This window comes from Hibiscus syriacus, unplaced genomic scaffold (genome assembly GCF_006381635.1).
Source record: "Hibiscus syriacus cultivar Baekdansim isolate YM2019G1 unplaced genomic scaffold, ASM638163v2 tig00111769_pilon, whole genome shotgun sequence".
In the NCBI taxonomy this organism is placed as follows: domain Eukaryota; kingdom Viridiplantae; phylum Streptophyta; class Magnoliopsida; order Malvales; family Malvaceae; genus Hibiscus; species Hibiscus syriacus.
In genome coordinates this window covers 1,108,334-1,252,512 of record NW_024063172.1, presented here as the reverse complement: position 1 = coordinate 1,252,512, position 144,179 = coordinate 1,108,334, and the positions used below count along the sequence as shown (strand labels likewise).

The 144,179-nt window shown below is 32.4% G+C and overlaps 14 protein-coding genes and 3 pseudogenes across 20 annotated transcripts in view; 6 read left to right on the top strand and 11 right to left on the bottom strand.

The window, feature by feature from the left end:
• Window positions 1-14,982: 14,982 nt before the first annotated feature.
• Window positions 14,983-27,638, bottom strand: LOC120169574 (annotated as a pseudogene).
• Window positions 17,006-19,392, bottom strand: LOC120169809 (cyclin-A1-1-like). Its single transcript, XM_039177914.1, has 9 exons — window positions 19,345-19,392; window positions 18,442-18,681; window positions 18,228-18,320; window positions 18,010-18,149; window positions 17,846-17,924; window positions 17,657-17,767; window positions 17,395-17,544; window positions 17,175-17,309; window positions 17,006-17,071 (listed from the first exon to the last, which is right to left on the bottom strand). Exons 1-9 carry the CDS (start codon window positions 19,390-19,392, stop codon window positions 17,006-17,008), a joined length of 1,062 nt encoding a protein of 353 aa, XP_039033845.1.
• A 527-nt stretch (window positions 27,639-28,165) lies between the features above and the next one.
• Window positions 28,166-38,789, top strand: LOC120169598 (E3 ubiquitin-protein ligase RKP-like). 3 transcript variants are annotated; one of them, XM_039177711.1, is made up of 11 exons: window positions 28,166-28,375; window positions 28,590-30,248; window positions 30,424-31,245; window positions 31,869-32,029; window positions 32,872-33,010; window positions 34,421-34,504; window positions 35,429-35,710; window positions 35,813-35,944; window positions 37,028-37,227; window positions 37,827-38,031; window positions 38,179-38,789. In XM_039177711.1, the coding sequence occupies exons 2-11, from the start codon at window positions 28,758-28,760 to the stop codon at window positions 38,482-38,484; spliced, it is 3,822 nt and encodes a 1,273-aa protein (XP_039033642.1). In that variant the 5' UTR covers window positions 28,166-28,375; window positions 28,590-28,757; the 3' UTR covers window positions 38,485-38,789. The 3 variants fall into 3 exon arrangements, with proteins under 3 accessions (XP_039033642.1, XP_039033641.1, XP_039033643.1); XM_039177710.1 differs by having other exon boundaries at window positions 28,582-30,248; XM_039177712.1 differs by lacking the exons at window positions 37,827-38,031; window positions 38,179-38,789 and having other exon boundaries at window positions 28,168-30,248; window positions 37,090-37,226.
• LOC120169599 (transcription factor TGA4-like) lies at window positions 34,653-47,431 on the bottom strand. Of its 3 annotated transcripts, XM_039177713.1 has the most exons (10): window positions 45,674-45,979; window positions 45,301-45,506; window positions 45,132-45,206; window positions 44,632-44,691; window positions 44,462-44,539; window positions 44,315-44,378; window positions 43,796-44,067; window positions 43,318-43,545; window positions 43,064-43,226; window positions 34,653-34,665 (listed from the first exon to the last, which is right to left on the bottom strand). In XM_039177713.1, exons 2-9 carry the CDS (start codon window positions 45,448-45,450, stop codon window positions 43,074-43,076), a joined length of 1,080 nt encoding a protein of 359 aa, XP_039033644.1. In that variant the 5' UTR covers window positions 45,451-45,506; window positions 45,674-45,979; the 3' UTR covers window positions 34,653-34,665; window positions 43,064-43,073. The 3 variants fall into 3 exon arrangements, with proteins under 3 accessions (XP_039033644.1, XP_039033645.1, XP_039033646.1); XM_039177714.1 differs by lacking the exons at window positions 34,653-34,665; window positions 45,674-45,979 and adding an exon at window positions 47,245-47,431 and having other exon boundaries at window positions 42,880-43,226; XM_039177715.1 differs by lacking the exon at window positions 34,653-34,665 and having other exon boundaries at window positions 42,880-43,226; window positions 45,873-45,969.
• On the top strand, window positions 39,738-41,743 carry LOC120169808 (annotated as a pseudogene).
• A 9,364-nt stretch (window positions 47,432-56,795) lies between the features above and the next one.
• On the top strand, window positions 56,796-60,527 carry LOC120169638 (uncharacterized protein DDB_G0290685-like). 2 transcript variants are annotated; one of them, XM_039177745.1, is made up of 3 exons: window positions 56,796-57,120; window positions 57,527-57,720; window positions 59,913-60,527. In XM_039177745.1, the coding sequence occupies exons 2-3, from the start codon at window positions 57,622-57,624 to the stop codon at window positions 60,312-60,314; spliced, it is 501 nt and encodes a 166-aa protein (XP_039033676.1). In that variant the 5' UTR covers window positions 56,796-57,120; window positions 57,527-57,621; the 3' UTR covers window positions 60,315-60,527. The 2 variants fall into 2 exon arrangements, with proteins under 2 accessions (XP_039033676.1, XP_039033675.1); XM_039177744.1 differs by having other exon boundaries at window positions 56,797-57,120; window positions 57,564-57,720.
• Window positions 60,528-63,774: 3,247 nt separating this feature from the next.
• On the bottom strand, window positions 63,775-66,853 carry LOC120169637 (sulfate transporter 2.1-like). The gene is made up of 11 exons (XM_039177742.1): window positions 66,470-66,853; window positions 66,176-66,383; window positions 65,905-66,079; window positions 65,742-65,807; window positions 65,415-65,645; window positions 65,212-65,338; window positions 64,835-65,121; window positions 64,346-64,539; window positions 64,180-64,268; window positions 64,009-64,085; window positions 63,775-63,904 (listed from the first exon to the last, which is right to left on the bottom strand). The coding sequence occupies exons 1-11, from the start codon at window positions 66,834-66,836 to the stop codon at window positions 63,782-63,784; spliced, it is 1,944 nt and encodes a 647-aa protein (XP_039033673.1). The 5' UTR covers window positions 66,837-66,853; the 3' UTR covers window positions 63,775-63,781.
• Window positions 66,854-69,336: 2,483 nt separating this feature from the next.
• Window positions 69,337-72,869, bottom strand: LOC120169807 (annotated as a pseudogene).
• A 1,994-nt stretch (window positions 72,870-74,863) lies between these two features.
• Window positions 74,864-77,759, bottom strand: LOC120169653 (inactive TPR repeat-containing thioredoxin TTL3-like). The gene is made up of 5 exons (XM_039177759.1): window positions 76,647-77,759; window positions 76,371-76,566; window positions 76,113-76,285; window positions 75,243-75,576; window positions 74,864-75,159 (listed from the first exon to the last, which is right to left on the bottom strand). The coding sequence occupies exons 1-5, from the start codon at window positions 77,507-77,509 to the stop codon at window positions 75,028-75,030; spliced, it is 1,698 nt and encodes a 565-aa protein (XP_039033690.1). The 5' UTR covers window positions 77,510-77,759; the 3' UTR covers window positions 74,864-75,027.
• A 6,399-nt stretch (window positions 77,760-84,158) lies between these two features.
• LOC120169439 lies at window positions 84,159-85,765 on the top strand. The gene has a single exon (XM_039177583.1). The coding sequence runs from the start codon at window positions 84,479-84,481 to the stop codon at window positions 85,697-85,699; it is 1,221 nt and encodes a 406-aa protein (XP_039033514.1). The 5' UTR covers window positions 84,159-84,478; the 3' UTR covers window positions 85,700-85,765.
• A 15,845-nt stretch (window positions 85,766-101,610) lies between these two features.
• LOC120169973 lies at window positions 101,611-105,347 on the top strand. Its single transcript, XM_039178044.1, has 4 exons — window positions 101,611-101,759; window positions 102,581-103,632; window positions 103,862-104,735; window positions 105,154-105,347. Exons 2-4 carry the CDS (start codon window positions 102,664-102,666, stop codon window positions 105,159-105,161), a joined length of 1,851 nt encoding a protein of 616 aa, XP_039033975.1. The 5' UTR covers window positions 101,611-101,759; window positions 102,581-102,663; the 3' UTR covers window positions 105,162-105,347.
• A 4,659-nt stretch (window positions 105,348-110,006) lies between these two features.
• LOC120169544 lies at window positions 110,007-112,909 on the bottom strand. Its single transcript, XM_039177664.1, has 6 exons — window positions 112,803-112,909; window positions 112,641-112,711; window positions 112,102-112,389; window positions 111,848-111,890; window positions 111,043-111,151; window positions 110,007-110,393 (listed from the first exon to the last, which is right to left on the bottom strand). The coding sequence occupies exons 1-6, from the start codon at window positions 112,891-112,893 to the stop codon at window positions 110,333-110,335; spliced, it is 663 nt and encodes a 220-aa protein (XP_039033595.1). The 5' UTR covers window positions 112,894-112,909; the 3' UTR covers window positions 110,007-110,332.
• A 4,236-nt stretch (window positions 112,910-117,145) lies between these two features.
• Window positions 117,146-121,286, bottom strand: LOC120169512 (ubiquitin carboxyl-terminal hydrolase 3-like). 2 transcript variants are annotated; one of them, XM_039177639.1, is made up of 7 exons: window positions 121,000-121,286; window positions 120,093-120,209; window positions 119,117-119,215; window positions 118,753-118,941; window positions 118,204-118,385; window positions 117,263-117,701; window positions 117,146-117,189 (listed from the first exon to the last, which is right to left on the bottom strand). In XM_039177639.1, exons 1-6 carry the CDS (start codon window positions 121,114-121,116, stop codon window positions 117,296-117,298), a joined length of 1,110 nt encoding a protein of 369 aa, XP_039033570.1. In that variant the 5' UTR covers window positions 121,117-121,286; the 3' UTR covers window positions 117,146-117,189; window positions 117,263-117,295. The 2 variants fall into 2 exon arrangements, with proteins under 2 accessions (XP_039033570.1, XP_039033571.1); XM_039177640.1 differs by having other exon boundaries at window positions 117,146-117,184.
• A 4,868-nt stretch (window positions 121,287-126,154) lies between these two features.
• Window positions 126,155-127,621, bottom strand: LOC120169560 (uncharacterized protein PFB0765w-like). The gene has a single exon (XM_039177678.1). It carries the CDS (start codon window positions 127,606-127,608, stop codon window positions 126,403-126,405), a length of 1,206 nt encoding a protein of 401 aa, XP_039033609.1. The 5' UTR covers window positions 127,609-127,621; the 3' UTR covers window positions 126,155-126,402.
• Window positions 127,622-134,289: 6,668 nt separating this feature from the next.
• On the top strand, window positions 134,290-134,919 carry LOC120169686. Its single transcript, XM_039177804.1, has 2 exons — window positions 134,290-134,601; window positions 134,680-134,919. Exons 1-2 carry the CDS (start codon window positions 134,363-134,365, stop codon window positions 134,855-134,857), a joined length of 417 nt encoding a protein of 138 aa, XP_039033735.1. The 5' UTR covers window positions 134,290-134,362; the 3' UTR covers window positions 134,858-134,919.
• A 589-nt stretch (window positions 134,920-135,508) lies between these two features.
• LOC120169687 (uncharacterized protein At5g64816-like) lies at window positions 135,509-137,104 on the bottom strand. Its single transcript, XM_039177805.1, has 2 exons — window positions 137,057-137,104; window positions 135,509-136,045 (listed from the first exon to the last, which is right to left on the bottom strand). Exon 2 carries the CDS (start codon window positions 135,996-135,998, stop codon window positions 135,630-135,632), a length of 369 nt encoding a protein of 122 aa, XP_039033736.1. The 5' UTR covers window positions 135,999-136,045; window positions 137,057-137,104; the 3' UTR covers window positions 135,509-135,629.
• Window positions 137,105-142,854: 5,750 nt separating this feature from the next.
• Window positions 142,855-144,179, bottom strand: part of LOC120169685 (probable WRKY transcription factor 51) — a 3,522-nt gene continuing 2,197 nt past the window's right edge. Inside the window, exon 3 of the mRNA XM_039177803.1 lies at window positions 142,855-143,084. Within this exon, the coding sequence (XP_039033734.1) occupies window positions 142,889-143,084 (196 nt within the window). The 3' untranslated portion in view covers window positions 142,855-142,888. The remainder of the gene's footprint in view (window positions 143,085-144,179) is intronic.

Here is a 144,179-nt window from a genome sequence, read left to right as displayed (position 1 = left end):
AAAAATACGATATAAGGAAATAAATAAATAAAAAAGAAAGAAATAGAAAACAATGTAAGAAATATAAAAATCACATTATCAACACCACTAATCTTGTAATAATTGATCAAAATTTTAAAAAATAATATTTATGAAATTTTACTATAAAAAATTAAGGACTAAAGTAAAAACGATTTCATTCGTAACATAAATAAGATATACATACTCATTGTTATAGGAATGTATTATTATTATTATTATTTGGATAAGTAGAATTTTATTATCCAAGAAGAAGGAAGTACATCAACAAAAGTTATATATGGGAGTATATACTATTTACAACAAAAATGTTAGTCTATACCCCAGTAATTACAAAGGTTAATATTAACTCTATCAGTTCTATTAAGATTCTTGTCACTATGTTTGATTCGGACAAAGTCTTTAATAACCCTTATAACTTGATCAATCGTTATCGACTCTCCTCTGAAAATTCTTATGTTCCTTTCTTCCCAAACTGAATAGATAAAAGCACTCCATGCTAATTTCAAAATGATGATAAGAAGGAATTTACCCTTCCATTCCAGAATAGCCCAAGTAATCCTAGATTCCCAAGTGCTGTGATTGTTACTCAAAGAAGTAAGACGCAAGATAATGTTCCACAGTGAAATAGCATAAGTACAGTGCACAAACAGATGGTTCATGTTTTCTGGAAATTCATTACATAAAACACATAACTCATCAGAAGCAATCCCCATTTTAGTAAGCCTATCCCGAGTTAAAAGTCTGTCAAATATGACCATCCAAGAGATAATACTGAGTTTAGGTATGTGGAGTGGGAACCAAACTATTTTGTGCCAATGAACCTTAGTTTTGTGAACTCTCAATTCCTCCCATAAATCTCTTGTCCTCGTTAAATCAGAATTAATAAGGGGCAAAGCTTCACTCCTTAGTCTGATAAGTTTCTTAAAACACCAGTTATAAGATGGACATTCATTGATTTCAGCGAAGCTTTTACTTTTAATGAAAGAAAGGTGAAATAATTATTTGAGTTATGAATAAAATGTATAAATATTAAAATTAATATATTTATTTAAAGTCCTAAATTGTAAATAAATGTTTTTTTCTCCAAGCTCCTACAACTTTATTTTCAATTTATGGTTTTATTTTGGAAACTTGGTCCCATTTTTGTTTGATGGGCTCCTTTTAAGTAGATATTACCAGGGAGGGGGCATGTGACGTGGGTCCCAAATGTTTACGTCAAAAGCGAGTCGTTTTCATCAACGGTCACAATCAACTTAAAAGTTTGGATCAAAGCTGGAAGACATTAGGAAAATTGGAATAAAGTGTTTAATCAATTTTTTAAAGTTTTTGTAGTCGTTCGATCTGAGACACCTCATTTACTGCACCTTTTATTTAAATTTAAATAATATCGATTGCATAATATTTTATTGGTTTTTTAAATTATGAAAAGGACGGTTGGATTAGACTAAAATAAAAAACATTTACTTATTTTTTTAAAAGTAAGGGGGTCTCATTTAAAAATGGTAAATTATACATTTAATATTTAAATTATCAGTTTCTTCGTTTTAATATCTAATTTTTTATTTTTTTAAATCATACTTAAAGTTTAGTTTTTATTTTATTTTAGTATCACGCATAAAAACTTTAGCTTTATTGTATTTAAGCACCTCGTTTAAAATTTAACAATAAGTTTTGAAAATAATTAAAAGTTTAGGTACTAAAACAGACTAAAATTGTTAGTTTAGATACTAAATGTATAAATAATCCTAAACAAATATTTATGCTATAGAAAATAAATCAAAGTTGTAATTTTAAAGTATAAATTTAGCCACTGATCCATATTTGTATGAGAAAGAATATAGATGGCTCAAACGAGGACGGCGAATAAATGGTTTTCCTTAAAAAATTAAATTATTATATATTTTAGGTATTATTTACGTTTTTTATTAAAAATATATTTTTATTCTTTTAAGATTTTATAACTTTATTATTCCTATAATTTTTTATAAATTTATTTTCCAACATAAAATTTTACATTCACCCTTGAGAAAAGAACATTAGCATGACTTATAAATTTTCTCAAATGTTCAAATGTCGTCATTGTTCCTCTGTTCATACTCTTTCTTCGTGTTAGTTCATGTTGTAGAAACGTTACAAACGTACCACACATGTTCATTTTTTAGATAAAATTCGTTTAATTATTTTTTAAATTTTTTTTATTAAGATAAGTTGATTACAAATTAGTATCTATTATAAATACTCTCAATCATTTGATAATGAACACTCAATCACTCTACTGTAGTCGCTGGTGTTAAAATCTGTGACTTCTAGAAACAATACCGATTCCTTTAACCCCTAAACTTAATAAATTTTTTTATCTATTTTCGTCCTTACTTTAATTTTCTTCATTTTTGATCTTTGACAACACCACGTTGACTACTTAAAATGCATGAAAGTCGAGTTTTAATACGCAGGCCTTCTGTAATTATACCACGTAAGTAAAAATATGTCCAAACAGTCGCACCCTTTTTGGAGTTTGGGTGCCACGTATGAAAAAGTTCATCCAGTCATCCGTGTGTTTCCTAAAAATATTATTTTGAAAAATCAGTTTTCGAACGTGCCACTTTTATAAATAATTAAGAAAATCGGTATATATACGTAATAAAGCCTTTTTTTTTTAATTTGTGACGGTTTCATAATATCATTTTTATTTAATTTTAAAATTATGTATTATTTTAAAATAACATTAATTGAACTTAATAATCCCAAAAGAAAGTAACTTTTTTGTTCAAAGAAGAGAAAAGAAAGTAATTTGATTATGATATTTTTATTAAGAAAAGTTTAGGTCTACCCAGTACAGAGTTAAGGCTATCTAAAATTTAATTGAGATTTATATAAGAATTTACAAATTGTTCATTAAGAGTGACGGTGATAGGATTCAAATTTGATCTTATAAGTTTAAATTCCTGAATCCTAAACGCTTGTGTTAACAATCTTCGGATAATTTAATTATTAAAAAACTGAAAATGTCGAATCTTTTGGTGGCTCTTTCCCTAATCCAAGTGCTTCACGTTGGGTTAGTTTGATATTGATTTCTTGAATTCCTATCAACTCCATTTTGCTTTATCTTTATTTAATTACAAGGGTTTATTTTATTTTTTATTCAATTATCGATTAATTTATATCATATATTTCAAATATTTGTTATTAAAGTGATTCTTTCAATTAAAAAAATTCTAATTATTATTTAAGAATTGAAAAATTGATGATTTAGACATTAAACATGTAGTTTGTCCTTTCTTTCAAAACTTTAAACTATAGAGAGAAAGAGAGAATAAATGTTTTTATAATATTGATTAAGAGTATATTTTATGTATCAATATTTATATTTTATATATACCATGTTTCCACGTATTTATATTTGTATTTCATGAAATTGGCTAGCTAAATTCCTAGACTTGTAGCTAAAATATTGCATCTAATAGTAAGCTATCGATTTCCTTAAAATCAAAATATTTGCACATTTATTATTATTATTATTATTATTATTATTATTATTATATCTCCAAGAATTTATGACTCAAAATAAGACAATTTAAGAAAGAAAGAACTTGAACTTAGTGAACCTCGCGGTAAAAGAATTATTGTTATTATTGAGAATCTAAATTTGAACACCATATATGTCATAAGTATAAACGTTTAATGTAGTCCATAGTTTTTTAAAAAAAATCCCGCGTGGCCTATACAGCCAACGAAGCCCATTCGAGCACATAAAACTCAATTTGTTCATTTTGTTTTCACTATTACACTTGAAACGATAAATTATTATGAAAGCTTGTATATTTATGCACAAAACACTTGAAACTGGGTTATGTCTTCATTTTAGGAACAAACTTGGATGATTAGGAACAAGATAGTACAAGCGTGTTGTATGTACATGTAATAATTTAGTAAGGTCCAACTGGAATTATGTTGGCTTTTGTGCCGGTTGTTACATTTACCATTTCCAACATGTCACAAAACATCACCTGTTTCTTTTATCATAAAATCCCATTGCTTCATGCAATTAATTACTATTTATTGTTTTGGATAATGCCAACTTGATGCTGCCCTAAACCAACCATGTGAGCCACTTCTAGAATGTCGGTTGATCAGCTCATGCCCATCATTCCTTGTTGAATCATACCTTAAATTAAACATGCTTAAGGGTATGCACATTTTAAATTATTTATGAAATAAAGTGAAAATTAATATTTTTGATGAATTCATCGAATGATTTTAATTGTAAAAGAGAGTATTTTTTATAGTTTCGAGTTTAAACAACTATATTTATAGGGCGTGTATATTTTACAAATAAATCAACGACGAATCATACAAATAAAATGATATTATCCTTTTCTTTTTAATTAAGTGCTTCAAAAAATTTACATGAACTAAATTACCACAATAGTTAAAGGAATCAACACTGTTCTTATCGGTTATGGGTTCGAACACCAATTATTACAAGTGTGATTTAGTATTTAAATACTACTTTATAATTACGTTTAGCTTAACAAAAAAAAAGTGTTTCCAAAATTTTAACTTTGATTAAATTTAGTATTTTAGGTAATTTTGTAATTAAACTTTTTAAAAGTTTTATTAAATCCTATAAAATTAGTAAATATTTTTATTTAGGTATTTGAAATTGAATCTATCCAGATGGATTGTTGGAGATGTACATTAGTCTTTAAAAGTTGGAAGAAAGGTGGGGCCTGTGAGCTTTTAAGATTCATACACTACATTATACGCACTGTTTTTTCTCTCTCCTTTCTTCGCACAAATCCCTAGAAGCATCTCTTCTTTGACTTTTGTTCCCAACATAAGTGTCCACGTTTTAATTTTATATTTTATTAAGATACTTAAAATAATAAATTTAATAAAACTTGAAATCTTATAGTTTTTTTATTCTGGGAACATTGTTAAATTAGTTATTTATTTTTAAATGTTATATAATGAATCATGGTAACCTTTTAATTCATACTTTAAACACGAACCAAGTGACTTCCGTGATAAATGAATTGTTATTATTTCAAAAAATCTGAGTTCGAGCACCATATACTCTAGAGGTGTGAGCGATCAATGTCGAAAGGATAAAAATTTATTTTTAAACAAATACTGTCTTGTATTTAACTCAGATTAATAAAGAAATCTTAATTTTTTAACAAGTTGTATTAAAATCTTATAAAACAAAATCATTTTAAAGAAATATCAAATTCAAAATTAATAAAAAAAATTACTGTATAAAAATTTAATAAGTTCGACCAAACCCATCTCAACCCTAACTAGTGTGTACATTTTTAGCTGACCTTTTATTGGGGTTTGGCCTATTCGGCTTCAACCGACCCATAAGCCAGCCAGCTAATTTCCCTATTCTCTTTTGCTTTCTCGTTTTCTTATCCGATTTTATTCACCTTATTCCTGCACTTTTGGCAAGATGATCTACAAATACTTTAGGATAAAGTATATTAATGATCTTTTTGGTTATAAGATATTATTTCATCGAGTATTTTGATTATTAAAAGTTATAAATTGATCTCCAACTATAGAGAATTACTTTGTCAAGTCTCTTTGAATTTTAAAAATTAAAAATAACCACTAAACTATTCATTATATTCCAAAATTATCTCTCTTTTTTTGGTTAAAAAATAAACTATCGTTTGCGCTGAATGTTAACATGTTGACTGATATATGATAGTAATTTGAAATTATGAGATCAAATTTTATCTTATATTAGTTAGCAAGTTAACGTATAGCTTAGATTGTCGTCAAATTTTCAACGTAAAATGATGAGCTTGGAACATAATGAAAAATTGAGTGACTATTTTATAATTTTTAATAGTCAATAGACTTAACAAAGTAACTCCCTATAATAAGAGAACCATTTTGTGACTTTTAATAGTCATGAGATATAGAAAAATAATATTAGTCAGAGGACCATTTATGTACTTTACCCAATATTTCATTACATACATAATCTTAAATTGGAACTTTAACAAAATAAACCTCAAAACTTTTTATTTCGCTTTATACAATTCGTTATAATCTTCTTTCACTTTTTTGTCATCCCCTTTTGAATTGATATTTTTTGTTTACTCTTATACCAACCAATCAAATATCTGAAACTAAAAGAATTTATTTTTACTTTTAGTTGTTATGTTTGTAAGGAGGTGTAAGAATATCCCTAGGGATGAGCACCATGCTTGAATTCGATAGGTTTCGACCAGACTCGATCAGATCAAATTTTTTAAAAATAATTTGGGTTCGAGTCAGGTTGATCGGAAACTAGACCTATGCCATCCGTTAATATCCCATCGAGAAATATGAAAATGATTGATATGATCGAACCACGATTGCACATCGCAAGTGTAGGCAATTTTATATTAAAAACCTCAAATAAATAATTATTTAAATAAATATGGCTATGTATGAATTATTTGAAAAAATAACCCCCAAATCGTCTATATAAGACGACTTCACGGCTTGCAAATAGTGTGTTAAATCCTCGCATATTCCAACACGTGAGATATGTTCGACGTGACGGACTTTCCATGTAAGCCAATAAAATAATTGGATAAAATGACATCACGTATTGCGAAGCGAGAGGTAGCATGAGAACCAAAATATCACGAGATTAATGAGATACTTCGCGCCTTGCAACGTGCGAGGATCTTTTAAATTGAAATTAATAACAAATAATTATAATAATAATTAATAATATTAATTATTAAATATAATAAATAATTAAAATATACTAGTAAATAAATATAGTAATTATTATTATAATTATTTGTTATTAATTTCAATTTAAAAGATCCTCTTTGACTTTTGTTCATGAGATATGTTCATATTTATACGCACTGTTTTAATAATTATAATAATAATTAATAATATTAATTATTAAATATAATAAATAATTAAAATATACTAGTAAATAAATATAGTAATTATTATTATAATTATTTTCTATTAATTTCAATTTAATAGAGAATTACTTTGTCAAGTCTCTTGAATTTTAAAAGTAAAAAATAACCACTAAACTATTCATTATATTCCAAAATTATCTCTCTTTTTTTGGTTAAAAAATAAACGATCGTTTGCGCTGAATGTTAACATGTTGACTGATATATGATAGTAGTTTGAAATTATGAGATCAAATTTTATCTTATATTAGTTAGCAAGTTAACGTATAGCTTAGATTGTCGTCAAATTTTCAACGTAAAATGATGAACTTGGAACATAATGAACAATCGAGTGACTATTTTATAATTTTTTATAGTCAAGGAACTTAACAAAGCAACTCCCTATAATAAGAGAACCATTTTGTAACTTTTAATAGTCATGAGATATAGGACGACCAAATCGTCTATATAGGACGACCTCACGGCTTGCAAATAGTGTGTTAAATCCTCGCACATTCTAACACGTGAGATATGTCCGACGTGACGGACTTTCCAGGTAAGCCAATAAAATAATTTGATAAAATGACCTCGTGTATTGCGAAGCGAGAGGTAGCATGAGAACCAAAAATATCGCGAGATTAATGAGATACTTTGCGCCTTGCAACGTGCGAGGATCTTTTAAATTGAAATTAATAACAAATAAATATAATAATAATATTTAATAATATTAATTATTAAATATAATAAATAATTAAAATATACTAGTAAATAAATATAGTAATTAAAATAGATATTTTATAAATAATAATTCTAATATATTTTAAATTTTATAAGATAAAAGTTGGTATCTAACGTTTAGTTTTTATTTCATTTTAGTTTCCCGTCGTTAAAAACTTAATGTATTTAATACCTAAACTATAAGTTTTGATCCGTTTTAGTATCTAAACTTTCATTTTTTTTTCCTAAACTTAACGTTAAATTTTGAACATGATACTAAAATGAAACAAAAACTAATCTTTAAGCATATTTTTGAAAATATTGAAAGTTTAAGTACTAAAAGTGTAATTTATCCTTATAAATATAGGTTGGTTTTTTTGGGTAGCAGAAGAAATAAAAGTTGGGCCAACAAGACAATGCTGAAACCGAGCCCAATACAGGACACAAAAGCACTCCTCGTCTCATTCTAGTTCTGATTTTATTCACAAGACAATCAATATTCTTTTTAATTATAAAAATTATTCAATACATTCATAGTGCAAGGGGGAATTCAAAAGAATCATTGCATTCATGCGGCCAACATTGACGGCACTAAATTAGTTGCTTGCTTTATTCTCTAGTTTCATAGACTAGAAAAGAAAGGTTCAAACTGTTTACAAGCAAATAAGCAAGATTGTACTTCGACTAGCCATATTCTTCTATCGTTATTTTCTTATTTGAATTTGGGTTTAGGATTTAAGAAACTAATGATCAAAATTAAGTGCGTATAATCTTTCTTACGTTATCGGTACGTTCGGTTTAAGTTCTTCAACCGTGAAATACTTTACATGGTTTTGACCCTGCATTGTTGGCTTGTTCTCTAGGACCAGTTGTTGCACCACCAAAGTCGGGTTTTGTTGGTGGACTTTCTGCTTCTTTGAAAACCCGGAGGAGGAAACCAGAGTTGAACCGGAAGTCCTAAGCCCATTATCCCCTTGTGAGAGAAAACAAGCTTCGTTTATCAAGTGTTTACATTTGTGGGCCTTCTTTGTCTTCTTTAGCAATGCTTGAACCAGAAACACTCACTTTTCAAATAACATTCCTGCTGTTGCTTGACCACCTCAATCGCCCTGTAAGGAAGATCAGCAAATATGAAACTCGAGCTTCTTATTACAAATGGGGTTCAAGTCTTTCCTTTTGACTTGAGTTCAATGCCTTTGGTTCTCGAACTCAACCTCCACAAGCGGCGAAGATGACCCTTCACCGTCTTTGGGCATAAATTATGAGTAGCTATCACCTCCACCACCAAATTCTCCTTGCCGATAGCCACTGCATCGTTCATGGCTAAAGCTTCATCCATGCGTAATTTGTTTCCCCTTACAAAAGAGAAGATTAAATGAAAAAGACATGGAAATGACAAGGGATACAAATGCATAAGAGTAGGGTTGTTAAAAAATATCCGATTTGGTTGATCCTTCGACCTGAACTTAAAAATATACTACCCAAACAACTCAATACCCGATAATTTGAATACCCGTGATTTTTCCGGTTAATTGGGCCAAGTCTGAGCCGAAATCTTGTATAACCGAGTACCCGACTCGACCTGGTAATTTTAATATATATATTTAGTTTAAATTATATTTTTATTTTATCTTAAAATTAAATTTAAATCCCTAAATCTTTCGTAAGTTTGCATTTTGTACTTTTAAGTTTTGAATTTTTCAAAAAAGTTTTTATTAGTTTATCGATATGAGATTCGAAAGAAAAAATCATAATAGATTTTAATATTTTCTTTTGGAAATAAACTTTAATATATATATATATATATATATATATATATATATATCCAAATATTTATACTTAAAACTAACTTCAAATCACTAACTTTTCTGTATAGATTTTATATTATGAATTTTTAAATTTTTTTAATATATTTCTTATGTGATTTTAAAAATTATTAAAAAAATTATATGAATCAAATACTTGTGCTCCCAAAATGCGGGTACTCAAATTTTACAGGTGCCCGACTACCGAGTACCCGGACTTAACGGACTGAGTCACAAACCGACAAATATACTACCCAGAAAACTCAATACCCGATACTTTATGTACCTGAAAATACGGTACCTGATTTTTGAATACGCCTATATAAGAGCGTGCAACAGAGCAGAGTTATTATTCCTATCAATGGGAGAGATTAGGAGATGGAAAAGCAAAGTAACTGCAGCGAGTAAGAATAAGAGAGACATACAACGTGACTTTTTTAATTGTCACGTAATACTTCCGTTAAAATGTTAATTTGAATTAACGATAGAGAGACTAAAATCGAACGAATTAATAAAGTAAGGAACCAAACTTATATAATTTTTAAAACAGTAACCAAAGTTGGTCAAACCAAAAATAAAAAGGACTATTCGTGCAGTTTATCCATTTTTTAGCTTGTATGTAATTTATCCTTAATTTTCTGGACTACCTATACTATCTTAACTATACTATTTTAGCCACCAACAAGGCTATAAATAATGCTCTTCATTCTCATTCAAAACATACAAGCACCGACTTAGTGATTTCAATGATTAAAATATTATTTTTATTTATTGAAAATTCTTATTTGAGAATTAGCTACGTTTATTATCATTAATTGAAAATCTTTAAATAAATACTATATTATATTTACCTCATATTTATGAAAAAAAATCTCTTATTTTATCTCTCCACCTCTCTTGAATTTATTAAGAATTTTTGTCGGAAACTATTTTTGATTTTTGAGTTCGTTTTTATAACAGAAGAATTTATTAAATTTTGGACGACACATTATACGATTAAATATTATCAAATCTTATGCTCGTTTTAAATTATTTATTTTTCGATACATTAATTTATTGTTAATAACAATAAATTATTATTATTTTATATTATTTTTTATTATTTTTTTTTGGATAAGTAAAATTTTATTCATCCAAAGAATGCAGACTAGCTGCAACAACCGTAACCCATCAACCCATTACATCAAACCCCAATCTATACACAACTGTCTATTTACTGCATCTAGCCTATTCATGCGGCATCCATACATTTTAATACTTACAGCTTCTTTAATTCTACTTACAATGGTATCGATCGAGCGAGTCTTACCTCTAAATAGCCTGTGGTTACGCTCCTCCCAGATGAAATAAATGAACCCAGACCAGGCCAGCTTAAGGATATGAACCAATAGAGACTTCCCTTTAAGGTTCAACAGCAACCAGCAGACAAGGTCATTCCAGCATAAAGGCCCCAGATTAAGTGCACAAGCATACAAGATGGCATGCCAAACTCCCACAGCATAGGCACAATCAGAAAAAATATGATCACGAGACTCAAAATCAGATCTGCACAAGCCACAACCACTATCAACAGCTATACCAAACCTTGCAAGCTTGTCTTTGGTTGACAATCTGTCTAACATTGCCATCCAAGATATCATTGAAAATTTTGGAATATGGCCAGGAAACCATACAACCCGCTGCCAACTAGCCTTCTCACCTCTACAGCGAATATTATCCCAAATCCACCGAGCATTAACCTGAGACCAGCTACTAATAGAACAGACTGCTAGCTTCACTCCTCAGCTTAAACATTTTAACTAAGATCCAACTAAAGTGAGCCATGTAATCAGCATGCCAGAAATCCATTGATCTAAAACCCCAACAACTTTCCAAAATATTATTATAAGGACATCGCACGAATGCAACCGATGTTATAAATATGTTTTTTTTATAATATCCATGGTGTTCTGTTTCTTCATTGACTGTGTTTATAAATAGCTACCGCATATTAAATTTATTGCAAACAAATATTATTTGCATTATATTCATTAAATCATGGTTTTCAGAGTCGGACCGGTTAGCGAATCAGCCATGCTTCTGGTTCACTGGTTCAACCGGTCGAATCGGTCTGACCGGTCGGAAGAACCAGGCGACGTCATAATTATTTAAAAAATTAAATAAAATATCAAAAGTATTTAATAAAATAATTTTTTATATCACAAGTCATAAGTCATAACATATATAAGTTAAAAACCATAAAATCAAGTGAAACAAAATGATTCAAATTAACTACAACATAATATTTAAGGTAAAACATATTAAATAATAAATATAATTATATAACTATAATTAAAAAATAAATTTGGGGTTAAAAAATAATAACAAAATGATATTGTTTGGTTTAATTTTTTTTTAAAACAATCCCACATGGCTAAGAAACATAGAAGAGCATCCCAAAAGTCTAAAGAGTAAAAATATGAGAACAACACAATCTCACTTTGCTAAGAAACATAGAAGAACATCACAACTAACTTCTATAAATAATAGAGATAATTTGACATTCAAAATCATGGAGCCTTTTGGTGAGCATTGAGTGAACTATTCTTTCACTTCAATCAAGCTCGAATTTTAGGCTTCAATCGAGCTTCTAATTTTTTTTCGAGTTCAAGCCTTTTCGAGTTCAAGTTTCAATATTATATTTCGAGTTTGAGTTGAACTTGATAATTTTTAGCTCGTGAGTTTGAGCCGAGTTGAGTTTACTTTTAAAGTTTTCAAGTTCGAGTCGAACTCAGCAATACTCGAGTTCGACTTGGCTCGTTTAACAAACAACGTCGTTTTGTTTAATTTTTAAAAAACAAAAAAAAAAACAAAATTAGCGGTTTTTTCGGTTTTCAGCCGGTCAGGTTCAAATGGTTCAACGGTTTCGACCGATTCACTAGTAGCGGTTCAACCGGTGTAGATTGAACCAGACTAGGCAACGGTTCCCGGTTGAACTAGCCGGTTCGGTCCGATTTTCAAAACATTGCATTAAATAATGGTTTAATAAATTATTAAAAGGTATAGCGTATTAAATTTTAAATTAAATATTAAACAAACACACCCTCTAAATATGTAATTTAAACGCATGAAAATAAAATAATGTAATGTATAATAGATAATGGATATCTATTAAACAACGATGAGCCAAAGTCAATCCTCATGTATGCATGAAAATGGGAAAAAAATGCAAAATTTATTGAAAATTGGACCCTTAGGAAACCATGTTCACTTCTTCGATCAATCTCATACTCTTTGAATGTCTCAAAACATCCTTATTCTTCACTTTCAAGCCAAGCAACTTTGACCAAAACCCTTTCTCCTTCTTCTTCTTCCCATCCTTGACCTCTTTCTCTCCTTCTTCATCGTAGAAGTTCCTTGTTTCGAAAGCAATCGATCTACTCTTCTTTACTCCATTAACACCGAATTTTATTGCACAACACGACGACGACGGCCCCATGATTCCCATCGGCTCCCCGAAACCGTTTCGTTTATGGGAATCAGGATGTCGTCGAGCCGGTGAGGTAGTCATCGAAGATGAAATCGAATGATATTCTATATTGGGAGAAAAGAATGATAAATTTTGTTTGTATAGACCGATCTCACTCAGACTCGATAATCTTTCTCTCAAGCAAGAAGCGCAAACCCCTTGCTTAACACAGTGATTTGGGTGGATCTTGCATCGGTAGCCTGATTCGGACAACCCCATAAGCACCAATTATTTTGATTTTTGGAGCAAGTTTTCGAATTGTTCATGTTTTTCTTCTTGTTGTCGTGCGTCTTATCATATATAGAGAGAAGTAGGCGATGAACAAATTAATGTTTTTTTTATCACGGTCTCGTCCATCACCGTTGGATCATGTGAAAGATCATGTACAGTACAGCCCCACATGATTGACTAAGAAATGTCGACAACGGTACGTGGGGGTAGCTTTAAGGCCCACTCGTGCAAGGGGTGGGTGGGGACGGAAAGAGTTTTGAAGTTGCAATAATGTGCGTTATAAAACTAAAAGGGTCTTTTTCAATGACTCACCATATGACTGTGTGAACCACCTTAGATTTGTATCAACTAACATGGTGTACATATAATTAACATATTATTACACACAAAATTATTATTTGTGATATATACACACAAAATTAACATGTACGCTATGTGGGGTTTTCTTCTTCTAGAAATAATATCGTTGGAAAAAAAAGGAAGGTGGGATATTTAAAATTCATTTTAAAATAATCTGAATTTGAATTCTAATCTACCCAATTTTAATAATTAAGATATTATGTATTCAGTTTTATACTATTAGACAGAGACAGCAACCTGGTCATTTGAATTCATTTCATGTATAGATTGTTTTGATTTAGATTCGGTTTGAGTTAAATCGAAACTGGTTCAAGTTTAATTTGCGTTGATGAAAATTTAGTTCGGATTGGATATCGGGTCGGATCAAAATTGGACCGATTGGTTTATAGTTCGAGTTAATATCGACCAGTTAGCTTCAACTCGGATTATTCCCACCCATATCACAATGTTTCTCCCCCCTCCCCACAACAATTGCTTACTAAATTATCATGATACGAAAATATTATACAAAGGGTAAACTACATAATAGTCATTAATATAAAAGCAAATTTTCGTTATCCCATTGAAGTTTTAAAAATAATAAATTGATCATTAATATTATTGATTTGTAGCAAAATAATCACTCCACCAGTGTTCTTATTAAACTGATGATGTGATAACGTTAACAAAAATGTTAATATTTAGTTTTATCCTTAAATTATTGCTAAAATATCAAATAAATCATTAAATAATGATTTTATACCTAATATACCCCAAAACTTTTTAATTTTTAATTTTCTTTTCAAATACCAACCACCAACGTTGTAAACTATCTGAAAACGAATCTTAAATACCCTACAGTTGAAGCCTGAAACCTCTAAAGATAACAATTATTTTTTTAATCACTGAGATAGTTTAATTCGTGTGCGTGCGTGCACATATATATATATATATATTAATATATAATCATGTATATGTCGATTGTGTATATATTATTTTATATGTCGTATCATAACAATATAGTTTAGATGATAAGATGAATACTTGTATCATATTCAAGTTGCATCTCAATTAAATATACAAATTAATAAATTGATTTTTTTGTATGTTAATATGTAATGAAACAAAATACCTGTTAAAATCAACTCCCAATCAATCAAATTTCCACCCCAACTGCATCTAAGCATCCCTGTACTTGTCTTCATTATCCAACCCATCGGATGAATAATTTTCATCACCGACTTAAATAACGGTTCACTATCAGATTAACGATCCTTATATAACGATATTATCTGAAACTATTATTACAGGACGCTAATAATTGTAATGATTATAACGATACCTGTTATGTTTGCGATTACGATAATTGTGACGTAATTAAAATCGTAATTAACCGCAATTTAAATCTTTGAATTTCATAATATCCATCGACAACGGCACCTGATTATAACCTCACCATAAATATAGTAAGCTCGCCGGCATTATTTCCGTCGGGGCCCAACATGTAGAGGGTCTCGGAATCCTTCGACCCGACGACTCGATTGAAATACGCTCGGATATTCGCCAGCTCCCCGTCGACGCCTTCGGTTTTGGAGATCCCCGGCAATACCCCAGCCCCCCATGGAAATCGGGCTGAGAAGCTCCATGACGTTCAAATCCTCCTCCGTCGCCTCCCGTCATGAAACGAGACCAGTCTTCTTGCCGTTGCAATACATGGTCCACAAGGGCTCGTCCAAGAGCTTGGTTTTTTCTTTCCCCGCCGTTCGCTTCTCGCACTCGAGGGCGATCCTCACCATGCCGGAGCTGAGTTCCTTCTGCAACGCGTTAGTCTGCATGGCCAACTCGAGGACCAACGAAGGGAGACACTTGGGGCTCTCTTGGATCGAGAGGGTGACCTTGCCTTTACGGTACCCGAAAAGGGTGTCGATCACCAGGGTGCCGGAGTTGGTGACGTGGGTATCCGATTGTAAACCGGTGGGGCAGACGAGGAACGTGCGCGAAGGAGTGAGGATGGGGAAGGAGAGGAAAACCGAACGGAAAGCTCGGAAGACGCGGCATTTTTGTCTCTTGCCGAATTTTAATGCGGATGGCTCGATGAGGGAGAAGGGTTGTTGTGGCGGCGACGGTGGAGATGAAGGAGATTTGGGTGAGGAAGGGGGGTTTAATGGAATTACGACGGATGAGCCGTCCCTGGAATTGGCGTTGCTGGTTCGAGAGTCCGCCATTAATGGACGGTGAGGAAGAACCAGGGACAGGGAAGGCCCATAGGAGGGAGGGGACAGGGATGATAGATGTGCATGTTTTAGGATTAGGTGTTGATTTGAGGCTTAAGATTTTCCCTAAAAACATGGTCCAACTTTAGTCCTTTCCTTTTGCCTCTTTTATTTTGGGTATTGGAAATATATTTATAATACTAAATTATTTAAGGTAAATTATGTATTTAATATCTAAATTATCAATTTTAGTTCATTTTAATATCTAAACTTAGCGAACGAGATGACGGAGCATAGCTCCGGTGGACGAATTTTCACAATTAAATTATAATAAAATTGAATTTTCAAGTTACTATGATTGTTATATACATTTTTATGTTTGTGTTGATAGTGCTTATCCTCACACAAGAAGAAACATGTGATTTTATATTAGAGATACAATTTTTTTTGAAAATTATATTAAAATTTTTAAGAATTATAAGGGGCAAAACTTTCGAGATAATGTTCTGGAAAAAATCAATTCACGAGATAAAACACTCCCAACATTAATTGCTCAAATAAGGTGAAATCCACAGTGTTGGCCGTAGGTCGCCATGCCTTCCGGGAGACCTACTAGGTCGCCATGTCTTCCCGACGAGATACAAGAGATTGCATGTGCCATGCACGTCCCAACACGCTGGGCATCCGAGGCCATCCGACCGAGGCCATCCGACCGAGGCCATCCGAGAGCATCCGAGGCCATCCGACCGAGCTATGCGAGGGAATCCGAGGGCAACCGTGCGAGGGTAGGTCGCCCGGAGTGCATGACGACCTACAAGGTCGCCCGGAAGGTATGGCGACCTACGACCAACACTGTGGATTTTACACTATTTGAGCAATTAATCTTGGGAGTGCATTAGCTCGTGAATTAATTTCTTTCAGAACATTATCTCGAAAGTTTTGCCAATTATAAGGTTTAAGGACGAAATTTTATCATCAATATATATATATATATATATATATTAAGCTTGCATTTCTCAAGTGTTTGGGTCTTAAAAGTTAATTACGTGTGTTAATAAATTAGATAGATTAGAAAAACTATATATATTTTTTATTTAAAGTTCTTTGTTTTTCTTGCCTAAACATAAACTTTATGTTAAACTTTCTCAGTAGCCAAACATCAGATTTTCATGATATAGAACAATGTAGACCATTCCCAAGGTTCAAATTCCAACGTTTTTTTTACATGCAAAACTACAAATCCAGAAGTACTGCTCACACAGCCCAGAAGAACTGCTCTGGTATTGTTGCTGGGCACTCCCTCTTTGACACAGAACAGTACTGATGCACACCACAGGAAATATATCAGGACAACATTAACATTAGCATACGGTCACTCGATTTATCGAAAGCCAACCGTGTCGTAAACACTGCAACTACTCACCTTCGACTGGCTATACTTGGCTGCGATCGCACTCAAAGCGGTACCACCTCCGTCACGATAGAGAAGATGCAATGCCTTAACACATTCCTCTAAATCAGAGGGCTGGTATAGTGTGTATTCCCTCAATTTAGCATCCTGCACAAAAAAGCAGACATAGATCATCCAGCACAAGCTTATACAAAAACTAGGCCAAGTTGATAAACAACCAGATAGAAAGTACCCAAGGTTTGTCTGAAGGAGATAGTATAAATCTGGCCAAGAAACCGGCAGAAGCCGCGACTTGCTGCGGTGCATAACGAAGCATAGCGTAATCCAGAAGTGATAACTGTACAATGTAGCTGGCCAAACATTTGAGCTGCAACAGATGATCCTATTGAAGACAGGCATAGCCATATCCACTATGACAATTAGGGGGTCATTTGGAATTTTGGATTACGGAACGTAAGACTACTGATGAATACATTTGTGCATGAGAGCGATACCCGATCACGCGTTTCGGCAACCCAAACAACATGCCTCAGAAAATTATAAGCTGTTGGGACTGCCATTTCATATTTCAAGTGGTACAGCACGGCGGATTCCATTTGTAGCATCTGCAGCCAGTAAGAAGGAGGGAAAATATGTTCACGGAGGTTGCGGTGAATAAACAAGATCGGAAATGGGATCCTGACCTCATCTTTCAGGTAACTTTTACCGGTAACATGGCACCACACTGGCACTTTGGGAGTGGCTTTAAGTGAGACGTATTTCCTGGCATTAGATCGATTTTGGTTATAATCCACATTTACAAGCACATATGCATACACAGAAGCTAGAAAGAAACATGAAATCTTACCAAGCAATCATCATGCAGGCAAGTCCAAGCAACTGTAACTGTTGGCTGTTAATTGAAATGTTGGACAGATAACGATCAATGTAACTCACGGTTAAACATAGTGTCTCGGGTCGAAGTAGAAGCTTTTTCATTTCGGTTACCTGCAGTTGAAACAAAGATAAACGTGAAACAGTGTGCTGGAAAGGCTAAATTCCTTGTATTATGTAAACATAACTTACCCTCACTAGCAAATTGATGAGACTAGCTCGCATTTCCACATTAATATCGATCTGGACCGTCTTCATGTAGTCCTTAGAAGGCCTTTTCAATATCTGCGAGACACCGGGAATAGGACGGAAACCGATCAAGCAGGAGTCGAAGAGAAAAAACATAGCATAGGTAAAGAGTGACGTTATTCAAAATGAAGCAATGAAGGAAGCAGCCTCTGCATACCGCATAATACCCCAAGTTCTTGTAAATTTCAAGACCAAGGGCAATCATCTCTGGAATGCTGTTTCCGTCAGTCTCGTTCGAATCCGTTTCCGATACATAAACATCCTCTAAATGTCTTATGGAAGTAGGCATCTGGTCATCAAAATCTTGCACAACCTGTGCGCGCTCCAAGGAAGATGGTGTATAGAGCTCTTCGATGTACTCCAAGGCATCGAAAGTGGACGACGAAGGAGGAGTTTCCTTCAAAAACAAGTTTAATCAACCTTCTTAGTTTACATCTAAGAATGAAATCTCGATGATAAAGTCACATAATTCACTATTCAAGAAAGGAACTTGAAAAAAAGAAAGAACTTAGCATTTCTGTTTTGTTTATCCCAAGAACTAAAAAAAGGTAAAGTAAAACGAACCATGGGTTTTGATCGAGTTAGCAAGGCCTTTGACTCGCTTTGGAAACCACTTATCTGGCTGGATATGTCGCCAAGAGTGACTCGCTCGAACCAGATAGTGGAAATGAAATGAGAAGTAGTTGCGTGTGTTTCAGGAAACTCGCTAAAACATAAGAAAATGAAGAAGAAGAAAAGTAAGAATGGAGTATAAATTGAGAAGAATTTTTATAACGCAACCGAGATGAATTCTGTTGCAGTTTTCTTTTTCTTGGTCCGATTCTTGAAAGGAATTAAAAATGTTAAAAGTAAAAATTATCTTGTCCCTTTCATTTCGGGTGCGGAATTAAGTGTTTCACTCTCCCCTTTATTCCCGTGGATCGTCCGTCCACACATTCTCTATGGTTCTTATCATTGTCTTCTCGCAGTCGTTCATCTTTCCTTCGTCATCTGATGATTTTTCGGAATCTTAACGCAATTTCACAGCAACGTCGTCACTCATCTAATGATTCGCACGAACTCCCATCACAATTTCGCTCATTGCCACCATCGCAGAGCCTTCACCCATCTTTCATCCTTTGATTTTCTCTCTCCTGGTTTCGTCGCTCTTACATTCTCCTGATGTGCACTAGCCTCAACTTTTCATTTATCTAAAATACAAGGTCTGAATAACAAGCGATAATGATGATAAAGTTTTGAGAGATGGATTTTGAATTTTATGTTGTACCAAATCGAAGAATTTACAAATATTGAGAACTTTCTTTTAGGATTATTTTAATTAGGATCTATTCGATAGAATGTAAGTTTTAAAAATTAAAATTATTATTATACCATTTCATATCATCACTTCACTTAAATTAATGACTAAACCTAACAGGATAATCAAAATTAAAATGAAATGTAACTTTAATTTAAATTTTAAAAAAAATAATTAAAATAAAAACATGATAATACGTGGGTGACTAAACAAGTAATTTACCTTAAAGATTTATCATTTTCAGGTCGCCATGAGCTAGCCCATTTTCACTAATGGGTCAAGTTCAGTAGATGGAACATTGAATCGAGTTGATTTGAATATTTTTTGAAATTTTTAGGATAAATTATATATTCGATCATCATCTATTTTTATATTTTTGTTTTAGTCATTTAACTATTTTTCTTTTTAAAATCATAACTAACAATATATTTTATTTCTATTTTAGTCACCCGTTTTTAGGTCCGACTTAACAAAAATAGTTATGTTGTATGATATAATAATAGTTTTAAGGGTAAAGTACAATAATGGTCACTGAACTTTTCTAAAGCTTTCATTTAGGTCTCCCAACTTTTAAAATTTACAATACAATCCCCTAACATTTAGTCTGTTTGCAATATGGTCCCCAAACATTTAGTCTATTTGCAATATGGTCCCTGACTGTTTGACGCCGTTACACTACCGTTAGTATGTTTGCAATATGGTCACTAAACTTTTTAGGCACTTTCATTTAGGTCCCCCAACTTTTAAAACTTGCAACACAGTCCTAAATTTCATTCTAAACACCAAATTCCTTTTCGATCTCGAATTTACTTTTTCGCTTCTCTCTTTTTATTTTCAGCGTAACTTTTCAGTCGGGGATACATGGGAAATTCTAATCTAACTTTGAATTATGTGGAGATGTTGACTTAAATAAGGGTTCATTGAGAGAAGACCCGACCAATGGACTATCGAAACCATCAACAATTCAAGGTGTAAAGTTAGATACATGTCATCGCAGGTGAAGCATAGATGTTCAATGAAATGCTTGTGAGAAAAAAATGGGGTTAGAAATGCAGAGTTGACAAATACTACTAAGATGAAGTAAGTATCATTGTTGAAAGTCACCAACAAAGATGGAATTATTTTGTATAAATGTCATATAATAATTTCTTCGTTTAATTCTTATGCATAAAGATTTTCCAACAGATGATCAAATATAATGAAATCCCAAACAGCGCATTCACTTCTCAGTCTCTTTCGCAACTCGAAAGGAATCATGATAGGGTCAAGTAGATGCTCCAAATATAATACGCTGTCATAATGCATTTCGAGTTGCGTGCATGCATAATTATCTTCTAAAGTTATAATTCAATACAATTCAACTGTAAAATTTCCAAAACATGTAAAAAAAATTAATTCGTCCACGATATATCAGTCCCATAATCAACATGAACTTATTAAAAAAAGATGAGCTCACAGGACGCCGAAAACCATAGGTCGGATCAATAAAATTCCCAGTAAACTAGTACCAATAGTCTCTCAGATTGAGCCTGACGATTTCACTATGTCGATACTCACAACCAATTCCCTGATTTAAAGAAAAACCAAACAAGAAGATCAAAAAAATTTAGCCTAGGACTCTGTTTCACTTCTATTCTGATGGACTGAATATCTTTCATAAGGAGTACTAAAAGTTTTGATTAAGAAGAAAGAAAGAAAATTAGATGGTTGTGGTTCAAAACTAACACTGAATATCCAGATCATTGACATGCAATTCCAAAAACATAAAAATTTCAACAAAAAACATACAATGCGAGTTGAAAATGGGAAAGTGCGAAAGAGGAAAAGCTTACTTCTGGATAGCCCGAAAGAGAAAATAAATACCTTCTTGTAAGTGAGGGGAGAGACTAAGAAATAAACACAATCAGTGTTGCGTTCAAGCAATTATTCCTCTATTTTTTATTTGTAAATAAAAAGCTGAAAGACAGAGCACTGCTTGGGTTTACAATTTTACACGGCGGAAAATTGAAGAACAAAAACCAAACGAGAGGTGAATGCTCTGTTTGGGATTTCATTATATTTGATCATCTTTTGATAAATCTTTAAGTACAAAGATTAAACGAAGAAATTATTATATCATTTATACAAAATAATTACAGCTTTGTTGGTGACTTTCAACAATGATACTTAGTTCATCTTAGTAGTATTTGTCAACTCTACATTTTAACCCCATTTTTTTCTCAAAAGCATTTCATCGAACACCTATGCTTCACTTAAGATGACATATATCTAACATTACACCTTGAATCGTTGATGGTCCCGATAGTCCCTTGGTCGGGTCCTCTCAATGAACCCTTATTCAAGTCAACACCTCCACATAATTCAAAGTTAGATTAGAATTTCCCATGCATCATCGACTGAAAAGTTAAGCTGGAAATGAGAAGAGAGAAGTGAAAAAGGAAATTTGACATCGAAAAGGAATTTGGGGTTTAGAATGAAATTTAGGATTGTGTTACAAGTTTTAAAAGTGGGAGACCTAAATGAAAGCTTTAGAAAAGTTCAATGACCATTACTATACTTTACCCTAATTTTAATTCTCAAAACTTAAAATAATTTAATAAATCTTCAACATATTTAATATGTATCAATTTGGTCAAATAATTTTTTTTTCAAGGTTAAAAGTCTAAATTTGATTAAGACATCAATTATTAAAAACAATTCTATCAACTATTGAAAAAAAATCTTAATTTATAAGTGAAATATGATGTTATAAGATTATATTATAATTTCTCATAATGTTATATTACTATATGTTTATAATACTTTACATGTAATTGATACAACGATATATTTAAAAATATTTTTTAGTGTGAATATATATATATTTTATTAATATAAAATTTTCATACTGAATAAAAAAAGTTGACGGGCATTCATTTAGTGTTCGTGTAGTGTTGTTTTATTGTTTGTTTATCGTTCATTTATATATTTGATTTTTAATTTCATTTGCAAGCTAAAGAAAAATTATAAGATTACGCTAGTGCTTAAAATCCATTAAAAAACAACTTTTATTACGTGTTATATTTAATTCTTATCTTTACCAATATTTAAAATATAAAAAAAATAAAAAAAAAGAAGAATTAGGTAAACGAGTTTATTCATGAATATAAATGAACGAGTTGATGAATGAGACCATAAACGAGCTTATAAACGAGTTTGTTCGTAAACGTAAACGAATCGAACATACTTATATTCATGTTCGTTCGTTCATTAAATGACATAAATTTTTTATTCATATTCATTTATAAATGAACATTATACGAACGATTTACAAAAAATTTATCGAACGTTATGATGATTAACACTCCTATATATTAAACATATTCGCTGTGTAAAAAGAGAAAAAAAATAAATGAACACACAACAAAACAAAAAGTCGGCTCACAAACAGTGGATTAGTGGAAGGCAACGGTGTCGAATTTTGTCGCTATGAATGGCATAGAATCAACGCGCCTTGTTTCTACAAGTGCGCATCTTTCGCACTTCAAGGACCAATTTAGTATACTTTTACTAATATCTTTAATTTTAATGTAATTTAAGCTTAACTTTTGCTACATTAATTTTTTTAGTTTTCATGTTAATCCGATAACAATTTGTTAATAATATTTAAAAATTATAAACTCGAATGTATTTAAATGTAATTACTTCAATGCTGATATTATAGGCTGTTAAGCATTATAATTCGGAATAAATTACGCGTTTAATACTTAAACTATTAATTTTAGTTTGTTTTAATATCTAAATTTTTACTCTTTTTTTTTCAAAACTATACATAAAGTTTATTCTTTGTTTCACTTTAGTAACCCGTTCAAAATTTAAAGTTAAATTTTGATTTTCTTTTTTGAAAGATTAGGTACTAAAACAAATCAAAACTGATAGTTTATATATTAAATGCGCAGTTTACCCTATAGTTTGTAGGGTAGAGTATACAAATGGTCCTCCGACTATAGGATGGTGCTTTATTGAGTCATTTGATTATTAAAAGTTACAAAATGGTCCCCCGAGTATAGAGTGATGTTTTGCTGACTCCCCGAACTATTAAAAGTTATAAAATGGTTTTCTGACTATTCATATGTTCTAAACTTGTCATTTTTCGTTAAAAAATTGGCGAAAATCTGAGCTAAACGTTAACTTGTTAAGCACTTTTGTTGCTTTCAAGCATCGGCTCAATAATATTTTATCATATCCTAGTCAACATGTTAACATTCAACTCAGTTTTTTAACAGAAAATAATGCATTTATAACATATGAATAATTAGGTGGTCATTTTGTAACTTTTAATAGTTGAGGGACACAACAAAAATAACGTCATATAATTGAGAGAACATTTTATAACTTTTAATAATCAGAGGACTCAATAAAACATCTTATAATCAAGAGACCATTTGTATAATTTACCTTATATGTACTTTCAAAAATAAAGTTTTAATTTTAGTAATGGAGCTATATAATCATGTGACCCTCTATCACCTTATCTGTTTGTGTTGTGTATGGAAAGATTATCCCAAAAATAGAGTGTGACATCCGATAAAATTAAGTCGAAACTGCCCCCTTTATCCCATTTGTTTTTTGCGGATGATTTGATATTGTTTGCTGAAGCATCCTTTAATCAGCTTGAGGTGATTCAAAAAATTCTTCTTAATTTTTGTAATAGCTCCGGGCAGAAGGTAAGCATTGCAAAGACGGATATTTATTTCTAGAAGAATGTAAATGAGAACATGGCTTCTGGCATAAGCAATCGATTCCAATTCTCACGTGTTGATGACCTTGGGAGGTATCTTGGTGTACCTTTACTTCAGAATCGGGTGACCAATAATCCTTATCGATACATTGTGCAAAAAAGTGAGGGACCATTTGACAGGATGGAAGGCAAAAAAACTTTCTTTAGCAGACGAATTGTCTTAGCAAAATCAGTGCTGGCTGCGATTTCAGTCTTTGCCATAAAAACTTGTCATTTACCGAAAGGGACTGTGGATGACTTGAATCGGATCATGCGTGCATTCATTTGGGGTGGTACCGAGGATAGTCGCTGGGTCCATCTTGTCTGTTGGGAGGAAGTATGCACTTTACAAAGGACGGGTGGACTAGGAATTAAGAATCTCCATCGACAAAATGATGCTTTTATTATGAAGATGGTGTTCCGGCTAGTATCTTATCGACATACGTTGTGGGTGAAGATCTTAAGAGCCAAATATAATATGCGTGAGATGATTCCGAACCAAATCCATTAAATTGGTTGTTCTCGCTTTTGGGGTGGCATAAGTACGGTTTGGGATGAGGTTAAGAATGGGATTGTGAGGACTGTAGGGGATGGGTCCTCGGTTGACTTCTGGAAGGACGCATGGCTATGAGAACTAGGTCCTCTAGCAGCGTTACGGACCACCCCTCAACAAGAGAGTGAGATTTTCACTCCGGTCAATTTGATGGTTGATACGAACTGACAGTGTAAGTGGGGTGAGCTTCACAATTTGCTTACTCCTATCGCCGAACTGCATCTAGCAGCAGCAAAACCACCTTGGGCAGTAGGTTTCCCGGATGTGGCCTGCTGGCGATGGGATAAGCATAGGAGATTTTACGATAAAAAGTGCTTATGATTGTGGTATGAGCTTGGGGTCTCAAGAGGATAATACGATTTGGCGAGTGCTCCATCATTATCGAGGACTTCCTCGGGTTAAATCGATGTTGTGACTGCTCTGTAAGGGGCGATTACTGTCTAATGAGTAGCGAATGTGAAGACATATGACAGATGATTCAAGCTGTAAATTCTGTAGAGCAGCTGTGGAGAATCTTCCGCATATTTTTCGAGATTGTGTGGCGGCGAGAGCAACATGGAATGCGGTGGTGAGACCGGAGTAGTCTGCTGATTTTTATAATATGGCATTTGAAGCTTGGTTAGTGCGAAAAATAAAGAATGGGGATTACCGGCCAAGCTTACATGAGAATTGGGATTTATTACTCGAGATCTTCCTTTGGTGTTTGTGGACACATCGAACTAAATTCATCTTTGAGCCTGATACTGTTTATTTCGAAAGTGTTCTAGTTGCAGGTAAAAGAATGTTGACAGAAACCTTAAGAGCAAATATGTTGAGGGTCTCAAGGGCACCGGGGAATAGCCAGTCTGCAAATAGGAATGTGAAGTGGATGCCACCACTGGGTTGGATACTATAAACTCAACACAGATGGTGCTTACAGGTCGGATAGTGGTCGAACCACCTGTGGGGGACTGATTCGGGATCACTCAGGGGGATGGGTGTCGGGTTTTTCCTAGAATATTGGCTGCTGCTCTGTTTTAGATTCGGAGCTCTGGGACATATTTGAAGGTTTGAACATGGCTTGGGAGCTCGATATAAAGAAGATAGTTGTGGAAGTGGACAACAAGGAGGTTGATGTAGGGGATCCGAGACAGATGATGTTGAGCTGTCAGATTGTACCTTGACACTGAGATACTATGAATTGGCAGATCAGCGCAAAGGCGGGAATTGATTGTGACATGTTTCTCATTGGGATCGTTTTGAATATGTTTCAGTCTTTTGGCCATAACTTTGGCTACAGATGTCAGAATCACGCATAAGACCCCAATCCGGAAAACTATTTTCGACGCACACCCTCTCCACAAACCCTAGAGACTTTTTTCTCTGATTTTTTGAACTAATTTTCTCTTGTAAATCATCTGTTGGAGCGCCTGCAGGATAATCATTATTCTATCCGACGTCAAAGGTGCTTGCGGTGATAAACGGCGATCAGTGTTTATTTGGTGTTTCTTCGTTTGTCCCTCATATTTTCGAGATGCTGCAGAAAGATTGGGAGCTGAGTTTCAGCTTGGTCCCTCGCGAGGCTAATTATGCAGCTGATCATCTTGCTAAATTAGCATGGAGTATCCCTGTTGGTATTAACAGATTTTCGGTTCCTCCTCTTAAGTATCGTAGCTATGTCTGCCACGAGTATGGAAGCTGTGGGCGTGTGCATAGTGTAACTGGGATAGGGTTGCTACTATTTTTTTTTTTGCACCTTTTTATTAAAAAAATAATTATTTTTACTATTCCTAGTTTGCTGCAAATAATTCGGTATTCAAATTCGATTTTGCCTACTCTCGGAATTAATCATATAGGATGATTGATAAGGACAACTAAAAACAAAAATCAGATCAAATAATTTATATTTTTATTTTATTAATCTATTTTATTTTTTTCATAAAATATATTATACAACAAAATGGTTAAAAACTTAAAATAGATAAAAAAAACTACAATATAACATGAAGAATAAATATCATCAATATTAATATAAAATATATAAAATAATGACGACACATTAAAGAATTGATTTTATCATAATCTAACCGTGACTTATTTTTTGTGATCGTAATTACTTATCAAAATAAAATAATTAACTTGATGTTTTAAACTAAAAATAAATCATTAAGATAACAAAATAAACGTCAATTAAAAATGAAACATCAAATCTTACCCAAAAAAAGAGAAAAATAGCATACTACAAAGCTAAAAAGTGTATTATATAAGAGAAGACAAACATGCTACAAGAGAGAAAAACATTTATTATTTTTAATTATTAGAATATGGAATAGATTTACTAAATTAAAATAAAATTAAAATATCTAATAAATAAATAAATAAAATTACAAACACTATGACAAAATATAGATGACGACTGCTTAATCAAAACATGTGTTTTAGTTCATATTTATATTAGTGTAAATTATATAAATGATGTTACGATTATATAGTATTGTTTTATTAAATACATCGACTATTAAAAGTTATAAAATAATCATTTAACTATAAAATGTTATTTTATCAAATCTTTTGACAATTAAAAATTTTAAAATGGTCACTCGATTATTTATTATGTTATAAACTCGTTCTTTTTCATTAAAAAATTGACGATTGTATAAGCTGGACGTTAACATGATGACTGAGATTTGATAGTTGTTTGAGATTCTAGGATCAGATTTTTATCATAACACTGTCAAGGAACTCAAGAAAGTAACACTACATAGTTAGAGGACTATTTTATAATTTTTAATAGTCAAATAATTTAATAAAATAATACCTTATAGTTTAGGGACTATTTGTGTATTTTATCTATGATTTATGATTTATTATAACAAATTGAGTAAGATATATCTGAGGTAATTATAAGTATTTGATAAAACAGATAATTAAAAAATTAAATTATTATTAAGTAAATTATTAAATTTAAGTAATGCAAAGAAATAAAAAAAATTAGTGATTATAGGCAAGTTTCTCTCCAATCCGTTGACCCAAATACAGAAAACCGGAAAGAGGGGGCGGACAATAGCATAAGCTGACACGTCATGCATCGCTAAGAATAATACAACGTGTCGGCCAACCGAACCAGTGGCAGGCTCGAGTCAGCTTTTGATGGCCCGCAGAGCGCAGCCCCTGGTTCGACCCGGTTCACTTATCTCCGAACTTTTTGGGCAATAAGTAACAGAAAAGGAAAATAAATTTGTGAGGGCCAAAGGGAAAATAAAACGAAAAGTCCACTCTCCGTTTCTTCTTTGTCCCCTCTCATCGGAATACTATAAAAATAAAATTAAAGAGACACACAAACCGCCGTTTGATTCCCACTGTTCTCTCTCTCTCTCCTTCTAATTATCAAATTTTTATTTTCTCTCTCTTTTGTTACAATCTTTGAACGGCATGAAAAACCCTAGCTTCTGACAGCCGCCTTTGCGATTTCTTGTTGTGATTGAACCTTAATACGCGCGCAAGTAAGTTAGTTTTTTTTTCTCCAGATTCCAACATCTGGGGATGTTATTCCGTTCTGTTTCCAGCGAAAAGACATAGGGGAAATGAGGATTTTAGGAGTTGGGGATTTGTGTGTTTTTTAACGATAGGCTGAGCTTAATTTAGTTTCGATTTCATTTTGTTTGTTCGTGTTGATTTTGTTAATTTGCTCTGATTTTTCTTGTTCGAGGTTTGTAGCGCGTTTATATTGAAATTCGAGTTGCAAAATCTGGATTTCCCGGGTGGGAAATTATTGCGAGGCTCATGAGATTTGTGTGCGTTTGGAGTATATACTTGAATATTGGCTAGACGAGGATTTGGATGTTTAATTAACTTTGTGGCGTGTATTGTTTCTTGTTATTCGGAATGGCAGAAGATAGCCTCCGGATGGTTGGGCTTTCTTCTGGTTTGGCTGTTATCTTGAATAGTGGGGATGGGAAGGAAAATCCGTCGAAATCCCGCCTTGTATCGTATTCTGATGAATTTGGTCAGCAATCTGTGGAGCGAGCTCTTGAATATGTGTTTGGTCTTCCGAATAAATCACTTGGTCCATTGAGTTGTCCTGTTGACAGCAGTCTAGTTCGTTCTATCATAAAGAACCACTTGTATTCAGGTTCTGATTCTTCGGTTAGTAACAGGGATGGGGTTTGTGTTTTAGATAATGGCTCTGGACCTGATGTTGTTGGTCTTGAAGAATTCAGTATTTGTGGTGAAATTAGAATCGTTAAGCCACCGTTGCTTTTAGAGAGCTTAGCAGTGTTCAGTAGCGCCAGGGCTAATGCCTGTGTTTGGAAAGGGAAATGGATGTTTGAAGTAATTTTGGAGACTTCTGGTATACAACAGCTTGGATGGGCTACTATTTCTTGTCCATTCACTGACCATAAGGGTGTAGGTGATGCTGATGATTCGTATGCTTTTGATGGCAGAAGAGTTAGCAAATGGAACAAGGAAGCTGAGCCATACGGCCAGCCATGGGTGGCAGGTGATGTCATTGGATGCTGCATAGACTTGGTTCATGATGAGATTTCATTCTATAGGAACGGTATTTCTCTTGGTCTAGCATTCTTTGGCATTCGGAAAATGGAACCTGGATTTGGATATTACCCTGCAGTTTCTCTTTCTCAGGGTGAACGGTGTGAATTGAATTTTGGTTCCCGCCCCTTTAAATACCCTATTGATGACTACCTTCCTCTTCAAGCACCTCCTCCTTGTAGCCCTTTTGCGAAGCAATTGCTGGACTGCTTATCCAGGCTGTTGGATATGCAATCTGTGGAGCATGCTGAGCATTCTTCAGTTGAAAAATTGAGGAGACTGAAGAGGTTTGTATCACTCGAAGAATTATTTTATCCTGTTTGTCGTGGGATATGCGAAGAGTTCTTCTCTGTAGTTGAAGCGGGTTGTCGAGGTGCTGAGTACATTGGTTGGGGTTCTCTTTTGTTGTTCTTTATGGGGATATTTGGAGTACGGGCACCACATGATTGGTTGAGTTTGGATAGAATACTTGATGTGTTTCTAGAATTCCAAGGATCACATATTATGTTCGAGCACCTTATAAACGCTCTTTCATGTGCTTGCAAGACAGCGTCATTGGTTCTGACAGAATGCCCATATTCAGCATCATATTCTTATCTTTCATTGGTATGCCATTTATTTAGACGGGAACAATTGATGGTGTTGTGGTGGAAATCATCAGATTTTGATTTCTTATTTGAAGGCTTTCTATCACGGAAGAGTCCAAACAGGCAGGACCTTCAGTTCATGATTCCTTCTGTTTGGTGGCCTGGTTCTTGTGAGGATGTGTCCACTGAAAGTAGCATGCTGTTGACAACCACAGCTCTATCGGACGCAGTTAGTAAGGTTTTCCTCTCACTTTGAACTTAACATTCATGAATATTGCTTCTTTACCCCCTTTTCCCCTTTTTTCTTGGCAACAGCCATTGTATATAACTGTTCAACGAATATTTATAAAACTGTAAATGCCTTAATCTTAATTTAATGATTGTCTTTTCTTTTATTTTGCTCCCTCTTCCAGATTGAGGAAAAGCATAGGGATCTCTGTCTCTTAGTCATACAGTTCATACCTCCTTTACAACCTCCACAGTTTCCTGGTTCTGTATTTAGGACATTTGTGCAGAACCTTTTATTGAAGAATCGAGGAGCTGATCGCAGTATGCCACCTCCTGGGGTTTTAAGCAATTCTGTTCTTGTTTCTTTGTACACTGTTATTCTCCGTTTTCTATCAGAAGGCTTTGGAATGGGGAACATTTGTGGGTGGTTGAAGAGCTGTGATTCTAGTGGCCATGATATTGGTTTTCTTCATCGAGGTGGCAGCCAAAGTTTCCCAATAGGTTTGTTTCTTAAGAGTGATCCACATCGAGCTGAAATTTCTAGGCTTGGTGGATCATTCTCTCACCTGTTGAAATCACATCCTATGCATGATCAGGAAGCAGAAGTTATTCGGTGGGAGGAAGGCTGTATGGATGATGAAGAAACAAGAGTAACTCATTTAACCAAACAGAAACCATGTTGCTGCTCATGCTATGACATGGAGTTCACAAAGTGCTCAAAGTATCCAATAAGAACTACAACTAAGAGTTCCCGTCACCACTCCAGTACCATTCCTGAAAGATCTGCTCAGGTTGCTGCAGAATGTAGTACAGGAAGTTTGAATGATGAGATAGCGGATAAACCTAGCTCCAGTGATCGGTCGGAATCTGAGTTTGGTTATCGCCCTGTCCAACACATGACTGTACCCAGAGATAGTGATATGTCTTCATCCACTCTAAGAGAGGAAGAACTTTTGGATGCTTTGTTATTACTTTATCACATAGGCCTTGCACCAAACTTTAGGCAGGTGAGAGTTTGTTAGATCAGAGGTACATCGAAATATTGCATGGATTTTTTTTCATTATTTCGCAACTTGTTAATATTTCAACTTCACATGTTATAACTGTCTGGACTGTAATCTTTAAAATAGTGTCTAATTATTGGGTATCACCAATAGCTTTCTCTTTGGGTCGGTAACATTAGGCTGGAGATCATGCCTCAAAAAATTTTCAGTTAATGCTGCGGGCTTTGGCTGAAACATGAAACTGTCTTGGTCAGACTCAAGGCTTTTGTTATGCAACTTCAGTGTTTGTTTAGTTATTTGTTTTTATGTGCCTGAGACCTGATGGCTATGGCAGTGTACTGGATTTACATTGTAATTGTTTTAACCTTCTGAGGTAGTGTGACCAAGTAGTTAACCTATAACCAAAAAATCTATGTTCTGCATGTCTTGTAGTATAGAAAGGTTTCAAAATGATTCTTTTGTTATGGATGATTTTCCTCTTAATTATTTTGACGGAAATAAAATTGTTTTATTTTTCTTTCCTTTAAATAGTGATTTTATGTTTAGTGCTATATGGTTCTACCTATGAAATTGTAGCAACACCCCATTACTAATGTGAAAAACTGAGAAAAATTTTCCTCTTATAGGCGTCATATTACATGTCGCATCAGTCACAATCAATATCCCTCCTGGAAGAAACTGATAAACAAATACGAGAACGAGCTTGCAAGGAGCAATTAAAGCATTTGAAGGAGACTCGAAATAACTATCGTGAAGAAGTTATTGATTGTGTCAGACATTGTGCATGGTAAGATGACTGAGTAGCTTGTTTTCGCATGGATCATTTCTCTGATATTGGCCTCATTTCTTCTCACTGATTTAATTTGTTGTCTTTTCTTCTTTTGATTTGTCAGTAGGTGTTCGAGTTTATACATTGTATTTCACTTATGATGTTAAACAAAGTACTAGTATTCTTATACAGTGTCAAAACCTTAGATTTAAGGAAACTTTTCTTTAGTTATTGCAACCTTGCAGATATTATTTTTGCAATTATAATGACAATGAATATTTGGCATCATAAATCTTGATTCTTATTACTATTTCCGCCAAGTGGATGCTTCAATTGCTATGCTTTTGCATATGGACAATTTTAGGTTCCATTTCTTGATAGACTTGTACTTTTATGTTTACCAAACCTGATTCATTCCTTGTAGTTTGGCTTTTTTTCCCCTTAAAGCATTGACTGAAAAATAAGTTTTTTTCCCTAATGTTTGAACCACAATTATTTTGTGGAAATTGGAAAATGCTATTTTATCCAATTGTCTGTCTGTCTGTCAAATTTCGTCTGTTAAGATTAATTAAAAGAACGGATGTCCCTAAACTTTATTGATAACTTGTTAGCATTAGGCAGAATAAACATCAACTGGACAATGTTAGGTTTTTTTTTTGTATTCGTAAAGTTTGTGCTCTTTTCAGTCCTTTTGATACTTCATATCTGTCACTGTATATATATATATATATATCTGAGTTAGAAGATACCTTATTCTTGTATTTGTTTGGATGAAAGTTTAAATTCTAAATTCTAAGAGGTGAAATTAGTTTTTAATCGAGTCCTTGTATCATTGTTGGCTCTTTTGTTTTGATGTACAGGTACCGTGTGTCCTTTTTCTCTCGATGGAAGCAGAGAGGGATGTATGCCACGTGTATGTGGGTTGTGCAACTGCTATTGGTTCTTAGTAAACTGGATTCAGTGTTTATTTACATCCCTGAATTTTACCTTGAAGCTCTGGTAAGTTGGTCTTCCCTTTAATTATGTTATATTTGTCGTTTTCAACTTAAATCAATATAAGACCAGAATCATCTTATGCAATCTAGGTAGACTTGCTGTAAATTGTGTTTATTGCATTTCACAAAAAGGAAATTGTTCTTTCTTTGACCTTTTAAATTTGTTGAATTATGAATACAAGTTTAATGTTTACTCCCTTTGGAAATATATACCACTAACATGTAATCACAGTTTACAAGTGAATCCCAACAACAAATGATTTATTTTCTTATGTATATGGCAAGCTCCTTGAAGCTACATAATGGAACTCAACTGAAGAGTTTTCTTTGTGTTTTTAGAAATCAATGCCTGTGCATGCCAGCAACATATATTCTTCCACAATATATTACCTATTAAATAGAAGTTTCATAGAAAGTATTGAAGAACAGTAAGTTTATTCCTATCAGTTTCCTTTATATCTAATACTGCAATCTAAATATCTAATGGAGCTGTTGTCAGTCAAGCAATACCAACTTGGTGAAAGTACAAAAAAGAATAAAAAATAAAACTAAATAGAGATATTTTTTTTAGAAAGAATTACTTATTTACTTCTAAAAGCCTACTGACGTAATACAATTATTGGAAGACAGTCCAGTGGTGCCCCCTATCCCTGTTAAATTAAGAACTAATCGTGTGGTGAAGAAAGGCAAGAAAAAGAAAAGAGTTTTGAATTAAGTGGCAAGGATACTTTGATTGAAGGGAAGGAAGTGTGGTTTTGGTACATTGAAGATATCTTATCGAGCTGATTTTTTTGGTGATTTTGAATCATGTTGGTACTTTGTGGAGTTCCCTTCAGAGGTGGATGTTTTTGGTTTAATGGTTTTAGGTGTTGTTTTCATGTATGTCATGTCATTAACTGTTGGGATGTTTTCCTTTTGATGGAGGTTTATTTTAGGTATAGGGTGATTGCCTCTAGATTTTTGTGGTCGAGAAGGCGAGAGTTTTAGGTGATTATGTTTTTTGTAATGGCGTTTATCCTCGGTTGAGGGTATTTCGTGTTTTCATATGTAATGGGTGTTTTATTCAATGAAATATGAGGTACTCTTTTCTTCCTTCCAATGTTCGTTAACATACTTCTTAGTTTGTGAACGAATATGAAGGGAGTTTTTAATGAGACCTCCAACTTCTATAAAAAAAAAAAGAAACTACCCTTTCTTTTTAAAAAATCCTTATATTTTGGAAACACTTCTTTAAAGTTTTTTTTTTGGTCTCATATGATGTGTGTAACGCTTTCTTGTTCTATATTCTGCTAATAGAGGACATTTTGGTATGTTTGAATTGGTGTGTAGGCCTTACAAATTATTATTTGGTTTTATGTCTATTTTCCATTTTTTATTTCTTGATTTGTAGTAATTTTTCTGGGTATTGTTTCAGGTCGACTGTTTTCATGTTATGCGTAAGAGTGATCCTCCATTCGTCCCGCCTGCAATATTTATCAAGCAAGGACTTAATACATTTGTATGTTCTTCCAATTGATCTAATATTGTTGTTTGCCAAAGTTTTGGAGTTCTGAATCTTGTTCACCTCGTTATCAACTATTTATTCTCATGAGAGTTCGTTTTGATCAGTTTTTTGCTGGATTTTACCATTTTGGTATAAGTTGAATCAATCTTATACTCCTAAGAATATCGTTTTATAAATGAAAAAATAATTTATTTTGATGAGAGTGTCATAAGCATTGTAAAGGAAAAGTGTCATCTTTTCAATTTTCGTCTGCTCTTATTTCATCTATCCATGTGCTGCACAAAGGAATAGCTCATGAAGTGTAATATGTATGTTTTGCTTGTTTTGGACTTTCTTTTTGTCTAGTCTGCAATTATTTACTGACTTGAGGTTATAAGTCTGTTAAAATATTCCCTGGATAAAGATCAATAATAGTGCATAAGCTATTAACCCTGTTAATGATTCACTTTCTGCTAATTTCCGTTACTTCATTTTAGTAATTGACACTTATCTTGTAACATAAACATGGATATTTCTGTACTGCCTGTTGGTATGGGCATTTGAGTGGAAACACACCTTATTTCTCATATATGGTTGTGTTTGAAGTTGGATTACTTTGATAAAATTTTTAGTCACTATCAACTCCATTTTCCCAGTATGAACATTGTTGATTAGACATTTATAACATGTGGCGTAATATGCATATTGAACTGTTATAATCAGGGTCTAGTCTTTGTTTTTGTGGTTGTTATGAAATTGACTTGCTCTGTTCAATTGCTTTGTTATCTCAGAGTTCCGTAAAGCACACAGCCCTATTGTTTCTGAAATCTGTTGTATATTTTTAACATGTAGCATAAGCTCAAAGAAACGACTTTTTGTATTTTTCTCCTTTGTTCATTCTGAGATGTGATATGAGTTTTTTTCTTTCTATTTTATCAGGTGACATTTGTAGTTACCCATTTCAATGATCCGAGGATATCAAGTGCAGATTTAAAGGATCTTCTGCTCCAGTCAATATCAGTCTTGGTGCAGTACAGAGAGTATTTGGCAGCTTTTGAGAACAATAAAGTCGCCAAACATAGAATGCCAAAGGCGTTATTGTCAGCATTTGACAACCGATCTTGGATTCCAGTTACAAACATTCTTCTACGCCTCTGTAAGGGTTCTGGGTTTGGGTCTTCAAAGCATGGAGAATCCTCATCATCCTCGGTTATTTTCCAGGTGAATAGTGTGAACCATTACTTGTGCGTCTTGTCCATATTCTTTTCATCTGAAATCTCTTTCTTTCTAACTTTTCCCCTACGGGGGCCTATATTTTTATAGAGACTGCTGCGTGAAGCTTGCATCTCTGATGCAGAGTTGTTCTCAGCTTTTCTTAATCGTCTGTTTAACACTCTCAGCTGGACAATGACTGAATTCTCAGTTTCCATTCGGGAAATGCAAGAAAAATACCAGGTATGAATATGCTTTCATTCAAACAAATATCTTCTTTTGTTAGCTCTTTTTGAGGTTCTGTATTCATGCTTCTCATACATATACTATTTCTACCACCAACTTCGAACCTAATTTAGTGGACTTACAATCTTGCATCTTTTCAGACTTGTATATGCATTGTCGACCATTTTTCTACCACATTCAGAAAGTAGACAAGAAGGATAAAATAGAAAAAATGAAAATGGTTACACAAATGTTCCTGAAAATGGCCGGGCAATGCATAGTTCCTAACCATGAAACTGAATTGCTGTTATAAATGCTACTACTTTTCCAGATTGGATCCATAGACTGTAATACTTCTTGTCATCTTTTCGTGTTGCCTTAGTATGCCATGGTCTATCAAACCCAAATACTTAAACGGTTGAATTTATAAACTTGCCTTCTTCTTCCTCTAATTTAATAAAGCAATCTAACATAGGGTTGGTGGTAGTTTAGTTCTACTTGAAAACATAGCTTGGGTTTTTTTCTTTGTATTTCATGGATGGATTGAGATGTACGATGTACAGATGAATGTATGATGATATTGAAGGGCATTTTGGATAAAAGATCTGAGACGACAATGACTGGGGTAGTCAAGGAACTTTATTTTAGGTGAATCATCTGGAAAATATTTCAAATAGAACAAGGAAAATAGTGTTTTTTTGCTAGAAACACTGGTTATTATGAATTCTGGTTGTTCAAAGATGGCCGGATAATATTAAGGTAAAAGAAGTTATCTATGGTGGGTTCCAGTTTGAAGTTTAGTGTTATAGCTTGCTAAAGTTTATCTTACCGTTTCAAATCTCTGAACTTAAACATGGCCTATATATTTGCTATCTAACATCTGCAAGACTGTAAATGACTTTTCCATTACTTAGTCATAGAATTGAAGTTATACTGCTTTCATCACAGGAAAAATGACTTTATTCATATCCTGTATGAGTTAATGGTTATATATTTTGTCAGTATGCAATATAACTGCCACATGTGAGGATCCCATCATTTTCATTTGATTTGAACCCATCTTCCTTAGGACCTGTATTTGATGCGGTAGACCTTTTGCAGGTATTGGAATTTCAACAGAGGAAATGCTGTGTCATATTTGATCTCTCGTGTAATCTCGCAAGGGTATTGGAGTTTTGTACCCATGAGATCCCTCAAGCATTCCTCTCAGGGCCTGATACAAACCTTCGAAGACTGACTGAGTTGATTGTCTTCATTCTGAACTACGTAACATCAGCAGTAGATGCTGAGTTTTTTGACTTGTAAGTTGTTACCTGGCTGATCTAAATTTTATGACTCATTTTTTTCTTCATAAAATTATAATGTATAGTGTCCCGATTACTGTCCACATCAAAGCTCTAATCCGTCGTATAAGGAGACGCAATGTGTTACTCGATTGCTTTTTATAAAGTTGCGTGCTAGACATATGATGAACTTGATTTTTAGATTTTTGTTCCTCATTTTTCTTTTGTGACAAGTTACTTGGACTTGGAAACTAGGTTTTGGTATTTTCAGTATCTCCCCTCCCCCACACGTTTTTCCATTTATTTAAAGAATCTTTCAGGGATCATATTCATATACCCATATTCGAAAATATGTCGGACGCAGGTTTTGGATACAGGTTCTTGTAGAAAATTAGTCGGAGCAAAATAAGTTTTATATTTAAGTCTGCCTCTTTTTTCTTCCACTTAAATATTTTAGTGGACACGTTGAAGAGTTTCAAATTTCAGAGTTTTTCCCAGCTGTTTGAACCGACTAGTCTTACAACTTGGCCTTGTTAATTAGAATATGAAAAACATGGCGCTTCTAAATACATGCTTTTGTTCTTTTTACTGACGTTATCGGTATTTTCTATTAACAGGTCACTTAGACGGCATGGTCAATCTTTAGAGAAAGTAAACAGAGGCATGATACTAGCCCCTTTAGTAGGGATCATTGTGAATTTGTTGGATGCTAGCACGGACTCCGAATTCAAGGAGCAGAATGATGTTGTGGATGTGTTTGCAAACATGGATTGCCCTGAAACAATGCATTATGGTTTGCAGTACATGTTAGAGTATAATTGGGTTAGTACTTTTAGCTCTAATATCCCCAATAGTTCATCTTTCTTTTTGCTCCACGCATTTGATTGTATTTGAGACGGGGATAATTTTTCTTTTCGTATCAAGGTTTCTTCTATTCAGTCTTGATTCATTTACACCTTCATTTTGCAGGGTACATCTTTTAGGGGAGAAGCCTACGTGCCTAAACTTTGTTCACTAGAGAATTTCTTGACACTCCTCATCAGCCATAGTGATTCGAAGAAGATTGAGGGACTTGAATGTGGAGAAACCGATGCTGAGGATGGCACGTGCTGCATTTGTTATGCCTCGGAAGCCGATGCAAAGTTCGTACCGTGTTCCCACAGATCTTGCTATGTGTGCATAACGAGACATCTCTTAAATTGTCAAAGATGTTTCTTTTGCAATGCCACTGTGTTGGAAGTAGTCAGAACCATAGAGAATACAGTTGAAAGATGAGAATCTTAAATTGTTACGGAAAATGGGGAAGAGAAGGTGAAAAAATTAGGGTTTTGGTTTTTGTTGTTGTTCATATATTCCGTATGCGTTTTGTTGTTGTTAACTATATTGATATGTAAGGTGGGATGGAGCAAGTCCGGGGGGTTTGAATCTCAGCACTGTGCAATCAATCAATCCCTTTCACAAACCTCAGGCTGCAGTTTCATTACGAATTTTGTAGGTTGAGGGCATTATTGTGTAAATATGAGAGATGTAAATGGCAAGGAAAATTATATATATATAAAGAAATGAGTGGTATTTTTGTCTCAGCACAATCCCAAATAGCACAAGAGTGTTCCTTTGTTGGAACTTTATTAACATTTGGTTCATGTACCCTTTGTTCTCAAGGAACCTCGGATTGTCCTTATCCCAATATGACTTTTGGCCTTTTCCATTTTCTAATCTCAATAACTTCATTTAAATAAATTCGGTTATAACTAAAAATGTTATTAAGAGCGTAAATTTTTATGTTGAATGTGGTCACATTTTGGGTTAAACATCTTTTTTGTGACAATTTTTGTTGTAATTGAAATTATTATAAATTAGGATAAAGAACGCAAATAGTCCCCCGATTTTAGGTATTATTTTATTAATTCCATCGACTATATATAAGTTATAAAATGGTCTTTTGATTATAAAGAGTTGTTTGGTTGAGTCCATCGATTATTAGAAGTTACAAAATGGTCACTTCACTATTCATCTTATTCTAAACTAGTCATTTTTCTTTAAAAAATAGATTATATTATGAGATGAATGTTAACTTGTTGATTGTGATATGATAAAATTTGATTCTAAAATCTCAAACGACTATTATATCCAATCATCATGTTAACATCCAACTTAAACAACTGTCATTTTTTTAACGAAAAAAGATGAGTCTGAAGCATAATGAATAGACGAGGGTCTTAAGAAAGTAATACTCCATAGTCAAAGGATCATTTTATAACTTTTAATAGTTAAATGACTTAATAAAATAATATTATATAGTAGGGGCTATCTACATTCTTTACCCTATAAATTATATAATTTTTTCTATTGTAAATCTTTAAACCACTGTATATAATATTTTCAATTGTAAGTAAAAATTTTATAAATGTATATAATTTTTTTAGTTAAGTACGATAATTAAAATTTGTTTAATTAGTTTTAATTTCTTTTATATTATGAATAATTATAAAAATTTTGGAAAATTTCTCTATTAAGAGTTTGATTATATGTTTAGAAAGAAGCCCCGTATCCGAAACAAGGAAACGCAGAAAGAAGAAAAGAAGGCCCTGATTTTATCGCCTCAGTCTCTGCAACTATTTCCCTCGCCGTTCAAGCAGAACTCCTCACTCAGCCTGACCCAATCATGTAATATTCCAACCCGACCCATTTCACGAATTTCTTGCGCCGCCCGACCCAGAAGGAAAACTGGTTCTTCAAGAGCCGAGGACAACGAAGCCAAGGAACTGGTTCGGGTGTTAATGCGAAGAATCAGCGACAAAGAGCCGCTGGTTAAGACGTTAAGCAGATACGTTTGAGTTGTGAGCTGCGACCACTGTTTTCTTCTGTTTGAAGAGCTCGGCAAATCTGATAAATGGCTTCAATGCCTTGAGGTTCGTTCGTTTGTTTCTGGTTCATTTTAGGGTTTAGGGTATTTCGAATTGCGTTTTTGGGGTCTTTTCTCATATGGATTTTTGTCAAAACATTGAAATTCGAAAAACTTAAAACTTGAAGTTCGAGTCTTTCATATTCATATGTTTGATGGAACTTAATGACGAAAGTGTTTGATATTCGCCTGAATTATGGCAAGCTCAATTAGATACAGGGCCGTTGCTGATGGTTGAACTAAATCTGTTTTAGTTTCCTGTATATGTATACTGTGTACCTTTCAGGTTTTCAGATGGATGCAGAAACAACGGTGGTACATTGCCAATAACGGAGTTTATTCGAAATTGATTACGGTTGTGGGAAAGAAAGGCCGGACTAGAATGGCGATGTGGCTCTTCTCCGAGATGCATAACAGTGGTTGTCGGCCTGATGCTTCTGTTTATAACGCCCTTATCACGGCCCACCTCCATTCCCGTGATAAATCGAAAGCTTTGATCAAAGCTCTGGGGTACTTCAACAAGATGAAGGGAATGGAGCGGTGTAAACCCAATGTTGTCGCTTACAATTTCTTTTGAGAGCCTTTGCGCAAGCTCGGAATGTGGATCAAGTTAGTACTTTGTTTGAGGATCTCGCTGAGAGCAGTATTGCCCCTGATATATACACGTTTAATGGCGTGATGGATGCATACGGGAAGAACAGAATGATCAGAGAGATGGAGTTCATTCTTTCTCGGATGAAAAGTAATCAGTTTAAGCTGGATATTATCACATTTAACTTGCTTATTGATTCTTATGGGAAGACGTAAGAATTTGATAAGATGGAACAAGTGTTTAAGAGCTTGTTGCGGTCTAAGGAAAGACCTACTCTCCCTACGTTTAATTCGATGATCATAAACTATGGCAAGGCTCGGCTTAAAGAGAGACCAGAAAGTAAGATGACTGATATGAAATACACACTGAGCTTCATCACGTACGAGAGTCTTGTAATGATGTATGGTTTTTGTGACTGTGTTTCTCGGGCGAGGGAAATATTTGATGGGATTGTCGACTCCAGAAAGGAAATAAAAGTTTCAACCCTCAATGCCATGCTTGAAGTTTACTGCATAAATGGTCTACCTATGGAAGCCAATAGGCTATTTGATAATGCAACTAACATTGGGGTGGTTCCCGACTCGTCGACATACAAACTTTTATACAAGGCCTACACGAAGGCCGATATGAAAGACCATGTGCAGAAGTTAGTGAAAGATATGGAAAGAGACGGAATAGTCCCTAATAAGAGGTTCTTCCTAGAGGCTCTTGAAGCTTTTGGATTTTTACCATCTAATCCAGGTTCTGTTCAAGCCACAAGGCGTGGCAGGCCTGAGTCTAATGCAAAAACTGCGGTTAATTTAATTAATTGATTGGTTTGTTTATTCTTCGGGTCTCCTTCCAACTAAGCCTGATCAGAGCAACAGATGGTTTTTGGTTTTGACTAAATTGCAGCACCGGTCGACTGTTCCCCCCCTCCCCCACAAAATGCGGCATATGTCTCCGATTTTTCTCTTGTTTTTTATGCTTATATGGTCAATCTGTACTTGATTTTCCATTTAGAAGGTGCAATACTATTCAGCAACTTGTCAACAAAGATAGCAGATTTAAGTACATATATCATGTGTTCGATCTGCATCTCATTGCATCAGTAGTTAACAAGACATTTAGCATCCTTTCAATATAGGATCCAGTTGGAACCTTGTATGCCTGTAAAATCGTGTTTTTTTTTTTATCAGTGCGGTCTGTTTCGTTGTGTGAAAGTTTATTTTTCAGACATCTTCGATGGAAATTAACAGGATTAGTTTCTATCATATTTTAGGGTAACAAACCAAATCTCCGTTCTGGTTTAATCCTAATTCAGTCCGTGTTCGGAGGCGATAAATGCAGAACATTGCTCGGATCATAGGCTTTATCCATACATCAGTTGTAGTGACAGTGTTCGGGCATTCTATCTTTCTTGAATAATAAGCAGATAATTAACATCGACTCTTCATTTTTTTTTATTTGTTTAGAGTATGCGAATAAGACTGTTTTTGTCTAAATTGTAATTCTACATTTGTATTAACTTATAATTTCATATTTTTTAAAGATAAATTTTCTATTTTCGGAGGCTTATATGTATAAATTGTAATTTTATAATTTTTATGAGATTAAAGGATAATTTTTCTACTTTGGGGTGCCAATGCCCCTACCCAAGTCCAAGTAGTTGGGCATTAGCGGCAATGACTTGCGTGTGCTCCTCTATTTTAGTTATTTTGTTATTAATAAAATATCTTATATTTAATTTTCAAAATAAATAAATTCTTCCTACTCATGATATGAGAAATAAAGAAAAATCATATAAAAGTATATTTTATAAAATTTATCAATAATATTCTCCGTGGAAATGGAATTACAGTTATTTATGTAAAATAAACCTAATATATAAGAATTTTTGTTTTTATTTAATTAAGATGTCGTTAACGGTTAATAGATTAGGTATCTAGCAGTTAAATATTTTAGTATAATCACAAATTTGATTTATGCTATTTAAATATTCTCTCAATTTAATCATGCTTTTAAACATTAAATAAAATAATCTTCCAATCAAATGGTGACATGTGGCACAAAAACGTGGTACTAGTGACACATTTATAAATTTGGTAAATGTAGATCCTATATTCATATATTTAAGAAGTTGATATAATGCACAAAACATTAGTGAAAATTGATTAAATAAACAACTTCCCCCAATGTAAAATTAACTACTCATATGTACACCATCTCAGATCTCTCTGTTCTGCTTCAAAAGGAAGAAAGAAAAAATGTAGGCAATTATGTTCACAATAGCATTTACCAAGAGATGCCTTTGTATGAAGGAAAAACCAAGTGTTGCAGTGATCGGCAAACATCGTGTATGTAGGAGGATCTTCAACTGTTTAATGCCTATGCAGGTTCACGAGGACAAGAAGACCATAGCGTACTCAAAGCTCGAAGACGTTCGAAGTATTCGCCCAAAGCGAGTAAGCCTCGAGCCGTCTGTCGAGGCGTTAGGATTCGAGACATCTGCTGCAGCGTTTCCTGCCGAATGTGGTCTGCCTGTGAAAGATACGGACAGACACTACGACTTCAATGGTGTACCTTCACAGAAATTATGAGTCCGGAACATGGGGATGAGGTTATTGTTTACCTGGTTCACGAAGCTGACTAGAGCTTCTACCTTTTCCATTGCAGTATTCACCTGAGAACTGTAACTACCTTCCCCCAGTTGACCATCCGCCACGGTCACCGACACGAGTTCTCGTAGTTTCTCCATGCCTTGTGAAAGCGCATCTTCAGCTTGCTGACATGATTGTTTCAGGTTACAAACGTCAAAGAATTGTTGTTCTGTCAAGGAATCAAGCTGAGGCAAGAGCACCTATAAATCAACATAACAACCAAATGTTACTCCACATGTAACAACCAGAATTCCAATCAAAGTTACAAGAAATCTATGACACTTAGACTCAAACACGAGTGTTAGGTTTTAGATTATATAGGATACAAATATGTTGATGTTTTTTTCCTTCTTTTTTACTAATTTAAAAGCAGTTTAGATCCTTGGTTTTTGATGGGATAAAATAATACGGTCAGTTTAAAAGGGAAAGTAAAGTCTGAATATGAATCACCTTAAGAAGCTCTGAGGGGCGAAACCCTCCAATCCAAGAGAAAAATTGCTCAGCAGATGTTTTCCACATGCCAGACATCACATAGAACACATCAGCCTTTGCAGCAGTTGATTTCATGCGAAATAGTTCAGAATAATGGTTCATGCCGGTTTCCACAAGCATCCCAAGTTCTGCATCACTTATTTGGGTATTCAAAGCAGTCCTCAGATCAGATATTTGTTTGCTTTGTTCCTTCATCCAATGCCCGTATTCTGTCTCAAATGCAGCAATCCCTGCAAAATCCCCAAAATGAAGTTATCTAAAACATCAAACACCAAATATTTGAACCCATTAAATGTCCTTGGTGGTAAAAGGGATTGTTATTCTCTATGGAATTCTCGGGTTCAAACAGTTGCGTTTGCAGTGTGTGCACATTTTTAATGATAGAATCATAGAGAACATAATATCAGCTGCTTTGAAATGACATATGTTATGGTTCGCAAGTAATAACAATAACTGCCAGTGTATTTACAAACAAACCTGAGTTTGATGGTGCAGAAAATCCAAGGTTACCATATACTACCCCGCCACCCATATAAACACGCTGCAATATTGTTTAAAATGGATTTAAACATTTTTCAAACTAAGGAAAAAAAAAAGGAATGGGTATTAATCTCATTCAAAAACCTGTTGCTTCATTTGTGCAAGCTCTTGCTCCAATTGAATCAGCTTTAAACGACTATTTTCTAGCTGTTGAACATAAGCCTGAAATGCAATGTTATATGAAGTTAATTACAACGATTCACATGTGGTCTTGACCTCTATCTGTTGCTATTCATGACCATATCATATCCTACCTTTTTCCGCAATCGGCTTTTACGAGCAGCCTCACGGTTTTGTGCAAGCCGTCTTTGTATCTATAGATATTTACAGTAAAATGCACAAAGAGATTAGACCTGTTATTTAAGGTAAACAGACGATCTGCAAACATAAAAAAGTTAGCAGCTATAAATCATACTGCTTTTGAAAAGTAATGAAAATGTTCGAATCAGAACTATATCAGACGGAGATTATATGGAAATAATAATGTGTGCATGCATGTTTTCTCTTCCTTACATTAAATCAATTATTTTCACTGTTCCTAAATCAATTTATCTTCATTAATTTTCATGATTTTTAGCAGGAAAGATGAGACTAATAGCTCCAAAAGATGATCATTCTGCAATTTGCACGAGTGAAATTAGACTAATAGCAGAAAAGATGTTGATCATACAGCATGTGATCCAGGAAAATATTTTATCCACTAAAATGAGAAATAAAAATGAAAAAAACAGCATCATGTATTATTCAAACTTACCTTCTCTATAGGTTTAGTTGCTTCTTGATCATACTTGTTAGAAGGTGCAAGCATCTCGTGTGAAGCAGTTTCAGACTGGAAAAATTCAAATAACAAAGGTTACTTATCACCAAAATCAGAAAAACTTATTAAATAATTGATCAAAAAATAGTATACCCGAAACTCGCACCTTGTTCGGTATCTTGTTATCCACTTCGACAATCATTGACACAGATGCATGCAGATGGCTATCAGTATCAAAATTTTCTTCCCACATACCAATCTGTTGAATAGGATCATAGATATCCATCTTTCTTGAAGGTCCAAACTGCGATTCCATGCTTCTTGAATCGAAATCGGAGGCAGCTTTCGCATAAGTTGAATTGAAAATGGAGTCTGAAAGGAACAATACATGGGCATGTATGAGCTTTACTCCACGAGTAAAAAGGACAGGTGTTGTAGCAAACAAGTGGTAAACAACAGAGAAAATTGTAAAATTTAATAGGTAAGCCTTCCACAAAAATGAATAAACAAAAGGAATCCATGGGAAATTTTACATATCCTGATTTGTTAGGCAATTGAATCAGCCTCAATGACCTCTAAAACCCAGCATAAAGTTCACTAAAAGTATAAAAGAAATCAATAAGAGTGAACTAGTTCTGCCATGGAACTCAAATAAGCATCGAATCAAAGAATTTTGATCTGCTAACCACCAAAAAAATGAAATCAAAACAACTGTTTCGATCTAAAAATCGATCTTACAGTTTCAAGTTCAAAAGAATCATTTAAAATCTCCAACAATCATCAACCTTGTGACTATTTACTGTCTCCAAAATATATATGTTTGTTTGTTCATCCCTCTGGTTTCTCTCTTTGACTAGCTTTTGGAGATAATGTCGAATACGGGCATGCATCCAACATGGACTGGACTCTAGTAGTTTAGATAAAATGAAAAAGTGTGGGACTCTGAGAAACATAATTCAAAAGTAAAGTTGACTTTACCACCTTAATCTATTTCATTTTTGCCACTAGTAGCTGCTGAAAAAGTAACTTGATAATAACCTTTCAAGTTACTTAATACTTTGAAACTGCAGTTAGACACTTCCATACGAGCTTAGCAAATAAGGACGATAAATTTATGGTGAACGAGCACTGATATTCTATCTAACTTCACATGTTCATACTGTTTATTTAGTTCCATAAGAGAACAACAAATGAATAGAAATCAAGTTGAATTCAGTGGTTTATAAGAAAACATGGTTCTTTTAGTGTAAAGATAAGAATGAAAAAGTGAAAACCCAATCATGACATCCCTATTTTCATATCATTATCGACTAGCCAGCCCACTGTTCCCATTGTTGGAGCTCACTGCTAAACTTGTCCCTAGTTTTTCATGGTGGACACAGACAAACGCAAAATTTTATGTTAGAACTTATAAAATTTTAGAAAATACAAAGGAAATACATAAACTATATGGGAAGTTGAAATTTTCATGGACCTATTTGCTATGCTGGTCGGACTTGAATACAAGTATCCTAAGTTTTCCATGAATTTGGAGAGTTGGAACAGTAAGTCAAACAAAGATATTGGACACAAAATAGTAAAAAGGAAGAATTGGAGCAGCATAGCCTTTTCGTAGTACGATGACGAGATATTCTTCCATAGGACCTTTCCTAATATGCGCAAATCATTTAACGAAACTTCCGGGGAAAAAGAAAAGGTTTCATCTGCTACAGATGAACACAAAAACAAACCCAGAAAAAAGCCACGCAAATGAATCTGGATGAGAAAGGATTCGAAAACATCGAACCGATACATTAAATAGAAACAGATAAAAGAACATCAGAATCCAAAACAAATAAGATTATAATCATAATCAATATTTATTCAATCTGTTTTCACCTCAGAATTCCAAACAATTCAGAATAAATCAAACCAGCCAGCCAACAGCAACAGATGAAAATCAATTACAGAAACCACTCTTTATTCCAAAAAAATAGTACAAACACATGTGCTGAGAGGAAGAACCGTTGTTTTAACTCAAATAAGATTTTGCGTATTAGTGTTTTCTATCGATTTTCCTCCAGCTTTCCCGGCAACCAAACACCAACCAAACCAGTAAAAAGAAACAAACCTTTAGTTCGAAGCGTCGTTACAACAAGTTTCCAGCGAAAATTGAGCTCCAAAAACAGCAAAAAAAAAAATTCCCTGTTGAAAACAAAGGATCACTAGCTATCTTCTTCTTCTTCTCCTTTCAAACTGATCGCATCTTTCTCCTTTTTTTTATTTTTTTTTATTTTGTTATTACCGTAATGCGATTAACCCGAGTTCCAGTTTGACTTAAAATTTTAATATTGATTCGTTTACAGAATTTCATTGGACTGTCCTGTTCTGCATCCAAACCTTTCAGCACTAATCAATAATTCAAAATCTAATCAAAATTTATAAAATGGAATTTGAATTGTTTCTTCCCCATTACACACTACAATATTAACTGGATTCTTATACGCCAATATTTTATATTTTTTCTCATACCTACTTTTTAAATTATTAATTTTGCCTTTGTATCATCTTGATCCACAGTGAATTTATGCAGTAGCGTATTCATTAACCATTTTTTAGGAGAATATTTTTTGTCAATCAAAAAGGTAAAAAAAGCATCAGAGGTCCTTTACTTATAAAAAAAATCAATGTGGTCCTCATATTATTTTTTCTTTCAATGCGATCCTCTAACTCAGAAAACAAACCCAATGTGACCCTTTGACCGACGTCAGCATTATGAATTAGCACATCAGTACTGTAATGATCAACGACGAAAAATATTAGTCAAAGGACTACATTAGATTTGTTTCCAAAGAAAATAGTTATTGATTACCATTTTTCCACAAAAATAAATTTGTCATATTTCCACTAGCGCTGCTTATTATATTATCCGACGCAACTTTCCTCCTTTTGACCTACGCGCGCCTTTCTTGCGTGTTGCTCACAATCAATTAATTAAATTAAAAATTAATTGAAGGAAAAACAGAGGGAAGGGGAGAAAAAGAAATTGCTGGTACAACCAAAGACTATTAATTAGTTAAATAAAAATCAGGAATAAAAAATAAATTCCATTTTATTTAATTAGATGTTTGGTGAACCAAATTAATGGTTAGTTGATTGTACACCCCTTCACATCTTCTTATAAAATTATAGATTATCCAATGATAAAATTATATTTTAATTTAAACATAAATTAAAGACTTTCTAACTTCTCCTTTTGTGTGAACTAAAGAACAATAGAGATGATAGGGTAATTTAGTATGAATTAATTACTTTAAGTTAGGCGATAGGATCAGAACTTATACCAAGTTGGCTTAAGGCATAAACCCACATTTTCTTATACAATAGAATATAGAAGTTTCTTCGGAATTTGAACTCACTTTAGCATTTATCCATATCTTACTTTAATATAATAATTTTTAGAAAATATCAAACACCCAATTTCAACTTTTTTTATTTACTCCTATGACTGTGGTTTAGGGGGCAATTTGTATTTGTTAATACAGAGTGTTGGTAAAATTATTCTTTTAAGTAAGGTAAATGTTACGATATTAATTGAAAGTTATCGATATCACTTAACGCGTTTTGTGAGACACAACGTCTTTCAACGTTATCTCTTGTGTTTATCTTCTTTGTCTTCTCAAGCTTCATCAATGGCAACCTTATGCTCCAATATATGCCACCAAAATCTTTAAAAAATCGTTCAGTTCACCATCTCCGACCAGTTTTTCTGCTAATTCAAGGACATCAACAATTACATCACACTTTTCGCGCCCAGTGTCATGCACGAAGGTTGAGAAGATGCCAAATCTTTCATGCGCGGGGCCGGAATAAGATTTTTTATTAGGGTCGAATTTTTAAAATTTAAAAAATGAACGAATTTATAAAATTTTAGGTGTGATAATAGATTTTCAATATAAAATACATTAAAAAAATTTAAAATATATAATAATTTTAAATTTTTAGGTGGTGACTACCCCATCCACTCTTCGATCCATTCTTATTCATGTGTCTTCATGAAGACGTCAAGTGATTTATACGTCTTCTTCGATCCACTATAAAAATCACTCTACTTGAAAAAAATAGTCGGATGGTATCCTTACTGTGGAAATTTTTCTCATCTCATTATTTGGGTATTTTATCTATGGTTTTCAGAACCGGATCGATTAGCGAACCGACCATGCTACCGGTTCACTGATTCAACCGGTCGAACCAGTCCGATCGGTCGGAAGAACCGGACGACGTCATAATTATTTAAAAAATTAAATAAAAATACCAAAAATATTTAATAAAAAATAATTTTTTATATCACAATTCATATTCAAAGCAAGTCATAACATATATAAGTTAAAAACTATAAAATCAAGTGAAACAAAATGATTCAAATTAACTACAACATAATATTTAAGGTAAACCATATTAAATAATAAATATAATTATATAACTATAATTAAAAAATAAATTTGGGGCTAAAAAATCATAACAAAATGATATTGTTTGGTTTAATTTTTTTTTAAAAACAATCTCACATGGCTAAGAAACATAGAAGATCATCCTAACTAACTTCTATAAATAATAGAGGTAATTTGACATTCAAAATTATTGAGCCTTTTGGTAAGCATTGAGTGAACTATTCTTTCACTTCAATCAAGCTCGAATTTTAGGCTTCAATCGAGCTTCTAATTTTTTTTTGAGTTCAAGCGTTTTTCGAGTTCAAGTTTCAATATTATATTTCGAGTTCGAGTTAAACTTCATAATTTTTAGCTCGTGACTTTGAATCGAGTTGAGCTTACTTTTAAATTTTTCAAGTTCGAGTCGAGCTCAGCAATACTCGAGTTCGTCTTGGCTCGTTTAACAAACGACGTCGTTTGGTTTAATTTAAAAAAAAAAACAAAATTGACTGTTTTTTTCGATTTTCTCCGATTTTCAGCCGGTCTGGTTTGAACGGTTCAGCGGTTCTGACCGGTTCACTAGTAACGGTTCAACCGATCTAGATTGAATCGGACTAAACAACGATTCTCGGTTGAACCGGCCGGTCCGGTCAAGTTTTCAAAACAATGATTTTATCATGGTTTAAGTAAAGTCTCAATTAAAGCAGTCACAAATGCAAGCGTAACTCAAGGAAGGCACGAACATTTGAATTATTTTTATTAATCGTTCATTTTATTAAGAATTATGTAATTATCTAAATTTAATTTAACCTAATATATGAATGTATTTTTTAAAAGATTGGGTAAAGTACACTAATGGGTCCCTTGACTATATGGTAATATTTTGTTGAGTCTCGTGATTATTAAAGATTACAAAATGGTCCTCATCTATAGTGTGTTGCTTTGTTATGTTCCCTTACTATTAAAAGTTACAAAATAATCACTCGACTATTCATATCTTTCAAACTTTTTCTTTTCTATTAAAAATCGATGCTAATCTAAGATCGACGTTAACTTGTTGACTGAGATATGATAAAATATGATCACAAAATCTCAAACGACTAGCATATATCATCCAACATGTTAACATCTAACTCAGACGACCGCCAATTTTTAACGGAAAAGGATGAGTTTGGAACATATGAGTAGTCACGTGATCATTTTATAACATTTAATAGTCGATGAACTCAACAAAGCAACACCCTATATTCAAAGGACCATTTTGTAACTTTTAATAGTTAGAAGACTCAACAAAACATTATCCTATAGTTGAGTGACCATTCTTGTACTTTACCCTTTAAAATTTAATGATTTTAATTTTTTCCTGAGATTTTAATAATTTTAATTAAATATGGAAGGAGTAACAAATCCAGTTTCCCATTCTGGGGGACAATTGCAGTCCATTTCTCATGGCAATAATTACATTCTATGCAAACTGATTAGCAAGGCTGCATAAATAGTACGGTATATTTGTACAAAGCTTTTCAAAAGTTTCTTCACTTCGCCTCTTTTTTATTTTATATATTTACACCTTAGAGTTAATTAATTTAACATATTCATTTCAAGGTTGATTCATCTATTTGATTTTATTTGATTTTTTTTAAAGAAAATAGTTAAAAAATAGTGAGTACCATAAATATATATTATAGTGACGATTTTCTTAATCGAGTTTTTTTCCATTCACAATATTAAAGTTCATATTGATAATTATGGACATGTGCGTATAATATATAATGTAATAATAAATCATGATACAAAATTAAATGACCAATTATATTATATGTACTAATTAAGTGACTACACAAACTCATAGTTGATGATGTGTTTATTATATATTGGACTTAATAAAAAGTGTTCAAATTATATCTCTTTTTTCATTTGAGTGTCTAAACTTTTTTTCGATCAATGCTTGTGTCTAACGTTACCAACATTATTATTTTAAGTGCCTTTATCATAATAGACATTAAAAAATCCGTTAAAAATCAATCAACCATTCAAAATGTGACAGACACACGACATATTTATAATTTTTTAAAAAATTTATTTTAAAAAAATTTAAAATTATTATTATTCTAAGAAACCTAAAATTTTTCTAAAATCTCAAAAAAAAAAACTTAAAAGCATCAACCCCACTCGTCGGTCATCCCTCACCATTGTTGTCCCTGCCAGTTGCCTACCCACCTGTCATTGATCGTCATCTGTAGTCTCAATCTCCAAAATCTCAAAATCTCATATCATATTATTTTTTAAGTCAAGTGACCATTTTGTAAATTCTCATAGTTAGAATACTTAACAAAAAAGCATCCTACAATCAAAGGACTGTCTACATATTGTACCCTATTATTAAATCATGTATGGGTGTCAAAAGATGCGTGTAGAGTTATAATGATAGTTGGGTGGTGCAACATTCCAATGGTCGGTTGATTCCTTAGTGATTATTCTATTTATAGTTGTTTGGATAATGCGAAAATGAGAGAATAGAGTCACCCAAACATATTGATATTTCTTTTTCTAGTGCATTTTGAAGTTGGTTTCCACTAAGGATGGCTAGTGTTGGTGTAATTCTTATGAACATTCTAACCCTCAAAATTCCCATAAAATAAATTATTGATGCTCTCATTGACATACCATACATAATTGGATGGGACAACTTTCAAACAAAAATCATGAATTATGGGTCTTAAAAGTTTTTGGATCATTCAACTTGTAAAATTGTTTTTAATCTTTAAAGTCTGGTTTGGTATTAAATCAACTAGTTTGTTTTAATATGAAATTGAAAAGGTTTTCATGCCAAAATTGCATTAATCTATGATGAGAGAAATTAGTCTTAATCTCAAATGACACATTTAGTACCTAAACTATCAGTTTTGATCCATTTTAGTAACTTCAAAATTAGAGGTGGGTATACGGGCTATCCGCCCGTTTAGCCCGCGGGCTTTGACGGTGCGGGCTTAAACGGAGCGGGCTAAAAAGCCTGTATTCATAAACGGTTTTGAATTTTTAAGGCCCGCGGCCCGTTTAATAAAAATAATTTTAAATGCTTTAAATGCAATAAAAAATAATGTTTTAACTTACTACACGTTTAAAAATGATCGAGCAACTTGAAAAAGAAGGTAGCACCGTCAAAATAATAAATAATATTTAAATTATATTTTAAATAGCCAGAAATTATTATAAAATAATATTTTTTTTAAATTTTTTAATCATTAATATATATATAATGATATAATTACTTAAACTCAAATTAAAAAAAAATATTCACTTATATCACCAAATTGAAAAATAAATAAAACAATAACCACATTATACTTTTATAAAACACGATTATTCAAGGCTATAATATGAAGACACATAAGTGTCTGAAAGTAGAAATTCAAACATAAAAATTCAACAAAGTCAAACATTATACAAATCTAACAAGAAAGTTGTCAAGTGTTCCTAATAATTGTATTTTATGGATACTTTAGAGAAATACTAAAACATAATATGAAAATATAAAATAAAATACTTACAGTATAAGAGTAAATTTGAAAGATACAATTATACTAAAATTGATAAAATATAAGTCATTAATTTGTTAAAATATAATTATTTTGTACAAGTCTTTAAAAGTTGAAAAATATGTTTTCAATTTTTCTTTTACTTTTCTTTCTTATTTTTAATCCAAATATTATATGTCATGTGATATATTATTAGAATATCACGTGACTTTTTATAATTAAAGAACAAAATGGATAACATACTTCATGAAAAAAAATAAAGATCAAAATTAAATAAAAAAATCTTTAAATACCAAAATGATAATGATGTATATTTAAATGAAAAAATATCAAGCAACGGTAAAATTATGACAAACACCCTAATAAATTTAAGAATTACAATAGTTATAAGTAACATCATATTTATAGGTAATTTATTTTCTTTTTCTATAAAATTCTTTAAGTTTATTTTCTCTAAAATTTTATAAATTTTAAATTAAGCGGCCTTTAGCGGGTTTAACGGGTAGCCCGCGGTTATACCCATTAAACCCGCGGGTTTAACGGTCCGGGCTAAAAAAAACCCGCAATTTAAACGATCTTCAATTTTTGAGGCCCGAAGCTCGCACGGATCGCGGGTTAAATGGGTAGCCCGCGGGCCTTAGCCCATATACCCAGCTCTATTCAAAATCATACTAAAGTTTTAATTTTTGTTTCATTTTAATATCACTATTCAAAATTTAACGTTAAGTTTTGACCAAAAAAATTGAAACTTTAGGTACTAAAATGGACCACAACTGATAGTTTAGGTACTAAATGCATCAAGTTTTTAACGGTGGGGCTACTAAAATGAAACAAAAACTAAAAGTTATGTATGATTTTGAAAAAAAATTGAAAGTTTAGATACTAAAACATACCAAAACTAATAATTTAATTACTAAATATGTAATTTACCCAAAAATCAAAGCTTTCTATGTGGAGTGAGTGTAGGATTGTGGACCATTCTAAAAGTATTGATCTTAACAATTTTAAACCATGAACCACTAACAAATCATAAAATATCAATCATTGCTACTACTTCTAAATAACTCTAATATAAATATTATTTTAATAGTTTAGGGTGATTATACTTTAGTATAGGTTTAGAATTTTTTTATTTATTGATAATGTACATATATTTTTATATATAACTATTCGAACTCAAATCTTTTAAGTAAAATAATATTTTTTTTTATCACTAAAATCATTAAAATATCATTATTTGTTTGTAGGGAAATGAAAAAGGGTTGGCTTTACCTACCTACAAACTATATAATATAGTTTAGTATTCAAGTTGCATCCTTGATTGTAAATAAAATTAGCTAACCATTATTCTCATATATAATGGGGTAAGGGGTAGTAGGCTGCCCCCAACATCAAGTTAAGAACCTTGTGTTCTATCAACTGAGCTTGATGGTCATTTTGGTAATTATAATATACTATTTTTGTGTTTGATTTTGCAAACCTTTGAATCATCCTACACGTCATGCACCATTATTATTGTTTTTTAAAAATATTAATCATAGACTCTTTGTGGAATGATGATGATATTCGATCATTAGAAACGAGATTTGTGTAGGTTTAGATGAGGTTCACAAATTGGAAAATATGTTGGAGGCGTTTCTTGGATGAACCAAATCCCATTCCTTCTGGATTTGTGTGTTAACCAACCTTTACCTTGTTGATGAGATCATATTATTTGATTTACTATATGCTAAAAATGTATCAAATATGAAGCATAGCTTTTGTTGTACAAGTAAAAATAGTACACATTACTAACGATCATTTGATCTAATGCAATGAAATATCAAATTTCTTAAATAAGATTAGGAGTTTAAATTCTGACGTATGCGAACTAAGATAATTAAGTTGAAAGAATTACTGTATATTGAAACTCTGTAGTACTTAATCTAAATTATATGATTGATTATAAAAAAGCATAGATTTTAATTAGTTGTGTTCTTGCACTCTCAATGTAAGCTTCTCCCCCTCCCCTGTACCATTAATGGTGTTATTATTTGAATTAATATATATATATATATATATATATATATATATGCAAAAAAATAATTTTATTAATTTAATGTAAGTATAAGACAACATCTGTTTAAAGATAATTCTCAATCATTTGATATTGAACGCTCACACTCCTGACATTCATGGTGGCATTAATGGTGCTCGAACCAGATACCTCATGGAATAAAACATTTGCTGTAAAAAAAAGTTAGTTGGTCTAATGGAATAATACATTATATTTTTTAAGTAAGATTAGAAGTTCAGGTCCAGACAATTATAAATGAAATAAATTTAGTTAGAAAAATTATACATATAATAGACTTTTGTAAAATCTGATGTAGATTAGTAAATTAAATGTTAATTAAAAAAATGTTTTATACTTGCTCGTTATATTGTTTTCTATTTTTTAATATAATATAATCACCTTGATAATAATAAGAAAATGATTGTTTTCCTCCCATGGACCTGATTTGTAACCCAAATTAGGGCGTAGTTGGGTTGGGGTTTGGACTCTGGGCTGAACTTCAAAAAAAAAATCAAATATTAGATTTTGGATATTCTATTATTCGAGTTAGTTATCTTCATTTATTCAGAAATATATATTTATATATTGAAATGTGATATCAGTTTAGTTAGTTTTTTTTAATATTTTTTAATATTAATTTAATAAAATCATATATTTGATAGATTTGAATATTTTACGAATGTTATATTTGATTTAGAAGTAAATCTAGTAATAATGTCGAATGGATTTTAGTTTATTAATATTATTATTGGTGTAATATATAAGAGAATGTGATTTCGAGTACATTTAAACGTATATTATTCTTTGATTTATGGGTGGGAAAGGATTTAGATAGTCTCTTTCTCGAAAACCTATTTATTATTATTTTGTATCTTTGATTTTTTTTTATATTTATTAAACTGTTGGGTATACTCAGAGATGGACAATTGACTTGAATTTGATGAATTTTGGTTTAATTTAATAGGATTAGAGTTTTGTTTGAAAAACAAGTTTGAGTTTTTTCTTAAGAATAAATTCGAGTTTAAGTTTAGGGTGAAAAAGTCAAATCTGATTCGACCCGAGAATAATAATATCATTGACTTTTATACATTTTGAGACAAATTGCTATAATATCAATCTCTTTATATTTTTATAATTAGATCCTATTCTATATAATAAAAATAAGTTTTTTTTACATATATTTGTGTAGCGTAGGTTTGGGTGAGAACATTTATTTTAAAAATAATGTCAAAATTTGAGTTGGGTAAAATATTTCTAAACTTGAATTAGATTAAATGATAAGGGAGTATCACATTCAGATTAAGATTGGATGGGTCATAATTTGACCCCAATCAACCCATACACATTCCTAAATATACCCAACTATCGCTTTACTATATATATCTAACATATTTTTTTAATCAACACGTATTAACTATTGAGTAATTAAATGAAAAGTTTATATAATTTAAATATCTATTTTAACAAAAATATTTTAAATATTTACACAAAAAGAAATGATTTAAATAATTATGTAAATAAAAACATTTTAAATATTTAAATAAAAAGATATTATATCTTTAAGTATTCGTTTTCAAAATAAATTATAAAAATAATTAATCCTTAAAATTAGTTCCATTTCCGGGCAGGCCAAGCTCCACGGTCTCTTTCACGATGAATTGGTGAGTAGGCTGCCCGTGTTGCCCGATTCCGAACTGAAAAAATGACGGGCAGTCACTCCCCATCCCCAGTTCTCTCTCTTCCCCTTCCTCCATTTTTCTTCTGCTATATCTTTTCTTCCCTCTCCAGGTCTACTTGATCACGATCCGACGGTCCAAAATAAAAGCTTATCCTTTAGCTTGTTTTCTTTGCTTTTAGTGCTGCAAAATCCTCAGATCTACTGTGGCTTCCTTCCAACGCTTATACTTTTCGCTTGTTTCCTTTGCTTTTAGCTCTGCGAATCCGCAGATCTACTCTCTCCGCCCTCTGATCTCCGTTTCTCGGTAAGTTGCTTTCCTCGTGTCTTCTCCTTTCGAATTTAGAACGTTTTCGAATCTCCTTAGTCTTTAACTAATTTCAGTTATGCCACTTTTCTTTTCATAAGAAAAGGCTTATTTTTACGAAAATCAACTCTCCGCCGGCGAGTTTCGTTCGTAATTAAAGGTTCTCTGTTGTGTGTGTGCGCGCGCGCTTTTGTGTTTTGGTTCGAATTTGTGGTGATTTTACTTCTAAAGGAACTTCGTTTTAAGTATAATTCCCGCTATTTTCTTATTTTGATAATTTTGCACTGTGGGAGAAATATTTACTTTTTAAAAATCATAATATTTTGAAATTTCGTTATGCTTTTGCTAGTCCGTACTGTACTCCGTAGGGATGAAGTTACAGATCTAACGGCTGACACAGCTCCAGCGCATATCTCGCGGTGGGAATTCTTTTTTCTGTGCAGGTTTCTTTTAGATTTATCGTTGGCCGTAGTGTGAAACAGAGAAGCTGACCTTAGTTCAATGGCGATTACGGTTAGTCACGTCACGCTAACATGCGCCGGTGAAACTCTAGCTATCATGTTCGTTTCGGCTCTCACCAAAACACACCTTTTGGCTCTGGTAACTTAGCTTTTCTTTTACTATTTGTTTATTTTTCTAATACAGTCTTCTCCTGACCATGGCCTTTACTTTCATGATATTTTTCTGCTACGGGTTGCTCAGTTTTTTGCTTATTAGCCATTGTAGGATTCCCCTGTTCAGGAACCCTTTTTTCTCTTTAGTAAATACATAATTTTATATTAAAAATAAATATATATTTGAGAAAATACTAAATATATATTTTTTAAAATATATTCTTTGTGCTTTTTCTTGCTAAAAGTATTTGATTCCACCACCACCACCACCACCAAGAATTTGCTTTGTTTTGCATTAGATTCCTGCTAAGATGCGCGGTTGTTGTTGGGGGCCGAGATTTCATTTTAATACGAAATAGATATAAGCTTAATATTCGTAATAAGAAGAATTAAATATACCGTATGAACTATATTTTTATTAAAGATTAAAAATATCCAAAAATAAATCGTCGCCTCAAAAGGATTTTTGTTATTGTTATTGGAGGTAAGCTGAGTAACGAAACTGAGAAAATTAAAAAATTGATACGAACTGAGGAAAACGATTCGGTTCGTTTTGGTTTGACTTTAAACGGTTCTGTTTAAAGGCTTCATTTTTTTTATTCGGTTCAGTTCGGGTTTTCCATATGAAATCTATTTGTTCCATATTGAACTGAATAGACAATTTTTGTAAAAAAAATTATAGTTTCAAGTGATTTTTTCATTGAAAAACCGATAAACCAAACCGAATCAAAAAAATCGGTTTCAGTTTTTTTCGATTTTTTAATTATTCGGTTTCAGTTTAAATATTGAAAAATCATTTATTTCGGTTCGATTCAGTTTTTGATAAAAAATAGAACGAATCGAACCGAACACAACCCTAATTGGAGGTGTCTAACATGCACAGTTTCGGTATTGATAACCTGCGCTTTTAGCTGGGGAAGATAGATAAATATTAAATCTAGGTGCCATATCACGCTTGTTTTCTAAAATACGAATAGCCAATTTCTTTTTTATGGAATCGAATATTCCTCGGATAATATCCTTGTCAAATCTAGGTGCCACATCACGCTTTTTGTTTGGTATTTCTTAACTTGGTTTTTGTTTACAACTGATTATGTAATCCTACTTTTTATGTCAAAATCTTAATGGTGATATTTATTTAATTATTATTTAAGTTAATTGTATTATACGTCTTTAAATTATAATCTTTATTTTAAATTGATTTTTAAGTTTTTTAATATTTTAATATTATCCTTAAATTATGATTATCATTAGTTCTCAAACTTTTGAATATTTTAATTTTATCCTCAAACTACGACTTTCATTCTAAATTGGTCCTCAAACTTTTTGAATATTTAAATTTCATTCTAAATATGTATATACTAATTACACCCTTTGTTAATAAAATCATTAGGTCAAATTATATTATTATATGTTTGAAAAAAATAAAATTTAAGTTAAACTATGGTTGAAACTAATTATATATTTGGATGAATTCGGGGATGAAATTAGAAGATTCAAAAGTTTAGGGATTAATTTAGAATGCGGATTCTAGTTTGAGGATGAAATTGATATGTTCAAAAGTTCAAAGAATAATTTAGAATAAAAATCATTATTTGATGATATAATTAGAATATTCAAAAGTTCAAGGACCGAGAACATGCAATTATTAGAATTATATTTATATTGTAACTAAGAACCTTAGCTTTGCTTTGATGTACTCTATGTTTTTTAGGAATGGTAACGGGACGGGTTCGGGGTGGGTTTTGCTTGCCCCGTCCCCGAAATGAATCTCCATCCCCGACCCGATCCTCGTCGGGTTTTTTATCGAGGCGTCCCGTCAAGATTTTTTTGCCCCGACCCCGAACCCAACCCGAAATATTATACTCAAACCCGAACCCAAAAATATTATATATATAATTAATATAAAATATATAAAATATTATATATATAAAAATATAATATATTATATATATAATCGGGGCGGGGATACCTTGCCCCCGTCCCCAAACTCGACCCGATATCATTCAAACCCGACCCGAATTTGACCAGGTTTCGGGTTTCCCCGTCGGGTTCGGTCATTATGCCATCCCTACTATGTTTTATAGGCTAAAAAGTTTTTCATGGTTATAACTGCTAATGTAGCTCTGCTTTAAACCGTGCTGTGAATACATTTTTATTTTTTTGTATTGGTTCCAGAACTCCTTTACGTTGCTGCTGGGCGACCACTCACAAAAACAGCCCAAGCCGAAGGACGCTGACGGGGAAGATGACAATGACGATAATGACAATGGGGGTGATGAGTTCGGAGATGGTGAAGAGGATCTGTCCTCGGAAGGTGGGGAATACGGCAACAATGGTAACAGCAACAATAACAACCCGAAGAAGGGACCTGAAGGTGGCACAGGTGGGGCAGAACAGAATGGAGAAGATGACGAAGACGACGGCAGCGACGACGGAGATGGTGAAGACCCGGAAGATGACGACGACGATGATGATGGAGGTGAAGATGACGAAGAGGATGTTGAAGGAGTGGAAAGCGAACAGGAGGAGGAAGAAGACGAGGAAGCTCTTCAGCCACCAAAGAAAAGGAAGAAGTAAATTGGTGATAGATAAGTTGAAGCCTCCCTTTGTTATAGGTAAACTTGTTCATCTAACATTATAATCTTTTATTTAGGCATCGAGGAGGCTGTTTAGGGTTAATGTGTTTGCGCATATATATCACTTGCATAATTAGAGTAACTACTTGGAATCAATTGGAAAACAACGTGTATGATTCCTCCAGCCGTTAGTTCTCATAAAAAAGTTGATAGATATCATAGTTTTGCTAGCATGATTGTTTCAAAGATCTATCACTATATTATCTTTTGGTTAAAATAACTAGTTTTGCATATATTTAAATCGATCTCAATGATAAAAAAAGAAGTGAGTTTCTAATTTGAAATCATTGACTCAAACAATCACGTTTTAATGATATATACACATTGTCAATAATTAAAAAAAATTCAGACATGTATTATATTATAATTCTCCATACTATTAAAAATCGTAACCCTATACGGTTGATTATCGAAAGAAGCAAAACTTGTTTTCGAAATCAATAGTACACCACCTTGAAGTGGACAACATTCATTTAACACGATATCTTAAAAATCTTTGGATTATAAAGTCTCTCCAATCATGTTATTGTGAGACAAAATAGATCAACCTTGTCTTTTAAAGATTAAATCCAGATGATCTATAAAGTAGACTCATCCAACCATAAATAAGTCTTGATAGTCTTTGAACCAAACCAAACCAAAGCATCTCTAATATGGTTTCATAGTTTACTTAATGATTGAAAGTCTTTAGAACATGTATTACCACTTATAATCACCTTCGATTAATAAAAAAATTAAATTCGAATATCTCAATACATGGTTTGAATAGTTATCTAAACTAGGGTAATTAGGGATGACAACGGGTTAGGTTAAGGTCGGGTTTTTGGTCAACCCATCTCGACCTGATCTGAAATTTTTATATCATCCACCCGACTCAAACTCGACCAGAAACTTTAGAGTATAAATTGACTCTTCCCAACTCGACTCGATATAAAACAAATATTTAATTAAAAATAATACTTTTATGAAAATTATATTATTATCCTCAAATTAAGTCGGGTCGAAATTTTCTCATCTTCTACCAAAACATGATATGACCCGTCGGATTCGGATTAAATTGCCGTCCTTAAGGTGGTGTTTGGTTAGCTGGAATGTTTCTGAGGGAATTGGAATCTGTGAAGGAATTTAAATCTGTAGGAATTGGAATATGAATCTGAAACCTGTTTGGTTGGCAGGAAATTGAATTGGAATCCAATTCCATATTCTGTTTGGTTCGCAGACATGTCAGATGAATTTGATTTCAGTAATGTAAAATGACAGAATTGCCCTTCTTATTTTTTTTCTCTTAATTTTAGTTTATTTTATAACTTACATGTAGCAATATATTATAAAAATTTAAAAAATATTAAATTTTCGTTTTATTGATTGATTATTCATTTCAATAAATTATAAAAATCATAAGTTAAAATCATCCCAATTAGGGATGGCCATGGGTTGGGTTGGGTCGGGTTTTTGGTTCACCCGACTCGACCCGAGAACAAGGGAACCTCCACCCGAGACCCGACCCGACCCGAAATAATAAAAAATATTTTTATTCAATAGAAACAGTGACTTAATTGAAAAAAAATATATATAGAGGGGTATTATTGTAATTATTCCTAAATATATAAGGTAAAATCATATATATTTTTCGGGTCGGGTCGGGTATTTTTCACCCTAAACCCGAACCCGACCCAAATATCACACTTAAAAAAACCCGACCCGACCCGAATATCACACTTAAAAAAACCCAACACAAACCTGACCCGAACCCAAATTTTTTTTAAAAAAAATCAGTCCCGATCCCGATATTTTTTTTTAAAAAACCAGACCCGAATATCAAACTTAAAAAAATCCAACCCGACCCGAACCCGAATTTTTTTAAAAAAAAATCCGACCCGAATACCAAAAGATTGATGAGGATAGTATGGTCAAATTTCGCATTCCCTCCTCTAAAAGATTTCAATTCCATCATGTTATGGATGTAATTTACTTTCCCTCCCTTGATGAAATTGTATTCCAATTCTCCCTTTGAAAACTTGAACCAAACATGAGAAAGTGATAGAATTGGATTTTAATTCCCCATAATTCTAAGGTATTCCAGTGAATCAAACCCTACCTAAGAGTAATCAAAGTTTTTTTAAGAAAAGTATAAAGCTGAGCATCCTAACGGTTGTGTTGAGTAACAAAAGAGCCCATAAAGTGGAATTTGGGTTGGTATTGGTATGCGCATTTGCTTGGCTTTAAGATACAATGAATGTGGACATGTTTTTCCTTCTAGAATTAGGTCACTAAAAATCTCAGTTAGTAAGCCTAGGGATTAAAAGAATAAAAAGGTGGAGTTTCTGTAATGAAAAGACACGCCAAGAGTAATGTCCGAAAGTGAAGCACTACCTTTAAAGCCATTATATTCTCAATGTTCTTTCAGTCTTTGGTCAGAAATTAATCCACCAGGCTCTCCACTCAGCCTGATACATTGAACCTAGACGCATTTCAACAGAGTGGAATACTATTTATATTATCCATTTCCTGTCTCGTCGATTGTTTTATGTTCTGCCAAATCAATTACTATTTCAAGCTAGATTTAGACATGAGAGATCTTAGAGCTTTAGAAAACTTGAGAAATGACCAAATTTATTTTCTTGTTTTTTAAGGGTAAAGTACACAAATGATCTCCGATTATAGTATATTATTTTATTATTAAAAATTATAAAACGATATCTCAACTTTAGAGTGTTGTATTGTTGAGTCACCCAACTATTAAAAATTACAAAATGATCAGTTAACTATTCATAAGTAATTTCAAACTCATCATTTTTTCGTTAAAAAGTTGAAGACTATCTGAGCCGAATGTTAACATGTTGACTGGAATATGATAAAAAAACATATTTTAATGTTATCTATTGGCACCTCCGTTGCTTTCAAACATTGGGTCGACGACATAATGTAAACGGAGAGTCAATCCAAAAAATACATCTCAAACGGTTCTGGGATCATATTTTATCATGTCTCAATCAACATGTTAACGTCTAGCTCAAAAGACCACAAATTTTCTAACGAAGAAGGGTAAGTTTGGAACATGTGTAGTTAAGTGACTATTTTGTAAGTTTTAATAGTTGAAAGACTTAACAAAGTAATACCCTATAGTCAAAAAGACGGTTTGTATACTTACTTTTATTAAAATTTATTTTGTTACTAACATTTTATGTGAAATAAAACAAACCCTAAATCCATTTTTAAAACCTAATAACATAGATCAAAGAAAATGAAATTATAGTACATCACAACCGGTGTTTATTCAAGCTTTTTTTCTTCATAGAGTTGCAACATTAATTCTTATTATCATATGTCTTTTTAAGCATATTGATATGGCACACAGATAAAAGAGAGCACACCTTGCATTTTTCAAACTTATTAGATATGCCGTATTTAGATGGAAAATGAGGCCATTGCTTCGCCAATGCTTAGGAAGACCCTTCCTCCAATTTTGGGCACAAAGTTGGCCAACTTCAACTTGTCAATAACTTGCCACCTAGGGTTTGCAATAGCCAGCTGCAATAATATAAAGTATGAATATTAATATATAACACAGGTTCGATTAAACTCTAAATCTTAAACCTTAAATCGACTCGAAAACAACGTAGAGTTATATATACTTTGATGCCATTGGAATCGAGGTTCTTTTGCAGTTCATCCATCGAAGCGATCCCCGATGTATCAATGTCCATCAAATCTATACCATTCAATGAAAAAGGGAAAAAAATAAAACCAGAAATATTCAATAATCTCTTCGAAAAAACAAATCTGCTAGTTCTCAAAAATCTTACTGGAAATGTCAAGAATTACTATTTGAATAGTCTTTTCTGCATTTCCCAGTTTGCAGTCCTTTTCTTCTTCGATAACCCATTTCATAATCCTGAAAAAGAAAGAGAGAAAAAAAGCATCATGTCTCTTGCTTATGATCTTCAAGCATTTGAATTAAGTGTTGTGTACCTTTGCCTGACAAAATTGGCGTTTGCAAAACACAGTAGTGCAGATTTGAGACGCATGATTAAGACACCTGGAGTCTTGACAGCCATTGGATATTGATTGACATCACCAAACATATCACTTCCGGGTAGCCTTCCGAGTGTTTCGGTGCCTGGTCGAATCGACACCAGAATTATCTTTGCAAATGAAATTGTTACCTGCACAGGACATGTAAGAGCTATGTGTATGGATGAACATTGAAAATGGCAAAAGCTTAGTGGAATGCATGACATTTTCGAAGGCTTCAACACCATTCATGTCAACTATCTCATGACCCGAAACCTTTCTGGTTTATTCGAGATAACGACTTTCTGGTTTATTCGAGATAACGAATGTTCAGGATTGAATTCTGACGTTACATATCGAGTAACACGATATGTTCAGGATATGAACCTCTGTTTGTGTTTATAATTATGTCGTGCTTGAGTGGGGTTTAGAGTTAGTAGATGTTACAGCTACAAGAAGGCCAATCTCCACAGTTGCGAACAGCACTCCCAGGAAGGCTCCAATGCAAGCGAGGAAGTCTAGTTTATCGACCTTCCAAATGTTGTATGCTTCGTTGACGTCGATAAGCCCCGGCAGTGCCGACAGAATGATCGAAGCGAGGATCGTGACTGGGGTGTAGTACAACAGCTTTGTAAACAATTCCAATGATATGAACACCGTGATCGCCATCACGACGTTCGATATCATGGTTTCACAACCGGCACTGAAATTCACTGCTGTGCGCGAAAAGGAACCTGCGATGATTTTACTCGAACCCAAGTTAATTTAAGTTATTTGAATGGTCATATGTGTCACGGTTCGATGTTCGAAACATGATGAATTACCGGTTGCGACGTAGCAAGATGTGAAAGAACCGATGATGTTCATGAATCCCATGGAGACCATTTCTTTGTTTCCGTCGAGGTGGTAGCCTTTTACGGCTGCAAAAGACCGACCAACTGCAATTGCTTCCTGAGATTGACAAAAAAACAGAAAGTTAGTAAAGATTGAGGATATAAGATGTTCTGAATTCGGATAAGTCACCAACCGTGAGTGCAATTATGGCTACAATCAGACCAGTCTTAGCCACTTCCCCAACATGTGGTCCGTTGAACTGCAACTGATGAACTGAACTTGGATTTAAGCCTCCTTTGATGTGTTTCACGATCTTAACTCCGTGTTCATCGGCTTTGGTAAGGAAGACGATGAGAGTTGCTAACACGACGGATACCAAAGGAGCAATGGCCGGCAACCAGAAGAGTTTCCTGTTCTTTTTACCCTGACATATAAAATCACAAAGTCGAAAACCATTTAAACAAAGATTTCGAGCTTAAATAAAGCCAAGATTTGAGGACAAAAAATGTTTTCTTCTTACCAAAAATCTTGTGATTAAGATGAATATGAGGAAAGAACATCCGAGTATGAAGTTATAGGGATTCCACTGCAGGAAAAAAAAAGCTAAAGGATTTTAACTGGAACTTGATTTTAATAAATTCAAGAACTCATATGAAAGCTTGTAAAGTGAATTTTAACAGTACAGGATGATGGAAGGAACTCCAAAGGGCTTTCAGTACAGAGATAACATCGGTCTTGTTTGTAAAGTGAGTGATTCCAAGTAATCCTTTAAGTTGTTGAAGACCAATTACAATGGCGGCACCCGCCATGAATCCGACAATAGCAGCACGCGAAAGAAAATCGACAAGGAAACCCGACCTGTAAAAATCACGATAGATATATATATACATATATATATCTGATACGCATGAAATCCGACAAGAAAAATAAAGGCAGCTTGAAAGTGACACAAACCTGAAGAGTCCAAAGGCAGCTTGGAAAGTACCAGCAAAGAAAGTTACAGTGAGCACAAGTTTTGTGTAAGCAACGGGATCAGCCATGGGATCCTGAAGCTTCTGAACCATCGATGATAACAGCAGCGAAACCACGGCCACCGGTCCGATCGCTATCTCCCTCGAAGTTCCCATCACGGCGTAAATGAGCGGCGGGACAACACTCGTGTCTGATACATGAAATCGATATAATCAAAAGATCTTTCAGTCGACACAGAAAACATAGTAAACATTTTTTTTCAAGTAGCAGCCTTACAGAGGCCATATTGAGGATCAAGTTTCGCCAAAGTCGCATATCCAATACTCTGAGGAATGCAGAGGCTTGCAAGAGTTAGACCGGCCAGCAAATCGTGCTTGAACTGTTTTGCTTTGTAGTTCTGAGACCAACAAAGGATGGGGAACGTTGCTTTCAACATGGAAAAGAGTCCATGTTTCAACCCGGACTGCATGTTGAGAAATGGGACCTTTTTCCTCCAGGAAACAGCGGTGCCAATGAGCTCTTGGCTGAGTCCCGGCGGCCTGGGGGTGTTGAGCACCCACTGGAGCCTTTCCACACGGTCGTGTCTCCCAAGCTCCACCATTTCTTCGTCTGCTGTTGTGGTGTGGCTCTGTGGGAAAGCCATGGGTTTTGTTTGAAGTGTTTGGGGTAACCCAAAAAGCCTATCTGTTCTCAGGAGTTGTGATTAGCTTTGAGCCTTATACAGCTTGATTAGGCATTGATTTTATAGATGCCAAATGAGGGATGATGGATCACTGGCCTGTGGCATTAGTGGAGAAAATAAAGAGACCCATTTCTACATTATATATATATATATATATATATATTATTTAAGTTAAATACTTGGTATCAGAGTCAGTAAAAAGTAATGTTGTCTAATGTTGGTATGATTGCAAAAGATGCAAAGGCAATGGACTATATTGACGACTACACCGAAAAAGCTCACTCAAAGATACCATTTTCAAAGGTATTTCTGAAGACAGAATATGTTCTTCCCGACCCTTTATTAAGTGTAAATTTTATTTCTTGTTGTAATTGTTTAGCTTTTGGTTTTGATAATCAAATTTATTATTTAAAATTGCCGTCTTTTTGTAATAAAATAATCAATATCCCGCCAGCCATAGCAACACTCGAGGACTTCTGTTTCACTCCACCCACACTCCTTTGGTGCACGCCATGATATTAGCCTACAGTGCTTCTCCTTCTTTACTTGTACCCCGACCGTTGCCCATTCAACGCCTTACAATAATTTTGTTTCAGAGCATTCGGATTATTTTTCTCCTTCGTGATTTTAAAGTATGTCTTGCGAATGGTGAAGATGCATTGTAATTATAACACGAGTGGATTTGGAAGAAGCTCGATTAGGGTTAGATAAGACATATTCGACATTAATACTAGAAAAAAAATAATATTAAAAGTCAAAGGTCCTATCACAATTACATTTGTATTTATCGATAAAATTTAACAAGATGTGTAAGAAAAAAGAATGTCGTTGTATTATGAAAAAATTAGAGAAACTGCACATGATGAAAACCTTAACTAATAAGTTGATGCGTATAAAGCAACGTCTTTACTCTCATCGTTTGGCAGAAGGTATGTCACTATTGGATCATTCAATTATCTTTCAAAAATATTATCTTTGATTTAAAAATCATTGAGGTTAAGTACGACAAAAATGATTCAGGGTTAATAAGCTGGGCGGTTAATATGTTGATTGAGATGTGATAATCGTTTAGATTTTAGGATCTGATTTTATCATATCACAATCAGCAGGTCAACGTCCAGCTCAGACTGTCATTAATTTTTTAACAAAGAAAATGGGTTTAGAACATATGAATATTGGGATGACTATTTCAACTCGAATAAATAGAATTTATCGAACTGATTGAATAAGCTGAATTTTGTACATTATTGAGAACAATCTAGTACGTGGGATATAATTAAAACACCTGTAAATTGCACTGAAATAATTGATCTCCCATAAAGTCAATTGTTCAAGTTCTTTATTCCTTCACCAACAAACACATTGGAGACGATGCTCATAAAATAATTGCTATATCATACATTTAGTTACTTTTATCATTATCTTCGTTGACGTCGTCGTACCCATCATTATATTAATATAAACATTATTATAATACTAAATTATTAGAATTATTGATGGTAAGATTCAGGTTATGACTGTTGTAGGTTTTTTTTTTTATTTGGATAAAAATTGTATAAAGGAAAAATTATAAACTACGAATGGTATATGGCTTTGGTGGTATGAAGAATATAAGAAATAGAGAGATTATTTATATGTTTAGTTATGTGTAGTGATTTATATACGAATCTTTACTATTAGTGTCAGATCTAACAATAGGTTACGTAGATCTATCAATAGTCACATTATATGATCATAGTTGGTCTATATGTATATGCATAAACAGAAGACTCTCGATGTTTTCGATCAAACAAAATGATATAAGTGGTCTTTGTATTTTTTTTAAAAATTAATACAACCCTCGTATTATTTTTTGTCATTGTGGCCCTTTAACTCATAAAACAAATCTAATGTGACTCTTTGATCAACGTTTTTCATCGTTTGACCGTTACATTGTTGACATGGTTGTTCACGATACTAATATGACAGTCCACGATGTTGACGTAATAATCTATCTGCCATATTTGAGCTATCTATTTAGCTTATCTATCATATTATCCGTCACATTATTAACCATCGTGAATTATCGTGTCAGCACCGTAGACTATCACATCAACACCGTGAACTGTCACTTCAGCACTATAAAGGTCAACGACAAAAATCATATTAAATTGTTTTTAAATTATAGGGATATCTGATGTATTTTTACCCAAAAAATAATAATGAAAAGGGATTCTATCTGCTGCGAGGACAAGATCCAAAATTTATAACTAGTGTCAGAAATAAATTATCTTCTTTAATTATTGAATAAAAATCAAAACCAGAAATGTAGATGAGTCGATTTATACAGTATGAACATCATTGTTTTCAACTTCCAACACATAAATGTTTCCAAGCATATATCCTTATGGACATCACATTTTTTTCTTGCAATTTATTATGGCTATCACAATTTACATTGACACTGCGTTTTCTTTTCTTTTCTGGTATTTTCAAGTTACTGGAACCCAACGTGATGCGTGTACTGAGAGTATGCTTCCGACTGCATCGCGATCGGGGCTCGTGTGACGGATGCAGGTATATCGAATCCATCGACAAGCTCCCCTGCAATGTTTCTCACTCGGAAACACAGGTAATCTGTGAGCTTGTGGATTGCCTGCATAAAGCCGACAAAAAGAGTTATATTAATGAAACACAAGTACTTCTATACTTCTGATTAAAACTGTATACCTTAGCTTTGTTAGGCGCAACATAATCGACGTTACGGTAAGTTCCTATGTCGTTCAAGATCCGATCCAGGGCATAAAGATCGCATAGGAGTTTTAGAGCAGCTCGATACTTGAATCAGGACAACTGGAAGTTTAAATTCAAGCTAAGTTAGGAAGTATGCAAATGGCAAGTAGAAAAGAAAAGGAATGAATTCGGTTCAGAGTTTAGGAAGTACTTCTTCACAGCTTTGATAAACCTCGCGAGGATGACAGACTCGATATGAGACTCTGCAAGTGTTAGAAGGTGATTCTGGCATCGATTCCAAGCGCCAAAGCTGCCAAGAGTTTTCGAGTGTTTCCGGAGCCGTGCTGCCGCACTTTGAAGGAGTCTCGAGGTCCGGTACTAAAAATCAGATCATATAAATCTTAGTGTTACGCTTTATTCCGACGTATAATAACCGATATAACACTTACCCTGAAGGCATCCAACTGGAATTTAGGGTCTCGCAAGTGATCCGTGCTTTCCCATCGAGCAATTATCGGGTTCGGCTGCGACAAGTACAGGTTCATAGATTCCCTCAAGTAGTTCCATGTGACTGAAAGCGTACCACCTTGGAACTTGTCTTTGTATTGCTTCAATAGATCCGCTGCTACCTATAGACCCCATTGAAAAGTCTCATGAAATTTTAATCTAAAAGCAAATTCAATGTTGAATTTATTAGGGGATTTGTCGGAAACCTGTTGCAGAAGTACTGTGTTGTCTCCTTCGAATGTCTGGAAAATGTCGTGATCGTTTCTCAAGCTGCCGATCCGGTTGACAGCAGCGTATCCGTGGCCTCCGCAGGCTTCCCTGCAGGTACCTAATGACTTTGCAGTATATGATGTTACATAAGCCTTCAGTCCAGCAGAAAGCGCATGGACATCGGCAACAAGTTGTTCATCATGAATCTTCTTCATCTCTGAATACTTCTCCACCAAATACTGAGTAGCGAAATGAAATGCATATGTTGAAGCCAGCATCGGCATAAGCTTGTGCTGCTGCGATTGATAATCGAGAATGCTAACTTCAGGTTGTTCCGCAGGACCGAATTGCTGGCGTAGTAACGAGTACCGGACCGCTATAGTGACCGAAACCTTGAGGAAACCAACTGAAGAATATGCAAGGCCAACCCTCCCACCTACTAGCTCACCTAACATAGCAGCGAAACGTTTGTTTATAGTAGGGAGGCTACTTGTGTACTTTCCATCTCGAGAAACATCACCGAATCGGTTAAGAAGATTATCTCGGGGGATTCGAACCGAATGGAACCGCAGCGCTCCGTTATCGACCCCATTCAAGCCGATTTTGTGGCCGCAATCTTGGATTTTGATTCCAGGTGAGTTTCTAAATCCCGTATCGGAACAATGAAGGCATGTACTCCCATGTCGGAAACCTTTTTAGAGTCGTGAGTTGGTAAGATGAGATTAGCGAAAACGGACGCGAACTTGCCGTGAACCGCAGCATTGCCGATCCACCATTTGATGGCCCCATCATTCGGCGTGTCGATGATGAATTCATCTGTAATTGGATCAAACGTTGCCGTTGTCTGAAGACCTTGAACATTTGATCCTTTTAAAAATCACAAAAATTGATCGTTTAGTGGTTCATATTATATATATCCGCTCAACTCCATTCCGACCCGAAATCTAATCATCTTTAAATGATGTCGAATAATAAATATAGGGTAAATTATACGTTTAGTAATTAAACTATCAATTTTAATTATTTAAGTATCTAAATTTTTATTTTTTTAATCATACCTAATGTTTAGTTTTTGTTTCATTTTAGTACACATTCAGAATTTAAGGTTAAGCTTAAAAAAATGAAGTTTAGGTACTAAAACTAGGAATTCAAATTGCGATCGCATTTTCGATTGCGTCGCGTTTATCGCAATTGTGGACATAGCGAGCACTATTACGGTAATTCTGGGTATCACGCGGTCATACAATAACAGTCGCGGAGGGCATCGCTTCCGCCAATGTTGGATGCAAAGCATACCTATAGTGAGCACGTGCTCACCCTAGAATATGAATTTCTCTATATTAATTGTCCATTTTATTATGGGTAACCACCCTAAAATTTTATTTGTACCTACCGTATAGAAACTTTTTCAATAATTAATGTGTGTGACCACCTTAAAAATTTTTTTTGGATCCGTCACTGACTATTGCTTTATAAAGGTCACTATGACAGTCGTAGACCGATATTTAAATCCCTAACTAAAAACAAACCAATATTAATAATTTAAATACTAAACACGTTAAATTTTTAATGATGAGTATTAAAATGAAATAAAAATTAAACGTTATGTATAACTTAAAATAAAAATAAAAAATTAAATACTAAAATATATAAAAACTTATAATTTAAATACTAAAACTCATAATTTACCTACAAATATACTAGTGTTTCTTACGTAAGCAAAAGTGTTCCTTTGAAGAAGAACAAATATAATATGGCAAATTATCCAAAAAAAATGGCAGCTTTTTCAAAAAATATATATATATAATATGCAGCACCATTGACAATGAACAGAGCAGACGATTTTTTATTTTGGATTTTTTTCAATAGGTACCGCAAATTGACTTTAATTATATTTCATCATTATCTTATCCCAAACCGACAATCAAAATCAACACGCGGTCTGAACGCAGACATGTCTATGCTGGTTTAAGTCCTGGAAAAACAGAGAACTTACCATGGTGCAGTTCTGTCATGGCGAAACACCCAGGATAATCCACATTGTCGATCCCATCAAAATACTTATCCCTATGCTTTTTAGTTCCCAAGTTCAGTACTGAACCTCCCCAAAGACTGCATAATTTTAACCATTCAAAGTCAACTTACTAGCACCATGTTCTTGTTCATCCATAAACCCAGTTTCCAAAACTCAAAAAAATCAACCAAGATTCAAACTTTAAAACCAAGAGAGGTTGAAAAGCAAGTATAATAATTTACCTAAACTGGACGCCGAGTTTGATCCCAAGAGATACATCAATACTCCCAACAGCTTCAGTAATGGCGAAATACTTAGCTGGATCGTCAACAACGTGTCTAAAAGGTTTGATCTTTGCTTCTCTGACCAAAGCAACAAGCTGTCTCATGCAAAGCTCCCTGTGTTCCTTCATTAGTATCCCCACCGGGGTTTGCAAATCGGGCCTCAACTCAAAGAACTCATGATTTTCTCTTGTGTTTCCCTGTTTTTCCTCTCATGTAGTTCTTCAGAGAGGCTTTGTTGACCTAGAGTTTATTGGTCGACTTGGCGCACGTTAGTATGTTGAGTTGGGGTGAAGGTTGGTGTAGATATTTGTTTTTATTAATTTAATCTTAATTAAAAATTTACGTCTACCAACATTTATATATTTTACCTTTTCTAAATTATGATTAATATAAAATTAAATGTCTAAATTATATTTAAAATTAATTTTTGATGTTTAAAATTTTTTTTATTTAAAATAAGTGTATAACGTTTCTTCCATTACATTTTTAGGTGTATACTGTTAATAAAAACGTAAGTGACATGTGTCACGTTTATATTTTCGTATTCTTAAGTAAATATTTTTTAAAATTATTTTTAAAAAATTTGAACGTGACACTGTACTTAAGAGATTTTTTAACAGTAGACACCTAAAAATATAACGAGAAAAATAATAAATATTTATTTTTAACGAAAAATTCTTTATATATAAAAAAAGATAATTTTAAGTATGGTTTAGACAAATTATTTTGTATTAAACCTTTAAATTATACTTCCATTGATTTGATGCGGCTCAACTTGTAACAGCAGTTGAGGAAAATAGTGTTTAGAGGGTTAAGACTAGGGTTTCATTCTTCAACCTTCAAATCTCAGATGGACCATTTGTGCTTTAGCTCTATGTTTTGTTTTAAGACTTGCAAGTCTTAAATGTTTAACTTTCAAACTAGTGAGGTTTATATGATCGATTTTTTTTCATTTAGATTAAATCGAACTCAAATAGAATTAAAATTAAATTATCATTCATAAATATGATGCGATATAATTGGGTTCATAAAACATTTTATCACTGTAATTTTTTTTAGCAATCTGTAAATTTCTATCTAGATTATAATTGAGTTTTAGGTATGTCCTGACCCTTTATTGGAAGAATTGCTAAACTTTATTTTGTAAAAAAAAATACAGTGGGTTCATAAAAAAATTTCTTATAATATGATTACAACAAACTTTAGTCCTAATTTAAGTAGGTATAAAAGAGTTGGACCTTTATTTAATCAAGTTTAAACCTTATGTATGTATGCAGATTTTAAAGGATAGATTTTTATTTAATCACTTTAAAATGATTGATAAGGTGATAGGAGAAAACTTTACCTAGTTTGGGTGGAACAGGTTTTTGATCCATGAACAATGAGATGCAGGGGATCCGAGACAGATGATGCTGAACTGTCAGATTGCACCTTGATGGCACTGAGATACCATGAGTTGGCAGATCAGCGTAAAGGCGGGAATTGATTGTGATATTTTCTCATTGGGGCCGTTTTGAGTGTGTTTCAGTCTTTTGGTCATAACTTTGGCTACGGGTGTCAGAATCGCGCATAAGACCCCAATCCGGAAAGCTCTTTTCGACGCGCAAGCTGTCCATGTGGCTTTTTTTCGACCTCAAATTCTACCGTTTTCCCCTCCGAATCACTAGATTTAGATATTTTTTACTATTTATGGTAATATTTCGATTGTCAGTTAGGAAGTCATTTTAAATCCGATTTCGGCCGGATTTTTTTCAGATTGCTTATTTTATTTTGAATTTCAATTTAGAGTGATTTTCGGGATTTTTCTATTTTTGGTAAAATTCCGATAAACAAGATTTTTGACTATAACAGTCCGGCTTGTGGACTGATTTTGGATATTTTTGATTTTATAATATTTTATTAAACCCTAGAGACTTTTTTTCTTTGGTTTTTAGGCGATTTTTTTCTTGTGAATCATCTGTTGGAATTAGCCTACGGGATAATCGTTATTCTGTCTGGCGTCACAATGGCACTTAGAAATTGGGGAATTAGCTCAGTTGGGTCTCAAAATATTTATATATAAAAGCAATACCTCGAACAATTAGACAAAAAGATTTGAATTTAAAACTAATAATGCTAATAATCTACAATAATTTAAAACGAATCAACCCCATAGGACGTGTATGTGCACATAGGAAGCCAAGGGAACATTAAGTAAATCGTTTAAATCTGCACACATAGAATCAAATTGTTTCATTCCAAGTACCAAAATTTCCCACTGAAATTCCTCACGAATAACAAAAGCAACTTTTCGTTCCATCTTAGGACAACCTTTTTTTTAACCTTAACATTAGCTCGCTTTGTCCCTTAGCTTATATGCCTTTAAGCTTGCTTTTTCTCTTCCTTTTCTCCATGTCTTTGATGTTCGTACTCGACATTCTTGTCTTCATACCACTCCACCACGTTGTTTCTTGAGCTGCATTTGAGCTTCCAACAATCCCCTTTTCACCTCCTCGTTGTTAGGTGTTTCTCTCAGCAAGATCGTGTAGTCTTGTATTGAAGCTTCCCATTTCTTCAACTGTTACAATTATTTCAACTTGCATGAATTACTTCAACGATTAATCGTAGAAAAAATGTGTTGCAAGATGTTAAGAGTGTGACCTTGGAATTACAATCCGCTCGTCGTAGTCTAGCCTTGGTGTAGCCTGCGCGCAGGTGGAGGGCATGGGTGCAGTCGTCTACTGCCTTTTCGAAATGACCGAGCTTGGACCAACAAGCGGCTCGGTTGCACAGCAAGATGGAGTTGTGGGGATCATGGTCCAGCCCTTCCACGTATGCGGCGCATGCTTCCGGGAATTTCGATGCCTTGAAATGCTCGTTGCCGTTGGATCGAGCAAACGCCACCGCCCTCGCCTTTCTCATTACGGAACTCGCTTCTTTGTTGTTCGGGTCAAGCTTGACGGCTCGTTGAATCGCCTCCAATGCTTCATCAAATCTTCAAACCCATCACAAACAACAAAAACATTATTATTTTCTTAACAAACAATGTCAAAGTCCACCTCAATGAAAAAAGAACAAAGAATTATTCTTTTTAAAAAAAGAAATAACAAGTGGGAAAGTTGGTGCCTTGTCATAGCATGCAGAACAATTAACACAAAACCCAATCATTTTCGTGCAAATTTCGCCCCCATTGAGTAGGTATAGATTAAATTTTGCCCACCGTCCTTTACCCCTCTTTTTGTTTCCTCTTTTTCCAACAAAAGTTCTACTTTTGAGTTGTATTACAACATTAATTAAGCTTAGTTAGGATCACAAACTCCCCCACATTTCCTTATTATCCTATCTCTGGATCAACCTCAATAGTAACAAGGGAATATTATTCTCTTTAAAAGATTTATATTTGAATAATTATATCTATAAATTGTGTTATTAAATGATTAAAAAATTGAACAAATATTACCCTAATCATCCAGACTAATAAAATATATTTTTCTCTTATAAAAAAATGTTAAATTCAAGAAAAACACCGACCTGCCGGCAGCCATATCCACCTGAGCTCGAACAACCAGCAAATTAGCATTACCAATAGGGCCGTAGTATTTATTCAAGTCGTCGACCTCGAAATTCGGACCTCCCAATAATGTTTCATCGGCATCTTCGTGTCTATGGAGCTTCAACAGGGCCTCAGCTTTCAATGCAAATATCTTAACAAAACAAAGAAAACCCAAACTTTATATATTTTCATACAACATATCATAATATTACTAAATTTTGATGAGATTTACGTACCTGTGGAGCTGAATCTGCACCACCATTAATGGCCGAATCTGTTTCTTTTACCAGACTGTCCCAATCCCGTCGCCTTTTAGCTTCAGTACATTTGTTCAAATGTGCCTGAACATTTCTAGCTTTAGCAATGTCGTCTTTATCTGCTTCAAGGTCGGCGTGCTGGTAGTGATATATAGCCTTCTCCACATCCCCTAACCTATACAATCACATATAATCATATATATTTTTAATACTGAGTTGAATGTATATAAAACTGAGTTGAATATAGATGAAAACCTGAGATATAAGTTAGCTAAACGGTGGTGAGCTCTGTGATAATGAGGCTCGATAATAATGGCTTCCCTGCACTCGAAAACTGCCTCGACGAGCCTTCCCAAAGCCGCTAAAGCTGCACTTTTGTTGCTTCGATATGCAGCTTTGTTGGGATCAATGGCAATGGCTGCATCGTACAAAGCTAAAGCCTCTGCGAAATTGCCGTTCTTGTAATCTTCGTTGCCCATGAATTTCAACGTTTCGGGATCCATTCTCGTCGAGAGAGCTCGACAAAGTGAAGCCGATTTCTTTTCTTCGACCGGCTTCTTGACCACGTTTCCCATCACGGTGTTGGGGTATAATTTCCCATTAGGTTTCGAAACATCGTCGACTTTCGCATTAATTGTGTTCGTGTTCCCTGGTTGCCTCAAGTTGCCTAGGTTCCCGTAAATCATTCCTCTTGTTTTCTGATGATCGGCGATCATGCCCTCGAGCTCGCCAGATAAGCTAATGGATTCTTTCGGCACTTTCCGATTGATGTTGCCGTTGACGATGCCGTGTCCTTGTGTACCCGTGGTCGTTGTTCTTGTCGGTTCTTCAACATGCTTCCGGACCGGGTTCTGCTGGTACACCGCCGTGACCTTCGGAGTCAGTTTCGTGATGGGTTTTTGTGGCCGACCTTCTGGTCCGAAGAACGCCGCCTCATCGGAACCGCTTCGCCGGCGCTCTGTGTATGTGTTCGATGTGTTGACGTTGCTTTTGTTGTCTTCCTTTATAATATGCAATGAACCCGTTGAAGTCGATCTTCTAGGCCACAAACCATGCTTTCCGAACACCGCACTGAATATCCCGCAACCGGATTTCTTCACCGGCGAACACTCCGCCATTTGTTTTTGCTTGTCAAGCTTTTTTCCCCTTCACGATCAAAAATGGTGGATTTCAAGCAATTATGTAACCAAAACGTGGGTGTCTTTCAACATGAAATGTAAAACAAACACACCGAACAGAGATCATGTCGATCTTCCCTTTCTTTTGTCTTAAAAGATGGCACGAAACAAAACGATTAAGATTAGAAAAACAAAGAAAACAGAGTCATGATTCACAGTTGTTTTGTATGAAAACTCCAAAAATTTTCAATTTTCAAGTTCATATGATAGCTGGAGAAACGGTCCATGATTAAACGAGGATCTCTAAAATTTTAGAAAAAATAAATAAATTTTTGTTGTAGATTGTAAAAGACAGCCTATATAATCTAACTCATGAACAAATTATTGGAGAAATCAAAGAGAGGAGGGCACGTCTTTAGCCTCATATTCACAATTAAGGGTTGGTTGGGATTTTTATTTTTATTTGGTGAAATCTATTAGTTTATAAATCTAATATAAATGTTAACCACATTATCTATTTATATATCCACTTTATATATTCACGTTTGTACACAGTATTGTTTTGGGGATTATACTCGATAAATAATAATAACAACAAAATAAAGTTTTTTTTTATTAAATTTAAAAAAATCATATTATTTGTAGATATGTGTACATAACATTTTTGTTCAATGATGAAGAAGGAAAATAGAGAAATGTGTTTAAAGATATCAAATTCAAAAGGAATCCTGGACCTTTATATTTTTTAATGTTTTCTTATTATTTCTTTTAATTGAATGCAGTTAGATATAAGCTTAATATAAAAATAAGTATTAAAACTATATTTTTTTCTATTTTGGTTTCTATACTATTTTTCGGTTAATTTAGGTGTTTAACGTTTCTAATGTTATACTTTTAGATGCATCGTTAAATTTTATCGTTAAATAACATGTTTCGCCTTTATAAAATTTTAATATTTTATATTTAAAAAATTCAGAATTATCTGAGCATGAAATTTAACGTCCATTACTATCGATGTACCTAAAAATGTAACGTTAGAAACGTTAAACACCTAAATTGACCAAAAAAATTAAACACCTAAATAAAAAAATAAAAAAAAATAAACACTTATTTTTATATTAAGCGTGTATCTAATTATATTGTTTCTTTTAACGAGAATGATTAAAAGCAACCTGCCAATTAGATATCACCTTAGTTGTATAAAACAACTAAATTCAGTCACGCGGATCCAGGAAAAAAAATTGGGTGATTGAGCATTAATTGTCAAATGATTGAGAATATTTAAAATATATATTATTTTGTAATCACATTAGCTTAATAAAATAATGATATATTATATAAAATCGAAGATAAAATTAACAAATTTAGAGAATATTCCTTTTGAGCTTTTACTTGATCTAAACTAATTGATTTATAAATCGAATAATGATAGTTATACTTTATATATAATCATTTGTTAAAATAATTCTTATAAATATATTTTTTTATATAGAATGCTTATATTTATCTATCTCGTAAGTATGAGAAAATTTAATAATTGATACTAATGGCTTAGCTGGGCTAATTTATGTAACAAGACCCACACATATATTTGTTGAAAGACCACCTATGAATTTCAGCTCACTTTCCACTAAGAGACACGAACTTGGCCATAGTGTGTCTTGTTCGATTACCTAGTGGACAGTTAAGACGGAGATATAATTTTATGTTAAAGAGATAAATTTATATGAATGTATGCATAAGAGAAATTATCTTTTATGCAATGATAGAGGGGAAAATCCTACAGTTAGATTATCATGTTATCATGTGTTTTTTAATTATATTTAAATAGAATTATGATCACGGCATCGTTATTAAGAAAATCATAAGTTAATCTAACATAGTAATGAGTTTCATTTTTAATTTTTTCAGTTCTTAGATTTATTAGGATATTCGTCATAATTCTACCACTACATGATAACATTTTTTCTTCATTTATAATGTCTCAAATCATTGTTATTTTAAAAACAAACGAGTTAAATAGTATTTTAATCACATAAATTTTATATCATTATCACTTTGATACTTAGAGATTTTTTTCATTTATTTTGACCCTTGAACTTTCTTTTCGTGAAGTATGTTTTTCCCTCCATTCTTTAACCATAAAAAATCATGTGGTATTCTACTAGTGTGTTACATGACACATAATATTTTAAAAAATGAAATATTTTTGAAAAAACAATAAAAAGAAAAGTAAAAAAGAAGAATCAAATTTTGAAAAATTGAGTTTTTTGATTTTTGAGACATTTATTAATTTTTTTGAGTTTAATATATATCATGTTTCATGTGATTTTTTTAAGAGGGATAAATACAAAACAATATTTATTTAAAGATAACTTTCAATCATTTAACGTTGAGTGTTCACACCTCTGTCATTTTTTATGCGCTCAAGTTAAAATTCACGAGGAAGGAGATCAATAGTCGGATCGTCAAGCTGCTACACTGGTCAAACCTTAAAGTTAATGGCGGATCTAAAAAAAACTCAGAATGGGCCACATATATATTAATCACGTAATGTTTTATAATGTTCTATTTAGTTATAATAATATGTAAACAAATTTATAATTACATAACGTTTTAGTATAACCGTATCTTTCAAATTTAATTTGTGCGATTGGGGTTGGAAGAGTTTACGGTAAATTGGTGAAGGGATTCCAATGCTTGGCTGTTCACCATTTCCATATTAAATCATATGATCAATCTTTTCGAAATGACAGCTCATAGCCATCATCAATCTTTTAAATTTTGGGGTCTTTTTAAATTAATCAATGATACAATCTGTTCACTGATTAATTTATATAAGATATTATAAATGTAAGTACGAATCTCTCAATTCAAATTACTTCATTCGTATGTGTAAAGGCCTAAATTTTTTATTTCTCTTAAGAGATCTAATATCTTATTTAACTAAACCAACCGGTTATTGGTAAATTTAAGTGTTCTTTGCCCCCAACAAAAACATTTATTATTTATCTACGTAACGTTAATCTAATTAGTATTGTTACATTTATAATATTTACAAAGATATGAGTTTAATTGTACTTAAACGTAATTAACTTTAATTCAAAGATCCGGGGATCATGAATATTATCTTGATTTAATAGTTATACATCATTAACTTTTGGTGTAGATGGGGCATATATACTGTTTGTATAAATCCCAATTTGTATTTTTAATTAGATTCTTTTTTTTTTTTGCATGAAACATTTGTTTTTTATTTTATTAATAACTTTTTTAGGGTATAAAATTAACTTAAGGAAAAATAAAATTTGAATCAATAAATATTGATCTGATTTTCTGGAAACATGTTATGCTTTTGCAAGTCATAGGAACATTATTTAAAAGTTGAAGCAAAGCAAAATAATTAGGGATCGCAACGGGTCGGATTTTTGGTCAATCTGATCTGACCCGAAAATATGCACCCTCCATCCGAATCTTATCTGATTTTAAAATTTTTTATCCTACATCTGATCTGACCCAACCCGAAAATATATATCTTATTATCATCCACTCGACTATGATCCAATCCGATTTTTAGAGTATCAATCCGACCTGATCCGGCATAAATTAAGGCTTTAATTAAAAATAATAAAATTTTTAAGGTAATTATATTATTATCCTCTGGTCCGGTCGGAATTTTTTCACCATCCACCCGAATCTGAAATTTAAAAAATATATCCAGCCTGATCAAGTCGGAACCTTCGAATGATAACAATTATTCAAATATTATGAATGATCCACTTCTTGAAGTATTCTTGATTTCCTACGTACAAAGATGGATCCTTTAGAGATAACAGCTAAAAGAAAGAGACAAAATATTGATTTTTCAAGCAAAACCTATATCAACTTAAGCGTTTAATTTTTTTTTAAATCATGCTTATTTTATCAAAATATTAATAAAGGATATTATAATTAGGTATCATGTACAATTAGGTTTTTTTTAAATATCGGGTTTGAGTCGGGTCGTGTTTTCTTAAGGGTATGTTCGATTCAATTCGAGCTTAGGGTGAAAAATACTCGATCCGACCCAGGAAAAATTATAATTTTACTTTATATATTTAGGGATAATTATAATAATACCCAATATATTATTTTCTTTCAATTAAATCCCATTTTTATTGTATAAAAATAATATTTTTAATAAATATATTATTTTGGGTCGGGTCTAGTACATATTTTATCTCAAAAAATCGGGTTGGGTCGAGTGGAAGTTGTATATTTTTTGGGTCAGATTCGGATCGAGTGGAGGATTTATAATTTTCGGGTTGAGTTGGGTGGACTAAAAATCTGACCCGACCTGACCCATGCTCATCCCTATGTAGAAGTAGTTAAAATTTTAATATATTATAATCAAGTTTATTTAACTAAAGATTTGATTAAATATTTTTTAATAATATGAAGTGATTATAAAATAATATATATTTAGAATTTTTTTAATCTATTGACAACGTGTGTACACCTTCTATACATTACTACTTAAATCAAGAATCTTTAAAATAACTTTTTTTCTTTTATTACAGGATCTCTTGATGGGTTCGATTAAATATTAAATATATTAATAAGTCACATTACACTAAAAAAAGTGCATGCTATAATCTTAAAGATTACACTGTTGAGAGAGAATAAACAAATAAAATTTAACGTTGGATGAAAGTATCCATTACTTTTTACCATAACTTTAGAGGGATGAATGAGAAAAAAAATCATTTATAATTTTTAAAAAATGGTTCTAATTATTTTAAAATTAAATTTAGCACTATTTATTTATTAATGTAATTAAGAATTATACTCATAAAAATAAAAAAATATTATTAAATAGTAAGTAAAACCTTATATCATTAAACCAAATCGAATGGACCACAATATATCCGGGTCGGATCAAAAGAAAGCAGATCCAGACCAACCTCTTTTCCTTTATATATATAATATTATATTTTGACATTTAATAGATATTTTAATGTTTATGTTTTTTAAGTTTATCACTTATTGTGAATGTATAATTTTATTTTATTTCACTATTTAGATAAACATGCATGCATATGTTATGAATATATATATATATATATGCAGAAATTAAAATAAATATTTTAATCAACTAAAATAATTATTTTTTGATGAATAATGAATGAGCATCAAGCTAAATTTAATATAAAAATCTCCAAAATAATTAAATAATTGTTTTTGGGATAGATTCACCTTGACCCATGTTTTGAAGTCTAAAATGGTACTCTAATTATAGGATATTATTTTATTGAGTCATTTGATTATTAAAAGTTATAAAATACTCATCTGATTATAGGTCATTGCTTTATTTTATTGAGTCTTTCGACTATTAAAAGTTACAAAATTGTTACTCGACTATTTATATATTCCCAACTCATACTTTTTTGTTAAAATATTTATGATAGTTTGAGTTGGACGTTAATCTACTGCCTGCGATATGATAAATTTGATCTAAATATTTCAAACGACTATTATATCTCAATCAACATGTTAATGTCTAACTCAATTTGCCATATAATTTTTAACGAAAAATGACGAGTTTAGAACATATGAATAGTCAATGGACCATTCTATAATTTTTAATCGCTAGTGAACTCATCAAAGTAATACCCTGTAATTAGATAATCCTTTTGTACTTTTTAATAGTTAGGGACTTAAAAATAATATTTTATATTCTTAGATCGTTAATGTAATTTACCCTGACCATTCTTTGAGTAATCTAATTACTTCTATTTTTAAATATTAATTAGGGGCACCTAACCATTTCTTCACATTACAATATATATTCTTTAAAAAAAAGGATAATATAATATTGTTTTATGGTTACAGCAAACAAAAGGTATGTTGTTCACCGATCTATCCATCTTTCTTGGTATATTAGTTTTCCATATTTTATGGTTAAACCGTAACATTTTATATTAATTTTAATTTATTAATAATTTAATAAATAGAATTTTACACATGACAGTTTTTACTTTTTAATGCCTTCTTTGAGCCAATTTTGTAACATGATATTATGTCAATTTATTTATCTGTTTTCCTTTGAAAATTAATCCCTGACCTAGTCAAAGACTGGCAAAAAAAACTTTTAATATTTTTCTATGTTTTATTTAGTTGTTGGTTATACCAAATAATAAGTAAATAAATAGATAGAAACACTATACTTACTTTTCCCCTACCATTAAACCTAAGTTACCTGACCATTTAAGCATTATAAAATTTTAAACAATTTATTATAATTTTATGGATTTTAAAAAATTATGGGTGAAAATTACTTTTTTTTTAAATATGAAAAATGAATTAAATATATTTTAAAAATAATCCGTCAAACAAATTATTCTCCCTAAAATTTTAAAAATACAATATAATTTACTAAAAAGCAGTAATAATTGAAAAAAAATATTTTGATTTTGCAAATAAGGATAATAATGAAAAAAACACAACTCAGATATACTTTGACCAGTTGCTTTCATTTTCATCTCTTACACACAAATGTCAATCCCACGCCATCATCTGATCCTTTATTTTTAGTGAATCCAGAAGCAGCAGATTAGCTGAACCAAACATCTCTTTAATGTAAACACAGAATATTTCTTTTAAAAAACATACTTTCCCTTAACCCTCAAGCCTAAAATCCAAAAGATTCAGCTTTGGCCATTGATAATCCCTGAGCTCTTTTCTTATCATCTTTTGAAGATTAGAGCTTTAAAGACATCATATTTATGGCTACTTTCTGCTGATTTTTGAGATAGCGTTTCTTCCAGAAGATCTCTCTCTCCCTCTCTTTTTTCTCTTTACATCGTTTTATTATTACCTCATGCTTGGCTTTGTGTTCTGTGTTTTGTTTTGTTGTGTTTTAGTATGGTGGAGTAAGCAGAATAATCTCTTGTCGGAAACAATCTTTGTTCTTTTTTCTTTTTTCTTTTAATGGATTCTGGTAATAGTGGTAGTTTGCAATCTTCAAGTGGTGGCAGTGAAGAGTTTGACTCACGCGTTGAGTCTGTCTCAGCTTTTTTGAGCCATACCGGTCATGGTCATGGCCAACCGCCGCCGCCTCCGTTACCGGTGGTACAGGATTATTCTCCGTCGACCATGTTCGACCCTTTATCGTTCTTGGATAATCGATCACTGCAACTTTCGGCAACAGCAACGGCGAATCCAAGCTCGGCCCTTGATGTGATTTGGTCCAAAAATCTAAGATCTGAGCCCAATTGCACTTATCTCAGTGCGTTCATGGCTTCCTCATCGGCGGCACAGGCGACTCAACAGCTGTTCACCAACCAACAACCACAAAGTGAAACCAATTTTCCATCGTTGCAGCCGGTTCCACAACGACAAGACAGTTCGGTTTTCGACATAAATGGCGGCCAAACCAACAACAAGAGCAATATGGTGCGGAATCCAAAGAAGAGATCAAGAGCTTCCGGGCGTGCACCGACGACTGTTCTGACCACAGACACCACCAATTTCCGTGCCATGGTTCAAGAGTTCACCGGAATCCCAGCATCACCGTTCCCCTCCTCACCTTTTCCGAGACTCGATCTCTTCGGTCCACTGTCTTCCACTTTGAGATCAAACCATTTAGACCCTCCTCATTATCTTTTAAGACCATTTGCTCAAAAAATCACACCTCCACCTTTCCTTAGCTCATCAATGGCTGACGCTATAGTTTCTAATCCTAGTACCAACAACAACAACATTAGTTCTTCTTCAACTTTCATTAACTACCAACTACCGACCGAGTTAGGCCATTTAAAGCAGCCTCAGAATCTACTCAACATCAACATGCAAAACCCAATTCTCAACCTTCAATCTCTCCTTCAAACCCCTCCAAAATACCCGTTTTCCGGTTCGAACATGGATGTTCCACCAACTGAGTCGACTCTCAAAATGAGTGATTTAGATGAGTTTGGCTCGAGCAAGGAGGGGCTTCAAAACATGGTATCTTCACGAGAACGTGATGATCGGAATCTCCTATGGTCCATCAATGGCGGCTATGACGGTGACGACCGGAGAGTCTCGAATGGGAAAGCGAGCAACTTGTCGTTGTCATTTTCGCCGGATTTTCGTGCCGATAAAGAGCTGGAACACGTGGGTAATTCCAGAAGTGAAGGTATGGTGGAATCATGGATATGTTCCTCAGATTAGAAGTATCTAATTTCATTAAAAAAGAAGAAGAAGAAGCTTTCATAACTGAAAAATCTGAACAAATAATATGAAGGGCATGATCAGGGTGAATATTTTTCACAATGATGCATGAAAGAGATGGAATCTTTATTGTTTTCTGTCATATTATTAACCATGAAATAGTTAAAAGTTCAACTATATTTTGCATTTTTAATTCTATGGATATGTAAATAATCATTTAATTAGCTTAATGTTTTTGTTATTTTTTTGTTTTATTTTAAAATATTTTAAAAAATAAAAATGGAAATTAAGAGTAAAAAGTGTCTAAAACTATAAAATCTTGAGATATATAAAAAAATGGAAACTTGAAATAAGACAAAAAAATATAATATATTTATTTTAAATTTGGGGTTTGAAATTGATGGGTATTTTAAGGAGCAGAATGTGAATGTGAATGTGAATGTAAATTGAATAACGAAACCATGAAAATCTGTGCTCCTTTCTCTTTGTAAAATCATTTAGGTTTTATTTTATGTCAACTTTTGTGTTTTATTTCAAGGAACACGATTTGTGACAGTTTCAAGTTGGTGTAAACGTTAATTGGAGCATAAGAAGATTTTTGAAATTACAGACAGAAATTTCTCCAATTATTTCAGTAGATCCTATGCAAACAATGGACATATGGGACCTGATCCGATTCAAAGAACAGAAAGTAATTTGGCACAAATTAATTTGGTTCCCATTACACATTCCATAGTTAAGTTTGATTACCTGGATGATAATACTCAACCGGTTGCCAACTAGAGACCAACTCAATACAATGAAAATTTGCACTGATATCCACTGTGTAAACTGCGGCACTAATATGGAGTCAAGGGACCACCTCTTCATGCAATGCCCACTGGCAGCAGCTCTCTAGAATGCCATTCTGAAGCTTAATGGGATGAATTCATCTTCCATGACATAGGTTGAAATGGTTTCAAAGGCTTCTTCTACATGGAAATGAAGGTCACTCCTTACCACCATTTTGAAAATTTCTTGGACTGCATTTCTTTACTTCATCTGGCAGGAAAGAAATCAAAGAATCTTCTTGGGACGTCATAGAACGGTGGAATGCTTGCTCAAAGAAGTTAAAGACGATGTTGGGATCCGTCTCAAGGTACTAATATTAATAGACTTGATAGTACTAATCTTAAGCTTTGTGATGTTTGGGATATAGTCTAACCAATCTTTTTTGTATAGGTCGATTTCTTTTGATTTTTGACCGTTGATTGGTTGTACTTAAACTTTACTTTGGGTAATAAAATTTTGATTTATCAAAAAAAAAAATCGATCTGGTTGTACACCTATTTTTTGTGAGTGAATCTTTCAGTGAAAATTTTTTTATACTCAAACTCGAAACGTACTTAAAACAATCTAAATTTACTTACAACTTAAATCAACTCAATTGGTTGATGAAATAATTTTATTTGTATGAATAAGTACCTTGATTTTAAAATTTAATAGCAAGAGAGATTATTCTAAATTTTATTTTTAATCATTACGGTGCTGACGTGATTATTCACAGTATTAACATAACAATCTACGATAATTGATAACATATCAGACGAACTAAATTAATAACTTAAATATGATAAATAAACTACCATATCAATAACATAAATTATCACGCCAGCATAATACTAACGTGCAAATCCCGAAAAAAATAGTTGGGAAAATATGATTGAATGAAAGGGTGTTATATATAAAAAGTTGGTAATCTTTTTCCTCTTATTGATTGTTGCATTATTCTTTTTCTTACTTTCAATAATACTCACTTTCACACTAATGGTTTAAATTTTGAAGGATGATCAGTGCGTTTTGGTTTCAAAATTGTTTTTTTATCTTTTAGAACAGTTTTGCCCTTAATAGGGAAAATTACGTGTTTAATACCTAAGTTATCAGTTTTGGTCTATTTTAGTATATAAACTTTCATTTATTTCAAAATTATACTTAATGTTTAGTTTTTGTTTCATTTTAATACATTACCGTTAAAAAATCAATGAAACTGCATTTTTATGGGTAAATTACACCATTCACCACTCAACTATAATGATTAAATTATGAGTAATTTAAAAGTCAAGTAATTAAATTAAAAAAAAATAAACTTTAGTGACTAAAATAGGAGTGAAAAGATAATTGAGTGATTAATGATGCAATTTACCCATAGCAGGTAACACGTGTTGATCACTCGTTAAGTTTTTAGTGACGATGTACTAAAATGAAACAAAAACTAGACATCAGGCATGGCTTAAACTTGAATTGATAATTAAGTTTTTATATTCTTCAATGTTCAATTTGATACTTGAATTGTGTAGTTCAATTAGATGCTTAAACTTGAAATTTTTGTTCAAATTAATATCTAGACTTGGCTTTTTGGTTCTTATAAGTTAAAAATCACAAGTACCAAATTGAACAAAAAACAAGTTAACGTACCAAATTAATGTCTTTCCTTGTAAAATTAACATATAAAGTAATACATTAAAGTTATGATCCTTGTATAATAAATGAATTATTTTTCTAACACTTAAAAGAGAGAAGTCGCAGTCTCAGAAATATTATTGTGTTAATTTGAAATATCAAAATCAAAAGATTCAAAGATTTCAACATATCGACATATTCAAGTACAATTCTATATTTTGTTTAATTTTTGATGATATTATATAACAAATAGGGGCAAAGCTAGAATATCAGTTTAAAAGAGATAAATTATAATTAACCATAAAAATGAGGATAGAATACAATTAACCATAGAAAATAAGAGACAAAATCAAAATAAACGAAAACTATGAGGTTTAATTTGATATATTACCCATACAAAAAATGAGGGAGGGCTGTGGCCCTATGCTTCATCCTTGATGACAGGTCCAATATTATTTAGTTTTATAAAAGATTTTTGCGGTTTTAACAATTAAATCTTTACATCCAAACTGTAGGATTAAAATTTACAATTGTAAACACATATGGATAATGTATGATATTATTATAAATTATTATTTAAAATAAAGTAAATATATCTTCTTAGAATATTTCAATTACCTTCTAGATGGTCTCCTTCGATGGATTCATATACCACATCAAATAATAATATAATATAATTAAATGTAGTAAATAATTAATAGAACGGATTGTTAATTTTTATTTAATTAATATAGTGATCGTTTTAATTCATTATTTCATATTAGTACTATTGTTTTATCTTTAATCATTCTCTAATAAATTTTATATCGATGTTTAGCAACATTAATTTAAAAGTAATGTTAAAGGAAGAAACTTGAGAGAGGGTTAATTAATTAATTTAGAGCTAAAGGACTTGAATTTGTAGGCGTGCCATGTCTACTTAGGCAGATAGACTAGGGCTCAATAAACATTATATATATATATACACACGTATTATACACTTAATTCTTTAGACTTTTCCATATTAGTCGGTCATTTTAATTATTAGACATCACACATAATTTCAACATGTTCAATGTGCCCAGGAACTAGTAGCAACGTAGGAACACTGGTTGGTACCTTATGTCCCAAGTCTCAAAGCGAGATTATTATTTTAATTGATAATTATTTTTATTAAGATTTAATCATAAAATATTTTTTTTGACAATTTAAACAATTAAACGTAGGTTCTCTTAGGTTCGGTGGATAGAGCTTAATTAAGCCTACAACACGTTAAGCTTTTGCTATTTGAATAACTTATTCATCTCTTTAAACTCGTTTTTGGCATGGATCATATGGAAATTAATTGCATTTTATTTTTAATTTTTTTATTGGAAATCATTTTAGTGTATTGTTCATTCAATTAATACATAATATATTAATAATCAGAGGCGGAGGGAGGCCTAGACCTACCTAGGCCATGCACCCCAATGCCAAGAAAAAAATAATTTAATAATTTTGTTAAATTTTAATTTTATTTAGGCTTAAATATGTTATTGCCTAGATATATTATTTGTATCGAGTTGTCATTTAAAATATTTTTTGAAACGTTTTGACCCTTAATTTTAAATCGTTATCCCATTTACTACAAATCGTTAATACTATTAAAAAAAATTATTGGCCAATCAGAACATGCCTTTTAATTTTTATTTTCTTTATATAAATAAATTACCCAAAATACACTTCTTCGCCACCCCAACCCCCATCTCCACCGTAACATCACCATCTCTAACAATTTCCCCGCCATTCATTCTGCAAGCTCCAATCAGCACCGGTAACTATAAGCATTTCGGTTGCAGTTTCATCATCATCCCCAACAATGCAAGCACATTAGCAAACTATTCCTCCCTATTTAAAAAAAAAAATCAAACAAATTAAAGAACAATTCACATCCAATTGACAGTAAACATTTGATTTTATTAAAAAAAATCAAACAAATCAAAGAACAATTCACCTCCGATCACCTGATTCTTTCCTTTTTTTTTCTAGGCAACTAAACAATGTTTCCGGAATCTTACTACTAATATTTCATCGATGTTATTTTGCACCCTCCAATGCAAGTACACCACCAATTGAAACAAAATTTTTGATTAATCAATTAGAAACTGACGAGATGAAGAACAACATAACCCAGAAAAAAATCATATTTTTCGAAAGAAAAGAACCATTAGAGATCTAAACTATTCATTCCTTAGTCATTTATTTGCTCCACATTTTCTTACCATCCAAACACTCAGAAAAAGGGTAAAAGAGAAGAATACAAAAGACTTACCATTGAATGACAATAGCAGTGCAAGAAAAGAAAAAAATTCCATAAGGAAACCACTTTGTTTTTTTCTCCAAACCACCACCATGCCGACGAGAACCAAAGTTGTTAACAACCCAAACCACTATTGATGAACTGGAACAAAGCTCCCTCCTTTATCATACATCCCCAAATAAAACAAAATGAAAACCCATAAAGAACAACAATAGTAAAAGAAACCCTTTTCTTTTCATCACCAAAGAGGGAGATATATATTAGGGAAAGAAAGGGTTTGGTGTTCTGTTTCTTGGAGATATGCTGGAGAGAGATGAAGAAAAATGAAGAAAGCAAAAATGGAGGCTTGGGGGGGAAGGGGAAAGGGTATTTTTGGTATTCTATAAGTTTTATTTTATTTAATAGAATTTTATTTATTAAGATAAAAAATAAATATTAAGAGGTGACATGGTATATTCTAATTGGTCAGCAAAATTTTTTGATGGGATTAACGATTTAGGGCAAACAGTATTATGATTAATAGTTGAAGAGGTAAAATGTCTTAAAAATATTTTAAGGGATAATTCGATACAAATGATATAATTCAGGAGTCAATGGGACATGTAAGTTTTTTATTTAATCAAAATTAAACTAATTAGAGTTCTATTTAATTTTAAATTTAACTATAGTTTTATCTCTTTAAAATCTTAAATTAAAAGTTACCTTCTTATAACTTATATACTATGATGCCCTCTCTTTCTTATTTATTTATATTCATTACGTGCTTTTTAAATTCAAATAAATATTTTTAAAGTCAGAAGGTAATTGAATATTTTAAGTTTTTGATGTTCTTCTATAAATATTTTTATTACTTTCTTGAATTTTCATACTCCATTTTTATTTTGTTAATTAATTACTTATGAACTTGTGGTGTTATTAGCGGTTTGTTTATCAATTTTTCAACATCACCTATAAGATTATAATAAAAATTTAAAAGATATTCCTCATATGCTATTTTACTCAATCAAAATGATTCAATATTTCTTTTTCTTCGACCATAGATGATTTTGATTTTATGAAATAGAGAATTCATCTTAACTAATAAAAATATTATATTTTGAATTATTTATTTCTTACATAAATTTAAAAGTTATGTTAGAACATGTAATTATACAAAGTTTAGTTGTTATTAAATTTTTATATTATAAGATTATATCTATGAATAATATTAGGTAATTTTTTATTATATTTATATTAACTCATACAATAATATTTATCTGGATTCACCACTGTTACTAATTTCAATAAAATTTTAGTTTAAATATCATTTATTACTATATATAAAAATATAAATTATATTAAAAAATGAATATATAAATATTGATTTTCAAAAATAAATAAGGTCGGGGAATGCCAGCAGAGCTAATTACTGTACGACGTCGTATTTCACATGTGAAGATACCATCTAGAGCATTAGGATACAAATAAACTTTGAACAACAAAAGCAATTGTCATTGCCAACGTCAACTCTTTTTTTCCCGACAACAATAATATGATCCGACGTACCAAATCTAACTAAATTATTATAAATATTTTTTAAAATAATTGATTTTTCTAAACCTATTTCAATTATAAGATTTATATATTTTTATCAGATTAGAACCATACAGGTTTTAATTTTGACAATGCTATCATATACATATATATATATATATATAACAATAAAGTCCTTTTATGTGCACGTTTTTCACATTATTACACACTACCCTATAGTGGGTCAGAGGTGATTTTCATGAAGGCCTCACTTGTCACCCACTGGGGATTGTCTCAGGAAAGGCGGGTTAATATACGGCTAATATACAGCATTACCGGATACATTAAAATGTATTTAATAAATTCGGTTTAGCGGTACCTATTATGTTGACAACTAATAATGTTTTAGGTAGAAAAAATGAAAAACTATTAAAAAATTTGGTAACCGGTAAACTTTGGTTATCGGTAAGTATCTATCCTTTTTATAAAAGTGTCCATACGTTTAACATATCAAGTAAATTTTACCGGTTTTGTCATAATGAATCTGGTTTTGTCATATTTTTACCTGTTATATTGTAAATTATCTATCCTTTTTATAAAAGTGTCCATACTTATTTCACTGTGAAAATATATTTATTATTATCTTTAGTTAATATTGTTAAATTTAAAATCTAAATAATATTTTATAAAATATCAAAACAATCAAATAATTTTTTGTGTAAATGAAATTATTAAATTAATATTGTAGGTGGAAAACATGAAACACTATTAAATAAATTGAAACATAAATTACATAACTTTCAAAAAAGTATATATCATTTTTATAAAAGTGTTCATACTTATTTCACTGTTGAAAACATATTTATTATTATATTTGGTTAATATTGTTAAATTTAAATTCTAAATAATATTTTATAAAATATCAAAACAATCAAATAAAATTTTGTGTAAATTAAATTATTAAATTAATATTGTAGGTGGAAAACATGAAACACTATTAAATAAATTGAAACATAAATTACATAACTTTCAAAGCAGTTTTAAATCCTAAAAAGTGTCGATACTTTTAAAAAATATATCGATCCAAAACGATATACCAGGTAAAAATATGATAAAACCGGTAACAAAATGATAAAACCGGTAAATTTAAAAGTGTCGATACGTTATATAAGGATCGACACTTTGTGAATTTAAAAGAGAAGCAGTTATAGCGCCTATAATGTGTCGATACTTTAAAAAATATATCGATCCACAACGATATAACAGGTAAAAATATGATAAAACCGGTATCAAAATGATAAAACCGGTAAAATGATACCGGATATATTGAAAGTGTCGATACTTTCGTAAGTACGTGTAATAAATTATCGACACTTTCAAATAAATAGGTAATTATCATTTCGAAAGTATCGACACCTGACATAAAAGTATCGACACTTTTGTATTTGTATCGATTAAATATAAATAACATATCCGATGAAAATATAAAGGCCATAGCTAAATATCCTCTGAAAAAAGATAGAACGGACGAGTTTTTGAAATCGAAGAGTAATTGTTGCTGCGTTTCAGAAGGCGTTTCTAAAGCGAAGTTTGTTTGTTTGTTGCTGCAGTCGAATCGAAAAGTATGTTGTCGAAACCCTAATTTTTTATTATTACAGTAATCGCGATAGGGTTTTTTATGTGTTGTTTGGGGTTTTGGAGTAAGGAAGCATTTGGGACCGATTGCAGGTAGAAATAGATATTCAAGGAAAAATATAAATGTCGATACTTTTATTAAATATTATAGGTAGAAAATGATATTATAGGTTGTATAAATGTGCCGACACATTTTGGTGTGGCCATTCAAATTCTTTTGAAGAAAACCGTTTTACCACAAGAGTAGTTATCTATATTTGTATATTGAAAAGTGTATGTAACAAAATAATTTGATTTGCGTAAACTGATATATGAAGGAAAAATGGAGTCAATGGGTTGGAAAATTGTTGGTGGAGCAGATGACTTTGAAATTGAGGCCGAGACTCGAAAGCAACCAAAGGGTGGATATATGTACTTCTAGTAAGTATCAATGTCTTTTTGTTATTATTGTTGAAATGGTAATTGGATTAAAGTATCGATAAACTTTAAATTGATTACAAATTTTAAATGTTAACAGTATGGCCGAATGCAAAAGGATGAAGGGAGATGGCACACAGAGCGGTTCGGTATGTAAAATGAAATTGACATTGAGTAGTATTAGTATTTAGTGTTAATGTATTGATTAAGAAACGTTTATGTTTAATATTAGGTGAAAAAAGATGTGAGGTCCAAATGGAATTCAATGAGTGATGCTGAAAAGGAACCTTACATCACACAGTCAAGGAATGATAGTAAAGAATACAAAGAACGGAGAAAAGCACATGATTTATTTTTACGTTACGGTATATATTATTATTAAATTAAAAATTCTAAATAATATTTTATAAAATATAAAAACAATCAAATAATTTTTTCTGCAAATGAAATTATTAAATCAATATTGTAGGTGGAAAACATGAAACACTGTTAAAAAAATTGAAACATAAATTACATAAGTTTTAAAAAAAGTATCGATCCTTTTTATAAAAAGTATGGACACTTTCAATATAATAGGTAAACATATGATGTAATAGGTAGCCCTTATATAATGTAATAGGTATCGTTTATATAATGTAATAGGTAGTGGTTATATTGTAAAGTGTCTATCCTTTTTATAAAAGTGTCCATACTTTTTTCACTGTGGAAAACATTAATTTAAGGTTATCTTTTGAGTGAGTTTTAAGATATTAATTTAGTAATTATAGGCGTCTAATGATTTATTTTTTACGTTGCGATATATATTATTATTAAATTAACAATTCTAAATATTATTTTATAAAATATCAAAACAATCAAATAATTTTTTGTGCAAATGAAATTATTAAATTAAATAATTCAAATTGAAAATTAAACAACAAATCAATTAAACATTGTTGTGGGTACATTAATTGAACATTGTTATGGGTACATTATTTGGATTAATTTCGTTGAGATGGGTTATGTATAACAAAACAATCTATCTCGCATGTGAGTACTTTATTCCAACCATGTGACAAGTGTGACAACTCCATCAACTCACAACTCAGCTTTGAACTCAATCAATATTGTCTTTTAGCTTGATGGTTCATAAAGCATGTTACTTGAACAGTATGAATCAATTATGCAATTTTCATGTTCAATTTAACACTGCATTTCAAATTCATTTCATATGTAATTGGAGTTTGAATTTAAATTTCAATTTGAGTTTGAATTTCAATATATATTTCGACTCCACTATAAATATTAGCCCAAGCCAATATGCATGTTATCATTGATTATTCCTAATTTCCATTGTTTATTTCCAACGTTTAAACGCGAGGGAAATCCCGACCATTGTATTTTTTTGGTCAACTTTAAAGCGTCAGAAACGTTTCGGGCGTATGATCTGGGTGGTAAACAAATAGCAACTAAAATCATAAGTCCGAAATGCTTCTGAGTACCACCCAAATCATATGTCCGAAATACTTCCGATGCTCATCAAAATCCAAAGCTCATATGGTGCCAAGCAAAAGGAAATCAAAATTCAAATCTCATATGATACCAAGCAAAAGGAAATCAAAATCTACAACTTGAGTTTGAACATTGATATGATATGTTCAGTTGTTATCATGTTGGGATTTTCTCGTTTTTGATTGCTTGGATAGTTGTTCTCTTGCTTCTTCAAGTGTCTTTAGCTTATAATTTATAGCTTGGAATGTGTTTGATGTTGTATATATTATTATTAAATTAAAAATAATAAACATATATATTATTATCTTTGGTTAATGTTGTTAAATTAAAAATTCTAAATAATATTTTATAAAACATCAAATAATCAAATAATTTTTTGTGCAAATGAAATTATTAAATTAATATTGTAGGTGGAAAACATGAAACACTATTAAAAAAAATTGAAACATAAATTACATAACTTTAAAAGAAGTATCGATCCTTTTTATAAAAAGTATGGACACTTTCAATATAATAGGTAAAAATATGATGTAATAGGTAGCGCTTATATAATGTAATAGGTATCGTTTATATAATGTAATAGGTAGTGGTTATATTGTAAAGTGTCTATCCTTTTTATAAAAGTGTCCATACTTTTTTCACTGTGGAAAACATTAATTTAAGGTTATCTTTTGAGTGAGTTTTAAGATATTAATTTAGTAATTATAGGCGTCTAATGATTTATTTTTTACGTTACGATATATATTATTATTAAATTAAAATTCTAAATAATATTTTATAAAATATCAAATAATCAAATAATTTTTTGTGCAAATGAAATTATTAAATTAATATTATAGGTGGAAAACATGAAACACTATTAAAAAATATTGAAACATAAATTACATAACTTTAAAAGAAGTATCGATCCTTTTTATAAACAGTATGGACACTTTCAATATAATAGGTAAAAATATGATGTAATAGGTAGCGCTTATATAATGTAATAGGTATCGTTTATATAATGTAATAGGTAGTGGTTATATTGTAAAGTGTCTATCCTTTTTATAAAAGTGTCCATACTTTTTTCACTGTGAAAAACATTAATTTAAGGTTATCTTTTGAGTGAGTTTTAAGATATTAATTTAGTAATTATAAGCGTCTAATGATTTATTTTTTACGTTACGATATATATTATTATTAAATTAAAAATTCTAAAAAATATTTTATAAAATATCAAAACAATTAAATAATTTTTTGTGAAAATGAAATTATTAAATTAATATTGTAGGTGGAAAACATGAAACACTATTAAAAAAATTGAAACATAAATTACATAACTTTAAAAGAAGTATCGATCATTTTTATAAAAAGTATGGACACTTTCAATATAATATAATGTAATAGGTAAATTTGCAATACTATCGGTATAAATATACCGATTTACTTATAAAATAGGTAAATATAAGCGCTACCTATTACATTATATAAGCGCTACCTAGTATGTTATTGTACTTTATAATATTTCCGGTTAAATAATATAACATAACCGATATAAATTTTAACCTGTCACTTGTTTAACCGGTCACGCCGTATATTAGCCGTTTTTTAGGCGCCGCACCGCAGAACTACCCCACCCACTGTTTATTTTTCAACTTTGACGAAACAGTTGTAGATAAAGCTAAAATCTTGCCCCCTTTTTTCACACTTTTCCTTCCCATAAATCCCTTTTTACACTCACATGAGAGAACAAAATTTTAAATGGTAATCGATCTATTGATCGATTAATTTAGATTGAAAATTGTAGAGGAAAATAAGATTTTCTCAACTCAGTTTATTCCATTCACAAATACAATGATTCAAATACTTTACCTTACTTAAAGAATCTAGTGCATTATCCCATTTGACTAACTTCTTGTTGATAACATACTACCATCCTTTAACATACATACATGATACATGTCAAAATTATCTCATTATGTTAATTTACTCTATTTTCTTCTTTTTCACATAATTTTGAACTTATAAATGTATTCGAGATTGTATTTTGAAGGTGGTAAATCACTCACAATCTGTCTTTGGTTAAACTACTAGAATGATGACTATGCATACCCTATATAATTAAGATATGTATGCCATGTTTTGTTACGTTTGCATAATGTTTAAAGGAAATGGAATAACATTAGGAGAAGGTATGTTAACCCATATTTTAATCCATGAAAAATAGGAAAAGTGACTAGATATAATAGGCATATAGTGGTTACAAGATGAACCAAATAGTAAAGAGTACATGTTGTAAAACAAGTATGCTTTTGTGGTCTTTTATACTTTGATGAATCCATGGTGAAATTGGTGTTTTGATACATGTTTGGACTGTCATTGATTATGATATATATTGCACATGGATTAGGTAAAGTTTGATAGGATATCAACCATGTTTAAACATTGTTTTGACCCTTTGGTGCATTTAATATTTATATTATACTTGTGATAGTGAAACCAAACTAATAGGTTATATCAATACTACCTGTTGACGAAAACGGGTAAAGAAAACAAAAGAACACGAGAATTTTACGAGGTTCGGCAATGTGCTTACGTCCTCGGTGCCTAGGCGGCGCTAGAAGTTTTTATTCAATGATATTTTAGGTCTAGGTTACATCTCTATTTATAATAGAAAACCCTGGTACATAATTACAAAATCAACCCTGTCCTCTTTACTGGTATATTTATGAGCCATACCTAACACTACCCATGAAAATATCGACACCATAAGCAAATTTCAAGTTATAATGTGTTATTTCGGTATCGCTATTGGAATTTAGTGTATACCGATACAAATAGAATGAATTGAGAACACAATATATCAATCAAGTATATATTCTGTCCATACAAAAACAAAATCTTAGGTGATTTAAATGTTAAATTTATGAGATTTAATATTTTTACCTTGTTTTTATTAAAAATACAATTTTTGAATTTTTTACAAATTTTATTGGAATGCAATGGTTAATGTCTTTAAATATCATCACCAACTTTCTTTTTTATTTTTCATATTATTGAGATTTTGAAGCTTTTATTTTAACTTATTCGGATATTATGTTATTGTATTTCTCCCTTACCCACTTTCATTTTCTACTATTAATATCAACCTTTAATTTTCTTTTATTTAACGAAACTAAAAGAATGTAGAATTTTTAAATTTTACAATGTATAATTACATCTAGTTATATATATCCTTTTATCACGGTTGCACCTCTCTTGTGTTGTGATGGTGTGCAGTCAGCCTGACCCCATACTAATGAAATCATGCCACTGAGTCAAAGGGAACCCACATGATCTTTGGCCCACTCTTAACCCTTTTTCTCTAAGTACATAAATTGGGTAACATCATATTCACATCAAACGATGGAATAAACAAGTAAAGTTATCCTGCTAACATTTTTCGTTTTCTACCCAATAGATAATCATATAAACAATACATTTTAAGAATATATATATATATATATGGTTTCGCATATGTGACACTTAAATCCAAAGAAGATGTGAATAGTTAAACACATTGTTACCAAAATCCAAAGAAGATTTGAATTTTATGAACTTTATTAAAAAGGAAGAAATATATATAGTACACAAGTAACATAGATCAGGCCGGACGAAAGCAATAACGCATGAATAAAATTTACCTTAATCCCTTCACAAGGTTACGAGATTATATTTAAACATTTAAAAACATGATAGCTAACTAATATAAGATTTAATAATAATTTTTTATCTAATCCAACGATAGATAAAACAACATGCAACAAAGAGGACGTGACGATGAGATAAGGATGAGATGTGCAAGAGGGGATGATAGGTGGGTGGGCTGATATCCTGACCGGAGCTGTGCCGCCCTTCCAACTGTACGGAAGCTGATGTTCCCATCCCATCAATATTTATTACATTTCATTTCACATGTTCCTTTATAATTTCCCCTGGACCATTTCTTCAAACCCTCCCATTCGCCCCCCCCCCCCTCAAAACAAAATATTGTTATTTTTATAAATATTGCAAGTCGACGAGACTTTATTAGACTCGGTAACAACTCAAGTGCAAGACGTTTTACTTATGGGGTGTGTTTGGTTAGGAAAATGTGAGATTTTTATAATATTAAAATTCATATTCTCTTGTTTTGTTGGCTGGGATGTCATTCTTGATAATCTTACATTATCAATAGTGGATTTTTTTGAGTATATTATCGGGAATGTCATTACCTTTATTTCTTTAGGTATTGTTGGATTACCGACGTTTTGGATTAAAACGCCCTTAATTTTTTTTTCAAAAATATTCTTATTCTGTCATTGAATAATAAAAATTTTAAGAATTTTAAATTACAAATTTATCCTTAAACTATTTTAGATTTATAAAAAAATCTATAATTAGAATTTTATATGAAGTTCAGGGGTTAAAATAAAATTTTACCCTTTCATTAAACTTTTTTATATTTTAATTTTGTAAAAAAAATTAAGAATTTAAATTTTTTAAAGAGAATATATAAATATTTTACAACTTGTTAAAAAATTAAATATATAATGACAATTTAATAACATATAAATTCCAATAATCTTTTATTCCTTTAACCAAACACGGTAATCTTACATTCCTGTTAAACCAACCAAACACAAAATACAACATTCTTAATAATCATATTCCTTAGTAATCTTTTATTCCCACTGATAATCTTATATTCCGTGAAACAAACGCACCCTTGGAGTTTAACATTAATTTTATTTTAGTTTATATGGCATTTCATAATTCGGAGGTCTCTTACGGAAGCTGCTCTTAACCTGGTGTTGGGGGTAGCCTACTATCTTACCTCCCCATTACCCCATAGATATGAAAAAAAGGGACAGCCATTTATTTTTATATGGCATTATATATTCTAATTACTAAATCATCATAAACAAAGCATTTACAAAACCCGATTAGGAATTAATTACTCAATTACATTGTGTACGAATAAAAAAGGGTATTATTATAAAAAAGTGTATATATAGGAGGAAAATAGGTTACAGGCCGCCGTTGAATCTTGAGAATGGTGTATGTTTAGGTCCTCCAAATCCAATAGTTGAGATTTGGGCTCAACATATCTATGGTTATAAACCATTACCCAAACCGTCATAGTTCTACATGTACATCACTTGTTTTGTCAATGAGCCCAAACCATTTTGGAACAACTTCAAATATACCCACTTCCTGCTTGAAATTCACAATCCGTCGTTCTTTATTTAAAAATTCTCAATCGTTTGATAATAAACGTTTAAATATCCTATAGTTGTTGGTGTTCGAACTGACATTCCTTTTAACTACTAAAATATGAAGTCACTTGTTGAATCCCAGTAAACTGAATTTACTAAAATATCGAATGCTTCATATTAAAACAAGTACATGGTGGATTTTATTATTGGATTCTATGAAATCGCATTAACTATCGTGTTATGAATAACCTTCCAATAGCTCACTTCGTAATCATACTCATCATTTTCCCACACATTTTTACTGTTCAAGGTAATCTCTTGACATTAATTTTTTTCCATTAAAACTAGAATCAGATATAGATAAAAATCTAAATCCAAAAAGAAGAAAAAAAAAGACGATACATTAAGAAATAATGTTCATTTTTTTCCTTCTTCATCGAATAATTCAGATTAAGAAATAAAAGACGATACATTTGTTCTTTCATAACTCAACTATTGTTTTATCAAAATTATATCTAACACCTCATTTTAGTTTCATTTTAATCATTTATCGTAAAAAAATTAATGAAACTATAGATATGATATTTTTTAAATTTAATGATGACACACCAGTATTATCGTTATTTTCCTAACGATGGACGACTAGAATGAAAGCAAAACGTAACTTTAGATGATTTTGAAACAAAAAACAGTTGAGTGACTAAAACAAAATAAAAGTGATAGTTAAGATACTAAATGTATAGTTTACCAATAAATATGAATTAGAACACTACTAATACTATTCGGTTTCTTTTCAATTGTAGCGTATTTTCTCCCTTTTTTTATATGAATTTTGAAGAAAAAAAAGTGTTGATTACGGTAGCTGTAAGATCTTCACTTTGCTGTCAGAATCCTTACCCAGAATCAGACATAAGAGATAGAAGACAAACAAAAGTAACTCCATAGTTTCGGCTCTCTCGTAGCTTCTTCAAACTCACATTTTGAGCAAAGATCTGAAAGCTATATCACTGAAAATTGAAAACATAAAAAGAACAGCTTTTTCATTTTTTGTGCCTTTCCATATTCTTCCAAGGTATCATCTTGCTCTCTTGTGTGTGTGTGTGCGCGCGCGCTTTTGAATTCTTATTTCTGGGTATTTTTTTCTGGTCCCGAAGTCTATTTTCAAAGTAGTTCAGTGTTCCATTGTTCTGTTCTACTGTTCATATAAGCCACAAAGGTTTGGTCTTTTACTGATATGCTTTTTTTTAAACAATAAATTCTGGGCTTTGTTTCTTTAGCTGGATTGTTCGATTACCTGAGTGCTCTTTCCTATCATTCTTTGTGCCTTTTGTTTGTTTAGTGGGGAATTTGGGATATTAATTAAGAACTCGTACTTCAGATCCAATTGAGTGCAAAATGTGGTAGCTGAGTTCAGAATCGTGCCCTTTGCTTGTTCATGCCATGATCTTCATTTCGTGCCTTGTATTTGTTAGCTTAAGCATTGTAGAAGTAATGGAATCATTTTGACTTTCTTCTATTATTTTAGGTATTCTTTCAGTTGATATTGGAACTGGATACAAATGCTTACTTAAGGGAAACCAGTGGAAAGAAAATAAAATCTTTTCCACACAATGAGTGCTTTAGTTTACATATTCTGTTCCGTGTATTGCTTTTCCGATCAGGAATGTTCAATCGACTAAGCAATGAGCTATTTTACCTGGACTCGGGTGCGAGTGTTAGACACAAGTATGTTTGAACTTTTGAAAGGTTTTTCCATGCATTTGGATTGCCCTTGGAGGGTTATGTCCCTATACTCCGATATTCCATGTATTTAGAAGTTCTTTTAAATGTTCAATGTTTAAGATTTCTTCCTTTGCAATCTAGATGCTAATTATATTTATCATTGTCATACAGTGTTAAGGCTTTTTTTTATGATTCTCATGTCGTGAGAGATATAATTGGTGCCATAGGACTCTTATGCCAATAACAATCTAAACATGGATAAGGTATCTCCGAATTGTCCATACCCGGGGTGCTTTTTCTGTGTTATGAAAGAAGGAAACCCTAGTAAGCGCAGAGCCAGTATTCTGAAATTCTTTAGAGATCTTCCTTCGCAAGATGATGATGGTCAGGTTCTTCCCATCAGTGGCCTTTGGAATACTGCCATGGCACATCCTAATGATCCAGAATTCATTGAGTTGGGGATTTTCGATTGCATGGCTGCACTGATCTGGAAAGGTCTCAAGAACCGTCGCTGGCTTTCTCACGACCAAAATATATATATTCCTTATTACGCGGCACATATTATTGGATCCTACACCATGAACATGGAAGAGTTTGCAGAAACTGCTGTGCATGCTGGTATAATTCCTCCCTTAGTTGAGCTTCTGAGAGGGAGGTTGACCTGGGTTGAACAAAGAGTGGCAGTTCGAGCCCTAGGACACTTGGCTACATATTCAAGCACTTTTCCTGCTGTAGCAAGTCATGGAGAAATTCTCGAGCTCTCCATTCAGCTTGCAATGAGTTCACTGGAAATAGTTTACTCTCACTTTTATCAGAATGTTGATAGAAGGCTAAGTTATCACTGTGATCTGCTTACTCGTGGTATGGGTGGTGTTGAAATGGAGTCGAGGAAAGCTGAAGAATGGGCAAGTCAGCTGCAATGCTGGTCCCTTCAACTCATTAATTGCTTCGCTTTCAAGCCCGAGTTTCTTCCCACCATATGCAAACCCGAATTTCTTGTAAAACTACCGGGAATGTGGGGTGGACTCGTTAATGAAAACTCACCAGCTGGTATTGGTTTATTAAGAACCATCTGTCACCATAAGCTTGGTAGGGGACCTGTTGCTAGCTGTCCTGGTATTATTGAGGCATTGTGTAATATTGCTTGCTCGTCCGATGATTGGCAGTACATGGCTATCGATTGTCTTCTTTGGTTGCTTCAAGATCCAAGTACATGCCATAAGGTATATTCCTCTCGTATCTGGGTGAGAAACTTTATATCCAATTTAACAAGGAAAGCTAGATCACTACGCTCAAGCTTTCATATGAAGTCCAAGAATAAGTTTTAATATGTTGATATAATGATCTTTGAAATAGCTTACCTCCACGAAGAATTTTGCCATGTGTACTTGTTCGGATTTTATTCTTGAAGTTATGATATTATCCATAAAACTCATCATATATGTTATACAGGTGATAGATAAGGCAGTACCTGCACTTGTTGACCTAGCGGAGATTACGGCTCTGGGTGATCACAAGAAACTTGGAGATTCCATTGTTAATGTTCTTCAGGAATGCATTCAATCACAAGGGACGATACATGGCTCTCTTAGTAACCGTACGAAAGAACTGATTGAAGAACTATTGAGTCCGAGGCAAAGATTGAAGTGGGAAAAGAATATGCCAAAGGAGGATCTCCATATTAAACAGGCTGCTGCTTTAGTAGTCAAGCTCGAAGGGAACTCTCTTTTCTCGTCGGGAAATATATCTGGAGCAGCATCAAAATACTCAGAAGCAATATCGTTGTGTCCAATTAGATCCAAGAAGGAGAGAGTTGTTCTGTACAGTAATCGTGCTCAGTGTCATCTCCTATTGCAGCAACCCTTGGCTGCCATAAGTGATGCTACTCGTGCATTGTGTCTTCACAATCCAGTGAACCGTCATGCCAAAAGCCTATGGAGAAGAGCTCAGGCTTATGACATGCTTGCTTTAGCTAAAGAAAGCTTGCTCGATGCCATTCTATTCATAAATGAATGCTCTCAGTCAAACGACCCAGATCTCACGCTGAGGCAAAATAAGGTTCCTGACTATGCCGAACGATTAGTCAAGAAGCAAATGCGTGCAGCTTGGTTATTTAGAGAGTCGGCTATTAAACTTGGGGGTGTTCATTGTGACGGTGAAGCAGGTGACATGTACGGACCGGATACAGATGACTCAGAATGGGAAACAGCTAGTGAAAGTGATGAAGGAAATGACGGAAGGGCTGAAATGGGTGATGACGACGATGATAGCGAATGGAAGAATGAAGATGAGGGGGAAGTTAAATATGACAAACCCACAATGAAAGGTAAATTTGAACATTTTAACGTTCCATAATGTTTTAATGCATTTCTTCATGTTTGGTGTTATTATATCTGTTCCGCGACACCTATGTCCAACATTTATCTAGACATGTTACGAGGATATGACCCTGTAAGAACCCCCAAAACATCTAAACATGTCATGAGTTTATAGCGCATGCAGTTTCATCCCATCTCATATCTTCCAATCAAAGTTCGAGGTGTAGAAGAGTTGTAGTATGCAATCAAAGTTTTTAGGAGATTATGATGTTCAAGATCGTGCCACCTTGAGCTATGACAGGTGTAGTTTGCATTGTTCTCGAACTTGATTAGCTTGCAAGCCATATGTTGCTTTTAGCTTTTAATCCGGATCACTGCATTAGTTCCTCGAATTCTACTGACGTAAATCTCCGATTCAACATGCAGTTCGCTGAAGATGGACCCGTAAATGTTTGAACGAACACTCGGCATGCAAAACATGAACATTCGGCTTGTCTTTGGTTTAAAAGGTAAACCATGTTTTACAAGTATTCTTTTATGTGATTTTCACTTGCAGAAAGTTAATACAGATTTTGAGTGTAGAGAACAATTGTCTCCAAGGGTGTGAAGGCTTTTGTGTTATGTTATTTGGATTTAGAGATGAATGTTGTATTCGACACAAATATGTGTAATTTTTAAAATTATTCATAGTTGGGTCTTTCTATTCTACTTTTCGTCCTGTTTCGCTATAAATGTATAATCTTAAAAACTCTTACAACTTTTATGGATGTCGGATACATCCATCCCTTCAGTCTGTTGATATATCCAACATCCATGAAAGTGATGTGAGTTTTCAAGATTACACATTCATAGTAACGCGAAAACTTAATTTGACTTATTAGATTTAGGAATAATTGTTTAGATTAAGATTAAATTTTTTAAAATATAAAGTTTAAGAATGAGAAAATTAGAGCGGGACTAAGTCCATAACTAATTTAAAGTATAGGGATTGTTAGATGATTTTGACCTTTTATGTTTAGCCAATTATACAAAATATTCCATTTTTAAAGAGTGATGCTGATGTATTTACATGCATTTAAAAAATTGAAAATATTAAAAATAACTATAAATTATTGAATAGAGTCGAGGTAAGACTAAGGGGGTGTTTGGTTCAAGGATTGTGGGATTCTCATGGGATTGGAATCCCACATTCCCATGTTTGGTTAGCCGGGAATCTCATTCCCGGTAATATTTTATTACCAATAGTAGATTTTTTGGGGTATATTACCGGGAATGTCATTATCTCCATTCCCTTAGGTATTGTAACATTACCGGCATTTTGGATTAAAATGCCCTTAAATTTTTATTTTTTTTTCAAAAATATCATTCTTCTGTCATTGAATAATAAAAATTCTACGAAGGTTAAATTACAAATTTATCCTTAAATTATTTTAGATTTACAAAAAAAAATCTATAATTAAAATTTTATATGAAGTTCAGAGGTTAAAATTTTTTTACCCTTTCATTAAACATTTTTTATATTTTTAATTTTGTAAAAAAAATTATATAAATATTATGAATTTAATTTTTTAAAGAAAATATATAAATATTTTACAATTTGTAATATTATACAAATATATAATAAGGACAATTTGGTCAAATATACATTCTAAAAATCTTTTATTCCTTTAACCAAACACGGTAATCTTACATTCCTGCTAAACCAACCAAACACAAAATATAACATTCACAGTAATCTTATTCCCTGGTAATCTTTTATTCCCACTGGTAATCTTACATTCCGTGAACCAAACGCACCCTAAAGGGGATGTATCCAACATTTATGAAAACAAATTAAAATTACACATTTATAGTGAAATAGGACAAATAATAAAGTATAACTATGAGGAGTAGTTTGGTTCACATAATGTAATTAAACTTTAAATATTATAATAATATAATATTACTTAATATAATATTGAGTATGTTGGATTATCGTGTTTGGTTAGAGGAATATAATATAAGAAAAATATATATAGTTCTGTTAGTTTTTTAAGGATGGATACCAAATTGAATCCTAAACTAAACGTTAGATATAATTTTAAAAAATAAAATTTCTTTTAGGATAAATTATATAAATGATGACTAAAGTTTGAATAAGTTTCTTTTCCCCCACTTATGTTTCATATTCTAGTTCGACTTTGAACTAAGCTCAAGTTCGAGCTTTAATTTTTTTATTTATTTTGAGTTCAAGTCGAGTTTGACAATTTTAAATTCCCGAATTTTCGAGTAAAATTGAGTTTGATAGTTTCGAGTTTAAATTTGAACTTTTTGAATTGAACGTTCTGAATCGAATTAGATTCAACAATACTTAAATTCTACTCGATTCGCTTACAACCTAGTGTGTTTTGTCTCCTTAAGGGACTGGCTTTTGTGAGACCATTACTAAATCACCAGTTCCAGTGATGATTATAAGATAATATTTGTTTAAAATCTTTTATAATTATCGAAAATTTACACATTCTATAATATAAATATTCGAACTTAAAACCTCTAGAGAAAATAACGAAAATTTTAACATTAATGAATTAGAAGTATTTAAAAGAGGATTGAGCATTGAAGTAATTAGTATCCGAAGAAGAAATATTTAGTCATATTCTAATGACAGTAGCATCGAAAATAGACGAATGATCCCTGACGGATCTACATGTTGGCTAAGGTAGGCACTGAAATATAATTATTTTTATATTTATTATTTATTTTATTAAATATGTCGTTCATGAAATTTTGTATTCATCTATATATAAAAAAATTAGATAAAAAAGTGTAATTTTTTTTGTAATTTTTTAAAAAAATTAATGTGGTCCCATATATTTTTTTTCAATGTGATCATTCAATTAGAAAATAAATCTAATTTGCTTTTTTCACTAAAGTTTTTCGTCGTTGGTCGTTATAGTATTTGTGTGTTAGTTCATGGTGCTTACATGTCTGTCCAGGGTGCTCACGTGACAATCCAGCTGTCATGTTTGAGTTATAAATTTAGCCCATTTGTCATGTTAATTTATCACCTTGGACTTTCATATCAGTACCATGGACTGTCATGTCAACACTGTCAACTGTCGCATCAGTATCGTAACGATCAACTACGAACAAACATTGGTCAAAAGATCACGTTAAATTTATTTTTTAAGTTAGAGGACCACGTTAGGAAAAAATAATACAAGGACTACATTAATTTTTTTTTTCAAAAGTACGTAGACATCTATACCTTTTTACCAATATTTTATATCACTAATATATGTGTCTACTCATATACATGTAAAAAGAATTGATATAAATAAAAGATACAAGTTAGTAAATCAATTTTTTTAACGGAATATATTTAATTAAATTGGATTGATTTCGATTGATCTGCTCTATGGATATTGTTGACCCGTAGGTGATGATAAATAACTTTTTTGGCGGCTGAGTGGTGGCAGTATTGTGGACCACCATGTCAGCATCGTGAATTGACACAACAGTACTGTAATGGTCAACGACGAAAAACGTTGATCAAAAGATCACATTATGTTTATTTTATGAGTTGGAGGGTCACATTGAACAAAACAAAAAAATAATACGAGAATCATATTGTTTTCCGAGTAAAGGGCTTGCATTGGTTACAATGAATGATGGGGATGTTGAGACTGGTGTCAAGCCTCCTTCGAGACGTGTATCGATGAAATTGGTTCGATGTCCGACAACGACGGAAATCGAGAAGCGGACGAAGAGGAAACAAAGGATGAAGAAGAATTATGATGGCTGTGGATGCCAAGGTATATGGAGGCTGCAGATTATGAAATATTTGCAATTGCAGCTGCCATGGAAGGACTAATGTAAAACAATGGCCAAACCAATAGGGATATGGACTATTATTTTTCTCTTTACTTTATATTTTATTGTTAAGAGATTGATATTGAGCGAAAGGAGTTTTGTGTATGTTATATAATAAATGGTTAGTATATGTTTGTGAGAGAATTATTAGAGAAAAGTAATCTTTCAGGTCTATGTTTGAGAGATGAATTTTTTAAGGATGTTGGAAGAATTGTATGTAGTATACATTATGTTTATGAAATATATCGAGTTTTTAGTATGTAAAGAATTTCATGTATTTGAATTTTTTGTTATCTCTATATTTTAATAAATTTTTTCTATGATAAGATTGAACTACGTTAAATATCGACTCAGTATTTTAGTCAACCTTCAAGGGTTGACCAAGGTAGAGAAATATAGATTAAGCTGTTTTGTGTTGTTAGTTAAGGGTTGGCCTTGATATAGAGAATTTGGAACTCAATTAGTGGCCTAAGGGCGATTTTGGGTAAGGGAGGAAAGAGAGAGGACCAAAGGAGAAATTTTACCTTTGAAGGAAACTAATTAGATTTTTTACCCGGCTTATAGCCTTATTTTAGACATGGGTTTGGTTAGATAGGGGTCAAGTTACCTCATTTGCTTATCTTTTGTCTACTTAACCATTCCTCTTTTCCTCTTACTTTCTTCATCATCTTTGATTCTTGGTGTTGCTGGAACTCATTTTTAAGGTAAACATCTTCTTCTTCATGCCATAAACTTCATTTAGAGATACTAATCTCCGTAGAAAAGGTTGAAGGTTGAGTTAGAGTTTTATCATTAAACGCTCACACCTTAGTATTCTTGATGTCCGAACGCGAAATCTTAAGGAATAACAATAATTCTTTTTCTGCTGAGGTCGCTTAGTTCATGCTCGTGTGATAATTTTGACATTAAAAATTGTTCTAAATGGTGTTAAATAATGCATTGAAAACATCATAGGCCTTAGGGATTGATTTGGGGTCAAATGGGTTCAATTGACACTATTTTTGCACTTTGATATAAATATGTTCTTGCAATATCAATGCCCTTTAAATATTACGAATAAATCTAAACATTCTAAGCTTAAGGTGTTAATATTTGTTCATGTGATATCCATAATCCATGTTGTTCATATGATATTCATATCAGTGGTTAGGTATCGAGTAAATTTTTTGTATAGGTGCCATTAAATGTGATCTTTAATAACGCCGTTAAATGTGTAGAAACATGATTATTCTACTTTCTATTTATTTAAAATGTGTCCTTCAAAATTATACCGAATCTAGTTCAAAGCACAACTCTTCAACCTCCATAACTGTAAAACTCTCATTTGGCAAATGATAAAAGTGCAAATTATACTAGCTAGTCATATTTACAGTGAAAAATATGATGGAAAATTTATTGACATTTAAAAGCTAAACCAGGGTTTTAAATAGCGGTCCACGACCACGATAGCGCCCTCGAAATAACGGTACCATTGCCTTCTGATATACCCGCTAGACTCGCAATAGTGTCCACTATGACCGCAATAGCGATAAACGGGACATTACCGAAAACGCGACTGCGACTTGAATCGCTAGCTAAACTTAAAGTATTTGTTCTCAAAACACGAGTTCTCAAGAAATTTCAAGAAAAAAAATGCTCAAAAGCATAAAGTAGAAGACGGTAGACACGAGTCGAGGATTTGATCATCATGAAAATCTATGAAAAAATATGAACATAACCGTATCCGGTGCTCACATCCGAAAACCCGAACCCGTTAATAGCTTGCCTTAACTCTCAACGTCAGATAAATCAATATCAATGTCCCCAAACTTGACCTGAACCAAAAAGAAAGAAAGCAATGTCATTGATTGAAAGGGACTATTCTGATTACTTTTAGTACTAGGAAACCTTAAGGCAGAACTTGAATAATATCTGCTGTCACTGCCCAAAAGCCATCAGCAATTGCAAGCAAACCTAATTTCACTGTTCCGGTTAGGTTAGGAGTAAGGGTGTAACCGAGTTGAGCAGAGTACATGCTGTAAGAAATTTGAGCTCAATTCAAAATTCAAGACACGAAAATCGAATTGCTCAAACTTGATCAATTAGGTTCGATGAAGCTCGTTTAACTAGTGAAAATGAACTCCATTCTCATGCTCGGCTTCAAACTCAATTACTTATAATTGAGTAGTAGGGTTTGTGTTCGATCACCCTAACACCCCAAACCTACAAGTTCTAAGCAAAATCGTTCCTTCATAGTGGTCAACTAGCTCTTAAATATTTTCATTTTTGGGTCTCTATGGTTCCAGTTAGTCTTTAGTAACATATTTTCACTGGTCAATCACGGTAGAACCATGGAGTTTGTTACTAAATTGGGTTATTTCCAAAGATGCTTATATTGAACAAAATGTTACTAAATGGAACCACTTATGAAAAATATGTAGTTCAAAAACAAACTGTTTGTTTGCTAAGAATTCAAGTGCTTACAGGATTGAGAATAGGAGGACTATTTTCCTTGAATCAAATGATGCAGCTCGTCTATATCTTTTCCATCTGTTCATTGGTGCATCTTGAGCCCTCTCGGCCGATGATTTTTCTATTCAAATCAAGCTTGGTGTTTATGTTCCAAAGGTGGTACCAAAGGAATGAAGAATAAAACATGCAAGATGCATAACCAAAAGACCTGGACAGATCCTACTTGTGAAACTAAAAAATACTGCAGACAAAAGGTAGCATACGATTTCAAATTCAAAAACACTCGTGTAGCTAAAAAAGTTCACTGATCCGGAGAAATGACTAAATAAAGTTCGATCTTTGAATTCTTCAAAACCCTTTGAAGTAATAGTTAAACAAATGGAATCCTCACTAGGGCCAATTCCCTATAGGGATCTGGCTCATAAATCCACTACAAGAAGATTCACATGTTTTCGACTCTAATAGCAATCATTGTGAATCACCATGGGAACCTCTTTTTTCTGCTAGTTGCTGTAATTCTCATTTAAAAATGGAAGTTTAATTGACAAACCACCACATTAAATGATGGTTATGAAACATTTGAAACCTGAACTATAACAGCTTGGTTTACATAATATTCCGTACTTTCGGATGGTTTCTTGTTTAAAGAAACCAGAAAATCTTATGCAAAATAAAGCAATCACCGACCAGATCAAGGAAATGGAAAATTATTCCATTGGTTATAAGGAAGATGGGGACACTATTGTTCCAAATAGGTATTAGAAAATGTTTACAGGCCTCCAAATAGGTATCGTTCCAAAGCTGTATGAATTCTCACCTATATTTATGCTTGACTGTCTCTGCAGCACCTTCTGCAAATGCTGTTTCATTGAGACCTAACATTAGTATTAAGAGTGAAAAAGAAAAAGAAGTACCAACACCCAAGGAAAACCATCAGGGCTTTGATGACTAAATAATTGAATTTTGTATATTCCATACTAAGTGTATGATCTGTACTTGACTGAATATGCCCTCTAAAAAGGAGAAATTTGCTTAAAACTCATGATATAAAGATAGGAATATCAAACTTACCTTTAGTACACCTTCACTTTTTGAATTTCCAACAATTTCATCAGTGGATGTAAGTATGTCAGGTATCTCCTTCTCGATGTTTATGTCCAGAACGCAAGATGAATAAGCATCTTCACTATCGACTTTCAAATCGATGCAGTTGTGACAACTCAATTGAGCATCCACACGAATCTGGTTTTTAGACGAAAACGGAACTTCTACAAGGCTCAGAAAAGTTAACTGTGGTGTACATTTTGGATTCTTGTTTCCTTCCTCCGGCATCACAGAAATGCTATAGACATCTTGGCCCTGCACAAAGAGATTGAAAATAAATAGAAGCATAGAAACGATGAAAAAGCAAGTCAATTGGTTGCTGAAGTTTTGTTTTAAGATAATTTTTTCAGTAAGAGAAAACAGAAATTAGAACTAGCTTTTAAACAGAGATCAATAGGACCAAAAATACTGTTTAGAAAATATATAATGTGGAGTGTTTAAGCTGCAATTTTCTCTCATTTGGAATGAATTTGAAGTACTCAACACATGGTCTGACATGAACTTACATGTGCAGTGTTTAACCTGCATTTTTCTCTCATTGGAAATGAAGTCTCCTCTATTACAATAGGCAAGACATCTGAAATTTCAAGAAAAGAAATTCATTGCACATGCTTAATACCAGACTGAGTTCAGGCAATTAACATCATATTGATCACGAATATCCTTACCGAGAGAACAATGGCGGCTGGTCTCATCGAAGCTTGGCTTAATCAACTCAAAACATGAAATGTTAACGGGCACATTGGTGCTTCCAACCATCCCTGATAAGATCTGTTTCCCCTGGAAGTAACTTCGCGTTAAAATTAAAGCGTTTGCAAAACTTCAATAATGATGACATAACAAATTAGAAAATCACTTTTAATTTCATTCAAAGTCAAGGCAGATTTTCTCTATTCATCTTCAGAATCACGGTGATGGAAGATTACCATCAGAACGTTAAAGGAAATCCATATACAATTTGCCAATCTTCAGAGATAAAGAATTTCTATTGCATCAATTGAAGAAAATAAATCAAAATAATTAGAATCGTAAATAGGAATTCGGCAATGGAAAAAAATATCTAGGTTTCCATTTCCATAGAAAAAATAACTCAAAAAAATAAAGCAACGCAAAAAAGGAGAATGCGAGAATGGAAGGCAAACAATCTTCCTTTTCATACATTTTCGCAGCCACCAAACAAGAATTCATGTTTCACAAATGGATAAAGCAATGGAAGAAAAACTAGATCATACATCCATGAAATTTCAACCAACCATATGCAGTAACAAGCGAATTCCTAAGAAACGGGAAACAGATCATCAGTATAAAACACCTCCATTATTATTATTTTCTCACATTTATCGAAGCTAAGCATCTAGCAAGGATTATTTCTGCTCAAGAAGAAGCAACGTAACTTTCTTTATATTTAACCCAAAAGCAGCTTCAGTTTCGAAAAAGAAACAGAAGAGAATCTAAAAGAGCCACGTAATCCAAAAAGAATAACTCACCTCCTCCATCGATTTAGCGGCCATTGCAGAAAAAGGAAATGAGCAACAAAATACTCTTATTGACAGAAAATTTCAAGAAAAGCATATGATTTATTGATTGATCTTGAATGCAACTCGAAGTTTATAAATCTAAATATTTACAGAGCATAAAGGAGAGGAAAAAAGAAAAAGTAAAAGATGCTCCATGGCTGGGAAGACAAGGTGGCGCTATTGCGCAGAAAAAGGCTCCTCGTTACTACTTCCCGACACCTACAAATCTGCATCTTATTCCTATATTTTAATAAAATTATCCATTATAAATGAGGGTAAACTATGAATTTAGTACATAAAATTTTAAAAATTTTCAAAATAATACCTAATATTTAGTTTTCATTTCATTTTAGTATTGCCGTTAAAAACTTAATGCGTTTGGCACATAAACTATCATCTTTTATCTGTTTTAATGTCTAAACTATCATTTTTGGTCAATTTTAGTACCTAAACTTTCAACTTTTCAAAATTTAACGTTAAATTATGAATGTGATACTAAAATGAAACAAACATAAAGTTTTAAACGGCGATGTATTAAAATGAAATAAAAACTAAATTTTATATATGATTTTAAAAAAAATTTAAAGTTTAAATACTAGAACGGACTATAATTAATAGTTTAATTACTAAACACATAATTTACCTATAAAAGCCACATCAACCCGACACAAAAATATGTTAATACCTTTTATCTTTAATAATCAAGATATTAATATATAAATTAAAATGAGATTATCATCTCAATATAAGTTTTCTATAATGTCAAATTTTTTTTTTCTAAAATGAACCACTGATGGTCAAAATATTACAGGAAAAAATCACTATGTACGTCAGTACGTGCATGAAAACCCTTACTTATTGTATTATTATTTTTATATATAATTTAGAGAAAATAATCTCAGTGACCAAAAATCCCATATAATATACGATTTTGACCAATTTTTTTTGGATTTGCGAAAATGACCAACAAAATCGCAATGCGATTTCTAATTCGCAACGCGATCTCCAGTATCGCAAATTCGTGCTGCATTTCGCGTTGCGATAGTTGAAAATCGCGTTGCGATTTTCCATTTCGCGTTGCGGTTTTCCATTTCGCGTTGCGATAGTCTACAGTGTTGTTGCGATTTTCCATTTCGCGTTACGATAGTCTACAGTGTCGTTGCGATTTTCCATTTCGCGTTGCGATAGTCTACAGTGTCGTTGCGATTTTCCATTTCACGTTGCGATAGTTTTAAAATTGGTATTGCATTTGTTTCTTAAGAATTTTCTCTAAAAAGATAGTATCCGCGCGGACGTGTCGAAGACACTTATTACCACGACCACAACCACACACGACCCGACCCGAGACGAGACGGCGGCGGCGCGCGAGAGTCCCCTTGTTCTCTTTCACTCAACAAGGAAGCGCAAAATCCAAACCTTAAATATCATTCTCAATAGTGTTTCCAAAACTATGTGGGATTGAGCATTACCAACACTTAGATAATAGAGTATATTTATACAATGTTCAGCTCATTAATATGGTGAATCCTATAGTAGTTTCAGCTTTTTATACATTCAAAGATAAGCCAAATTCTATATATTTAGTCTTTGCATTTTATTCGACTTAAATAATTACGTGTTGATATATAAAAAGATAGCGAGATCGAGATAATTTGTTTAATGAATTATGTTGTACAATGATTAGACTTAAGAGTGGAGAGAGGATGGTGAGGTGCTTGAAGGAGAGGTAGTGATTAGTAATTGAGTGAGACTAATGATCCTGAATGTTATGCTTGATGATCTTTCAAAATATTTAAAGAGACTCTATTATCTATGAATTGATAAAATAATTTATGAGTTGAACATTGTATAAATATCTCTTCCTCATAGATTTTCTTATGTGATATTGTTTGATATGATACTGTAAGATCCGTGATATTACTATTGGGAATGCTCAATCCCACATAGTTTTGGAAACAATATTGGGAATGATATTTAAGGTTTGGATTTTGCACTTCTTTTTTGAGTGAAAGAGAACAAGGGGGACTCTCGCGCGCCGCCGTCTCGTCTCGGGTCGGGTCGTGATCGTGGTCGTGGTCGTGGTCATACGTGTCTTCGACACGTCCGCGCGGATACTATCTTTTTAGAGAAAATTCTTAAGAAACAAATGCAATACCAATCACAACGACACTGTAGACTATCGCAACGCGAAATGGAAAATTGCAACGACACTGTAGACTATCGCAACGCGAAATGGAAAATCTCTACAACACTGTAGACTATCGCAACGCGAATTTGCAATATTAGAGATCGCGTTGCGAATTAGAAATCGCATTGCGATTTTATTGGTCATTTTGGCAAATCCAAAAAAAATAGTCAAAATCGTATATTATATGAGATTTTTGGTCACTGAGGTTATTTTCTCTTAAATTTATCGGCTCAACGCATCTTTTTTAATAAAAAAAAAGGCATGGATTTATATTGCAACAACCAAGCAAATTGCAAATGGTACATTGTTGTTTGGATCCATATTTCATAACTCGACGGTCGACATTAGGGTATGGAGCAATAAATTGAATTATAATAAATAAAAAAATAAACATAAAAAATTGAGAATTTTGGAGATATAAGATTTTGGTGCGTTGTGAAGGACAATATGAGAAACCAAATAATCCTATGTGGAGAATATAAATATTTTATTCAAATTAAAAATATATGATTTTTATAAAAGATTGAGGTTTGAACAGATATGTAGCTATTAATTATTGAAAAATATTTTAAATAAATATTATCATATAATCAAATAAATATATTTGTCCTTTCAAAATAAATAAATAAATAAATAATATTTTTGAGTAAAATATGAAAATAGTATTTCTATTTAATTTATTGTTTTAAATCCCTCAACTATAAAATAATTATTCGACTTCAAAAAAACATGTATGCATTATCGTATACTAATTTTTTTTGAACATATAATATGAATAATTTTTTCCCTTGTAGGCTAGAATCTGATACCCAAATTGGATCTGAAATTGCTTTTTTTTTTTTGGGTAAAAACAAAAGAACAATCAAATTATGAAGTCGGAAGGAATTCCAATTGCATTGCTGAAGTTCAAAGCATTCTCGACCATGAAGAATACTGTTTGTGTCATTCTCGTACCATGTACACTGTTATTCCCCAATTGCAAAATAATAATAAAAATCAAAAGGACGATGTTCTTCCATTCCACCATCCAATGTACATGGCAACAACCTAAACTATGTTACTCGGACTCGAGTGTGATTGTCGGATACAGATATGTACCCGGCACAGATATCTCAAAGTTTTACCATGTATTTAGAAAGTCCTTGATGGATCAAATCCCTATATCCATGTCCAAATATACATCGAACACAATATCAGACTTATATACTTGGTGAAAAACTCGGAGTCCGAGCAACAATATCAGACTTATTATATACTTGGAGAAAAATTCGGAGTCCGAGCAACGTCGGACCTAAGTATAATTTTTTTTCACAACCCACATTACCTCACCTGATATCTGCAAGTTCTTCCCTCAAGAATGGAAAAAAAGAGAGTAATAAACATAAATAATTAAAGAAAAAAAAGGTCTAAGTGATCAGAATACCTAGTCATTGTAACTCATGGTGAAATGAACCCCTCAGCTCTTGTTTTTTGAAGCAAGACGTTCATAAAATAAGATATACCCATGATCAGTATTACTAGAATACTCCTGGGCTGACCCAAAAAATGTCTGAACTGCAGACTCGTCAATCATCTCCACATTCTCGTCATCGAAAAATAACCAATGGTTATGACTTTTCACCAGGCTAACATAGTGCCCGTGGTTAGGTCCACTTCCCACATGAACAACTACAGCAAATAGAGAATACTCCGAATCTGCATCTTCCACGGTGTTGCTCAGCTTCAGCTCAAGTGGAAATACAACACGGTAGGACAGTTTCTTGTACCGGCCGAGCTGCTCAATGTACTTGAACCGCTTCAAATGGATAACAAGGATGTGAGGAGGCTTCTTTATCTTCATTCTCTTCTGTGCTTCTTGCAAACTGCAAGTAGTAAACATCATCCATAGATATTCCTATCTTCATGCTTATCATTAAAATGAGTGCATGATACGCATCTTCGGAATCGTATAATTTTATGATTTAAGCTCAGCATAAAGTAAAACTCTATTTATGAGGGAAAACCAGTTAAATGCAACATGTAAGTGTGATGTTTGAACCATAGAGGAAAAAAGTAAAAGCCGTGAGGTTTGCATGTTTTGCCTGTTCTGCTAAAACCAATATCTCATTGACGTCCATAATCAGAAATGACCACTTTTACTAACAAAACCTCAATTTAACATATTAAAGCTTGGCTGGTAAGTCTGAAAATCTCACACATGACAGGAGTCGAGTGAAATGTTTATTGTCAATGTAAATCTAGAACCATGTGACAAAGAAAACAGGCTGTTACTTGATTACAAATGAAATCACGTCAAGAGCTGAAAGAAAACACATGAAGGAAAATTAAAAGTGATGGAAAAGCACACTTGCAAAGGAAAATTACCTGCAGCACTTGTCACAGAAAAATTTGTCCTCAGCATTCAATGTCTCGGTAGAACTAAAATTTTTCAGACAGCTAGTTATTGAGCTGTTCTGTTCAATGTCAAGGCTCAAGTCGAAGAAAGTTTCATCTCTCGCTGTCACTGTTTCACATCGTAAGCATCTTGTCTCATTGGTAAGTATCCCCTGTCTCAAATCACCCATGAAATAATGAGATTCCACACAGATTGCAAACACAACAAAAACACACAAACAAAGTATCTTATAAACATTGTCAATCAGAGAGACTTTCCCATGACTTTGGTCATGTAACAAGGTTACATGTTTAGATTAATTTTCCTACATAGATGCTTTCTAGGCATAATACATTCAGCTTTCCCATGGTTCCGGTCATGTGAGGTTTCAAGTTTTATGTATTTTATAATTTGTTTTAGATACAACCCGCAGAAAGACAATTAACTTGATTTCATCGTAATTTCAAGTCAAGCAAAGTAAATACAGCACGAGACTAGAATGACTGGTCTGAAGATAGGAAATATAGCTAGAAACGCGCCTGAAAATTCTTGTGTACCCATGTAACAAGAGGCTCTTTTTTAATACCATTTGCCTGAGTATTCTTTGGCCCATTCACAATCTTTTCAGGTGGTGATGAAGTTTCAGCCTCATCTTTTGCATTTTGCGCCTCTTTCTCCAATATGTCTACGAGTTCATTTAGCAGAAAGTTCAAGAACTCATGAGCGTCCTAACAAAAAGAGAAAGTTATTCGGTTCTGCATTTTCAATTAAGACAAGAAAAATGTACATGCAAGAAAAGATACAAGTTTATAAATTGAAACCTTGAACCAAGTGAAACAGATCATCGATTTAGAAAAGTGAATTAAGGTACTTGAGCCAAACACATATGAAGCAATCTAATACCTGGTGCATATAGCTGCGGAAAAGCTCGTTTTGTTTCTTCAATCGCTGTACAAAGCGCTTTGGAGCAATGACACCTGTTTTCTTCTTCTGGGAACTTATCTAAACATAAAAAACAACTAACCGTTGGTCTCAAAAGTAATTAAGTGGAAACTGCATCATAGGTGGCACAAGTACCACAGGAGAGAGAGAATTGGGGAAAGATTTAACAGTCTAATAGCATTTGCTAAAACAGAAAAAGCATCATCTCCCCAGTTACACCTTACATTTTTACTCTGAGACCCAAAAGAAAAAACTAAACAAAATATTTTGCTAGGATCTAAGCAATTTCCTAAAGGAAAAAGTTATCAGTTATTGAAGTATAGAACCAAACACTTTAAAAGCGAAGGGAAAGAAACAGAAGAAGAGAGGCAGTTCTGAGAAAGAAAATTATACACGATGCATAAAATCTAATAGAATTTACAGACGACAATTTATCTAATGTTAAAAAAAAAAACTAAAACGTGCACACATCACATTACTCATTTTATTATGCAAGGTCCTCATGCATATATGCCAAGCATTTGTAGTATGAGCCACTTAATTACAATAATAATCTACATTCATGAATCTAATCACATCTTGTTAAAAGTTACATTGTGAACCATCTTCATCACATTCATGAAGATGATTTATTGGGCTTTCATAGTTCTAACTAAATGCACAAGGGCTCCTATAATGCCTAATACTAAAACAAGAAATTATTAAATCAATCAAATCTGTGGATCATTCCTGGAAATCAAGGTCAAGAGTAGAAATATCCCTTGCAACTTATGACCTTGTTTGGGGTTAAAAGATGAAGCTGATATTTGGTGTGAAGAATGAACTACACCAATTAAGCATAAGAAGCAATCTAACTCTAAAGAAAAAATGATTTTGCATCAAAGATGGAGGCATACAACTCAACAAGACGACAACACCACACTTCTAGCAGTATTACCTGTGTAAACAGATCTGCCAAGCATGTCAGCAGATTATCTTCAGCATCAGCGCCATTTTTATTCCTTGAATAATAATCTAGCAGCTGTTCTCGAAATGGGACACAAAAGTAAAGTGCCTGAAGAAATAAGAGAAAATGAAATAAGACATTAGTCAAAGCTGAGAGTGGACAGTTGGCTAACAAGTTCAAACAAAAACATCCAACCCTAAACATGAACTAATCTAACCAAATAAATTTCAAGTATAGCAAAAAATCTAACTTCACAACGATCATACAATTTAAATGAAGGGAGATCAAAAGTAATACTAAAAATATTAAATATAAGCGTGAAAAATGACATATAAACAACCTTAATAGTGATGATGAACTGGATAATCATTTAATTAATTACTAACAACATCCAACCCCCAGTCCACTTTCCCTTTCTAATCTTAGTTAACTATCATGGCAATATCCAGTCTACAACATCTCAGTAAGCATATTTAAAATATAAGCATTCTAATTTTAGTCTAAATTGGGGCAACCACACCATCTGAATGAAAAGGGGCATTCAATTACCAGAGAAATTCACAGCTTAACGTTAAAAAGATAGAAGCAAATCCAACCAATTCGCTTGAGGATTTTTACCAGATTTACTTGCTTCCTGCTGCTATCAGTGAGTCAGAACGCATTATCATAATAAAAAACTATAAACCTTAAATACTTGCAAAGAAAGCAGTCGGAAACATGTACTTCAATAAATGTGAAAAAATTATAAATAATTTGTTAAAAATGTTCAAAGTTGAAACTTCCAAATCAACCAAATTCAAATCATTGAAATCAACAGAGACAATGAAATTCAATATAGTTTTTCTTTGACAAACAAGACATCGAAATTGAATTGTTAAAGAAAAAATTGAGAAAGAACCTGCAAGACGCTGTTACAATAACAAGTATTGCCAAAGTTTTCAAGGCCAAAATATCGTTCGCCTTCGGGGAACTGATCGCCCAAAGCTTTCTCGAGTTTTGAACCCGCCGCGCCCATTTAATATGACCTCAGATCTTCTTCCAACCGATTCAACTCAGCGAATCTATCTCTCCACTCCGTTCGATTTGACTTCTTGTTAGAGTTTGTTTGAAAGAGGCGAAAAAAATAAATTAAAATGCTTTGTTTTTCTTTTTTCGTTTCGGGAATTGAAAAAAGACATGAAATGAGGGATTATTTTTGTTCCTTTTTGGGAGAGTTTGCCCCTCCAGGTATTATTATTATTATTATATCTTTCCCACTTTCCACTTTTTTTCTGTTTGACCCTTAACGTTTTCTTTCATTACATTTTGACCCTTACAATTATTGGAAATCATATAAAAAGAAAACAAAAAATATTACGAGAGAATGAAGAAGAAAATGAAAAAATATATTTTAATTACAGTAAATCAGATAAAAAGAAAACCAAAAGATGTTTATGGAAATCTTAGCATGGGTTTTCAGAGGGAGAGGCAAGAGAGAGAGAAATAAGAAACGATAAATTACATTGGAGGTTACTTTTATTTGAGTTCTATTTTACTTTTACAATCAAAGTTTCAAAATTTATAAAGAAAACATGTATCAACATGCACATACATGATTTTACTTGTTTGCAGCAAACATCCATCATCACATGTGACATAAAAGAGTTTGAATTTTCTCTTACGAAAATCGTTTTAGAACTTCCATTACTTAAGATCGTTTTCCCCTCTCATAAAATTAAATTCAGAATTTATTTTTATTAAGGAACAAATATATCATATGCACTTCAATCTGACGCCCGAGAAATCATTCAAGAAAATTGTATTCATAAATGCATAATTTTTTTTTTTACAAATTTTCTAAGAAAGAAGAAAATCAAAGACAACTAGGCGTCCTTAACAAAAAGAAACAATGCCATCTTTAGATTGTAATCAAACATAGATGTCGAACACAAATACTTGGAACAAAATTAACAGCCAAAAGCAAATTAAGTTCTCCTAGACAATTCCTAGAACAAGTTCATTCATGCACTTAATGCTCGTTCCAAAAGCAAATCAAGAATTTATTTTCTTGGGAAACAAATAATAATCAAGGCCATGAATAATAACAACTAAAGGTGGCTGCAGTGTGCACCTACTGTATATGAAGCTTTGTTGAGTGTAGAGGATTCTAAACATCACTTTCAGAATTCTAATGATGGTGAGAAAGATTCCAAGAAGAAAGGAACACTTGATTTAAATTATTCATTCAGAGATACACAGGAAAATTAAAAGTAACTTGAAACCGATTCATATAAAATAATTCTGAAAATTAGAATCACACGACAAGCTTAAAAGATAAATATTATGTTTACATTTAGCTATGATCAAACAAGTGATGTCTTCTCCAAACAAGCTCGAGAGGAGGCTCAATCAATATTAATTTACTCGGACTACGCCTGCGTGCAATAAATCCACAATAGGTTGAATAGAGATAAGCATAGAGATGGTGATGATCGGTTGATGATTCTTCCCCCACCCCCCCCCCACCCCCCAAAGATGGGGAACTTGATGTTAGAAATTTTGATTTCTAATATTGATTCATATAATTTAAGTAATTGATAATTGTTGTTGTTGTACACACGGTGATGATTAGTGTAGTATTGAAGAGGTAATTATCGGGTGTAAATCCCTCCATCTTATACCGTGAAAATATAAGTTTGAGTGATGTTATGTGTAATTGAAAAGTAGAGGGTCTTTCAGTTATTTTGTGATTTAAAAAACCTAATGGAATCAATTTTTTGAAAGCTCATATAGCAGACAATATTGGAATTGAATAACATTTATTATTTCTTGCTTTTGGGATATTCAACTATCATAATGGAATCATCAAGTTTTCATTTCTTTTACTGTTATTCTTAATAATTATGACATGAGCTTGATTTCGTTGATTTACCCTATCAAGATCCTTATGTGTTAATTGCTTCCGCGTGCAAGATTGATTGATTTTAACATTTGACATCAGAGTCATGTTTGATAGGAATTAAATCACCAATTTAGGTTTCATAAGAAATTTGAGTATTTTTCTTATTAAATGTTTTATAAGAAATTTGAATATTTTCTTATTGAAGATTAATTGAAGTTACAAATTGACAATTGATTATGACATTGATGTTAGATTGATTGTTAATTAATAATGAACAGCGATATGATCTCATTTTGATAGTGAAAGACATTGTGACAAGTAGAGTTAATGACATTACCTGTGGAAAGTGAAATTGCCATGACAAGAGTAGGATCACATTAAATAATTTTGGATCACGATTTAAATCTTTAATATTTTAGTAAATGCGTTAGTCACCAAGTGACCCACCAAAATTCATTAAGGGTGTGTTTGTTTGCCGTAATTGGAATTACAGAATTGGTTTTTCCCGAATTCCCGTGTTTGTTTCACGTAATTCGTTTTCCAAAAAATGTTTTCCCGTGTTTGTTTCACGTAATTCGTTTTCCGGAAAATGTTTTCCCATGTTTGTTTAACGTAATTGGTTTTCCGAAATGTAATTCATTTTCCTAGTAACAGAATTTCCTTTGTGTTTTCTGTAAAATGACTTACGGATTCATTTTCCGTAAGTCATTTTCTGAACTTTTCACTTCAAATAATAAATATTCAAAATAATTTTATTTTATAAATTTAATATTAATAAAATATTTTAATATCATTTTCATCAAAATATTATTTATTTATTAATTAATATTTATAATAATATATAATATTTTAATATTATAAAAATAATCAATTATTTATAATAATATAGATATTATTTTTTTATTTTAAATAATATAATAAAAATTTTATATATTTAATAATGAATATATTTATATTTAAATAATATTTTAATAAAGATTTTTAATATACTAATTAATATTTTTAAAATATAATATACTATTACTTTAATAAATTAATATAATTTATAATATTTTATTTCACTAAAATATACAAAAATTATTTTTTTATTAATAAAATAAAAATAATATTTAATAATAAATAAATTATTTTATTATTTTAAAATAATAATATTAAGTTTTATGATAAATAATATTATTTATTACATTTAATATTTGTAATAAATAATTTTTAAAAACTCTTCAACTAGTGGAAAAGGGTTTAAATAACATATTCCAAACATCATAAAACGTTTTCCAGATGTTTTTCAGAAAAATGTAATTCATTTTACGGAAAACATTTTCCGGAAAATGTTTTCCTGAAATGTAATTCAATTTCCAGAATTCAAATTCCAGTAATTCATTTTTCAGTTCCAGTAATTTAAATTTCAGTAATTTATTTTCCGAAAAACCAATTACAACCAAACAAATAGACCCTAAATAATTTATATTATGTTTATAAATATCCTCATTTACAATCACGGTGGAGTACTCCATGTTCCAAGAGGATGTCCTGAGACCTTGCCGCCTGAAAATTCCACAAGTAATACATGAAGACAAAGATGGTGAACTTTGAAATCGAATTTAAATCTCGGCTAATTACCTTCTTTAGTGGCTTCTTTGCATCTTCTCTGATATTTCGAGGAGAGCCGAGGATCCAAATTTTTCAATAAATTGTCATACCTCTCTTCAGCATCTGTTATGTATTTTGCCTTGACGAAGACGACGAAAAAGAAAATAACCATTTGACATGAGTTAATGTGGGAGCTTATTTTTTAAAAAAATTGATCTTATAGAACTGAAATCATGCTTTGGGTTAAATTGTTATCCCTAATATATATACCCGCACGTTACTATGGACATTTATTATTGATTATAATTTTTTTATTAATTTGGGATGAGTACAAGACAATATCTATTTAAAGATAATTCTCAACATTTTAATGTTAAACGTTCACACTCCTAACATATATTGTGCTCGAACTCGAATTCTCAAAAAATAATAATAATTCCTTCACTGCATCACTGGGTGCGTGCTAGTGATTATGATTTCTAAACACTTATTTGGTCAAATTTAAATGATATAAATGAATTTCAATTTAGTGTAATTATGCGCATGAAACTTTTATTTTGGTTCAATTGTATTTGTACATGTCAAACTTTTATGGGTAAAGCACACCAGAAGTCCCTAAACTATGAACAAGTGATATTTTCCGGTGACATAAAATTTAGATGCAAAGATAATTGATACATACAAAAAGGACTATAATAATAAATTTAATTTCAATTTTTTTGTTATTATTATCTTTTATCTAAATTTGATCCTAAATTTTCAACAACAAAAAAATTAATCCTTGAACATTTTTTTTAGAAAAATAGTTATTTTCTTGAATAGAAATACTGATTAATTCAACTATTAACGCAATTGACATGTCGTTCCAAATTCCAATGGCAGTCCATCTAAACATTATGTATTTTTTTTATAATTCTTTTCAATTTTTTATTAATATTGTTATGCTACTATTTATTGATAACATAAGATAAAAATTATAATATTAACCTGAAGAACATGTGAACTATCACTTTAAAACCTTTTCAAATTTAATGTTATAGATAGTATTTTTTAGGGTAAAGAGCGTCTCTGACTGTATGATATTGTTTTATTAAGTCATTTGATTATTAAAAGTTATAAAATAATCTTTCGACTATAAGGTGTTGTTTTGTTGAGTTCATCGACTATTAAAAGTTACAAGATGATCATCCGACTATCATATTACAGTCATTATTAAACGTTAACTTGTAGACTGTGATATGAGAAAATTTGATCCCAAAATCTCAAATGACTATCATATTACAGTCATTATGTTAACATCTAACTTAACCAACCGACTATTTTTAACAGAAAAGGACGTGTTTGAAACATAATAAATAGTTGGGTGACCATTTTGTAATTTTTAATAGTCAATAGATACAACAAAACAACGCTCAATAGTTAAAAGATCATTTCATAACTTTTTATAGTCGATGAACTTAATAAAGTAGCATCTTATAGTCGGGATCATTTGCTTTCTTTACCGTATTGTTTTGTCAGAATTTTTTAGTGTTAAGGGATAAATTTAATTTAATAGAAAGGGTAAACAATTACAATTAATTTGTCATTTTACCTAAAATAACAAAATATAATGTTTTTGTATATCATTTAAATCTGGATGGATTCCTACTGCTACAGTGTATGAAATTTCAGCTAACATTGAATCTTCTTCGTCACTTTCATCTTCTTTAACCCTTCCTTTTTTATTCTATGGGAACTTTTAAAATCAAACAAGTGGTGACGTATGTATGCAATTCACTTCTTTTTTGTTTTTAATTTGTTTTCTTACCGTTTTCATGTTCATAGGACATTTCAAACTCCTTTGTTGCCTAAATCGCAAAACATCTTCTTCAACTCCATGATGGTTTCACAAGCAGCCGCTTCATTGATCTTGAGGGTCTCGTTCTCTTGTGAAAGGAAATCCAAAGCTTCATCCTTTTTGGCTATGGCGTCCTTGAGCTGCGAGTTCTCGGCTCGAGCTATGTTAGCCGCTTCTTTGGCGACGTTGGCTTCGTTTATGGCCTGTTTCATGATGTCCCGAAGCTTCTGATTCTCTTCCTTGGCCTTCTTGTTCATGTTTTCAGCCTCTTGAATCGATTCGAGCAGCGATTGGCATTCTTCTTTTGCTGCGTTTCGTTCTTCTTCGGCTTTTCGAATGCATTCGACGAATCCGATCTCTCTCGTGTTCCATGCCAGGAGGGATTCCTCGGCTTCGATTCGCAATCGTTCCGATGTGTTCTTGTATCGTTCCGCTTCTTTCTTTGCTTCGTTGTACTTCCCTTCCAGCATCCTCAGCTTCGCCTTGAGGTTTTCGACGAATCCTTTCGTTTTCTCGAGCTCGATCTGCGTCGAAGAGAGTTTGTCCTTGGCTTCGTTTGCTTCTGTGATCACTTCTTTCAATGCCAAGGCTAAATCGTCCATGGCCTTCTTGTTGTTGTCTTCGGCATCGGTGATGGATTTCAATTCATCTTTCAGATGTCGAACTTCCTCGGCTAGATCCTTGGCTTTCAATGAAGAAGCTTGCTCGTTCTCTTCGGCACGAGACAATTTCTCCTTGGTGATTCGAAGCTCCGATTCGAGTCTCGTCAATCGGTCATCCGATGACGACGGATTGCCCCGATTCTGCAGGATTTCAAGAAGAGGCTTGATTTTGTTCTTGGATTCCTCGAGTTGAATCTTGGCTTGCTCGAACTCTTTCGATCGAGCCATGAATGCATCATTTATCTTCTTCTCGGATTCTCTTCTTTCCTCGATTTGTTCAAGAAGTTGCTTGATTCTCTCTTGATCATCAGACAGAACATCAATCGTGTCGGACTTGAAGGATCTCACCTTGTTCAATTCATCTTTCAGCTTATGAAACGAAGCTTCTTGTTCCGATAATTTCGCCTCCAATTCCTCGGCCTTTTGGAGCTCAATTTTCAAGTATTCAATGTCATTTTCCTTGTTCCTCGATTTGTCAATCGACGCAACTAAAGAGTCCTCCGTTGACGCCATTGCAGCAGGCGATTCCTCCTTCATTCCTGCTGTTCGTCTCTGAACATCATGTCGGATAATTAAAATGGAACCATAAAAATAAAAGAAAAGAAAAGAAAAGAAAATTCAGGATATTGTAATAATTCAGACAAAAAAGAAATTAAAAAAATCAAAACAAAAGGGACATTGATATACCTTGATAGGACTGGAAATGCAGAGAATTGTGTAATAGATTGAGGAAATGAAGCAGGGGGGGTTTTTATTCCTGAAAGAAATTCAACGAGGAATGTTGCTAAAAATAAACATTTTCTAATAATACATAAACAACAAGGATTGAAAACAGACATTTCTTAACAAGAAAAGTCCAATTCCAGGAAATTTAGGGGGACCGAATCTAATTATTGTGTGTTTTTTATTTTGAGTTCAACTCATATTAGTAATTTTTTTAGACCTTGTTTTTAGTGAAAAAAGGTAAATTGAAATACCCATTTGGATAAAAAAAAATTAAATATCAATTTGAATTATGAAACTAAATTTAGACACCAAATAATATATTAACCCTTTATATTCATATGAAATTTGATGTATTGATATTCATATTACATAATTTTTAAACATTCGTGAATGTGTGACGTGATCTCATTATATGTCTTCTTTTAATTATTGTTTTTATGTTGCGTGTAATATTGTTGGATTTATAAGAATTTTCAAAGTTTTTTTGGGGAAATGTGAAAAAGGAAGAAATCTAAGGAAATTGGCAAGTATTTAATCAAAATCAAAGCTAAGAAATGAAATATGGGTAAAATATAAAAATTATCCCTTACTATAGGATATTACTTTTTTGAGTCCTCCAACTATTAAAAGTTATAAAACGATCTTCCAATTATAGGGCATTGTCTTGTTGAGTCACTCGACTATTAAAAGTTACAAAATAGTCACTCGACTATTTGTATGTTCTAAAATCATCATTTTTCATTAAAGAATTAACGGTCGTTTAAGCTGAATGTTAACATACTAACCGATATATGATAGTCATTTGAGATTCTACGAACAGATTTTATCTCATCCCGGTTAATAGGTTAACGTAGCTTAGATTATTGTTAATTTTTTAACGAAAAAGGACGAGTTTGGAACATATGACTAGTTAAGTGATTATTTTATAACTTTTAATAGTCGGATGACTTAACAAAGCAATGCCCTAGAGTCAAGGGACCAAAGCACTTTATCCATAAAATATTAAAAAGGGTAAAGCACAAATTTGGTAACTTAACTTACAAATTTTGTAACTGAACTTTACTTTATTTCATAGTCCACCCATTATACTTTAAATCTTTTTAATTTCCTCACTGAATTTAATACATTGGGTTTTTTGGTCACTCAACCGTTTTCACTAACGACGTTATGACATGAATTTCTTTATTTTTAATGGGTAAATTAAAAAGTTAATCACTGAACTTTACTCTCTCTCTCCTATTTCACTCATTGTACTTTTAAAATTTTTAATTTAATACCTGAACTCTATGCATTGGATTTTTTTCGATCACTCCTCTATTAACAAAAAAAGCCACGTTATAACGTCATTAGTGAGGAAATGGCCGAGTGACTAAAAAAATCCGATGTATTAAGTTTAGTGAGAAAAATAAAATGATTTAAAATACAATGAGTAGAATAAGAGAGAGAGTAAAGTTCAGTTACTAAATTTATACTTTACCCATAAAATATTTAAAAATCTTTGTTGCAATCAAAGGAAGAGAACAAGCTTTTGGCGGCTGATTTGGGCTTACTTTTGTCTTAGCGGCTGAGTATTGAGATGGCCAACGATTATTCCAACTTCTAAATATTATACAATCCAATGAACAATTGCGACGGCCGCCGACCGTCCACTTTGGATTGGGTTTGTTTAATATTGTATTTAGGCTGTTAGTTATGCCTAAACGTAGCATTAAACAAGTAGCAACGCACAGCATACTTTTTTTTCATTGTCTCCCCAATTTTCAATAGCTTTTACTCTAATTAATTCGAATTTATTCACATCGTACACCTAATTTTGTTAGATGAATATTTCAGAGAAAATTTTTCACATATATAAGAACTCGAACTCGAGACGACCTACCATTAACATCAATAGAAACATCTAGACCAAACAAATAATTCAATGCACTTACAAAATTAAGTTTCTTAATTTACAACGTATCATTAACATTTTATACTCTACCATACATATCTTAACAAATATTGTCTGTTAAATTTTCTAATGATAAAATACCTATAAAATCCTTGTCTTGAACTTTCATAATGACCACGGACACAATATCCGGTCATTTTCTATCCATGAAGAATGTAAGTCAGTGAAATAAAACGTATCAAAGTAGGAATCCAAACAATTCTCTCATTTCTTCTGTCCATTTCATTTGTCTTGGTTTTTCTTAAGAGTATAATAAGAAGTACTTTTATACGAGGGTTCATTGGTAACTCATACAATACAAAATATGGTATGATTTGTATAAACTATTAACATGATTATTAAAATAAGAAAAAATCTCACAAAGTTATCGTTCGATCATATTGTCTTCAACACCGTATAAATCAAAATATAGATAGACTCAAGCATCAATTATGTTACCGTTTTTACTTCTCTCTCCCTTCTCCTTCTTCAATCACTATCAATGTTTTTAAAACCTGACCGAACATTGAACCGGTGAAGGTAACCGGATTTTATATAAAATAATTTTTTTTAATTTACATAATATTCAAAGCAATATTAATATATATGTAACACTTTTTTTAAGTTTACAATATTAAAAGTTATAAAAATATCACAAGTCATAACATATATAAATTAAAAACCATAAAATCAAGTGAAACAAAATGATTCAAATCAACTACAACATAATATTTAAGGTAAAACATATTAAATAATAAATATAATTATATAACTATAATAAAAAAATAAATTTGGGGCTTAAAAAATCATAACAAATGATGTCATTTGGTTTAATTTTTTTTAAAAACAATCCCACATGGCTAAGAAACATAGAAGAGCATCCCAAAAGTTTAAAGAGTAAAAATATGAGAACAAAATAATCCCACATGACTAAGAAACATAGAAAAATATGAGAACAAAATAATCCCACATGACTAAGAAACATAGAAGAGCATCCCAACTTACTTCTATAAATAATAGAGGTAATTTGACATTCAAAATCATGGAGCCTTTTGGTGAGCACAGAGCGAACTATTCTTTCGCTTCAATTGAGCCCAAATTTTAGGCTTCAATCGAACTTCTATTTTTTTTTGAGTTCGAGCCTTTTTGAGTTCAAGTTTTAATATTATATTTCGAGTTGAACTTGATAATTTTTAGCTCGTGAGTTTTTGAGTCGAGTTGAACTTACTTTTAAAGTTTTTGAGTTCGAGTCGAGCTCAAGAATACTCAAAATTTGACTCGGCTCGTTGAACAAATGATGTCGTTTGGTTTAATTTTTTTTAAAAGAAAAAAAGTGAATCAGTGGTTCAAACTGGTTTTGCTGGTTTTTAGCCGGTTCACCTCGGTCTTAGCGATTTTCAGCCAATTCTACCGGTTTTCTGCCAGTTCATTGCCAGTCCGATTTTGTGAGGTAACCGGACCGGATCGGACAGGCCACCGGTTCACGGTTCAACCAGTTGAACCGGCCAGTCCGGTCCGGTTTTGATAACCATGATCACTATACTTTACTTTCCCTTTTTTTTAGATTACAATGATGTTAGGTTTAGAGATTTATATCATAAAAGAGCGATTACAATGATGTTAGGTTTAAAATTTGGTGGTATCTAATGTAGTTTACCCTAAAAATATATATTTTCAACAAATCCTTTAAATTCTCAATGTTTAAAAAATACCTTAAATTTATAAATTCCCATAAAATCCCTAAACTCTTAATACCAAATTTCTGTAAAAAAAAGACTTAAACAAAACGAATCAATAAATAACACTTAACAATCATGCAATGGCAACCATAACAAAAGCATCACTAATATTCACTAACATACAATTATATGGACAATTTATAATTCTGATTGTCGGAGGTCTTTCACGGAAGTTGCTCTCAACCTAGCGTTGGGGGCAGCCTACTACCTTACCTCCCCTTACCCCATTACATATGGGAATAAGGTCAGCTAATTTATACAATTATACATATGCATGAATGATTCAAATGTTTGTGACAATAAAAAAGGAGTAGATAATAAAACCCTCAATGTTAATTGGTTACGAGGTCGACGCATTGTCATTCTCCATTGCCACACTAATATTTCTCATCGACCCAACATTAAAACTTTGGGTAGAAACTCGGTTTTATTAATATACAGTGATTATAAAGGTAATATTATTTAGAATATTTTTAGAATATTGAAAATATACACACCTTACAGACGTAGTTGTTTAAATCCGAATCATATAGGGAGAATAACACTTCCTTTTATCCCTGAAGTCGATTCAATTTTGTCTTAATTTTCATACAAGTTGTATATATAACATATATTTGATATTTTTGGGTAAACTGACTAAATGATCATTAAATTATGTTTGAAATAATTTTTTATCATTGGAGTTTTAGAAGTTATAAAATGGTTTTCAAACTTATCGAATCATTACAAAAGGATCACAGGTTATAAAATAGTAATAAATATTTTGATAAGTTTAAGGGTTATTTTATAACATTTTAATTAGTTTAATGGTCATTTTTAATAGTTTGATAAAGTTTAATAAATGTTTTATAACCGTTTGAAAATTGAATTATCCTTTAGTAACTTTTGAAACTTCAGTGATTAAGAAAAGAGAAAATAACATCAGTGACCGAAAATGCCTTATAATATACGATTTTAACCAACTTTTTTTGGATTTGCCAAAATGACCAACAAATTCGCAACGCGAATTCAAATTTCACAACCCATGTTCCAAATTCGCAATGCAAAAGTCAAATTCGCAACGACCACGACGGGACGGGACGGGACGACGGCGGCGGTGCGCGATAGTCCCCCTTGTTCTCTTTCACTCAACAAGAAAGTGGGAAATCCAAGCCTTAAATATCCATTCCCAATAGTGTTTCCAATACTATGTGAGATTGAGTATTACCAACACTTGTTTCCAATGCTAAGTTGAAACATTTAACATTTAACAATTGGAAGTTGGAACACATTTAACCAAGTGAACATCCTTTCGGGGGCCAAGATAATTAAGTGATATTTGTAATTGAGTTGGGAAAACTTGGTTTGTTTTGCAATATTTAAGTGATATTTGTTTTTAACATAAGATCATATTCCATTATTACGCGCCAGGATGTACACAACACATTGGGGTTAATCAAATGTCTTTTGTGTTGGCTACATGGTGTGATGGAGACATCGTAGGGGGAACACGACGAAGTGCTTACTCTTGCTTCACATCATCTCTTTTATCTTCTCTTAATCCAACTTTCGTTAAGTACATTGCCTTCTCAAACATTGATTAAATGTGTTCCAACTTAATTATCTTGGCCACCGAAAGGATGTTCACTTGGTTAAATGTATTCCAACTTCCAAATGTTAAATGTTAAATGTTTCAACTTAGCATTGGAAACAAGTGTTGGTAATACTCAATCTCATATAGTATTGGAAACACTATTGGGAATGGGTATTTAAGGCTTGGATTTCTAACTTCCTTGTTGAGTGAAAGAGAACAAGGGGGACTCTCGCGCACCGCCTTCGCCGTCCGTCCCGTCCTGTCGTGATCGTGGTAATAATTCGATAAGTTTAAGAACAAAGAGTTTATCAAACCAAGCAATAATCCTATATAGAAAATTATATTAAACAAAGTTTTCTTAAATTTTGACCAATGAGAAAACAGGGAAGACTTCAGAAAACATGACACGATATTTGCTCACCAGTTGAAGTCAAGTATTCAAATTGCACAGTGTTAACTCTTAAACACATTGTCATTCAAAATTTAAGTTGACATGATCTAGAAAAATTTACATAACTGTCACGTCAATATTTTTGTTATTTTATAAAAATTATTAACTTGATTTATATCATTTAAATAATAAAATAATCTCAATGATAAAAGAAAATGATTTTCTCCCTAGAGGTCAGATTTAAGTAACTACGTCAGCAGAGTGTGTATGCATATCAAACATAGATTTTAAACATATACTATTACTTTATAACCCACCAAGCTAATAAAAAATAGGGTAAACTACACATTTATAGTATCAGTTTTGGTTTGTTTTAGTACCTAAACTTTCATTTTTTTTAAATAATATCTAATGTTTAGTTCATTTTAGTACCCCACTGTTAAAAACTTCATGTTTTTTTTTACCTAAACTATAAGTTTTGGTATGTTTTCGTTCCTTTCAATTTTTTTTCAAAATTTAACGTTAAATTTTGAACATGGGTACTAAAATAAAATAAAAACTAAACATTAGGTATGATTTTAAGAAATTGAAAGTTTAGGTACTAAAATGGATCAAAACTGATAGTTTAGGTACTAAACTCATAATTTACCCTAAAATAATATTAAAATGACCGATTGACAAAAATTTTAGTTCATTGATCAGAATAGAACCCCACTATACTTTAGTGACTATCAAAGTAGTTTAGCCACTATATATATATCAATTACTTTTGAAACATTCAGGAGTGTGGTAGAGAAGCTAGGCGAAAAAGCCTCCTTTCCTTTAATTGGTACTACGTGAACAAACTTGAAACCACCTTCTTCAAACTACAAAGCACAAGATCAAATGCAAATACCACTTTCTTTATTTACTTTCTTTCCAAAATTTAAGCAATGAACAAATCAAGAAGATGCTTCACATCGTTGTTTATCCTCCTCCTCTCGCATCGAATCGTGCCGGTGATCGGCCAAAGCGAGCAGCAGAAGACGGCCACTAACGAAGACAAACCGTCTCCCTTCCAGTTCGTATTGAACACCATGTCTTTGTTGAAGAAAGCACATAAAAATTCCGTCGAGAGAATCAAAACCACCGTCCATGATTTCCGGTTGCAGTTTACTTCACCCAAGCCAGGGTATGATTCCCTGATGTGTGTTTTTCTCCTCCCTTTTCGTTATTACGCATGCACATTAACATGTTCTGTTCCTCACAGCGAAGAAACAGCAATGAAAAACGTCGAATCTAAGAAAGGAAGTGTCGAAGAAACTACGAAACCTGCAGCAGAAACTGAGCCAAGGACAGCACAACCTGCAGCAGAAACCGAGCAGAAGACGGCGGAGAAGGTTGAAGAGGCTTCCTCGGATAAAAAAGAATCTCGTGATGAGCTTTGAACAAAACCCATAAATCGTATCAGTAGAGCTATTTATTTGCTTCATGTTTGTACGTCGGCTTTTTTTTTGTTATACATTTATCGTCTTTTTTAGTCTTACGTTTATGGGTGAAGAACCTTACAGTATTTTAATGTTCGAAATAAATGATTTCACATCCATTTTCAATCAAGTTTCCTCATACATATAACAGAAATCCTGTAGCTACCTATAGAAAATGACATCCAACAGATCAAGAAACCGAATCCAAGCATCGTCGATCTCCAGCTATTTCTAGTCGGACATCGAGGAAACAAAAAGGCTTGTTTAACTTGCTTAAAAGACCAATGTGCTAAGCATAACTTTATATTTTCCATCATGCATGAAAACACAGATTGACAATGCCGTGAACCACAAGAAATTCAGATACTTGAATATGCTCAAACAATTAGCTTACAATAAGATTAGATGAGTTGAGAAACCAAATAGTGAAATTCAGCTTTGAAACGGTTCGGTTTTTGTCATCCCTAACCATCTATGGAAGATGTGACAAACATCGAACATCGAAGAGGCAGGCAGCAAAACATAGAAAACAAGGTTAAACAACATTTAATCATCAATTGCAAAGAAAAAATCTATTCTAACAATCATCCAAAATATTGAATTTAAAATGGACTTCCTAAGGTTCACTACTTTGAGACCAACTACTGAAACTGAGGTAGCAGTCGCCGACTAGCTGTAATTAAAGCGTCATATTCTAAACGTTTTGATGTGCAAAACCTAAGAGGAAAATGTGCTAATGAAGATCAGAAGCAGAGAGTCTAAGGCATTCACTCTGACACCGTCGAAGGCAAATGTCATTCTGATGTTGGTTGACACAAACAGTGCGGGCACAAGCATCGGAGCATACATCGGGCTCAGACACGCCACAGACAGTTACACAAGTGTCGGAAATTGGATCTTTCGAAAAAGCCCCAACCTTTTTCAGCATTCTCTTTGAAGTGCAGACTCTCTCACAAACAAAATTTTCGTTGGAACTCTTCTTCCTTTCCCTGGCAGTCTTACTTCTCTGTTCTTCAGCATGCCTTTTCTTCATTCTAAAAGCTTGTCCCGCTATAACTGCAGGGATAGCAGCCCCAAGAACCGACCACCATACTTCCACCATCACAAATTGCAGCAAGTAAGCCCTTTCTTCTTGGCCTATGTCCTCCTCTGCAATCAAAGAGGAAAACACAGCACCATGAACTTTACTTTTAAGTTAAATTTAGAGGCATTCAACTTTACTTTTAACACAGGTAAAAATTCCGGTGCAACGCCAATGAAATCTATGACTTGCAAAGGTAAACAAATGACAAATACTTTCAATCTGCAGTTAGAAAGCCGAATTTTACATGGCCTACCAGTTAAAGTTACAGTATATCTATCATTCAATACTTTAAAAGATTGCATACAGCATGGCATTACCATAACAACCAACTCAATGCGGCGCTAATGGCTTTAGAACATATGGATTTAACATCACAACATCAACCATTTTCTCTTGATACTTATAACATAAGCAAGCCACTCATCTATTATAGCAAGATTTAAAACTAAAACGAAAGTATATCCAAACAAAGCAATGTACTGCATTTATTAAAGCCAACAGCAATGGCGGTCCGCTATATAGTGGCACTGGTTCCATCCGACTGTTATTGCATGACCGCAATCACCACAATAGTGCCCGCAACCAACGCAACCGAAATAAATCCCTTAGAAAGTCTAAGAACTCAATTTGTATATATATATATATATTTTTTTTTCTTCTTCTAATGCATAACAACTAAATGGATAGTTCAATTCCTCAAATACTGCAAAGTGAATTCATATATTTCTGAACGAAAAACTACAACTTTCTTAGACAATTGCATCAACGCAATCCCAAATAAAGTATCTTCTTAAATCAAATTAAACTCTTTCAGAGTAAGCAAAAACCCAGAAGCTTTGAACTTTAGAACCCAGTCTATATATTAACACCAATTCAGCAAAACCCATTTCATGAAAAGAACAAAAACATCAGATCACGCAGTAACATTGAAAGCTCACAGAGATTAAAAAAATACGAAACTTTGCATAAACAGAGGAAAAGAACGAACAAAAATGAAATCCAGAAGACGAGTTAAAGATCAAATTGTAAGGAATAGATACCCAATACTGGGGTTTGGGAGAAATGAAAGGACTCACCTTTGGGGCAAAGCTTTTGGGAAAATTCGGCAAAGAGAGCGAACTGTATAGCGTGAGGCAATGTTTGTGTTTGCATAGAAATAGAGCTTTTAACTAACGCTTAATATCAAAATAAGTGTCCAAACTATATTATTTTTCTTAAATACGTACTTAAATTATTTTTTGATCCATCTAAATATTTAAAGTTACAAACGTTATTTTTTGAAGTGATTGGACCATCAACTGCGTTAAAAATCTCTATTAAAGAACATGTGTCACATGCATGTAATTTTAAAAATTTTATTTAAATTAAAAAACAATAAATTATATATATATATTAAAAAACCCATTTTTCTGGAATTACTATTAAAATTTAATTTTCTTTGTTTTGATAATAAAAAAATAAATATTTTTTTATAAATTTAGAGCAATTTTAAAGTAATATCTGTTTTAAAAATTAAATATTTTTAATATATAAATTATGATCCAGTAAAATATTTCTCCCGTTCAAAATATGATGGAAAGTTATTTATGATATTTTTAGGATTTTGAGCGGAAATTCAAAATACACTGATGGAATAAAAGTATATTTTATTATTTTAAATAATTAATTTAATATTTCATTAATAAATCATAAAAAATATTAAACTTGGTAAAAACACATTATTTTCATTATGAGTATGATATAGAACTTAATTTTGAATTATAAATGAAAAAAAAATGGTGTATTATTTTACCATTAAATCGTGACAGGAGAAAGTTAAAGAAAATTTGATAAATTGAAGACTGAGATTTAGAAAACAGAGAAACCTATGGTTAGATTTAATTTGAAACTAAATGAACTAATGAGAGAGATAAAGTAAGAGGATCGAAAATTGAAAATTTTATGAGATTGAGAGAAATTAAAAACCCTCGAATACAAAGGTAGAAAGTAGAGTATGAGAAAAACTTATAATGCCCACATATAACTGGCTTTGCGTGGATGTTGATTTGTTCATATAATCATGAATGATTAAAGGATGTCGGAAGTGTGATCGCATCTTTAAAAATTCTCATATAGCTTAAGTATTTTTATATTTTCTTATTGATTGAAATGCCCTAAACTCAATTGGGCCTAAATTGTCACACTGGGTTGTCGAGGTAACCCCTGATTCTCAAAATCTGATCATTTTTTTTCAAATGTATTGAATGATATCATAATAAAACATAAACAACTGTTATAAAAATATTTTTACAAAACCGGAGCTCCGTGACGCATGATTTAAATCAAAATAATATATCTTGAAGTTTACAACTCAAATGCATAAGTAAGGTTCTATGAATACACATGTCCGCTAAAGCTATAGTACAATACTTTGTCGGAGATGCTAAAAGTCCTGCGGCGACGGTGCTACAAGAACTGCTCAAGCTATGGACCTGTCAACGGAAAACATCCGAAGGTTGAGCTTACAAAGCCCAACAATATAATCGCTAATCTAGAGCAGCATATGGATTTCATAAACACAAGCATGCAGAAGACATAATACTAAGCAGTAGGTACAAGCATGATTCCAATCAGTGCTACCTACGTAAGGTCCTCTAGTTCTATCTCTCGAATCTACGCCTCACGATTCCCTTAGTCTTTGCTAAGGGTCCCGCCATGATTATTCAAGTACTAAGTCTCTAACCTCATTATCATCCTATAATGCATCACCATACCAAACACAATGACGGTACCCGATATCGCAGAGACGTCGGTATTATCACTCAACAATAAGTAAGTATCGTGGTGTAGCTCGCGATCCATAGCATCATGGAACTCACACTTATGTTTACTTAATAGAGGTACCTTGGGTAGACCTAGGTCACACATCATCAGCATCTCCCAATTATCTCAGGTTAGTCCTGGTCACATAGCATCGACACCTCCTAATACCTTAGGCTAGTCCGGGTCACACAACATCGGCACCTTGCCTGGCTAGTCTACCCCTCTTAAGTACTCGGAGCGTGTTTGGGTCATATAGCATTAGTACCACGGTTAACTAGCGACTAAAGTGCATCGTGCACTGACTTGGATATATCTGAATATCATATGCACTTAAGACGATCGTTCTAATACTAAAGTTACTGGGTGTCCTCATTGTTTCCCGAGCAACACATAAGGGCTTACCTCATAAGGCTTTTTTGGTTAACACACAATTAATGTTATTATCTCGTTATTATTATAAGGCTATCATCTAGAGCTACGTCTTAACACATGTTAATCAATGCCACACTATAGCAGCCGAAGTAGCTTGATCACTCGCTACTGAACTTATCGAAGTTAGGTGAGGTCATATCCCCTCCAACCGAGACTATCCTACTTGTCCTCTCGCCTACAATGTTACGGGAGGGGTATTATTACTTATAGGGTATTTTACTCATTTATACCTTCGGAGAGGTCTATAAGCCTTTCACAATTTTTTGGTGATTATGGTGTTTGCAGTACACTGACTGATCCACTAGTTAGCCCAATACCTGACTCGGGCTCGTTATTGGGTAACAACACTCCTAACGCTCTTATCGTACTCTCCCAATACCCCTTGAAGTAGTGGAACAACTTATCCATTTTCGGTTCACTAATGTTCTATAAGCACTACGCTCTTCGTCGATATTGAATATGACATGTTTATCGTACCGCTCATCTGGTATCTCATGTACTGATCCTCAATCCCAACCATCCTTATTATACGTCATCGATTGAAGATACTCTAGTGTATTACGCTTAATATGGTTACACCTAGGGATGTGCATGAGATCTGTACCCGATGAGTTCTGACCCGACCCGACCCGATTGAGTCAAATTTTTTTAAAAAAATTGAGGTCGGGTTGGGTTTTAAATTAATATATTCAGGTTTACGTGTTTAGGGTTAAAAATACCCTACCCTACCCGACCTGAGTACTTAATGTAATATTTTATTTATTTTTTATTTTTTTTAGTTTCCCTTTGTAATCTTATCTCCTCGATCCAAGATTGTATGTGCAGAACAGTATGAAACTCTTACCCTGATACCTCACAAATTCTTACTCATTTCCTCTCAAGATTAAATCTTACAATTTTCAATTCATTCTCAACCATTAAAAAATCTCAATCTTTTTCACACTTTCATCAGTTCTTCTTCTAGAGTCAACACCCGGTAATTGGCAACAAGCCAACCAAAGCTTAAAAGTAGAAGAACTTCAATTTTTATTAAGGTAAGTACTTATTTTCATGATTTTTGGCTTTGTTGATTTTGTATATGTGAAAATATGCTATTTATTGAACATATAAACTACTATAGAGTTCGAAGAACAATTTTTCATCTTATTTTCGTGCTTTTCTTTTGATTTAATATTATAATACTTGTTTAGTTTACTAATTAAAGTTTAAAAGCATGAAACCATCGATTAGTCTACTGTAACTTTTGTTCTTAAACTAACTAATTAGTTCTACCAAAATAATCAAATAGTAAATATTATAAAACAGTAAGTATTTAATTATATTATTTGTGCATTTTTGTTCCCAAAGTATATGTGTTTTAAACATTACAATTCCAAAAAAAAAAATACTCTTGAGAGAGAAAAAAGAGTTATATAAACAGTAGGCTAAAAAAAGAATTAATAAGTTCAACACTTAAACTCCCTTAACAAGTTAAACTTCATGTGATTGTAAATACCGAATTACTTTGTAAATTGAGTGAAGTTTAATTACTCTGTAAGTATAAAAGTCAATGATTATTATCTTTTCATTTAAAAAAGTGAAGTTTAATTAGTTGAACACTTTATGAAACTTTTATAAATCGAACAAGATGAGATAACGGTAAGTAATAATTTTATATTTGTTACTTTTATTATAATCTTATTTTTAAATATTAATTTATAATTTTATTTTATAGGATTTTAGTGGTTAGCTAAGATTGAAAAATGTGAACTTGTGAAGCCGATGATAATGGAGGTTTTTTTTTCATCGGACATCCATATTTATGTCTCGTTTCATTATAATTATGTTTGAACTTTGAACTTATTTAAGTATAGTATGGATTTATAATTTTAATTGTGAATATGTATTTTAATTATGGATTGGAGTCTGGAGATGTATGTTGCATGTTGTTTTTCTTCAGGGGATTGTTTCCTGAATTGAATTATAGTTCATTCTTTTGCATTTTTAGCCTTTGAATTGAACTTATTTAAGCTTAATTTTTGTTGCATATTTTGTTTGTGTTGCATGCTGCTTTTATTATAATCTGTTTATTTATGTTTTTATTAATTAATTTTACAATTTTACTTTACTTTTTCTAGTTATTTGTAAAAGAGTTCGATTTTTTATTATAATTTATTTGATTTCTTGTTTTTCATTTTTAATTTTTTTTAAATGAAAAATTAAATCGAGTCAGGTCGATTTTTAAGTTATATATCGGGTCGGATTCGGATCGGGTGAAATCTTGTTTCATGTGGGTCGGGTCGAATTTCTTGTGGAGGAGTCATTGTTCTCGAGTCAGGTGGATCAAAAATCCGACCCTACCCGACCCATGCTCATCCCTAGTTACACCTAGTGTAACCTACTCCTATGAGTGTTTTTAGGTATGTTGGGTCATTTATGTCCCTCACGGACTAAGTCTTACTATTACAAATCATCCTTAGATCTTATGGACATTAAACGAGTCAAAAGAACATTCAACAACACTTAGGACCTTTAATGAATGCAAATCCATCCTTTTTCATCGAGCAAAACAAAGAAGGGATCGATCCCTTTGAAAAGGGATCGATCCTTTACTGGACAAAAACTTTGGGATTGATTCCTTTGGCCTAGAGATCAATACTTTTTTCTAGGAATGACTTGCTTAAGCTCAGGAATCGCTAAAAATCACTCCAAACGACATGGGTTGGTTTCTAAACCTATTCTAAAGTTTTAGTAAGTTATACAAGGTCATTAGACATCATTAAAATATGCTATTAACACCTAAAACGTGATTTGGTTGAGAAATTAAAGATGAACCCTAAAATGCTCAAATCATCAAGTCTTAGCAAAAATCATGGATTTATGAAACCTTAATACTCCAAATGATTAGAAATACACTACCTTGATGTTTGAATCACAAAATGAACCTCCTTTAGCCAAAAATCAACCTCCTCAAGGCTTGGATGGAGAAACCCCCTCTTTTTCATGCAAAAGAAATCAAAAGCTTGAATCTTCTAAAAAAATAAGGTTGCTAGGGGTTTATTAGGACGAGATGAAACAAGAAAAAATGTTCAAAATCTTACCCTGAAGCTATAGTCACTTGAAGGAGATGAATAAAGAAGAAATGAAGAAGAATGAATGAAGAGAAGAGAAGTGGGAAGGAAACCCATGGCTGAAACCCCTTTAAAACCCTCAACTATATCTTCCAAAACCAACAATGATCTAATTACACTTTAGGTCCTTCATATTTTGTCCCTTAATTTAAAATCCCCTTTTTGTGACTATTTGGGCCTCAAATTCAACTCAATAAAGCCCAACTATTTAATTTATAAATTTCACAAGGTCCACTTACCTCTCGGATAAACCCGAAACTACTAACCCGTAATTTGAGGTGTTACATTGATAATATAATTTCACGCCCATAAGTTTTTAATATAAATTCTTAAATTCTCTATGTATTCCTATATATAACATTAATTTTGCTTACGTGGCAAGCGTCAACTTAATCATGCCACCTGTAAAATATATGGTTCAAGTAGTGTCTATAGGCACCAATCAAGTAGAGACCTAGAAGTATACTACATATAGATATGTAATCTTGTAAAATATATGGTTCAAGTAGATGTGCATGTTAAACAAACATGAATTCATGTATGAATATCATGTATAATTTTCTTTCATGGGGAAGAAGAATAGGGTGGAGAAGCTTGGAAGGTCCAAGCATTTGGAAGCATTTGATCATGGTAAACCATGAAAGGACTGTCATGATTGTGAGAGCCTTCATACGTAGTTATCACATAACTTCCATCATCCCTGTCTCTCTCGATTCTCTTCTTTACATTGCATCCTTCACTTGAACATTTATAATAGTTCCTGCACATGATATATAAAAGACATCAGCTAATCATTCATGATCAAAACAAGATGATGGCTGAAAATACATTATTTAACACATAAATAACTTCAAAGCAGAAATGCTTCATTCAACCATATTCTAAAATTTTGTTTATAAAGTAATAAAATATTATTAACATGAATAATTTAATAATAAGCTACATAATCATATGGTTACAACCCCTTTCTCACTTAAATTTATTTTCGATCATGAAAAACTAGACATGCACATGACCTAGTGTGAACCACGTTGAACAACAATAGTAAGGTGTAATATAATTGGTAATATCTCTACTTTACATAAATTAATAAGTAAATTAGTCCCATTCTTTCTAGTTCGGGCACATAGTTCAAAAGATACCAGAGTCAATATATTAAACCTAAATTTGAGATATTTCAAAAGAATTAAATTTCACTTACACAGGCAAAGGAAATATTTTAACAATTTATTTTGGATAAGAAATCAAAGTTATTTTTAAAGGTTGGAACTATAATTAACTTGTGATGCTTTTTCAGATAAGATCCAAACATTTTTTGGTCGACATGCATGTTTACTTATTAAGTGTACTTAAATCACCTTTCTAATACATATTGAAACACCTCAATCAGACATCAAAAACTCAAGATATGTTCATTTTAATAAAGATGATGCATGCAAAATATTTTGGATACGAGTTTGATAAAGAACTTTTTAATCATTATAAATTTTTAATTATGTCATTAATTATTTATAATTAAATTTAGCCTAATAATCAAGTGTGTCCTAAAGTATTCATGTTGAGAGTTATATTAGAAGCATTACAATATTTTATGCATGTTTCAAACTATTTTACTTGCGTCTTGATTTATCTGTTTATTGCATTATTTCCAACAAGTACACCGCTAATATGTGTATAATTAATCATGTAATTTAAATTATAAAATTATTTTGTAACATTATAATATCATAAATTTATAGTTTCATAGATGGTAAATTACAAGTCAGGCAAATATTAGATCAGTTCAATAATAAGTTGAAGGTTAAGTTCATAACATGTCAGGTTGATAACAAGCCGGTAATACTAGCTATTTACC

Bases quoted from the DNA above. Each gene is read 5' to 3' on its own strand.
- LOC120169809 (XM_039177914.1), bottom strand. From the start codon at position 19,392: ATGGGTGAAGGCTCTGCGATGGTGGCAATGAGCGAAATTGTGATGGGA. The intron at 18,321-18,441 runs GTATGCAGAGGC...GGTGTCTCGCAG, and splicing joins AGAACTTGGGGTATTATGCG to ATATTGAAAAGGCCTTCTAA. The intron at 17,072-17,174 runs GTGAGTAGTTGC...GGTGTGCATCAG, and splicing joins CCAAGTATAGCCAGTCGAAG to TACTGTTCTGTGTCAAAGAG.
- LOC120169598 (XM_039177711.1), top strand. From the start codon at position 28,758: ATGGCAGAAGATAGCCTCCGGATGGTTGGGCTTTCTTCTGGTTTGGCT. The intron at 32,030-32,871 runs GTAAGATGACTG...TTTGATGTACAG, and splicing joins TGTGTCAGACATTGTGCATG to GTACCGTGTGTCCTTTTTCT. The intron at 34,505-35,428 runs GTATGTTCTTCC...CTATTTTATCAG, and splicing joins AGCAAGGACTTAATACATTT to GTGACATTTGTAGTTACCCA.
- LOC120169599 (XM_039177714.1), bottom strand. From the start codon at position 45,450: ATGGAATCGCAGTTTGGACCTTCAAGAAAGATGGATATCTATGATCCT. The intron at 44,379-44,461 runs GTTTTTGAATGA...ACAATATTGCAG, and splicing joins TTGCACAAATGAAGCAACAG to CGTGTTTATATGGGTGGCGG. The intron at 43,546-43,795 runs GTGATTCATATT...GTTGATTTATAG, and splicing joins GCCCCTCAGAGCTTCTTAAG to GTGCTCTTGCCTCAGCTTGA.
- LOC120169638 (XM_039177745.1), top strand. From the start codon at position 57,622: ATGGCGATTACGGTTAGTCACGTCACGCTAACATGCGCCGGTGAAACT. The intron at 57,721-59,912 runs GTAACTTAGCTT...TATTGGTTCCAG, and splicing joins AAACACACCTTTTGGCTCTG to AACTCCTTTACGTTGCTGCT.
- LOC120169637 (XM_039177742.1), bottom strand. From the start codon at position 66,836: ATGGCTTTCCCACAGAGCCACACCACAACAGCAGACGAAGAAATGGTG. The intron at 64,269-64,345 runs GTACACAACACT...TTTCTTTTTCAG, and splicing joins GCCAATTTTGTCAGGCAAAG to GATTATGAAATGGGTTATCG. The intron at 64,086-64,179 runs GTAAGATTTTTG...TGAATGGTATAG, and splicing joins AGTAATTCTTGACATTTCCA to ATTTGATGGACATTGATACA.
- LOC120169653 (XM_039177759.1), bottom strand. From the start codon at position 77,509: ATGGCGGAGTGTTCGCCGGTGAAGAAATCCGGTTGCGGGATATTCAGT. The intron at 76,567-76,646 runs GTTTTCATCTAT...GTGATTGTATAG, and splicing joins TTAGCTAACTTATATCTCAG to GTTAGGGGATGTGGAGAAGG. The intron at 76,286-76,370 runs GTACGTAAATCT...TGTTTTGTTAAG, and splicing joins GTGCAGATTCAGCTCCACAG to ATATTTGCATTGAAAGCTGA.
- LOC120169439 (XM_039177583.1), top strand. From the start codon at position 84,479: ATGGATTCTGGTAATAGTGGTAGTTTGCAATCTTCAAGTGGTGGCAGT.
- LOC120169973 (XM_039178044.1), top strand. From the start codon at position 102,664: ATGGATAAGGTATCTCCGAATTGTCCATACCCGGGGTGCTTTTTCTGT. The intron at 103,633-103,861 runs GTATATTCCTCT...TATGTTATACAG, and splicing joins ATCCAAGTACATGCCATAAG to GTGATAGATAAGGCAGTACC.
- LOC120169544 (XM_039177664.1), bottom strand. From the start codon at position 112,893: ATGGTTGGAAGCACCAATGTGCCCGTTAACATTTCATGTTTTGAGTTG. The intron at 112,712-112,802 runs GTAAGGATATTC...TTGAAATTTCAG, and splicing joins CAGCCGCCATTGTTCTCTCG to ATGTCTTGCCTATTGTAATA. The intron at 110,394-111,042 runs GTAAGCACTTGA...TTTTTGGTTCAG, and splicing joins GTCCTCCTATTCTCAATCCT to GTCAAGTTTGGGGACATTGA.
- LOC120169512 (XM_039177639.1), bottom strand. From the start codon at position 121,116: ATGGGCGCGGCGGGTTCAAAACTCGAGAAAGCTTTGGGCGATCAGTTC. The intron at 119,216-120,092 runs GTAATACTGCTA...TTTTATGTTTAG, and splicing joins TGGCAGATCTGTTTACACAG to ATAAGTTCCCAGAAGAAGAA. The intron at 118,942-119,116 runs GTATTAGATTGC...TCTTTTTGTTAG, and splicing joins TCCGCAGCTATATGCACCAG to GACGCTCATGAGTTCTTGAA.
- LOC120169560 (XM_039177678.1), bottom strand. From the start codon at position 127,608: ATGAAGGAGGAATCGCCTGCTGCAATGGCGTCAACGGAGGACTCTTTA.
- LOC120169686 (XM_039177804.1), top strand. From the start codon at position 134,363: ATGAACAAATCAAGAAGATGCTTCACATCGTTGTTTATCCTCCTCCTC. The intron at 134,602-134,679 runs GTATGATTCCCT...TGTTCCTCACAG, and splicing joins TTTACTTCACCCAAGCCAGG to CGAAGAAACAGCAATGAAAA.
- LOC120169687 (XM_039177805.1), bottom strand. From the start codon at position 135,998: ATGGTGGAAGTATGGTGGTCGGTTCTTGGGGCTGCTATCCCTGCAGTT.